Source organism: Phocoena phocoena, chromosome 8 (assembly GCF_963924675.1).
Source record: "Phocoena phocoena chromosome 8, mPhoPho1.1, whole genome shotgun sequence".
NCBI lineage: Eukaryota > Metazoa > Chordata > Mammalia > Artiodactyla > Phocoenidae > Phocoena > Phocoena phocoena.
In genome coordinates, this window is record NC_089226.1 from 96,606,089 (window position 1) to 96,750,267 (window position 144,179).

A 144,179-nucleotide genomic window follows, 5' to 3' on the forward strand; every position below is an offset into this window, starting at 1 on the left:
AAAAACGCTTAGGAGTGGTTTCAACATTACCGTATGTAAGCTAAACCTCAATTTTTAAAATATATAGAAAAATAGGAATGCATATATATGTATAATGTAAATATATAAATATATATGTAGGTATGTAGGAACTGGGCCACCCAGGCATTAAGCTGATTCATGGGAGTCGAGTCCTGGTCCTCAGTTCTCTGCCAGCCCTGCCTCCCCTGCTCTGCACCGGGCCGCTCCCTGTGATCTTCCCAGACTGTACATGTCCGCAGTCCAGACCCTGAATGGCCAGGCCCGAAGGAGAGCGAGGTGAGAGCCTGTGCTCCCTGTGTTCCTGCTCTTTGGCCCTCTGTCCTAGTGAGACCCAGGACTAATATTTACCTTTCATACTGCAAACTGGAAGTGTGGGGGGACTGGGCAGGGGTAGTGTGGGACCAGCATCCAGTCTAGGCCTGGCACAGGGCAGATAGGCAGTTGGAGAGGGAGGGCCCTGCTGTGGAGACCAGGGATTTGAGCTGCCCCTGTTCCGGGCCAGGCCGCATCCTGGGAGACCTGGGAGAGAAAACAGACCAGAGGGCCTGGCTCCTCCTCCCAGGCAACCACCACACACAAACACAGCTCCCTGGCTCCCAGACGAGGAAGAGTGGAAATGGGACCCTCCATCAGTGGCTGAGAGGCTGGGGCAAATGTTGGCCGGCCCTGCCCCAGTATGTCCTGGGATAAGGTGGCCACACTCATCTGGCCACACCCTCACCTCCATTTTCTTATGTGCATGTGGTGATTACAGAAATCTCCCCACTGGTTTATATCCATATAGCTACTCATTATTAAGTTCTTACTATATATTCATAATCTTCTTTAGTCCTCACAACAGGAACTCTTCCCACTGTACAGATGAGGAAACAGACGCACAGAGATCAAAACAACCATCACCATGTGTTAGGATTGGAAGGAGCCTCAGGAAGATCTTGTGACCCCACTGGCCCACGTTTGCCTGTGTCTCTGAGAGGGAGGTGCTGGATGGTAGCTACACTGGTCTTTGCTCTGGGACTTCCTCCCAGACCACCGATCCCTGGTCCCAGGAGGACCTGTCCTCCCAGATGGCGGAGGTGGACTATCTATCCACCTGTCCCCACGGCCCTGACCTGCTGACCTCTGCTTCCTGGCTGATTTCTTCACGTTGGTTCAACATTAACCCAGAGGGGTCAGGACAAGCCCTCAGAGCCCTGGGAGCGGACACACTATGGCGCACGTCCGAGGCCTGTGGCTACCTGGTTGCCTGGCCCTGGCTGCCCTCTTTAGCCTTGTGCACAGCCAGCATGGTAAGGGGGCCCTGGAAGCCGGGACAGGCTGGCGGACTGGGATGCAGGCCTGTGGGCTGCGGTCCCCTGGCTCGACAGAGAGCACAGGGCCGGCCCCCAGGTGGCTCTCGGCTCACTGTGTCCAGCTTAGGGAAGGAGCCAGGTGCTCAGGGCTGGACAGACAGTGACTACTTCTCTCTTGCAATATGGGGGTTGGGCTGGGGGTGATCCATGAAAGGAGGGGGGCTAGTGGCTGCCGTTAGCAGCCTTTCAGGTCCTGCCACCATCCTAGACGCCCCCTTTCTGGAAGCCAGCAGGCAGGCCAGGCTTACTTCCTGCCCTAAGTGGCTGGTGGTGGCTAAGACAGCCTGGGCCCCTGAGGCCACTGTCCCACGCCCTTTCTCCTGCAGTGTTCCTGGCCCCTCAGCAAGCACTGTCGCTGCTCCAGCGGGTCCGACGCGCCAACAGCGGCTTCCTGGAGGAGTGGCGGGAGGGCAACCTGGAGCGAGAGTGTGTGGAGGAGCAGTGCAGCCGTGAGGAGGCCTTCGAGGCCCTGGAGTCTCCCAGTGCCACGGTGAGGCCCCAGGGAGGGAGGGCTGGGGGTCCCTCCAAGGGGGCCCTTAGTCCCTGCAGGGGCACCAAGGAGGGGAGCAGGGAGCATCCCAGCTCTTTGTTGATAACTTCATCTCTGGCCCCGTTTCCCTGGGCTGCCCTGATGAGTGGCTCAGCCTTTCTAGGAGGCCCCAGTGCCTGGGCTATGTCAAGGCCCCAGGGTACGGTGAGGCTCCAGGACGTTGGGGGGCAAGGGGGCCTCCTCAGTCTTTAGACATCTGTCTATGTTGGGATCTCTGGAGACCCTGGCCCTGGCCACATGGCCTCTCAACTTTAGCTTGGCTGCTACTTCTGTGCCACCCTTGGGAGGTGGGTCTCTGGTCAGGCCTGGGCCTAGGCCTCAGTGTTCCAGGAGCCTTTTGAAGCTTTCCCTTCCCTGGGGCTCTGCCTGGGCCCCTCTTCTCCAGTCTACCCCACCCCGGGGAATCCCTTTCAATCTTGTCTGGCCAGGGGCGGGGCGGGGGGTGGGCGGTGGGGAAGGCGGGGAGCTCCCCTCTCCTCAGATACTCTTCTCCTCCGCGGGCTTGGGCTTTTAGAAGCAAAAGTAGAAAACTCTGCCACAAACCTCCCCAGAGCGTGAACCAGGGTAAGGGAAAGGGGAAAGTATAAGGAGAAGACAGGAAGTTTACAAAAAGACAAAACAAAACAGGATCCTACCACAGCCTCACACTCAGCCTTGTTTTTCAGGATGTGTTCTGGGCCAAGTACACAGGTGAGCACTGGGAAGGGTTTGCTCCAGGAAGGGAGTCCTGGGGACCCAAGTTAGAGGGTGCCCCACTCCAGAGAATTTTCTGATCCATCCAATCCTTCATTCCTCCACCCACGCCTCTTTCCTTCCTTTCTTCCATATGTGTCCCTTTCTCTCCGTTTCTGAATGTCATCCCACCCTTCACTTGAACCTGTCCTATCCCTACCTCAATCTCAATGATGTTTCTGGGTCTTTTCCAGCTTGTGAGTCATTGAGGAAACATCGAGAAAAGCTCATTGAATGTCTGGAAGGTGAGGAACTGACATGAGGGTGTGGGGACAGGATAGGAGGGGACAGCCTGGGAAAAGATCAGAGTAGGGGTTGGGTAGGAGTTGTGGCCCAGGGGTGGTGGCCTCTAGCAGCTGACATTGCCTTTCTGGTCCTGCGGTCAAGGATGTGTCTGCACCTGGCTCTGTGCCTGGCAGTCAGTAAGATGATTAATATTGGAGGAACAAATGAATGCACGGGTAATGAAATAATGTTTAAGGCCTCATTCTCATCAGAGCCCCTGCCCATGCCAATCAGTCTTCCCCATGTCCCCAAGGCAGAGCTTCGATGATGTCACATTCTTTCTCCAAAACCTTGAGTGGCTCCGCATTGCCCCGAGAATAAAGCACAGGCTTCTTAGCCTAGTGAATTTTGCAGGTTCTGATCTTAACCTTCCCTTCAAGCCTTATCTACCATTGCACCAACCCTGAATCCAGCCCCCCAGCTTGTTGACAGCAAGCACTTCTCTCAACAGGGCAAGATGTTTCTAGATCCTGGCCCCTGCTTACATTATCATCTCCCCCTGGAGCAGCCGTCAGTGCCTACTGAAAACCCCCCTATCCTTCAAGAATTAGTTCAAATGCCACCACCTTGCTGAGCCTTCAAGGTGCATCCTCCCTCCTCCACGGCATTCTGAATACACCTTTAGTATGACAGTAGACCCCACAACACGGAACTCTTTAATCACGCTGGCTATGCTTTCATTTGTTAAGTAATTTATTCAGTAGACATTTCACTAAGCCCCTGCTGTGCGTCAAGCTCTATGGTTGAGTGCTGGGGATTTTAAGAGAATCAGGGAGCTCACAGTTTCATCAGAAAACAAAAATACAAAACATCAAAGTAATTGACGGAAAAGTTCTGTTCCAGGTGCCAAGAGAATTCCAGGAGAGGGAGCATTTCATTTGCTGGCAGAATCAAGGACTGCTCCCCAGAAGAAGTAGAGTTTTACTTGGATTTGTGGGATGCACTGATGAATAAATAGGAAAGCATGGCCAAGGCAAAGGAAAGAGCACGTGCAAAGGCCCTTAGGCACGAGGAGCTAAGATAACAGGACACCTAGACCAGGGCCAGATTCGGAGAACCTTGTTCACTTTTTCATTCTGCTGGCTATGAGGAGCCACTGAACATTAGCTCTATGAGGGCAGGAACCTACTTGGCTATGACTGTCTTATTCATTGCTGTGTCCTTAGTACCTGGCATACTGCCTGTCACATGGTTGTCACACAGTGGGCACTCAGTGAATATTTGGTGACTACGGTTAAATGTATTGTAGAGCTGCTGGGTACAGAGGAAGTGCTGAGTAAATGCAGGTTAAGGGTCACGGACCAGAGGTAGCTTGGAGGGGATGGACCGATAGAGCTCTACTAGGAGAGAAGCGGGGACAAATCCTCAGTGTAGGAGACCTGGGCTGGGGGTCTCTGCAGGTAACTGTGCCGAAGGTCTGGGTATGAACTACCGAGGGAACGTGAGCTTCACCCGGTCAGGCATCGAATGCCAGCTGTGGAGGAGTCGCTACCCACATAAGCCGGAGTGAGTGATGGGCAGGCCTGTCTGCCAGGGGTCTGAGAATAGGGGGTGAGGAGACACTGGGGGTGGGGGAGACGCCTCCTGCTGAGCAATTTTCTGTTCCAGAATCAACTCTACCACCCACCCTGGAGCTGACCTGCAGGAGAATTTTTGCCGCAATCCAGATGGCAGCATCACTGGGCCCTGGTGCTACACGACGCTCCCCACTGTGCAGAGGGAGGAGTGCAGCCTCCCTGTCTGCGGTGAGCTGGGGGAGGTCAGGTGGGCGTGGCCAAGGCCACGGGTCTGCATGGGCCTGGCAGCACAGGATGGGAATCAAGATCCTGGCTCCCTTTGAGCTGGTGTTAGTTACTGACGACCTATTTGAGCTTGTTGGTGAGTGAAGTCAGGAGACCAGAGAGAGTTAGCTTCCAGCCTCCTCCCCTCCCTCCACAGCCTTTGCTTCCTTATGATCCAGGATGTGGCCCATTCTAAATATGCTTTACTTCCTGCTTGAGGCATTCTTCCCCCTTCCTAACCATTTCAGTCCATGTACCCTTTGCCGAGCATCACAGAGCAAGCCTCGTACAGTCCAGCCCTGCATGATTCTGTCATCATTATTTCCCATGATGTGTCAGCTAGCTATAGCCATAATAATGCTGCAAACCCCACAAAGTCACAAACAGCCACAAAAGCTGGGGGGCATACACCGATAAGCATTTCTTTCTTTATTTTTTTGACGTGGACCATTTTTAAAGTCTTTATTGAATTTGTTACAGTATTGCTTCTGTTTTGGTTTTTTGGCTGCGAGGCACGTGGGATCTTAGCTCCCCGACCAGGGATTGAACCCACACCCCCTGTATTGGAAGGGGAGATCTTAACCACTGGACCTCCGGGGAAGTCCCGCATTTATTTCTTATGTGTCTGAGGTTCAGCTGGGGTGGCTCTGCTGATCTCATCTGCACTCGCTCACGCGTCGGTAGGGTCCAGGTGTAGGCTGGGCTCGGCTGGTGGCCCTATGTCAAACAATGGGTCCAGCTGAGCTTGGCTCCTTGTGTGGGTGGGTCCATGTCTGCTCCGTGTGTACTCATTGTGGGGGGAGGCTGAAAGGCAGCAGCTTCTTCCATGGGGGCGGCAGAAATACCAAGCAGTGAGCAGACACATATCTTTAAGCCTAGGCTCAGAACTGGCAGAGTCAGCTCTGCCCACATGCCATTGGCCAAAGCAAGTCCCATGATCAAGGCCAAGGTCAAGAGGTGGACCTTTACACCTTTGCTTGTAAAATAACAGGGCAGAGGATGTGGATCCAGGTGGATCCAGGTAGGAGTAAAGAATTAGTGCCAGTAACTCAATCTACCAAACATGGGTTGCTCTTCTTTGTCCTTCATGCATCACTGTAGGACCCAATGAGGGATGCTGGGGCCAGTCTTACAGCGAGTTGCCAATCATAGTAACAAAAACAGCTACAGTTTACCAAGCCCCCATCCCTGAACACCTATGATAAATATGTTGCAGGCATGCTGAAACTGACCTACTGCCTGTGTAGACATCCTCAGTGGATCCCAGCTATCTTTCCTACTGTGCCCTTGTGAAAGCACAGAATCCTTAAACTCCAGGCAGTCACTACCAATAGATTACAGATAGCGCAGGAGATGAAACCTGGTTCCTATCTCTGGCTTATGCACCAGACACTTATGCCATATATTTTGTTTAAATCTCTCAATAACCCTGCAAAAACGCATTAGTATTCCCTTTCACAGGCAAGCAGACTGTGGCTCAGAGAGGATAAGTGACTTGAGGTCTATAGGATAAAGGCCGAAAGGCAGGGATTCACATCCCGTCTGGCTCCACGTGTGGTCCCACCCACTCTGCGCCTCTGTTTCCTCACCCACCAGGCCAGGAGCGAGTCACTGTGGAGCCGACCTCAAACTCCAGAGACTTCGCAGTGAATCTGTCACCTCAATCAGAAATGTGCATCCCTGATCGCGGCCAGCAGTACCAGGGGCACCTGGCGGTGACCATACATGGGTCTCCCTGCCTTGCCTGGGCCAGCGAGCGGGCCAAGGCCCTGAGCAAGGAACAGGACTTCAGCCCGGCTGTCCCACTGGTGGAGAACTTCTGCCGCAACCCAGACGGGGATGAGGAGGGCGCGTGGTGCTACGTGGCCGGGGAGCCTGGCGACTTTGAGTACTGCGACCTGGACTATTGCGGTGAGAGGGCAGGGCAGGGGACATGAGACAGAGGACACAGCCTGGAGGGAACAACAAGAACAGTGCCTCCCCGATCTAAGGCTTTACCACCTGATATAAGGCTTACCACTCACCAGTGAGTGCATTCATGACACCTGACGTTAACCAGGTGGGCGTAATACTAGCTCCACCTTACAGCTGAGGAAACTGAGGCCCACGAGGTTTGGTTTCCTAGTAACGCAGGTGCGCTTGCGCTCTTAATCTCTACACCAGGCGACCTCCGCGGCTGCCTGGGGGCTTGGGGAGGTCAGAGGGTGGGTGAGGAATGGCCTGGCGCAGCCTTAGCTGGTGTCTGGGTCCCTGCAGAGGAGCCGGTGGATGAGGAGGTGGGATATGGGCTGGGCGAGGAACTGGATGCGGCCATAGAGGGACGCACCGCTGCGGACAAATTTCAGCCCTTCTTCAACGAGAGGACCTTCGGCGCCGGGGAGGCAGGTCAGGCGGCGGCCGGAGGGGCGCGGGGCCACGGCATGGGGGCGGGGGCGGGTGTTGCAGCGCTCGGCCCCTCACGGTCCCGCTGGCTCGGCAGACTGTGGCCTGCGGCCTCTGTTCGAGAATAAGTTGGTGCAGGACAAAACGGAACAGGAGCTGTTCGATTCCTACATCGAGGGGCGCATCGTGGAGGGCCGGGATGCGGAGATTGGCCTGGCGCCCTGGTGCGTGCTCCCTGCCCCCACCGACCCCTTGCGCGCCTGCATCCCGCGCCCTGGGAGACTCCTCCGCCCTCACAGGTCTAGGCTCCACAGACAACCTAGCCCAGCACCAACATCTCATCGAACCCTCACAGCCACCTTTTGAGATTGGGTTTACTATTTCTCCAAAGCAGATGGTGAAGCTGTGGGTTGGAGCGCTTAAGTGACTCGCCTAAATGGTGCTGCTGGTGAATGGGTTACAGAGCAGGACTAGATTCCTGTTCTTCTGACCCCAGGGCTGTGCTAAGCTGTGCCAACTCTGGCCTGGAAGAAGCTTGATGAGGGGAGGGGGTGTGCAAAAAGCAGGTGGCAGCCCCGCGGTGTCACATATATGCCCTGGTCCCCAAGGACGGGAAGGTCAAGCTGGGGTCCGGGCCCAGTAGGGAGCTCTGTCCAGTTAGTTCTTAAACCTGGGACTTGGCGCTTGTAGGGCTGGTGGAGGGGCAGCCCTCCCACCTCCTAATGCTTCCCACTTCTTCTCCCAGGCAGGTGATGCTTTTCCGGAAGAGCCCCCAGGAGCTGCTGTGCGGGGCCAGCCTCATCAGTGACCGCTGGATCCTCACCGCTGCCCACTGTCTTCTGTACCCGCCTTGGGACAAGAACTTCACTGAGAATGACCTTCTGGTGCGCATTGGCAAGCACTCCCGCACCAGGTACAGAAGTGGGGGCCCATGCGTGTCTGGCAGGGGTCCGTGTCCTCCCGAGTGACTGTGAGGGGCTCTGGTGACTCTGGGCCACGAGGGATATGTCTGTACATCTTCCACAGTAGAAAACCCTGTAGGCTCTGCTGTAAAGTCTATATGGCCACGTCCTGACTGAAACTTGGACCTGGGGATAGAGAAACTAAGCCTTTGCAGAGAGCAGAATCCTGGCCTGCCCTTAGCACCCTTCCAGGCACCAGGACATAGCCCAGGTGTGACCTCTGAGTAGAGGCTGTTTGGATCAGGGCCTACAGGCTGCGTCCCTCCCCCTACCTGCCTGGGCTGTTTGATCCCAAAGCTCTGGGCAACTTCAGGCCAGGAAGAAGCTGCCAGGACAGGAGCCGGCCCTCTCCTCCTCACTGGTGGCCTGTTGGTTACGCTGACTCCCAGACCCTGAGGGCAGGCAGTTTTCTTCCTCGGGGAACCAGCTGCCCCTCATTGGGTGGCCTACAGCTTCTCCTTTTCTCTGCTGGGGTCTGCACAGCTATGAGCGAAAGATTGAAAAGATCTCCATGCTGGAAAAGATCCACATCCACCCCAGGTACAACTGGAGGGAGAACCTGGACCGGGACATCGCCTTGCTGAAGCTCAAGAAGCCCATCAGCTTCACCGAATACATCCACCCCGTGTGCCTGCCCGACAAGGAGACAGCAACCAAGTGGGGTGGCCAGAAGGGCAGCCGGGGGGTGGCCGGGGGGGAGCCGAGGGGGTTGGCCAGGGGGCTGGTAGCTGAGGGCCTGGGCTGGGTTCTGGTCCTGACTCTGACAGCCTGTTGCCTCGCCGAAGTTCCTTCCCGTTTCCGGGCCTCAGTGTCTTCCTGCACAGGTGTTTTAGATTCAGGTCTCTAAGGGATGGTGTTGGGGCCAGGAGGTTTCTAGACTGGTCTGTTCTCACTCAGTCCTTCTCCTTTCCCCAAAGGTTGCTCCGGGCTGGATACAAAGGGCGAGTGACGGGCTGGGGCAACCTGAGGGAGACGTGGACAGCCAATATTGCTGAGGTGCAGCCCAGCGTGCTGCAGGTGGTGAACCTGCCCATCGTGGGGCAGCTGGTCTGCAAGGCCTCCACCCGGATCCGCATCACCGACAACATGTTCTGTGCTGGTAAAGTCCCCTGGGCCTGGCTGGGCAGGCGGGAACAGCAGGGCCTTGGGTTGGGAGGACTGAGACACGTGAGTAGCACAGGCCTGGGTTCAAGTCCTGGCTCTATTCTATTAGGCTGTGTGAGGGTTGAGCAAGATAGTGTATTTAAGGCGTTAGGCGTGGTGCTAGTCACTGGTCAAGTTGTCAGTATATGTGAGCCAGACACCAACCAGAGGCCACGGGTGGAGGAAAAGCCATTCATTCATTCAGTCGTTCAGCAAATATTTACTGAGTGCTTACTGTGGTGCAGGCAGTATTCCAGGGTGTCCGAAAAGGACCCTAACAGATAGGGTCTCCTGTGTCTTCAGAGAGCTTCCTTCCTAGAAGGAGAGTGTGTCAGTAAGCAGATCTAGAATAGCAATCCTGATAGAAGAAAAATTAAGCTGAGTAAGGGAATGAGAGGTGGGGATGGGACGATTGAGACAGAGTGGTTGGAGGAGGCCTCTCTGAGAAGTGATGTTTAAGCAGAGACTAGAAGACATGAAAGAGTGAGCCAGTCTAGAGGAAGTGCACTCCAGACTTGTGGAGACAGCAGGTACAAAGGCCCTGAGGTGGGAGCATGCTTGGCGTGTCTTAGGAGCAGCAGGGAGGCCTGTGTGGCTGGAGGGCAGTAAACACAGGAAGGGCAGCATTGGAAGAGGGGAGAGAGGTGGGCAGTCAGGGGATGGGTGCTTCCTTCAGGGCCTTGAAGGACTTTGGCTTTATTGAGATAGGACATTATTGGAGACTTTGGGGCAGGTGAGTAAACGATCTAACTTAATTTTTAAATTTTTAAAAATTAAAAAAATTTTAGGTGATTTCAGACTCACAGGAAAGTTGCAAAAATAATACAAAGAATTCCTTTATACTGTCATCCAGATTCTGCCACCTCCTTTGTGAGTGTGTGTGTTCTGTGTGTGTGTATTTATACACACACATATACACATTATTTGAGACTAAATTGTACATGTTACCTTTTTTACCCGTACACTTAAGTATTTCCAAAAAAACAGGGTTGTTCTCTGCCATAACCACAGTACATTTATTAAATCAAGAAATTAATAATGAAAAAAGAAATTAATAATGATATAATACCTTTGTCTAATTTTTAGACTTCATTTAAATGTTTTCCAGTTGTCCTACTTACTGATGTCTTTTTTAGCAAAAGAAAAACAAAAACGTTTTTCCCATCCAGGATCCGGTCCAGGATCACACATTGTACTCAGTTGTCAGTCTTTGTCTTTCACGATTTAGACATATTTGACATGTATAGGCCAGTTATTCTGTAGATCGGCCTCAGTTTGGCTTTCTCTAAGGTTTCCTAATGATCAGATTCAAGCTAAGTGATGTTGTGTCCTTTTCAGGCATATGACGTCTCTGTCCCGTAACTGGTGAGATTAACTCTGACCTCTTGGTTAAGGTGGTGTCTGCATCTGCCATGTTTCTCACTGTAAAGTTCTGTTTTCCTTTTAAAGACTAACATCCTGTGGGGAGAAAGTTGAATACTGTCTGTCCTGTTTCTCATCAAATTGTTCTCCTGACTCTGGTAGCTGCCAAATGGTGATCTTTTAATTCTGTCATTCCTTCTACATTTATTAGTGATCATCTTATTGTAAGGAAGAATTTTCTTTCACTCTGTCACTGTGGACTCATGGGTCCTTTCTTTATGCCCAAATTATCCCAGGTTTGGCCAGTGGGAGTAAAAAAAAAAAACAAACAACCTGGCTTCTGTGACTTTTGGAGATGTCCTGTCAATCTCTGAGTACTTTCAAGATGTTCTAGGTTCATCCTACTTGCCTTCTAGTGGAGAATGGTATTTAGAAACCAAGATCTGGGTGCCAGTTGTGCACATTATTACTGGGGTGTCATTGCTCCTAGGCCCTCTTAGCAGACAGAATTAGAACATACATGTATTATGCACATGCCTAAATCTATATCTATGTTCTTTCTATCTGTTTATCTATCTAAAACCATGAGATGACACTGAAACCTCCCATTGCAATGCAATGGGATTTTTTAAAACATATTTATTGGAGTATAATTGCTTTACAATGGTGTGTTAGTTTCTGCTTTATAACAAAGTGAATCAGCTATACGTATACATATATCCCCATATCTCCTCCCTCTTGCGTCTCCCTCCCACCCTCCCTATCCCACCCCTCTAGGTGGTCACAAAGCACTGAGCTGATCTCCCTGTGCTATGTGGCTGCTTCCCACTAGCTATCTATTTTGGTAGTGTATATAAGTCCATGCCACTCTCTCACTTCGTCCCAGCTTACCCTTCCCCCTCCCCACATCCTCAAGTCCATTCTCTACATCTGTGTCATTATTCCTGTCCTGCCTCTAGGTTCTTCATAACCATTTTTTTCCCCTTTAGATTCCATATATATGTGTTAGCATACGGTATTTGTTTTTCTCTTTCTGACTTACTTCACTCTGTATGACAGACTCTAGGTCCATCCACCTCACTACAAATAACTCAATTTCATTTCTTTTTAAGGCTGAGTAATATTCCATTGTATATATATGTGCCACATCTTCTTTATCCATTCATCTGTCGATGGACACTTAGGTTGCTTCCATGTCCTGGCTGTTGTAAATAGAGCTGCAATGAACATTGTGGTACATGACTCTTTTTTTTTTTTTTTGCGGTATGCGGGCCTCTCACTGTTGTGACCTCTCCCGTTGCAGAGCGCAGGCTCCGGATGCGCAGGCTCAGTGGCCATGGCTCACAGGCCCAGCCGCTCCGTGGCATGTGGGATCTTCCCGGACCAGGGCACGAACCTGTGTCCCCAGCATCAGCAGGCGGACTCTCAACCACTGCGCCACCAGGGAAGCCCCCCATGACTCTTTTTGAATTATGGTTTTCATATGCCCAGTACTGGTATCGCTGGGTCATATGGTAGTCCTATTTTTAGTTTTCTAAGGAACTTCCATACTGTTCTCCACAGTGGCTGTACCAATTTACATTCCCACCAACAGTGCAAGAGTGTTCCCTTTTCTCCACACCCTCTCCAGCATTTATCGTTTGTAGATTTTTTGATGGTGGCCATTCTGACTGGTGTGAGATGATACCTCATTGTATTTTTGCTTTGCATTTCCCTAATGATTAGTGATGTTGAGCATTCTTTCACGTGTTTGTCGGCCATCTGTATATCTTCTTTGGAGAAATGTCTATTTAGGTCTTCTGCCCATTTTTGGATGGGGTTGTTTGTTATTTTGATATCGAGCTGCATGAGCTGCTTGTAAATTTTGGAGATTGGTCCTTTGTCAGTTGCTTCGTTTGCAAATATTTTCTCCCATTCTGAGTGCTGTCTTTTCGTCTTGTTTATGGTTTCCTTTGCTCTGCAAAAGCTTTTCAGTTTCATTAGGTCCCATTTGTTTATTTTTGTTTTTATTTCCATTTCTCTGGGAGGTGGATCAAAAAGGATCTTGCTGTGATTTATGTCATAGAGTGTTCTGCCTATGTCTTCCTCTAAGAGTTTGAGAGTGTCTGGCCTTACATTTAGGTCTTTAATCAATTTTGAGTTTATTTTTGTGTATGGTGTTAGGGAGTGTTCTAATTTCATTCTTTTACATGTAGCTGTCCAGTTTTCCCAGCACCACTTACTGAAGAGGCTGTCTTTTCTCCACTGTATATTCTTTCCTCCTTTATCAAAGATAAGGCGACCATATGTGTGTGGGTTTATCTCTGGGCTTTCTATCCTGTTCCATTGATCTATATTTCTGTTTTTGTGCCAGTATCATACTGTCTTTTTAAAAATTTAATTAATTAATTAATTTTTGGCTGTGTTGGGTCTTCGTTTCTGTGTGAGGGCTTTCTCTAGTTGCGGCGAGTGGGGGCCACTCTTCATCGTGGTGCGCGGGCCTCTCACTGTCGCGGCCTTCTGTTGTTGCAGAGCACAGGCTCCAGACACGCAGGCTTAGTAGCTGTAGCGCACGGGCTTAGTTGCTCTGCGGCATGTGGGATCCTCCCAGACCAGGACTTGAACCCGTGTCCCCTGTATTGACAGGCAGATTCTCAACCACTGCGCCACCAGGGAAGCCCCATACTGTCTTGATTACTGTTGCTTTGTCTGAAGTCAAGGAGCCTGATTCCTCCAGCTCCGTTTTTCTTTCTCAAGATTGCTTTGGCTATTCGGGGTCTTTTGTGTTTCCATATCAATTGTGAAATTTTTTGTTCTAGTTCTGTGAAAAATGCCATTGGTAGTTTGATAGGGATTGCATTGAATCTGTAGATTGCTTTGGGTAGTATAGTCATTTTCACAATGTTGATTCTTCTAATCCAAGAACATGGTATATCTCTCCATCTGTTTGTATCATCTTTTATTTCTTTCATCTGTGCCTTACAGTTTTCTGCATACAGGTCTTTTGTCTCCTTAGGTAGGTTTATTCCTAGGTATTTTATTCTTTTTGTTGCAGTGGTAAATGGGAGTGTTTCCTTAATTTCTCTTTCAGATTTTTCATCATTAGTGTATAGGAATGCAAGAGATTTCTGTGCATTAATTTTGTATCCTACTACTTTACCATATTCACTGATTAGCTCTAGTAGTTTTCTGGTAGAGTCTTTAGGAGTCTCTATGTATAGTATCATGTATCATGTCATCTGCAAACAGTGACAGCTTTACTTCTTCTTTTCCAATTTGGATTCCTTTTATTTCTTTTTCTTCTCTGATTGCTATAGCTAAAACTTCCAAAACTATGTTGAATAATAGTGGTGAGAGTGGGCAACCTTGTCTTGTTCCTGATCTTAGTGGAAATGGTTTCAGTTGTTCACCATTGAGAGTGATGTTGGCTGTGGGTTTGTCATATACGGCCTTTATTATGTTGAGGTAAGCTCCCTCTATGCCTACTTTCTGGAAGGTTTTTATCATAAATGGGTGTTGAATTTTGTCAAAAGCTTTTCCTGCATCTATTGAGATTATCATATGGTTTTTATCCTTCAGTTTGTTAATATGTTGTATCACATTGATTGATTTGCATATATTGAAGAATCCTTGCATTCCTGGAATAAACCCCACTTGATCATGGTGTATGATCCTTTTAATGTGCTGTTAGATTCTGTTTGCTAGTATTTTGTTGAGGATTTTTGCATGTATGTTTATCAGTGATAATGGCTTGTAGTTTTCTTTCTTTGTGACATCTTTGGCTGGTTTTGGTATCAGGGTGATGGTGGCCTCGTAGAATGAGTTGGGGAGTGTTCCTCCCTCTTGCAATGCAATATGATTAATTTTAGCTTCTCCCTTTCCACATTTGTTACAGTCTCTGTTGATAATGAGAAATCTGACTCCTATTATCTGTAATGTATTTACTTATTTGGTTAATACAAGAATACACAGTTTGAGAATCACTCATCCATGACTGTGGAAAATAATTCTACAAGCTAGAGTTTAGCATTTCTTCATGGTTGTTTCTGTTTTTAGCCTGAAGATATATATATATATATATATATATATATATATATATATATATATATATATATATATATATATATATAGTTACAGTACTGTGTCTAAAAGTAACTTGGGTAATTATTATCCCCTTCCCTATGTTATTTATTTAAAATACAGTTAGGCTCATTTGTTTCATGATTGTATTCAATTTTGGGTCCTCCTTCCCATCTTTGTTGTCTTTACTTGTTTATTTTTGGACTATTACCTTGTTTTATTATGCTTTGCTTTATTTATTTACATATTTTTTATTTTATTTAAATATAGTTGATTTACAATATTATATTAGTTTCAGGTGTACAACATAGTGATTTAATGTTTTTATAGATTATACTCCATTTAAAGTTATTACAAAATAATGGCTGTATTTCCTGTTCAATATATCCTTGTGACTTATTTATTTTATACATAGTAGTTTGTATCTCTTAATCCCCTTGCCCCTCCCCGCTTCCCTTTCCCCACTGGTAACTCCTAGTTTGTTCTATCTGTGAGTCTGTTTCTGTTTTGCTATATTTATTCATTTGTTTTATTTTTTAGATTCCACATATAAGTGATAACACAGTATTTGTTTTTCTCAGTCTGACTTATTTCACTAAGCATAGTACCCTCTAGGTCCATCCATGTTGTTGCAAATGGCAGAATTTCATTCTTTTTTATGGCTGAGTAATATTTATTTTATATATATATATACCACATCTTTTATCCATTCATCTGTTGATAGACACTTAGGTTTGTGCTTTGCGTTATTGCCCTTCCCAGATATTGTTTCTTTTACAAATTGAAGGTTTGTGGTAATCCAGCATCAAGGAATTCTATCAGCGCCATTTTTCCAATAGCATTTGCTCACTTCATATGTCACATTTTAGTAATTCTTACAATGTGTCAAATTTTTGCATTATTATTATGTTTGTTATGGTGAACTGTGATCAGTGATCTTTGATGTTACTATTGTAATTGTTTTGGGGCATCATGAACTGTGCCAAGACAGCAAACTGTGTGTTCTGACTGCTCCACCAACCAGCCATTCCCCCATCTCTCTCTTTCCTGAGGCCTCCCTATTCCCTGAGATACAACAATATTGAAATTAGGCCAATCAATAACCTTACAATGGCCTCTAAGTGTTCAAGTGAAAGGAAGAGTTGCATTCTCTCATTTTAAATAAAAAGCTAGAAGTGATTAATCTTAGTGAGGAAGGCATGTCTAAAGCCAAGACAGGCCAAAAGCTAGGCCTCTTGTGTCAAACCGTTAGCCACTCTGTAAGTGCAAAGGAAAAGTTCTTGAAGGAAATTTTTGTTTTTAATTTTTCTTCATTAGAGAGTTTAATTTATTTTAAAAAAATTTTTTAAATTGGGCTTCCCTGGTGGTGCAGTGGTTGAGAGTCCGCCTGCCAATGCAGGGGATGCAGGTTCGTGCCCCGGTCCAGGAAGGTCCCACATGCCGCGGAGCGGCTGGGCCCGTGAGCCATGGCTGCTGAGCCTGCGCTTCCGGAGCCTGTGCTCCGCAACGGGAGAGGCCACAACAGTGAGAGGCCCATGTACCGCAAAAAACAAAAACAAACAAATTAATTAATTAATTAAAAAGTGCTATTCTAGTGAATACATAAATAAGAAAGCAAAACAGCCTTATTGCTGATATGAAGAAAGTTTTAGTGGTCTGGTTAGAAGATCAAATCAGCCATAACATTCCCTTAAGCCAGAACTTTGAAGCTAGCAGAGATTGATTCATGAGGTTTAGGGAAAGAAGCTGTCTTCATAATATAAAACTACAAGGTAAAGCAGCAAGTTATCCAGAAGATTTAGCTAAGATAACTCATGAAGATGACTCTACTAAACAACTGATTTTCAGTGTAGCCAAACAGCCTTACATTGGAAGGAGATACCATCTAGGGCTTTCATAGTTGGAGAGGAGAAGTCACTGCCTGGCTTCAAAGCTTTAGAGGACAGACTGGCTCTTTTGTTAGGGGCTGAAACAGCTGGCGACTTAAAAGTTGAAGCCAGTGTTCATTTACCGTTCTGAAAATCCTAGGGCCCTTAAGAATTATGCTAACTCTACTCTCCCTGTGCTCTCTAAATGGAACAACAAAACCTGATGACAGCACATCTGTTTACAACATAGATTACTGAATATTTTAAGCCCACTGTTGAGACCTACTGCTCAGAAAAAAAAGATTCCTTTCGAAATATTCCTTCTCATTGACAATGCACCTGGTTACCCAAGAGCTGTGATGAAGGCATATCACAAGATTAACGTTGTTTTCATGCCTGCAAACACAACATCCATTCTGCAGCCCATGGATTAAGGAGTAATTTTTTCTTTCAAGTCTTATTATCTTAATGAATACATTTCATAAGGCTAAAGCTGCCATAGATAGTGATTCCCCTGATGGATCTGGGCAAAGGAAATTGAAAACCTTCTGAAAAGGATTCACCATTCTAGATGCCATTAAGAACATTTGTGATTTCAATGGAACAGGATAGAAAGCCCAGAGATAAACCCACGCACCTATGGTCAAGTAATCTATGACAAAGGAGGCAAGGATATACAATGGAGAAAAGACAGCCTCTTCAATAAGTGATGCTGGGAAAACTGGACAGCTACATGTAAAAGAATGAAATTAGAACACTCCCTAACACTGTACACAAAAATCAACTCAAAATGGATTAGAGACCTAAATGTAAGACCAGACACTATAAAACTCTTAGAGGAAAACATAGGAAGAACACTCTTTGACATAAATCACAGCAAGATCTTTTTTGATCCACCTCCTAGAGTAATGGAAATAAAAACAAAAATAAACAAATGGGACCTAATGAAACTTCAAAGCTTTTGCAAAGCAAAGGAAACTACATTCAAGATGAAAAGACAACCCTCAGAATGGGAGAAAATATTTGCAAACAAATCAACAGACAAAGGATTAATCTCCAAAATATATAAACAGCTCATGCAGCTCAAATTTAAAAAAGCAAACAACCCAATCCAAAAAATGGGCAGAAGACCTAAATAGACATTTCTCCAAAGAAGACATAGAGATGGCCAAGAAGCACATGAAAAGCTGCTCAGCATCACTAATTATTAGAGAAATAATCAAAACTACAATGAGGTATCACCTCACACCGGTTAGAATGGGCATCGTCAGAAAATCTACAAACAACAACTGCTGGAGAGGGTGTGGAGAAAAGGGAACCCTCTTGCACTGTTGGTGGGAATGTAAATTGATACAGCCACTATGGAGAACAGCGTAGAGTGGAGGTTCCTTAAAAAACTAAAAATAGAATTACCATATGACCCAGCAATCCCATTACTGGGCATATACCCAGAGAAAACCATAATTCAAAAAGACACATGCACCCCAATGTTCATTGCAGCACTGTTTACAGTAGCCAGGTCATGGAAGCAACCTAAATGCCCATCGACAGACAAATGGATAAAGAAGATGTGGTACATATAGACAATGGAATATTACTCAGCCATAAAAAGAAACGAAATTGGGTCCTTTGTAGAGCCATGGATGAATCTAGAGACTGTCATACAGAGTGAAGTAAGTCAGAAAGAGCAAAACAAATATCGTATATTAACGCATATATGTGGAACCTAGAAAAATGGTACAGATGAACCAGTTTGCAGGGCACAAATAGACACACAGATGTGGGGAACAAATGTATGGATACCAAGAGGGGAAATTGGCCGTGGTGGTGGTGGTGGTTGTGTGATGAATTGGGAGATTGGGATTGACGTATATACACTAATATGTATAAAATAGATAATAAGAACCTGTTGTATCAAAAAATAAAATATTAAAAAAAAAACATTTGTGATTTCATGGAAAGAGGTCACAATACCAACATGAACAGGAGTTTAGAAGAAGTTGTTCCAACCCTCATGGATGACTTTGAGGGGTTCAAGACATCAGTGGAGGAAATAACTGCAGATGTGGCGAAAATAGCAAGAGAACTAGAATTAGAAGTGGAGCCTGAAGATGTGACTGAATTGCTGCCATCTTACGATAAAACTTTAATGGTTGAGGAGAAAGTGGTTTCTTGAGATGGACTCTACTGCTGGTAAAAATGCTGTGAAGACTGTTGAAATGACAACAAGGGATTTGGAACATTACATAAACTTAGTTGATAAAGCAGTGGTAGGGTTTGAGAGGATTGACTCCTAGTTTGAAGGAAGTTCTGTGGGTAAAAAGCTATCAAATAGCACTGCATGCTTCAGAGAAGTTGTTCTTGAAAGGAAGAGTCCATCAGTGGGGCAAACTTCATTGTTGTCTTATTTTAAGACATCGCCATGGCCACCCCACCTTCAGCACCACCACCCTGTTCAGTCAGCAGCCATCCACGTGGAGGCAAGACCCTCCACCAGCAAAAAGATTACAATTTGCTGGAGGTTCAAATGATGGTCAGCAGTTTTTAGCAACAAAATATTTTTTTTATTAAGGTGTAGTTGATGTACAATAAGTTTTAGGTATACAACATAATGATTCACAGTTTTAGAGGTTATATTCCATTTATAGTTATAAAATATTGACTATATTCCCTGTTTGTACAGTATATCCTTGTAGATTATTTATTTTATACGTAGTAGTTTGTATGCAACAAAATATTTTTATTTTATTTTATTTTTGCGGTACGCGGGCCTCTCATTGTTGTGGCCTCTCCCGTTGTGGAGCACAGGCTCTGGACGTGCAGGCTCAGCAGCCATGGCTCACGGGCCCAGCCACTCCATGGCATGTGGGATCTTCCCAGACCGGGGCACGAACCCGTGTCCCCTGCATTGGCAGGCAGACTCTCAACCACTGCGCCACCAGGGAAGCCCAACAAAATATTTTTAAATTCAAGTATGTGTATATATATTTTTTATTCATTTATTTAGTTATTTTGGGCTGCATTGGGTCTTCGTTGTTTCACTCAGGCTTTCTCTAGTTGTGGTGAGCGGGGGCTACTCTTGGTTGTGGTGTGTGGGCTTCTCATTGCAGTGGCTTCTCTTGTTGTAGAGCATGGGCTCTAGGCGCACAGGCTTCAGTAGCTGTGGCTCGCGGGCTCTAGAGTGCAGGCTCAGTAGTTGTGGCGCACGGGCTTAGTTGCTCCGCAGCATGTGGGATCTTCCCGGACCAGGGATCGAACCCATGGCCCTTGCATTGGCAGGCAGATTCTTAACCACTGCACCACCAGGGAAGTCCTGTATATATTTTTTGACATAATGCTATTGCACTCTTAATAGACTATAGTATACTGTAGACATAATGTTTATATGCACCAAGAAACCAAAAAATTCATATGACTTGCTTTATTGTGGTGGTCTATAACTGAACCCACAGTATCTCCAAGGTGTGCCTGTATTAACATGGTCCAAAAATCAGATTCTTTATACAGGTACACTCAGAGAATGATATTCCCCTTTTCCTCCTGTCCTGTTCCCACCTCCTTCCTTTCCACCGCATTTCCATCCAGGCCCTGCAGTTAACCAATCTCAGTAGTTTGAGGTTTATTCTTCTTCTGTTTCTTTTTGCACAAATGAGCAGACACATTTATATTTTCTTATTTTTCCCTTTTCACAGAGTAGCACAGTATAGATATTCTTTTGTACTTTGCTTTTTTCACCTAATGTATCCTGGAAATTCATTCCATTTTAGTTATAGAGCTTTTCCTTATTAAAAAAATTTATATTTTTATATGTCTGTGAGTCTGTTTCTGTTTTGTAAATAAGTTCATTTATATCATTTCTTAAGATTCCACGTGTAAGTGATATCATATGATGTTTGTCTTTGTCTGATTTACTTCATTTAGTATGATAAACTCTAGGTCCATCCATGTTGCTACAAATGGCATTATTTCATTCTTTTTTGTGGCTGAGTAATATTCCATTGTGTGTGTGTGTGTGTGTGTGTGTGTGTGTGTGTGTATACATATATATATACACACACACACGCACATCTTATATCATCTTTATCCATTCATAGAAAACAAACTTACCACACAAACTTCCTAGTGGTTACCAAAGGGGAAAGGAGAGGAGAGGGATAAATTAGGAATTTGGGATTAGCATATACAAACAACTATATATAAAATAGATAAATAACAAGGTCCTACTGTATAACACAGGGAACTATATTCAATATCTTGTTATAAACTATAATGGAAAAGAATATGAAAAAAATATATGTATAACTGAATCACTGCTGTACACCAGAAACTAACACAGCATTGTAAATCAACTATATTTCAATAAAAAAGAAAATTTTATAGTCACATTAGGAGGATGTATGATAGTGTCTTCAACCATTTCCTGTGTATGGGTATTTAGATTTCCAATATTTTGTAATTGAACATCTTTTTATATCCTTACTGACGATTTTTATTTCTTTTTTTGTGAATTGTCTGTTCATGTTTTTACGGTCCATTTTTTTGTCCCTCTCCCATCATTTTTTTTTTTTTTTTTCTTTTTTGCGATACGCGGGCCTCTCACTGTTGTGGCCTCTCCCGTTGCGGAGCACAGGCTCCGGACGTGCAGGCCCTGTGGCCATGGCTCACGGGCCCAGCCGCTCCGCGGCACGTGGGATCTTCCCGGACTGGGGCACGAACCCGTGTCCCCTGCATCGGCAGGCGGACTCTCAACCACTGCACCACCAGGGAAGCCCCATTTTTTAAAAAAAATTAATTAATTAATTAATTTGTTTGTTTTTGGCTGCGTTGGGTCTCCGTTGCTGCGCGCGGGCTTTCCCTAGTTGTGGCGAGTGGGGGCTACTCTTCATTGAAGTGCACAGGCTTCTCACTGTGGTGGCTTCTCTTGTTATGAAGCACGGGCTCTGGGCACGTGGGGCTCAGTACTTGTGGCTTATGGGCTCTAGAGTGCAGGCTCAGTAGTTGTGGCACACGGGCTTAGCTGCTCCATGGCATGTGGGATCTTCCCAGACCAGGGATCAAACCATGTCCCCTGCATTGGCAGGCAGATTCTTAACCACTGTGCCACCAGGGAAGTCCCTCCTATCATTTTTAAAGAGTTCTTCATATGTTAGTGATATTAGGCCTCTATTTGTGATATACTTTGCAAATATTTTCTTCCAGTTTCTTTTTCTTTATCCTTTATTATGTTTTGGCCATCCAATTAAATTTTTTTATGTAGTCAAATTTATTAATATTTCATTTTAGTGCACCTGGATTTTGCGTCAGAGTTAAAAGAACCTTCCTTATACCCAGGTCATAGAGAAATTCACTCATAGTTTCTTCTAGTACTTGGTTTCATTTTCCTACACTCAGATCTCAGAGTCATTTGGAGTTTATTCTTGCATACAATGTAAGGTATGGATTTAATTTATCTTTTTCTAAATGGCTAATAAGCTGTCTCTGTACCATTTATTTAAAACTCTGTCTTTGGGGACTTCCCTGGTGGTGCAGTGGTTAAGAATCCACCTGCCAATGCAGGGGACACGGGTTCCAGCCCTGGTCTGGGAAGATCCCACATGCCGCAGAGCAACTAAGCCCGTGCGCCACAACTACTGAGCCTGTGCTCTAGAGCCCGCGAGCCACAACTACTGAGCCCGCAAGCCACAGCTGCTGAAGCCTGTGCGCCAAGAGCCCATGCTCGCAACAAGAGGAGCCACCGCAATGAGAAGCCTGCACACTGCAACAAAGAGTAACCCCCGCTTGCCGCAACTAGAGAAAGCCCACACGCAGCAGCGAAGACCCAATGCAGCCAAAAATAAATAAATTAAAAAAAATACTAAAGAAAAAAAATCTGTCTTTGCCCCAGTAATTTGAGATGTCGCCTTTATCACATACTAGGTTTCTGTGTGTGCCTAAGTCTGTTTCTGGACATTCTGTTTGGTTCTTCTGGTCTGTTGTCTGTTCTGTTAAAATGTTGTCTTGTTTTCATTATAGAGGCTTTAGAGTATGTTTTAATATCTGGTAGAGCTTATCTTCTCCTGTAGTTTTTCTTTTCCAGTGTTTTCCTGGCAACTCTTGCATGTTTGTTTTTCCACATGAATTTTAGTATCAACTTATCTGGCTCTATAAAAAACTTGGTATTTTTATTGGGATTACATTAAAGTTATAAAATAAATTAGGGAGAACTGACTTCTTTTTGATGTTGAGCCATTCTATCCAAGGACAAGAAATGTCTTTCAATTTGTTCAAGTCTATATTGTATCTTGTGCTACAGTGTCTTCTCATGTTTTTTTTTCCTCCTTGGCACCTTATTTTATATATTTGTGTTTTCTTCCTTATTTTTCTTGAGTAAATTAGCTAGTGATTGGAAACAAAATACCTAAGAATTTGACTTATTAATTAGGCTTATTATTTTTCTATTTTGTACCTCATTAATTTCTGCTTTGATCTTAATTTTTTTCCCTTATACTTCCTTTTGGTTCACTTTGCTGTTCTTTTTCTAAAAGCTTTTTGAGCTGCCAATTTGGTTAATTTATTTTTTATTTTATTTTTAAAAGTATTTATTTGGTTGTGTGGGGTCTTAGTTGCGGCTCGCCGGCTCCTTAGTTGTGACACACTGTCTCCTTAGTTGTGGCATGTGAAGTCTTAGTTGTGGCATGCATGTGGGATCTAGTTCCCTGCCTAGGGATGGAACCCAGGCCCCTGGCATTGGGAGCTCGGAGTCTTATCTGCTGCACCACCAGGGAAGTCCCTGGTTAATTTATCTTTGATCTTCAGTTTTTACCGAGTAGGGCTATGAATGGAAAACACCATTCATGGAAAACACTGTTTGTTTGAATTATTGAATTATGTTTGAATTATTTTTTTTTAGAAACTCTCTAATTTCAGTGTGTATTCCCCTTTCACTCAAGAGTTAATAGGTGGTTTTAAAATTTCCAGATGGGAGGGCCCTTTAGCATTTTGATTTTCAGTTTTGCTGCATTATAATCCAGGAATACAGTTTGTAATATTTCTACTTTATGGAACTGATTTTTCTGAGAACCGTTTGATCAGTTTCTGTGAATGTACATGTGTGCTTGAGGTGTGTAGATGTGTTCTCCTTTATCCACGTGTAAAGTTCAATATATATATATATATATATATATATATGTCCATAAATGTACCTTATCAGTTATTTAGGTCATTTATATCCTTGTTTATTTTCAGTTCACTTGATATGTCTTGTACTGAGTTTGGTGTGTTGAATTCTATTAATGTATTTCTGTCTATCTCCTTGCATCATTTATAATCTTTTACTTTATAAAGGCAGTTGCTGTGTTATTTGATGCAGATATTTATAACTGTTAATTATTCATTGTGAACTGTGGCTTTTAGCAGTAAAAGTGTCCTTCTTTACTTTCAACTTGAGCTTCACTATCCCTGCTCTCTTTGTTTCCATTCTCCTGTTATACTTTTGTCCATCCCTTTAACTTTAGCCTCTATGAATCACTTTGTTTTGTCTCATATATAGCATCGTTGAGTCTTGCTTTGTGAGTCAAATTAAAAATCATTTTGTTTTTTAAAAAGTGAGTTAAGCCCATTCATATTTATTGATATGATTAATAGAATTAGTATCTCATATGATTTTGTTATTTTTATGTATATTATGTTTCATTTACTGTGTTTTTTCCCTGTGTGATCTTTTCTTTACTTTTCAAATAATTTCATATATTTAGAAGGTTTGCATTTTTGTTCTACTCATTATCTTTGGTCTTACACCTTTTTGAAATGCCCTTAGTTTCTTATATTCTTTTAATTGTTACAATCAGTGAGTTTACTTTCCTCTTTCTCTTCTCCTCTCATACTTTTAGTTGTATTATTTCTACTTGTCAGACAGTTAATAAGTCCTTTTGCCGAAGCATTCATCTCCTGGTTGGATGAAGCTTGTCCACTAGTCGATTTTTCAAGAAGGGTTATGGGCATAGAACTTCCTGAGTTTCTGTGTGTTTATAACTGGTTTTCTGTAGCCTTGACACCTGAAGCTCAGCATGATTGAATATAAAATCCATGGTTCACATTTTCCTTCCTTGAATTTTTTGAAAATATAGCTTTATCATTGCTTGCTTTGTATGTTATTTTTGAAATCTGATGCCGGTGTAATTGTTTTGCTCTTATAAGGGAGTTGAGTTGTTTTGCTTCCAAGCGTTGAAGGTTTTTTCTTCATCTTTGAAGTCTCAGTTTTTTTAGGACACGTCTCAGAGTTCAGTATTTCAGATCAGCTTTGCCAGGTTCCCAGTGGATCCTTTCAATATGCACATCCAATCTTTTTGTTTTTTAAAAAGTGAGTTAAGCCCATTCATATTTATTGATATGATTAATAGAATTAGTATCTCATATGATTTTGTTATTTTTATGTATATTATGTTTCATTTACTGTGATTCATCCAATCTTTTATTTCTGTGAAGTTTTCTTGGACTATATTATACATATTAACTCTGTTCCATTGCTTTCTTTTTCTTATTGAGGGACTCATTTCTTTAGTGTGAGTTCCATTTCGACCACTTTCTGCTTTTAATTACTTCCCATTGTTCTGTCCATTTATTATTTTTATTTTTGGCTGCATCAGGTCTTAGTTGCAGCACACAGGATCTTCGTTGTGGTACGTGGGCTCTCTAGTTGAGGCACGCGGGCTCAGTAGTTGTGGCGTGCGGGCTTCGTTGCTCCACAGCATGTGGGATCTTAGTTCCCTGACCAGGGATCAAACCTGCATTTGATCCCTGGTCAGGGATCATTGCAGGAAGGATTCTTTACCACTGGACCACCAGGGAAGTCCCTGTCCATTTTTTTTTTTTTTTTAACATCTTTATTGGGGTATAATTGCTTTACAATGGTGTGTTAGTTTCTGCTTTATAACAAAGTGAATCAGCCATATATATACATATGTTCCCATATGTCATCCTTCTTGCGTCTCCCTCTCTCCAACTCTCCCTATCCCACCCCTGTCCATTTATTTTTAATTTTTGATTTAAAAATTTTTTTGGATTTATTTTATTTTTGGCTGGGTTGGGTCTTTGTTGCTGCGCGCGGGCTTTCTCTAGTTGCGGCAAGCGGGGGCTACTCTTCATGGGCGGTGTGCAGGCTTCTCATTGCAGTGGCCTCTCCCATTGCGGAGCACGGGCTCTAGGCAGGTAGGCCTCAGCAGCTGTGGCTCGCGGGCTCTAGACACAGGTTCAACAGTTGTGGTGCACAGGCTTAGTTGTTCCACGTCATGTGGGATCTTCCCAGACCAGGGCTCGAACCCGTGTCCCCTGCATTAGCAGGCAGATTCTTAACCACTGTGACACCAGGGAAGTCCCTAATTTTTAAATTTCTGATTCATTCTTTTTCACATACCAAAAATTTGCTTGAGGATATTTAATTCAGTTAGTTTTCTTGTTTCATGGTTGTGTTTGGGAAAGAAGCTTTGTTAGCTGAGGTATTTTGGTTCTTATTGTTTTCCTATAGTATCTTGGTATAGATGTACTTACTTTTCGTCTATTCATTTTGTAGATTTGGGGTTATTTACAAGATTCCTAATTGATTGAATCCACTTCTTTGATCTGGTGGATATTTTCCCCTCCTCATCTCCACACAAGTTTTTTGTTTTTTTTTTGAGATGTGGAACCAGGTCTTATTAGGACCACACAAGTTTTGATATTCGACGTACAGTTAGATAAAGTGGTTTGAAGTTTGGGTGTTCTCTGTATTCGAGTTATGTTGAAGGTGTGGCTTTTGTGCAGCTTTGTTGTTCTTCATGTTGTTTGTGGAGGATATGTGGAGATATTTGGATAAAGGTAACTGCCCTAATTCTCATTTTTCTCTCACCTGTCAGTTTAAGGTGTTTTTTTTTTTAAGTCATTCTGCTTATTGGGTGGAGAATGGATTGTAGGCAGCAAAAGTAGAACTAGGGAGACTAGTGGTTCAGGGGAGAGGTGTATGCGATGGGACCAGGTGTAGAAGTGGTGAGGGGTGGTTGGATTGGGGATGTACGTTGAAGATTGAGCTGGCAAGGTTTGCCTAAGAATTGGATGTGTGGGGTGAGGAATTGAGCAGAGTCAAGGATGCCTAGAAGGAGTCAGTGGACACTCAGCAGCAGTATCTCTTGAAGGGGAGAGTGGCTGGAGTGTGAGCTATACCCCTCCCTGAGTACTGCTTTTCTCTCTCAAGGTTACAAGCCCGGTGAAGGGAAACGAGGGGATGCTTGTGAAGGCGACAGTGGGGGACCGTTTGTCATGAAGGTAAGCTGAGTTTCCAGAAGGCCAGGAGCTGGCGGGTAGATCCTTCTGGGGTGGATGAGGAGGGACCCAAGTTTTCAGAAACAATTGCTTGACAGGGTAATACTGACACTACCTTGGACTTGACTCTATTGGAAATTCCATGTTTCTTCCTCAGAGCCCCTTTAACAACCGCTGGTATCAAATGGGCATCGTCTCATGGGGTGAAGGCTGTGACAGGGATGGAAAATATGGCTTCTACACACATGTGTTCCGCCTGAAGAAGTGGATACAGAAGGTCACTGAACGGTTTGGAAGTTAGGGGGCCACCCACATTCTACACTGCTCACTGCAAAATCACAGAAGCCAATCCAGTGAAAGAATTATTTTTGTGGCTTGTTCCTAAAACTATATTTCTCAATAAAAGTGACCCTATCAATGAGCCTCAGTGCTCACAGTGCTGTTCATGGGTAGCTCAGGAAGAGCCAATCCTACTACTGGACAAGCAGGACTTAAAGAATCCACCACCCCTAGAACAGGGTCCAGTGAGAGGGGAGATGGCAGCCTGAATTTATGAGCATTTAAAATGTTCCAGACTTGGGGCTTTAATAGATTATTTCATTTAATCCTCACAAAAGGTAGTAAACTGAGACTTGGAGAAGTTCCTTGTCCAAGGTCACATGGCTAAGAAGGGTCAAAGTCTGACTTGAAATATAGGAGAAACTGAAGCCTGTGCTTTTAGCCACTTTAGGCTGTGAAAAGCTGTTCTGGGACCAGAGAAGAGGCTGGAGGAGGGTAGGCTAGTGAGGTGGGGAGTAGTTACATCTTTCTTATGTTATTAAAATATCAGGGCTTCCCTGGTGGCGCAGTGGTTGAGAGTCCGCCTGCCGATGCAGGGGACACAGGTTCCTGCCCCGGTGCGGGAAGATCCCACATGCCGCGGAGCAGCTGGGCCCGTGAGCCATGGCCGCTGAGCCTGCGCTTCCAGAGCCTGTGCTCCGCAACGGGAGAGGCCACAACAGTGAGAGACCCGTGTACCGCAAAAAAAAAAAAAAAAAAAAAAAATCAGATCTGTGCCGCCCAAAGGCTCAGTATTTTAAGTGTCTTCACTCGCAAGGGTTGTGGGATAGCAGTTCTGAGTAGGGGCCCTAGCACCAGACTGCCTGGGTTCATATTCTGGCTCCAGCCTTAAAAGGGATAATCACGGGAACTCCCTGGTGGTCCAGTGGTTAGGACTCCGTACTTCTAATGCCAGGGCCCAGGTTCCATCCCTCATCAGGGAACTAGGATTCCACAAGCCACGCAGCATGACCAAAAGAAGGGGGGGATAACCATGGTTATGTCACTTGACCTCCCTGAGCCTCAGTTCCCTTACGTGTAAGATGTATACAATGACATTACTTACCTAATAAGGTTTTGAGGATTAAATAAGGTCATTTGCATGTGTACTTAGCAAAATGCCTGGTACCTGGTCAGCTCTCTGTTAAGTCGCGGCTGCTTTTATTCTCACTACTGCCTGGCGTGGTGAAGTTCCTCTGCCACTTCCCACTTCCCTCTCTGGTCTCTGAAATAGCATAGTGTTGGAGTTGCTGCTTCCTGGAGTTTCTACTCTCACAGCAGTTATCAGAATTGAGTAATTTGTTTTTCTGAGAAATGGGAACAAGAAAATGTAGAAGTGGATTCTTACAGGGTTTGGGCAAAATCTTAGGAGTCACAGAACTTTCAAGATGCCTTTTCACAGCACATTCTTCAGGGTTACTGATGGCAGAGGTTACTGTCTGGGATGGAGCACGGCTCTGACACATCGTTGCCCTTCCACGTAGCTCCAGAGTTACTGGCTGACATTGGTGTATTGCTCTTCCTGTTGGGTGCATTTATGACTCGGGGAAGCAGGCACTACAGCCTACGATAATGTGTGACAGCGAGTTGCCACTGGTGTGAGGTGCTGATCACTTGGTGACCGTCTGGAGGGCTGTTGAGAAGTCTCACCCCTGGGCTTGGAGGGGGTGGAGCACGGGTGCCTTGTGGTCACCTTCTCGGCCTAGGATCTAAGATCTTTAGATATCATGGCTTAAAGCAGGAAGGGACTTAAGGTAGGTAACCTTCACCCCCCTTCCCTCCCCTTTTTTTCCATTCCCATTTTTTAGTACATCAGGGAAGAGAAAATTAGGACTGAGTTCCTTGTCCTCATTCTTCGGTTCTAGTTGACCAGAAACCAGGGTAAAACTGGGAACTCAGTGAGCTTGCAGGATCTTGACAGCCCTGAGCTTTAACCAGAGCAGGGGGAAGGGATTAAAAGTTAGTTGTAATACCCCAAAATCTGGTTTTTAAACAAGGGCGCACATTCTCACAAGACTGCTGGACTTTGGTTTTTCAAATTAGCTGTGCTAATTCCAGACCCAAGCACAGCCATTCTTTCTAAATGTGTTCCTTCTCTACAGCAACGAACTCCTCTGTGTTCCCTTCGGTGGAGGCCTACTTCCTGTGTGCATTAAAAGGGAGAGAGGCAGGTTTAATTTCTTATCTCAGGCAGCACAGGAGCCATCTCAAAATTATAACTAGAATCAATACAGGACTAATTTTTCATCAACCTTTCATTTCTAACACCAGTTCAGTAAAAAGAAGTGGTGTAGAAAAGTTCCTTTGGACAATGTTTTCTGACTGTGGAAGGAGGTCTTGTGGAATGTTATTGCAGATGTGAATCCTGTTTATTTCTAGTCTTTACTGAGTGTGAAGGAACTGTTAGTCTAGATTCAGAGACTCTGCTAACCAGGCAGGAAGCCCCTATGCTCTCTGTACTCCTTTAGTCAGACGACCCCAAATCTAGTTGTGGTGTGACAGCCACTGTAGCCCAGCTAATCCCTGGGCACAATGTCAATATGTACTTGGGCAGTAAAAGTAGTAGGAGCCTAAGAGCTCCTTGGAACCATGGTGATTGATGATGGGATGGAAGTCGTGACCAAAATCTCAAAACAGGGAAGAATGAGATTTCTCTGCTCCCCTAGGAGTTGCATGCAGAAAGCAGGAGAGGTGAGTGCCTCTTATTCCAAAGGAGTGAAAGGACCAAGTCTGTGAGCCAAGAAAAGGTAGCGCTCCTTAAGCAGCAATTATGAACCTTTCTCTAACTGGCTGAATACCCAGCTGGTCCCAAGAACAGGTGATGGAGAGCTGCCCAACACTCCCAGATACGGAGCATCTTGGGACACAGTTATAGTTAATGCAAACTTTATTTATAAAAGACTCTTAAATTAGTTGTATCATGCCATGCATTCATATAGAATACAGTGACCCTTCAGGGCTACAAGGAGAAGAGCTCACAAACTCAAAGGAAAACTAGTAAAGCGTTTCTAATAGTTAAAAGCTAGGAAAGATTAGGACAATTTTACAAATGAGCAATTAAAAATAAAAGAAAAAGGATATGGAAACTAGTCTGAGCTGAGAGAAGGGCAGCTGTTTACAGGTCTGTACACTAAACTAAGACACAGACAGTCTTCTAGAGAGGCAGGATGCTGGCGGAGAGAAGCGGAGGATGTGCAAAGACTTGTGCCACAACGACTCCTCCCCCAGGTCCACGGTATGATACATACAACCAGTTTGTGTACACTAGGCCTGCCAAGGCCACTTTAACTATGAGGACTCCTAGTTTAGTAAACTAAAGCTGCAGGGTGCCAGGGGAGTGGGGCGGCTTCATTTGCGACTGCTCTTTATTCTCTCCAGTCTTTTTTTCAAGTCATCAATGTTAGCTGTGGAGGAGGAGGATGTAGTCATGGTTCCTGAAGAGTGAGTCTGGTTGGAATCCAGCTCTGAATGCTGGTGCTGCTCCCGTGACTCCCGGAGCTGCGAGAGTTTGCTGTGCAGCATGTCTGTGGAAGAGGCAACAGTAGGAACTGCTGGTTTGGAAAGCAAAGAGGTCAACGGAGGTCGGTCATCTTGCTGTTGAGAGAAGAAGAAACATTGTCCAATCAGGTCAGGATGTGGCTCTGGAGCAACATACACTGAGGCTGGGAACGCTGCTCCTCTGGCCAGCCTGTCCCCGACCTGTTGGTCATCGCCCTCCCTGCCCCACACAGAAGGAGAGGAGCAGTACCTTTGTATTGTCCAGACCACATCGCTGTCGCAGGATTTTTAGCCTTTCCAGGTAGACAGATGGTCCCACCTCTTCTCCATTTGTGTTACCTATGGAGGACACTGTGCTTGTGGGAGTGGGCACACATGTGACTTCCATCTGGGGGGAGATGCCTAAGTAGGAAATATAGAAGGAATATTCAGATATACACACCCCCACCCCGACTGCCCTCGTTAACCTCCCACCAAAGGGAACAATTTGGCCCTTGAATATCACCACTGTACTTGAAGACTAAAAAAATCCACAAGAATCTACCTGGAGTTCGTGATAAAGGGTGCTCTTAAATATACAAGATACGCTTAATGAGAACTTCCAGAACTGATAGAGAAGGGCACTGAATGTTAAGTTGGACCATCCGTCTACATCCTGAGTTATGCAGGGGTTGTATTCTTATAATCCCACGGCTGACCTGGGCAATCCAAAGAGCCTAAGCTACTCCTGAGTATATGGTAAGTGCCCAAGTGAAGAACCTAAGAACTTTATTTTATTTTACTTTTTTTTGAAGAATTATTGCTATTTCATCTTTATTTTTTTGGGCTGTGTTGGGTTTTCGTTGCTGCGCGCGGGCTTTCTCTAGTTATGGCGAGCGGGGGCTGCTCTTTGTTGCAGTGCCCGTGCTTCTCATTGCAGTGGCTTCTCTTGTTGCAGAGCACAGGCTCTAGGCATGCAGGCTTCAGTAGTTGCAGCATGCGGGCTCAGTAGCTGCGGTGCACAGGATTCAGTAGTTGTGGCTCGCGGGCTGTAGAGCACAGGCTCAGTAGTTGTGGCACATGGGCTTAGTTGTTCCGCGGCATGTGGGATCTTCCCAGACCAGGGCTCGAACCCGTGCCCCCTGCGCTGGCAGGCGGATTCTGAACCACTGTGCCACCAGGGAAGTCCCCCTAAGGACTTTAAATGTTTGCAAGAATTAGACTAGGTTTGGACCAGGTGATACACAGGGCAAAGCTCTTATTCAAACTGGGGAGGACAGCAAGGAGCTCAAGGCTACTGTCTGTTCATAAGGAGGAGGGGTAAACTGTGGTGTCCAACAAAGGAGGGGTAGGAACTGGAGCATCCAAGATCAATATTCTGGCAGCAGAGGGGAAACCAAAACCAAACCAAACCAAACCGAACCAAAATCCATCACAGTTCTAAATTTCTGAGAGGGAACAGTCACAAAATGCAGGCATTTAAAATATCCAGTTTGATATCAATGAAAAGGCATTATATTAGTCAAAAGATAAAGTACTGGGAAGAAGAACGGTAAACTGAAAAGTAAAAGAGGTTACTCTAGGGAAAAAGGAATCTTTTAATGTAGAGATGAGAACACTCTGAGAGGGTGAAAAATGAAGACTAATGCAAAAGGCAGCAATAAGAGAAGACTGAACACTTTAAGGCATTCAGTTACCAGTGGGGTTACACGCTTGTGTTGCAAATGTTGAACATCACAAGAAAGGACTCTGGAAATGAGAAACAGGCTCTACCCTGATCAGCTCAACAATGGGATGTCCATATGTGGCTACTGGACACTGCTCGCTGTGCTTCAAGAAAGAGACTCCAAAAAAAAAAAAAAGACTCCAGGTCTCGGAGAGGGGTAATTTAAGGTGTTGAAAACAACAACTATTGGAAAAACAAACAAACAACAAAGGGACTTCCCTGGTGGTCCAGTGGCTAAGACTCCACGCTCCAAATGCAGGGGGCCTGGGTTTGATCCCTGGTCAGGGAACTAGATCCCACATGCATGCCGAAACTAAAGATCTCACATGCTGCAACGAAGATCCTGCACATGGCATCGAAGATCCTGCGTGCCGCAATTAAGACCCGGCACAGCCAAATAAATAAATAAATAAATGTTAGAAAAATATTAAAAAACAAAGAAAAAACAAGAACAACAAAAAGAAACAATGTAAGAGAATACAATTGACCCTGCAGCTTAGAAAGACACATGGTGAGAGAGAACATGACTGGAATCTGAAAACCACAAAGGAACAGTTTCACAGGCAAACAAATTTTAGAATGTAAGAGTAGGTGAGCTTCACCAAACTCAGAAAGAACTAAATGCAGGACCAATGTGAGGGCTGTCCTCTGCATGATGAGGGAACTTCAGCAGTTGGGCCTTTTTTTTGGTTTAAGGCTCTTGACAGCTATTTTTTATAACTGGTACCTCCTAGATCTTCCTTTTGCCCCTAGGCCCTTGGGCAGTAACTCTCCAGTATAGGCGTTTTCACTGGGGGGACAGTAATAGTTCAGCTTAACATTAGGATAAGCATTCACTCATATATTAAACAAAATACCTACTGAATGCCCACCACGTGCCAGGCAACAAAACGGACAAAAATCTTTACCCTTGTGGATTGACTGACTGATTTGCCACACAGCTTGTAGGATCTTAGTTCCCCAACCAGAGATTGAACCCAGGCCCTCAGCAGTGAGAGCACAGAGTCCTAACCACTGGACCGCCATGGAATTCCCACCCTTGTGGATTTTTAATTCTAGCAGAGACGGACATCACACAATTAATCTACTAAACATTATGTTACATGGTGTGTTAGAGGAGGTTATGTACTATGGGGGGTGAGGGGTAGGTTGCAAATTTTAAATGAAGCCTCACTTCATTGAAAAGGAAGGCAGTGACAAAGATGTGGAGGAAACAAAGACTGTCCTGGAGAACAGCAGTCTACACACAAGAAACGCCAGTGCAAAGGCCCTAAGAAGGTGTACGCCTGGTGCGTTCCAGGAACAGCAAGGGGGCTGGTGAGGCTGAAGTGGAACAGAAGTCAGAGAGAGGAGGAGAGAGGCAGTTCTAGAGGTATCAGGGGACCACATCATGTCAGACCTCACAGGCCTTTCTTGTAAGGCTTTTTGCTCCGCTGAGTGAAAGGGAGAGCCTTTGGAAATGTTTGAGGCACGCTGTTTCGATGCTACATGTGGAAGTGACTACAGGGAGGCGAGAGTGGCAGTGGGGAGACGGTGCAGGAGAGCGCTGCAATCCACGTAAGAGAAGATGCTGTTCAGACCAGGGCAGTGGCAGTGAAGGAGATGAGAGGTGTGGGTGGATTCTGTGTGTTTTGTAAGTAAAGCCAAAAGAATTTCCTGATAGAGGAAAAGAGAATACTCAAAAGTTGGGGGTCTGAGCAAACTAGAAGGACAAAGTTGCCATCCAGTGAGATGGAGGAGAATGCAAATGGAGCAGGTTTTGGGGGGTTATCAGGAGCTCCGTCTTTGACACACTGAGTTTATGATGTCTACTATACCAGAAACCCAGCGAGGTGTCATGCACGATCTATCAGCAGAGATCAGGAAGGAGGTCTGAGCTGGACATCGGACAAAATTGGGCTTTGCTGGCATAGAAATGGTATTTAAAGTGATGAGAGTAGATGGATTAGTTAAGGGGATGAGAGTAAGAAAGAAGAGATAATCATGGACGGAATCCAGGGGGACGTCAACATTAAGAGTTCAGGGAGAGGAAGAATCTATCAGAGAGGCCAAGGGGGAATAGCAGCTAGGAAGGAGGAAAGCAAGAGAGCACAGAGGACTGGGAGCCCAGGGGAGGAACTGTTTGACGCGTAGAGAACATTGCCATTGCCAGACACTGACGATGGGTCGAGGCAAGTGACTGAGAGTTGACTAATCTCTGCATCACTGGTGACCACTAAGTACTGAGGTGCACGGACATAAATGTAAACCCATCAAAAACCTCCAGGGGCTGATGCTAGGAGCTATTTTGAGCTTATTCCTGGAGCTACCAGAGGAAACCATACCTGTTGAAATGGGAATACGGCCTTTGCCCTCCCTCTCCATCTCAATCACCCGAAGGCCTCTCTCAACATAGCTCTGAAAGAACTGTGAGGAATTTTTCAGAAATGGTTCAATGTCAGCATCTGAGTATTTCTTCTTATATTCATACAACTCTGCTAGGCCCTGGTTAACAAGGAAAAGGAAGAGGTGGGGATGGCTGTTAGTGACTCTTTTCCATAAAGCAGATCCCTTTCCCTCTCAACCCTTTCCCTCTCACCTCTTTAGTGTTCTCTTTAGAGCCAATCTTCTTAAAAATCTCAGCTAAGAAATCATTCACTTTGGCCTTTGATGATTTTTCATCCTAAAGACACAAGAAGGAATGATTGGTTAGACCTGAGTTATTAATTAGGAACCAGTGGTTGGATAAAAACTGAAAATATCTCAAAATCCAGACCTTCCAGGTATGTTCCTACAAATAACAGAAGCACCAGTGCTGCAGGGGCTGCAGCAGAAACATTAACAATCTCAGGTTTTCAATTAAACTTGATAAGGAAAGTCCCTGCTAATTAGAGCTCAGAGTGGATTTATCTAGGGACCAGTACCTTAGACACAGACACAGAAACCTTTCTTAGGAACAAAAAGCCCAAGCTTATAGTTTATATTTGAAAACGTCAAGGTGATTGGACCAATCCCTGAGCCTTCATCTTAGGCCCTGAGAAAGAAAGGCTCCGGTGGCTTATCCCTTTGACAAGATCACATTCCTCAGTCTTTCAAGACAGGACACTCACGATTCGAGATGCTCCCTTTTCTGTTTCCTTATCAGACTTGCTCCCGGTCTGGTCCATACTGTGCTTCATCATCCGGCAGAGGTGGGCCTCCAACTCTGACTCATTCTTGTTGTCAATCATCGTTAGGTGGTCTAGGATCTGAGGAAGAAACGTGCACATTCAGTGGCAGCGATGCCGTATCTGTGACGTTCTCTCAAGTTTCCTTGGGAATGGTTGCTGTTCTCACTCACCTTGGGCCCTTTTAATTTGCATAAAGTGTGCAGCAGCGTTTTTAAGGTCCTTATGGGAAATTCACTTTTGCATTGCTTTAGTTTCTCTTTGGGGAAGACCTTCATGAAAATGTGTATATCCAGAAGAATTCTGTCCAGATTAATGCTGTTGATGGTATCAGGCAGTAGTCGAACCATTCTCCAGAGACACTATTTTAAAAAGTTAGAAGGAGTCACTGAAGAATGAGGATAATCTCTGTCACCATTCATTTCCCCTAAGCTCTGGGATCACTTCTAAAAGATGGTCAGGGATATGAATGTGGCACCTCATCTTTCAAGTTCAGCTGCTAAACACGAACCGTTTTATATACTTCAACCATGTCACTGGCTAACGTGTGACAAGCCATCTACCTGACCATCTCCATTCCTCCTTCCCACTCCCTAGAGATGGGGCCCTAAACGATGAGAAAATGTGGAAATTCTGTCTTGGGTTTGTTTGGTACCTGAGAGTAGAGTAGTTCATATTACCTAATCAAATCTAACCCAAGGAGACAAAATACTTTACACTATTACAGTATAATAACTATTATAATGTTACAGATATGTTCACTTGCAGTCTTCCAAAAATAGACCAAAATATTATAAATCTATACATATCTTTTCCCCCAAAAGAAATGAAATTTGTCTCATCAAACTTCTTGCCTTTTGATTCTAGGAGAACTGGTGAGATATTTACAAAATAGCTCTTCCTTTTCACTGTTTGAGGCCAGGAATTTTTTAGGCCTGAGCTAGGGGTATAAATTGGAGGAAGGGAAAAATGGAGAGCAAATATATTTTATAGGTGTGCCTTGACTGATTTGAGTTAGTTCCAACTCCTCTTTCCCCACACTTTGAAAGAAAGAGATCAAATTATTTCAACTTCACCTTCATAACAAGCTCTGAGAATTTGGGAGAACTGGCTGTTGCTAGCAGGCTGTCTTGGAGCAAAACAAGTAGGGCGCTAGAAAACAAACCCAACAACAGCATTAATAAGTTTCAAACCTGCTTTCCAATTAAAATCAGTAATTGAAAGCCAAGTGTAAATTACAATAGCCAGATCATGGAAGCAACCTAAATGCCCATCGACAGACAAATGGATAAAGAAGATGTGGTACATATATACAATGGAATATCACTCAGCCATTAAAAAGGAACGAAATTGGGTCATTTGTAAGAGACGTGGATGGACCCAGAGACTGTCATACAGAGTGAAGTAAGTCAGAAAGAGAAAAACAATTATCGTATATTAACACATATATGTGCAATCTAGAAAAATGGTACAGATGAACTGGTTTGCAGGGCAGAAATTGAGACACAGATGTAGAGAACAAACATAAGGACACCAAGGGGGGAAAGTGGTCGGAGGGTGGTGGTGGTGGTATGAATTGGGAGATTGGGATTGACATATATACACTAATATGTATAAAACAGATAACTAGTAAGAACTTGCTGTATAAAAAATAAAAAAAAGAAAAAAAAGAAAGCCACATGTAAGAATTCTTTATCTATCTGAGAAATTGAGAGCTCATGGATCAGGAATTGTCTTTGATTACTTGACAGTCATTAAGAAAATAAACATCATTTAAGCTTTGTAAGTTACCACTTGGTAAATGGTAAAGCTTGTCACTATTTTTCATTGTCACTGGTAGCTAAGAAAGAAAGAAATGTACATGAAATGTACACAGAAGAGAAGGTAACTGACAAGCTCCACAGTCCTACTCTAGAATACTCATAATACTGGCTGGTTTACTGAGTTCTTAACTAGCTTTAACTGCTGTCTCAGATAGGAATACCTTCTCTTGAGGAAGAGAAGAGTAATAAATCAACTTATCAGGCAAACCTAAGCTTACAACTGATCTAAGTGCCTCCTGGTTTCTATGGGTAGACAAAAGAGAGGGTGTTCCAGGCTCTAATGCTCAGAGTACAGATATACCTCAGGATGTTGGTCTGGTCTGACTTCTCCAGAACTTTCACCACCAAGAGGTTCACAGAGCGGATCACCTGTTGCCCTTCCTCCAGATCTTCAATTCGAGAATCCAGCATTAAGGTGATGAGGCCATGCATCAGGTCTTTCAGAACTCCAGTGGAGGCCTCTCGGGCGAGGCTTTCTATCTGAAACAGCTATCCAATCATAATTGTGTTAGAGAGGCATGAAGCTCAATATACAGATCAAGGAAGATAAACATGGGTGGCATATTCTAATAAATAATTGTATTGTATTTATAAAAATTCAGAGTATTAGGAAAAAATAAAAATCACTACACTCTCCCAAACCGCCAAGAATAGCCAAAATTAATTGGTGTGCTTCCTTCCTGTTATCAAAGTATTTTTAATGTGAGCAGTCATGTGTGAAAAGCCAGCTAAGGCCCAACCATGACTGATGAAGAAACTGGCAGAATTTCAGGTAGTCTGTAAGTATCCTAACAATAAGGTAAGCTGGAGTGTTGCCCAACATCCAGTGGAAGTAGCCAATGGCTTACATGTAAAATTCCACACATGACACGTTTCACTGGAACATCTGAACCAACTCAGGCCTGAGAACCTGGGTGGGATGAGAGACTGAAGGGAAGCTCATGATCTGCGGAGGTGTCCTTACCGAAATCATGTTGCCGATGATACAGCTATACAACTTGATGATTTCATCCTTCTCCAGTTTCTCATCTGCCATGTGTGTGTTGTAGATGAGTCTCAGCTGCATGAACGTGGCTATCAGAAACTGATCAATATGGCCAGACATAGCTTCTGCTTTGTCTTCCTGTCTCAGGACCTCATCGATCTGATAACGAAAATCCAAGATGTATTTTCCAAGCTTCATACTTCTAAGTAGCAGGAATACACTGTAAGTCTCTGTAATATTTATTAGCAAAGCACTTCTAGCGCTTTTTTTAGCTTGAAAAAACCCAGTCACCTTACATATAAATAACTAGTCCTTAGGGACTCAATCATTCAACAAGTATTTACAGAGCAAGACTATTAGGTGAATTAACTGCAGCTCCTATTCTAAGAGGCTCACCATCTAGTTTAAGGAATAATAATCCTTATGTTTAAATGCTAATTTATTAAAGAGAGTGTTTTTATAGCCGTTATCTCATTTGATCATTCCAACAGCTCTAAGAGGTAGACAGGGCTGAGAGTAAGATCTTCATTTACCATATGAGAAAAGTGAGGCTCAGTAAGATCAGGCTACTTAGTTCAAACTCAAAACTCAGGTTTCCCACAACCGGATCCAGGTTCTTTTTGGTTCAGTAGACTGGTTGTCACTAATGGTAAAATGTTACTATGGGAAAAACACGTATTTCCTATTCACTACAGTAAAAAGATCTTTATTTTTATGATTACATAAATTACACCCTGAGACAATCGTGCCCTTTCATGCAGGGCTGCTATACTGCACAACTCCAGGGGTCACCATTTATACAGACTGCAATGTGAATAGTGCCCTCTGGTGTTGAGGAAGCCAGTGGTCCTACTTTCATTTCTTTATGCATGTATACCCATAAGCACATACAATTTTATATAACTGGAACTGTTTAACAATTCTGTTTCAACATGGGCAAAATAAAAAATATATCTATTTTTGGAGGGGGGGCTTACTCTTTTTCCAAGGTAATTAACATCAACAACCTGATATATATTCTTTCATGTTCACAGAATCATTTATAACCACACATGCACACATAGATAGGGTCAAGGTTTAGGGCACTGTTTATTCCATAAGAATATTTATAGTACATACACTTCTCTGCATCTAGCCTTCCTAACAGAAAATTATGTAAATCTCTAAAGTCAACAGAGACGGTTCTATTTTTAAAGGCTGCGTAATAGTCCACATGTGCACATACCAGAACTTAATCATTCCCTGACTGTTTCAACATGTTTCCAGTTTGGATATTTTGTCCACTATAAATAATGTTACAACAAACATCTTTGTATATATATATCCCAAGGTACTTGTGTTTTAATTTCTAAAAAAAAAAGTGTGCCAATGGGACTCACCATGGGTCCAGTGGTTAAGACTCCACGCTCCCAATGCAGGGGGTCAGGGTTTGGCCCCTGGTCAGGGAACTAGATTCCCACATGCAGCAACTAAAAGAGCCCGCATGCTGCAACTAAAGATCCCATGAGCTGCAACAAAGATTCTGCACACGGCAACAAAGATCCCTGCGTGCTGCTAAGACCTGGCACCGTCAAATTAAAAAAAAAAAATGCACCAAGAGTTTAACTTTTTAGGCTGAAGGATGAAACATTTTAAATTACTGTATAATAGATATTACTATATTGCTTTCTTTAAAAAGGCACTAACATGTAATTCACATTTCTATGTTTAATGTATGAGAGTACTGTTTTTTCAGCGTCTCTATCAGCTGTATGTTTTACCACTCATTTTACTTTCTGTCACTCTGATGGTTTAAAAGTGATTATCTTGGGAATTCCCTGGTGGTCCAGTGGTTAAGACTCCATGCTCCCAATGCAGGGGGTGAGGGTTTGACCCCTGTTTGGGGAACTAAGATCCTGCATGCTGCACAGTGCAGCCAAAAAAATAATAATAAACAAACAAAGTAAGTGATCATCTATTGTTACTTTAATTTGCGTTTCTGTGGCCAGGGAGGTGCTGAACATCTTTTCATGTGTTTACTGGCCAGCTGGATATCTTCTGTGATTTGCCTATTCATATCCTTGAGTTAGTTTTTTTTTCTATTAGGTTCTCTTTTTCTCAAGAGTTAATAAGAGTTCTGTTTACTGTTGCTATTAATCCTTTATCAGTCATATGCAAATATATTCCACAATATAACACTCATTTATTGACAGTATACCGTAAATTTCTCCAGATTAAAATCTTAAAATGATCAAATTTGTCTTTTCTTTTTAGGTTCTGGGTTTCCTTCCCTTTTTTTTTTTTTTTTGCGGTACACGGGTCTCTCACTGTTGTGGCCTCTCCCGTTGCGGAGCACAGGCTCTGGACGCGCACGCTCAGCGGCCATGGCTCACGGGCCCAGCCACTCCGCAGCATGTGGGATCTTCCCGGACCGGGGCACAAACCCATGTCCCCTGCATCGGCAGGCGGACTCTCAACCACTGCACCACCAGGGAAGCCCCCTTCCTTATTTTTTAATGCTCTCCCCAAATTCCTTGGTTATTTCAAAAAATTTGGGAGGGGGATCAGTTGTTTCAAGTTTCTACAGGGTTACATGTGTGTTATCTTATCTAAAAAAAAAAAACTCTCTTCCACATCTATGGTTGGTTCCTTCTTCATCCCTGACACTTACATTTTTGCTCTCTAATCAGGCTAGAATTTTAATTTTTTTAAACAAGAACCTGCTTTTAGATTTATTATCTTTAAAATCTATTTCATGAATTTTAGCTTTATTATTACCTACTCTCAAATTTCTTTTATTTTTTACTTTTTGAATTTCTAAGTATAAGTTCCTTTATCCCTTCTTGAATAATAAATGCATTTCATGCAATGTATTTTTCTGAGTTCAGGAGCTTCAGAGTATAGTTGTAGAGTGAAATGCTTTCCTTCACTGCTAAGAGTTTTTTTTTTTTTTTTGATGAAAGAGTTAGGAGGGTGTTTCATACTTTCCAAGTAGCCAATATTTTTGTGATATTAATATCATTTACTAAAAATTTTGTTGGGTTATCAGCAAAGAATTTGGTCAGTATATCTTTTACTTTTTGCATTTGTTAACAGATTTTTAATGACTCCTCTGCTCTAAGTTTCCTTTAGATGTGAGTCTATTTCTGGGCTCTTTGTTCCATCCCAATGGTCTGTCTGCTTTTCCCTGGGCCAGTACTACACTTAATTAATTACAGTGGCTCTATAATCACTGTTGATACCCAGTGATGTAAATTCTCTCCACTGAGTTTTTATTTTAAAAAATTGTCTTAAAATAAAACTGTCTTTGCTATTCTGAGGCCCTTTGATTTCCCATATAAATTTTAGAATCAGCTTCTCAACTGCAGAAAAAAAACTTAAGATTTTGATTGGAATGGCATTGAATTTACAGATATTATTTGAGGAGAAGCTGGCATTTTTATAATCCTCAATCTTGAGAACACAGTATATTTCTATTTATTTGGAAACACAACAAAATAATGTCATTCAACAAAACTTAAAAACTTTCTCTGTCAAGGTCTTACATATTATACACTGCTTGATCACTCCTAGGTACTTTAATTTTTTGTTGCTCAGGGTTTTATTTTTTTTACTATGGTAAAATATATATAACTAAAATTTACCATTTTAACCACTTTTAAGTATACAATCCAATGACATTAAGTATATTCACAATGTTGTATAACCATCATCCCTATTTCCAGAACTTTGTCATTATCCCAAACAGAATCTGTACCCATTAAATAATAACTCTCTATCAACCCTTCTGCCCTTGGCAAACTCTATTCTAGTTTCTGTATTTGACTATTCTAGGTACCTCAAATAAGTGGAATCATATAATGTTTGTCCCTTTGTGCCTGATTAATTTTATTTAGCATAATGCTTTCAAGGTTCATCCATGTTGTAGCATGTGTCAGAATTTCATTCTTCTTTATGACTGAATAATATTCCATTGTGTATATATATGTATATATAAATATATATACACATCACATTTTGTTTATCTGTTCATATGTTGATGGACATTTGGATTGTTTCCACCTTTTGGCTATTGTGAATAATGCTGCTGTGAACACTGGTGCACAAGTATTTGCTTAAATCCCTGCTTTCTAGGAGGGGATCTGGGGACCTTATTGTAATTCTATGTTTAACTTTTTGAGAAACCGCTAAACTATTTTCCACAATGGTTATACTACTTTATGTTCCCACTGGCAATACACACAGATTACAGTTTCTCCACATCCTGGCAAACACTTGCTATTTCCCATTAAAAAAAAAAAAAAAATCCTAATGGGTGTGAAGTGGTATCTCATTGTGGTTTTGATCTATATTTCCCTAATGACTAATGATGGTGAGCATCTTTTTACTTGCTTATTGGATATTTGTGTATCTTCTTTAGAGAAATGTCTATTCATGTCCTTTGTCAATTTCTGAACCGGGTTTTGTTTTTTTGTCATTGAGTTATAGGAGTTCTTATATATTCTGGATATTAATCCTTTATCAGATATATGATTGGCAAATATTTTCTCTCATTCTATAGGTTGCCTTTTCATTCTTGTGATAGTGTCCTTTGATGCATCCAATGTTTTAACTGTGATGAAATTCAATTTAATTATTTTTTCTTTAGTTGCCTGGTGTCAAATCCAAGAAATCACTGCCAAAATCACTATATGAAGGTCTTCCCCTATGTCTTCGTCTAAGAGTTTTATAGTTTTAGCTCTTATATTTATGTCTTTGATCCATTTTGAGTTAATTTTTGCATATGGTATAAAAGTCCATCTTCGGGCTTCCCTGGTGGCGCAGTGGTTGAGAATCTGCCTGCCGATGCAGGGGACATGGGTTCGTGCCCCGGTCCAGGAAGATCCCACATGCCGCAGAGTGGCTGGGCCCGTGAGCCATGGCTGCTGAGCGTGCACATCCAGAGCCTGTGCTCCGCAACGGGAAAGGCCACAGCAGTGAGAGGCCCGCGTATCGCAAAAAAAAAAAAAAAGAGTCCATCTTCATTCTTTTGCATGTGGATAAACATTTTTCCCACCATCATTTGTTTAAAAGACGGTCCTTTGCGCACTGAATGATCTTGTTACTCTTGTCATTCAGGTCACTAATTCCGTTTCTGTAGTGATCATTATCTCATCTCCTTCAGTCCATCTACTCAATTTTTTAAAACTCTAAAATCATATTTTTTTTGCTTGGAAGAATCCTTCTGCACCCCATGCCCTTCCCCATTGTGGTCATCTTGTCTCCGTTAGCAATTTCATTTTGCCAGGACATTGCTGTTCTGGTTATTTTGTTTTATTCTTCTTCCCAGTTACTGGGTGCCTTAAGGCATGTTATTACTCTTTACATATTCAAGATTCAGTCTTGGGTCTACCTTTTGGAAACCCTCAACAATGGCAATAAATGGGAGATAGAGCATTTCTGCCCTTGTAGGTTTGTGGTATACCAACTGGCAAGCTGTCAGTCGTTTGGCAAAGTACCAAGAGCAGGCATTTCTGCTGTTTGGCCTCTAAAGGTACAAAAGTCAGAGACTTGCCAGCCTCAGAGAGTGAATTCAGCCCTTTTGTTCAGCTCCCTGTAGTTCCTTAGGGGCAAGGGAGAACACCAGGTACTCCTATTAACACTCACATAAGCCACCACTGCCCTTCCTTTAGGGCAACTACCGATCTCCACAGATGAAGAGAGATCTCTCTCCAGGATTTCTGGTGTTTTGATCCTCTTCTCTGGGCTCTGCACTATTGAACCTCAGGTTTTCCTTAGGCCCATATGGGAAAAAGTCTTGTACTTGTACCAGACAGAGCTTGAGATTTGCTTAGACACTTCAGATACTTCCCACCAGACCCGCCAGCTCCTCTGCTCAGAAAAGGCAAATGGGTTTGGATTGAAGTTGACAGAGAAAGGCAACAGGGATGCATGCATTCAAGTTGCTGTTTTCCAGACTCCCCGCCATTTGTTTTCTTCCAACAGCAAAAGTGTTAGCAGGAGACTATTTGTCAAGCAACGTCAAAAACCTTGTGCTGGGATTCCGGTTCTGCCCTTCTGCTCAGACCTAACATAGCAAAGACGTATCTCTTGATTTCCAATCTCTCAAGCCTGCTCTTCCTCCATCCTTTCCCATCTCCGTACACAGCACCACCATCCACACAGTTGCTCAAGCCAAAGAGCAAGGAGTTACTATTGATTCCTCTCCTCCCTTACATTTCATATCCAATCTATCACCAAGTCCTGTGGACTCTACCTTTGAAAGATACCCTGAAACCATTCACTTTTCTTCCTCTCCACAATGATCGTCCTAGTGCACATATCTTTCATATGAATTTTGACCACAGTTTCCTAACAGTCTAACAGGCCTCCCGGAATCCACTCTTGCCCTGCCTATAATCTGGTCTCTAATGGAGTGGCCAGAAGTGACTTTTTCCCCAATTAAAATAAGTTCAAACATTACAGAAACGTTGGAAGTATAGTAAAAGAACTTCTTAAAATCCTGAATCATTTGCAAGTTGTCAGTTTGATGCTCCATGACCCTCTTGATACTTCAGCATGTATTTCTTTTTTTAAATATTTATTCATTTATTTATTTTGGCTGCGCCGGGTCTTAGTTGCGTCACGCAGGATCTTTAGTTGCAGCATATGCACTTCTTAGTTGCGGCACGCGGGCTTCTTAGTTGCAGCATGCGAACTTAGCTGTGGCATGCATGCAGGATCTAGTTCCCAGATCAGGTATCGAATCTGGGCCCCCTGCATTGGGAGTGTGGAGTCTTACCCGCTAGACCACCAGGGAAGTCCCATCATATATTTCTTCTTAACAAGACATGCTCTTTCATAATCATGATATAAAGATCAAAGTCAGGAATACTGATGTTACTACCACCTAATCCTCAGGCTCTATCCCATTTTCTCCAGTTGCCCCAATTAAGTTCTTTTTTTTTTTTTTTTCCCAATTAAGTTCTTTATAGTGAAAAGGCCCGTCTAGAATCATGCACTCTAGACCAGGTTCCCTCATTCTTTCCTTGACTTTCTTCACCTTAAGATTCTGAAAATGTCCCTCAATTTGCACTTGTCTGATGTTTTCTCATGAATAGATGACATCAGGAATCTCAGCGAAGTAATGCAGAATTCCCACTGGATCCTATCAGGTGGTACATGATTTCATTTTGTCATATGATTGATGATGTTTACTTCGATCACTCAAGGTGGTTATCTGCTAGGCTTCTCTACTGTCAAATTATTCTTGATATTTTGTATTTTGGGGGTACTTTTAAAATATTAGTCCTTTGTATTTTGTGGAGAGGTACTATGAAACTAAATATTCCATTTCTCTTCAAATTTTTAATTAGCTTATATGTGCATGGACTTGTGGTTTCCTATTTTATTAAATTCAATAAATTTACAAATTGTATTGTTTATGGGGTTATAACTCATTACTATTATTATTTATCTTGATGTTCAAACTGTGCTCTCTTCCAACAGGGAGTCTGTTCTAGTTGGCCTGTGTGTCCTTCTGACATGTCCCTACAATTCTCTGAGCCTATCCTTGCTGTCTAGCACAACAAGATACTCCAGAATCATTCAGTACTTTCCCTGATTCAGCTCTGGAATCTGCCATTTCTTAAGGAGCTGTTATTCCTTTTAGAGGAAAGTGGTATTTAGGAGACAAGATCTGGGGGTGCTCATTGCTGCTGGGGTGTTGCTGTTCTCAGGTCCTCTCAGTGAAAAGAGCTAGGGAATATATGCATATCATCTGTAACATACATTTATATACCGCATATATACATACGCACATACATTTACATTGATATTTATTTCTACATCTGTGTATTGAAAACCATGAGTTCATACTGACACATCTAATTCCGGTTCATCACCAGAGTTTCTATTTTCTTGTCCTTCCATATTTGTATCACCCTTCTCTGACAGTAAGAAACTTGGCTCCCATTTTCCTTATTATATTTATTTATTTGACCAATCCCTTTGTTTGTAACCAATCTCCCACCTCTGCCACCAGCTGTTCTCCAGGCCCACATCTTCTGCTTTGGCTCTGACTCCCTATTCTGAGCCAGCCGCATGCCTCCCTGCTCCCCTCCAACACACATGGATGTCCTCCTCATGCCACACTGGCTCCCCCCATGGACATCTTCCTCTTTCTGCTTTGGCTCTGATTCCCGGCTGTGTGTCACCCCTCCTGAATGACAGCCTCCTCACAATGTTTGGGCTTGAAGACCCTAACATTGGGCCACTGCCCTAACATTGGGCCACTGTGGCTCTCTTCTCCCACCCCCTTGCTACAAGGTAGGTGCCTACCTTGTTTTACCCTCCTCCTGGCTTTATGACTAGACTGTTAGGGAAGGGAAGCAGAGGAAGAAGAGAAAGGTTTTTTAAAAACATGTAGCTTCTTTTTCCTCAAAATTCTCTAATGGCTTCCCATCACACTTAAAATCTAAAACCTCCCTCAGTGCTTTTAAAACGCCACATGATCTGGTCTCTATCCACCTCTCAAATCTCATGTACCATTCTCTCTCTTCACCACTACGTTCCAGGCATATGGGCCTGTACTGTTTCCTGGACCACACCAAGGTCATTCCTACCCTAGAGTTTTTGTACTAGCTGACCTCTGCTTGAACCCCGACCACCAATCTAAGTAACTAGTACTTAGTTCTCTCTCCCCCATCACCCCATTTGAGTTATATTTACACAGCAGTTACTGATATTTTATTTGTTTGTCTCTGCCCACCAAAATCTAAGAAAGTTCCATGAGAGCTGGTTCCTACCAACTGCTGTTTTTCAGCCTCTGGTGAAAGAATGCAACTGTAAAAAGCAAGGCTCTATCACAGCTCTATCCTGTGAGGCAAGTGATGCCTGGCAGTGGTCCCTGTGCACTTTTTTCATCAGGGAGGTACTGAACACTGCCTGCCTCCCTTAATACTGTAACCAGTGTGCAACCATCACTATTACAGCCTCTATAGCCACCAGTGGAATGACTGTCATGAGTAATACCCCCATTACCTGTGTCAGAGCTTGGATGCTTGTGTTGATGTCACCACTGGCTACTTGGGAGATAATGAAATTGATTGTGGATGCTGTATTACTGTGCATATCATCAAAGTGTGGAGAAACAGCCCGGATCCTAGAGAGTGGAGCAAAGGAAAAGATTCAATCTTTATTATAAGGTATCCCAATGAGTTGGAATTATGCAATTCCCCACTAGATCCAGGTTTTAGTAGAGAACTGCTATTAGTCAGAGAGTAATCTGTTCTAAAAAGTTCTAACTGCACGGAGAGCTCTTTTCAACATATACACTCTGATGATCATGAACTGCTCATACTTAAATGAAATGGGTTAACTTACTTGGGTTCAGGAATAAGGACTGGTTCAAAAATGTCATCCAGTTTGTGCTGAACAAGTTCTGGCATTTCACATCGGACTGTACCATTGTCATTCTCAATCTCATCTAGATCCAGCTGGAATTCTCGGCGAACCATCTGGGCTGCCTCAGGATGCCCACTCATGCTTCGGGCTTGGCTAAGGGAAGCAAAAGGAGGCTCCTGAACTAAAAGAGACTTTTTAACCAAAGGGCAAGAGTAGCACTGCCAGCTGCCCCAAAGCTGCAAGACAGATGTTCAACTTCTGGTTTCAGCCCCCCTGAATGATTTAAGTCCTTGAGTCTAAGCAAGTGCCTTCAATGGGCAACAACACTGGTTCATGAATATCCTAAGAGAGAAGATTGACTTGTACTTACAGTACTGCCAAGTTGTAAGTATGCTCTCTAGTTCACTAAAGCCAACAAACCTTGTACGCTATTCCAGTTGGGGCAGTAAATAATAAAGAATATTTATATTGACTCAAAGCTCACTACTTCTGGGCAAAAATTTAAGAAATATCTAGACTGCCTGGCTCTTTTCTACCAATTTAACCAGTGTTTACATTTTTCTAATTATAAGCATCATCCCATGCAGTGTTCAGTAAATTTTATACTTGAGGGACAGTCAATCACCTCTTTTTAGGAATATTCACTCTCAGGTCAGGCCAGCATTACATCCAAGCAATAGATATTCACAGTCTCCAAATTCAAATTGGTTAAAATTATACTCATGATATGATCCAAAATAGAGCTATCTTGCTTAGAAGGCAGTTTTTTGAGTCCCTAAGCCCATTCTGGGTTGCATGCACTTTACTCAGCCTTATCTGATGAATAGGAACCTGTGCACAACCAAACATAACACAAGGAAGAAGGTGAGCCCATATTTTAGCCACATGACATTGAGTTGACACTTCTGCTAGCCAGTGGACTTTCAGGGAAGGCTTGATTCATGGGATACTTGGACACCCTCTACCTGGTTATAAAGTCTACACCAATAGCCCTCCAGAGGGGATGAATCCAAGTCAGAAGTTAGAAAGATATAAGAGCCCTGCTAATGAGAAATTAGCAGGCAGTACTTACATCCTATAAGTGCGATACATAATTCTGTCCACGGAAAAGCAGTGAAAGAAGGCACAAGACTATTTAGAAGTGGTTTTTAGACAAAGACAATGAAGACTGAAGGATTTAACATTTGGTTACAAGACATTTACCCAGACACTGTGTCATGCATGATAATGGCTACAAGAACTCAAGATTATGTTACAGGATAAGCTCTAAGCACACAAGGCAAAGTCCACAGAGATGCTCTAAGACAACTATCTCCATCCACATACTTGAGTCTGGAGGACATGTCCTCAGCTGGTCCCTTGCGTAGCATGTTGGTATTGGAGCTTGCGCTCTGTGTGCGCTGAGGTCTCTCTTCCACCTGTTTTACTGGTGCAGCAGAAGGCCTCTTTGCTGACCGCTTAATCCTCTCCTCAAGCATGCTCATATCCTTTTCAGAAAGCTGTCAAAAGAGACCGAATTTAATTTATTAGCACACCCCTCTACTAGAATATGAAGAGAATTAAAAACCTAAATGGGAGACCCAAGAATTAATATCCATTTTCATGTCGAAGCAAACAGAACCTCGTATGTTAGGGTAAGTTTCCTTTCAAAGCACTACATCATTTTAAAATCAACTACTGCTAAAACCTGACTTGCTATATAAGAGAACATATGAAAGAAGGAAAGGACAGAAAAGGAAAGGCTATGAACTACAAATAAAAAGGTCAAGAATTAAATGAAGCTTCCTCATTTTTTGGTATTACCACTAACTAGCTGTGTGACTATGGGCAAGAAGCTTCACTTTTGGTCATCTGTAAAATTCCCATCTGCTTTATTTCCTTCACTGGCCTTGTAGTGAGGATTTAATAAGATTAATACAAGTACAAATATATAAGCACAGGGTAAATACACGTGCTACTAAGAGGTAACTGGAGTGAAGAACAGGTCCAGCCACAGTAGTGACTGGCTCAGAGGAAGTAAGGAGTCAAAAGCAGAACCTTCTGTGCTTGGAGAGTCTGGCTCATAGCTGCAGCTCAAGACCCTTTTGATCTGACAGGTACCAGAATCCACATTATATACAAGTGAGTACTTGTTCACTAGAAAATAAATGCACTAAAAATTACTGAGGAGATTGCCAGGCAGAATTTAAATCCCAGACTAGCTCAGATTTCTTGATTCAAAAATAGTTTTCATTCTAAAGCAAATTGTTATGAGGAGAATGCTCAGAAAAGAAAATCTAATTTCCAGTAAAACACAGCCTGAATGTCCTGCAGTAATCAGAGACACCCTCAAAGGTTTATATGGATTCTAGGACATATCGATAGGCTGAGTTTTAACAAAAAGTGGTAAAAACTTAAGAGTTGAGATGGCATGAAACTTGACACCTAAGTGATCCTGCAATTCACAACATGCTGAAAATGTTCAGAGAAAAGTCACTCACAGTTCCAATCAGTTTGAACACCTGATCCCCATGTACATTGTACACTGTAACGATGGTGTTGAGGGCAGCATTGCGCACAGCGTTGTCGCGGTCTCCTATGTGAATCGCTATCTCCTTTAAGGCTTTTCCTGGGGTTGGTTGGCAAACATTCATGCCATAGGACTCGACCAGACACCCTAGTTCTTCTAGGCACTCTGGGGAGAGAAAGGCTAGATTAAGGAGACTCAACAGAGATTTGGCATAGAGACCTATCGTTACTAGATACATTTTCCCTGGCATACATGAAGGTCTAAAATCTTATTCTGGCTCTGCCTTGAATTCTTCCTTATTTACTGCCTTCTATAAAATACACAATGAAACAGTGGTGTTATAGCAAGGGCTCCTAGAAGAAAGAGATGCCTGTGAGTCAGATGGCCCCTGTGCACTTGATTTTGTCACCAGGGTGGTGCTGAGCGGTGCCTGTATCACCTGATACTGTGGCTCCACCAGTGTGCAACTCATCACTCTCACAGTCCAAATCAGAAGGTTAGAATCAAGAAATTTCCTGGTTCATCTATAAATTATTTCTTTTAGAGGTCACTGTTGCAGACATAGGGCTCTATTTAAATTGTTGCTTTACCTGCTCTCTGCTTAGAGTTTTTGGATTTGGTTCCTTCCATGATGAAGGGGAACATCTTGCTGGCTGGGTAGACAAGGCACATCCGGTTCAGGATGGCACGGACATCTTTACGAATGACATCCTTTGGTTCTCCGACCTAGTCAACAAGGAAAATAATGATTAAGTGATTCATTCTCTAAGTAGCAAAGGTACCCCCTTGTGTGTCACTACATCTTGAAAGAATAAAATGAGCAGTGGAAGGTATCATCATCATACAATAAATGAAGAGGGGAGAGGGAATAAAAGTACAGGAACTGAAGTAGCTGGGAACTTGAGTAATCTTCCAAAGTGAGAACAACACATTACCTTGAGGATGAGATAGGGGATGAAGGAAGATGCTTCATTCTCAGTAAGATGATACTCCTCCTCACTCAGCAGGGTGAAGAGCAATTTTAAATATTCTAGGGCTTTCATTAGGACGCTTGTATTGGTGTCAAAAAACCGCAGGGTAAGCCACTTTAAGATAAGATCCAGGCAACCAATGACACCCTCTTTTTCACTCTCCAAGTGCTTGAAACAAAACAATACAAAACCCTCACAAATTAGACTATAAAAATTTAAGTTCTATTAGGCAAGTAACTCTCAAATTTTACTGCAGTGCAAAAAGAAAATGATAGATTTTTAAGCCTCCATTTAAGACCCCAAATTATAGACATATAGTCATTTATTCTATCAGATAATAAGAAAGCTCTAAAAACAGAGAACATGGTGTATTCCAGTTCCTTCTCAATTCATGCAAACTTCTGATGATTTCACAGGGCTCAGTATTTTCATGCCTGAGATTCATGCATATTTATTTTGTTGCAAACTTACATCAACCATGACAGCAAGGGCTTTGTTGTGATGCTGAAAGTCTGAGTGAAACATCTCATCTTGTAACCATTTAGCCACACAGCTAGACATCTGAGTTTTTAGTTGCTCAATGTATTCATCCCGCGGAGTAGTAAAATTCCACTTCAGCACCTGAAAAAAAAACAGTGAAAAGGAGCTGTAAGGTGTTCAACTGAAATGTGGTAGAGAACTCTATTTAAAGCAGCTGCAGGAATCAGTTTAATAGGATATTTTTAAATTCACCAAGATTAATGTATAATTAAGTATGAATGCAAAATGTACTCTCAATCTGTCTGTCATACTTCTGGAAGCTTAACTCTGAAAATCTTCTAGGAATAGAATTTTCAGCAATTCTTACTAGAAAAATCAATGATCTATTATTGTATAACATGGCGGATACTGTTGGTACAATTTTAATAAAGGGCAAATTTGAAATATCTATCAAAATTTTAAATGTACATATTATTCTAGGAGTTTAATATAAATATACTTACATATGTGCACAAAACCTATATTCAAAGATGCCTATGGCAGTATAGTTTATAAGAGTGAAAGATTAGAAGTAACCTAAATGTTCAACATAGTGGGTTGAGGATATAGAAAGGTACATACATATGATGCATCAATAAACAGAATGAATGCATACATGCGTTGCAGATATGGAATGATCTTTAAGATATATATTTCAAATACTATTAAAAGAAAAATGTAAGATTCAGAACAAAGAGTATGGCATGTTCCCATCTGTGTAAAACGAGGGCCATATATTTATATATATATGATTGTATAGGTATGGAATATTATTATTTCTGGAGTAATACACAAAATAACTGGTCATAACATCCTCCCTGTGTAGGGAGACTGCAGTGGGAGACATGCTTTTCATACTTTCTGTACTTTTTTGGTATTGTTTGAATTTTTAAAAATTCTAATGTATATATTTTGAAAAGTTTTAACTGATTAATAAAACCAAAACAACATCAAAAGCGAAATGATCAAACTAGCCATATATAGTTACAGCCACTATGGAGAATAGTATGGAGGTTCCTTAAAAAACTACACATAGATCTACCATACGACCCAGCAATCCCACTACTGGGCATATACCCTGAGAAAACCATAATTCAAAAAGAGTCATGTACCAAAATGTTCATTGCAGCTCTATTTACAATAGCCAGGACATGGAAGCAACCTAAGTGTCCATCGACAGATGAATGGATAAAGAAGATGTGGCACATATATACAATGGAATATGGATAAAGAAGATGTGGCACATATATACAATGGAATATTACTCAGCTGTAAAAAGAAATGAAATTGAGTTATTTGTAGTGAGGGGGATGGACCTAGAGTCTGTCATACAGAGTGAAGTAAGTCAGAAAGAGAAAAACAAATACCATATGTTAACACATATATATGGAATCTAAGAAAAAAAAAAAAAAGGTCATGAAGTACCTAGGGGTAAGATGGGAATAAAGACACAGACCTACTAGAGCATGGATTTAAGGATATGGGGAGGGGGAAGGGTAAGCTGTGACAAAGTGAGAGAGTGGCATTGACATATATACACTACCAAACGTAAAACAGATAGCTAGTGGGAAGCAGCTGCATAGCACAGGGAGATCAGCTAGGTGGTTTGTGACCACCTAGAGGGGTGGGATAGGGAGGGTGGGAGGGAGGGAGATGCAAGAGGGAAGAGATATGGGAACATATGTATAACTGATTCACTTTGTTATAAAGCAGAAACTAACACACCACTGTAAAGAAATTATACTCCAATAAAGATGTTAAAAAAGAAAAAAAAGCGAAATGATCAAGCTAGCCATATATAGTTACCAAATCTATCTTTTAAGGCCAGGTACAAGAAAGAATAAAGGAGTAGTATATTACATATGTGTAGTTGATAAAAAGAAAATCAATGACTACTTTCCAGTCTTTGATTCTAAAAACAAACAAAAAAAACCCCCCAAAATAGTCTTACAGAAACAAGATATAATTTATAAGCAAAAGATTCAGTTAATTATTAGATATTTCACAATGATATGAATTTCAGACAGAAAAATTATTCTTGATTACAAAACAAAACTAAAACAAACAAGCAAAAAACTCCTGAAGATTCTTATTTCTTCCTTACCTTTAATCCTTTCTCATCTTTCATTCTTTGCTCCTTTCCATTTGGAACAACAATAAAAATAGGACCAGATTTGTCTTCATCTTCCTTTAAGCTGGTTTTGCTTGGCACTTTCTTTCCTTGTGCAGTCTACAACCAAGGTACAGGGAATACTGATTAGCTTAGACTACTCCTTCTTGGGAATTCGCTGTTACTGCCCAGCAAACGGGCACTATATAAACCAGAGACACCTTTCTATATCATATTCCAAATGAAACAAACAAATGAACCATAGAATCTTGCATTTGATATATTTATGTACAGGTTTTCTAAAAATGTTTCTAATAGCACTCTTAAGTAACTGTTGGTTAGTCCTTGGGCTGGCATGTGATGTGGTTGGAAAAGCTGCTATTATATATCATTGGTCTGGGTTACAGGCTATTTTTGTTTCTTGGATAGTTCTTTTAAAATAATTATTGATATAACTGACATATAATGGATAGTTCTTTTCTTCCTTGGAATCTTCAACACTGTTTATAGCTTTCCATATTAATGACATTTTGAATGGTATGCACACATTTCACATAACTTGAGAAAACTTTTCTGTTTCTCTGTATATAAATGTATCTCTATAACATTACTGTAACTGGAGACCCTTTGAACCTGTTTCTAGAGAGAAATTTCCTAGAAACATTTTAAATACTTAAGTTACTAAAGTGGCTTTTAGGGACTTCCCTGGTGGTCCAGTGGTTAAGAATCCATCTTGCAATGCAGGGGACACCGGTTCAATCCCTGGTCAGAGAACTCATATCCCACATGCTACAGGGCAACTAAGCCCGCGTGCCACAACTACAGAGCCCACGTGCTCTGGAGCCCGCGCACCCCAACTGGAGAGAAGCCCGCATGCTGCAACGAAAGATCCTGCGTGCCTCAACTAAGACCTGATGCAGCCAATAAATAAATAGATAGATTTTTTTTTAAGTGGCTTTTAAAAAGAATCCAAGATTTAGAACCTTTGTATCAGATGGAAAGAAATTGTGAACACATGGTATATATATTTAAGGTAAAATTTGAATTTAATTACTGGAATTATTATTATTATATTATAAATATAGCAAAAGTCTGCTATTTTTAGTAGGCCAACATTTCTTTCTAGTTCAAACACTTAAGTCATTCAGTCAAAACAAATGTGAGATCATTTATGTGAAACTGCTTCGTAAACTGCAAAAGACTGAAAAGAAAGTTGCATTAAGAACAGAGTCAAAAATACTTCAAAGCACTTGTGATCAAAATACTGAAATAAGCGCTTGTTAAATTTGGGAGGAGGAGAGGGAGAAGGACAGGAAAAGAACAGCTTCACTGGATAGTTCAGAAGATAATTACTCATTTAAATTAACTCACTGAGTTGAAGGACCCAAGCATAGGGAGGGAAAATGAGTAACTAATATTTAGAAGAATGGCCACAGAGTGGCCCTTCTATAATGTGGATGTAATAATTAATGTACTGAATAATAAAACATTTCCTACTCTGCATACTTTCATCAGTGACATGCAGTTAATGAAATAGTTTTCTCCATTTATATTTACTATTAGATTTACTACTGATTGCACAGTTTTGCAATTTTCCTTTTGTAAGTATTAAACAGTCAATTCTTTGAATACAGTGACAAGCTCTGAATCTTGATATAGAAACTGATGACACTTTGCTATGATTCAAAAAATTAGGGCTTCCCTGGTGGCGCAGTGGTTGAGAGTCCGCCTGCCGATGCAGGGGACACAGGTTCGTGCCCCGGTCTGGGAAGATCCCACATGCCGTGGAGCGGCTGGGCCCGTGAGCCATGGCCGCTGAGCCTGCGCGTCCGGAGCCTGTGCTCCACAACGGGAGAGGCCACAGCAGTGAGAGGCCCGCGTACCGCAAAAAAAAAAAAAAAAATTAAATGAAAACACACCCAGGGGATATTTAAGGTTGAGCATTTGAACACATTTCTTTAAATTGTCCAACTGTGCATGGATGCTAAAAGGACTGGTGATGCATCAAATCCCATTGGTGTGGGGACAGAAGATATTTCCTTTTAGTCTAATCAGAACACCTAATATAATGACTTCCTGCCAAATGTAAAGGAAGTTGCCTACTACTGAAAATCTCCCTCAAAGTCCTGGATGACAGAAACCCTGGCAGTAGCTCTTGAGAATAGGAGTCTTTGTTTTGAGGTAACATTAAAAGTGAGACACAGAAACTTGTATAAATAAATACTTTATAATTAGATAATATCAAGAGTAGTAATAATCTTTCATATGTAATATAATCTTTGCTAAAAGAATGACTTAGTGTATAAAACACTTAAAAGCAATTCTACATCTAAGTTGCAGAATTAACATACCTTTGCTTTAGAGGAAACTCCTAGAGCTTTGGCCTTTTTTGGATCAAGCTTGGGTTCTACAGTGCCAGAAACAGAATCTTCAACAGGTGCTTTGAGAAAAAAAAAACATGTACTGTAAACATAAACTCTAACTAATATCACTATATTCTGGGCAGGTTAAATATATAATGATGGTGAGAAAGCCAGTAGTTTTAAATACATCTATTAAAAAAATTATTTTTATTTTATTTTTTTGAAAAGTTTTTTTTAAACAAATGTATCCATTGTTAAAGCACTTTCAGTTAGATTTTTTTCCTAATCTTTTTTCTCCCTGATTTCCTCATGAAATTAATTCAGAAAATCTACATCTCCTTTATCAACATTTAAACTGCAGTTTAAAACCATTTTCTAAATAGCAGTTAAAAAACCTTTATGTTAGACTGATACTTCCTTAAGGGAAGAGTCTATCACCTTTGATACTATAGTAAACTATATATACCATATAGCAAGATCCCAATAAATGTTATAACTGAATATATACTTTGATACCAACAATTTAACACATGTAAAATTTCTCACTTTATAGCAACAATAATTTCTACTCCACTAAACAGAATATTATTATTTTGTTTAAGCAGTAAGTCTAGAAGAGCAGCAGTTACAGATCAGTGCTCTATTTGTACATTTTGGAATTTTAACATTAGGATGAAGAAATCAAGAAATTTCCCTTGAAGAAGTTTAGTAAATATTAGAATGGATCAGCAAACAGCCAAGTGTAGTGGAAGGGGAACTCATTTATGAATGAGTTAAGCAGAGGTCTCTGCTGGTTCAGCCACTGGCTGACTGTTCGGCCTTGTGCAAGTCACTTAACCTTTGGTGTCCCTTACCTGTTAATAAAGAGGGTTAAGCTAGATGGTCCCAATTCTCCTTCTAACTGTAATATCCAATAGCAGAAAATAGTTGTGGAAACCTTAAAAGTAAGATTGAGCACTTGCTTTCTGGAGTATTTCATTGTGATACTCCAAAACTCCTTTTTGGAGTTGGAAATCAAATTATTCATCCTTAAACCCTCAGCACAGTTCCTGGCATAAAACCAGGTAACTTGACAAATGTTTATGAAAGGAGGGTAAGGAGATGGAGGGAGGATTTGGGATCTAAGCCATGAGGAAATGTGATTAAAAAATGAAGGTTTCTATTTCTTTAAGAGTTCCCTTGACTATTTCCTTCCCCTTTAACCCTCTCAAAATAAGAGTTACCTGAGGCAGGCTGGAATTTGGCTGGAGCTGATCCTCCCACGGATTTGGAAGTTGCTTTAGCAGGTGCAGCGGGCTTCGCTGGCATGTTAGCTTTGGCTTTCTCTAACATGGCCAACACCTGATCTTTAGAAGTTGGCTAGGGAGACAATATAACAGAGGTGAGAGGCCACATAAACGATATACTCATTCTATGCTTACTAACAGACCTGCTGTCAAATCCTTGAGCTCCTAGTTTTGAAATACCAATGAAGTAAGGGAGGCAGCACATAGTGCAAGAGAAGTAACACATTATGAAGTCACAGTAAATTAGCTGCCATTCTAGAAGGTCACAATTTTCATCCCTGCAAAGACAGCAGATTCTTTAGAAGTTCTACACTACTAAACATTTTATTTCTGCTCTCACTGGGATTTCAAGTTGAAACTCATAGGAGGTTAATATGATCTTTTGCCTATATAAATTCATGTTCAATATTTTTCTAAATAGCTTTTAACAGCAGCAACAAGTAGTAGTACTTTTAGTTTCCCAGTAGCCTTGGCCATTTTCTCATATCCTAAATGCATCATGAAGAATGGCAAGGCATCTTGGGCCTTCTTTCGCACATCTCCGTTGCGATCCTCTAGGCAGGAATAGAGGTGGGGAACACAAAGGATAAGGTCTGTGGGGGTGGAACGGAGAGTCGGTAGTTTCTCAGCCAGCCAGCCCAGAAGCTGCCAAAAGAAATAAAGACCAGTTACACACTGCACATAGAAAACTGTCATTATTTATGATCTTCAGCTTAATGATTTTATCAGTACCAAACACTGAATTAGTTCTCACACTACAACTTTCCAGTGTGAAATCAGTCATTTCCATTGTCCAATGAAATGATAAACATGCAATGAAGATAATCAGCTAAGATAAGGACACAGTTTTTTGGACCACGTTTGAGCATTAAGTTATAAAGCTTTAATAGTTCTTAATGCATCTTAAACTTTCACTTCTTTTTTAATTCTAAGAACTATTCAGCTAGAGAAGATGCAAAATATTTATTTGATTAGAAGATGACAAGTTCTACCAGGACTTCTGCTTTCTGCCTTACATAGACAGTTTTTCTCTGTATCTCTAAAATATTCGTTTTATTTTTTGTTTTGTTTGTTTTTCAGCCATGCCGTGTGGCTTGTGGGATCTTAGTTCCCTGACCAGGGATCAAACTGCAGCCATGGTAGTGAAAGCAGAGTCCTAACGACTGGATGCCAGGGAAATCTGTATTTATTTTTAAAATTAATTTTTTAAACTAAATTTATTTATTCATTTTTGGCTGTGTTGGGTCTTCATTTACTACGCATGGGCTTTCTCTAGTTGTGGTGAGCAGGGGCTACTCTTCGTTGTGGTGCGCTGACTTCTCATTGCAGTGGTTTCTCTTGTTGCGGAGCACAGGCTCTAGGCGCATGGGCTTCAGTAGTTGTGGCGTGTGGGTTTCAGTAGTTGTGGCTCGCAGGCTTTAGGAGCATGGGCTTCAGTAGTCGTGGCATGCAGGCTTCAGTAGTTGTGGCTCATGGGTTCTAGAGCGCAGGCTCAGTAGTTGTGGCACGCGGGCTTAGTTGCTCTGCAGCATGCGGGATCTTCCCGGGCCAGGGCTCAAACCCGTGTCTCCTGCATTGGCAGGTGGATTCTTAACCACTGCACCACGAGGGAAGCCCTGCATTTATTTTTTAGTTGAGATATTTATTGAGATGATTATATATTCACATGCAGTTATAAGAAATGATACAGAGAGATCCCAGGCACTCTACTCCGTTTCCTCCAACAGTAGCACTTTATGAAACTATACTATAGTATAAACAACCAGGATATGGACATTGATACAATCCACTGATCATACTCAGATTGCCCCAGTCTGATTCTGTCTCATTTGTGTGTCTATATTGCTTTCTCTACAATTTTTTCATGTGTTAGTGTATTCCCGCAGTCAAGATTTTGAACAGCTCCATCCCAAGGATCCCATGTGTTGCCTCTTTTATAACCACATTCACATCCCTCCTCCTACTCCCTAATCCCTGGTAACCACTAATCTGTTTATCCATTTCTAAAATATGAGATTTCAAACTCATATAAATAGAATAATATAGTATGTAACTGTTTGGAATTGGAACTGTCAGCACAATTCCTCTGCGATTTATCTAACTTGTTGCACGTATCAATAATTTGTTTCTTTTATTGCTAAATAGTATTACACATATGGATATACAATAGTTTAAGCATTCACCTGTTGAAAGAAATCTGGGCTGTTTCCAGATTTTGGCTATTATGAATCAGCTGCTATGAATATTTGTATATAGGCTTTTGTGTAAACATAAATTTTAATTTTTCTGGAATAAATGCCCAAGACTTGCTGGGTCATATAGTAACTACACGTATAGTCTCGTAAGAAACTGCCCAACTGTTTTCTGGAGTGGCTATACCATTTTACATTCCCACCAGGAGAGTGTTCAAGTTTTTCCACATTCTTGCCAGAATTTGGTGTTATCACAATTTTTTATTTTAGTAATTCTGATAGTTGTCTGTGATATCTCATTGCAGTTTTAATTTGCATTTCCTTGAAGGCCAATAATGTTGAACACCTTTCATGGGCTTATTTTCCATCTGTATATCCTCTTCAGTGAAATGTCTGTTCATGTCTTTTGCCTATTTTTTAATTAGATTTTTAACTGTTGAGTTTTGAGAGTTCTTTATATATATATATATATATATATATATATATATATATATATATATGTTCTCGATGATAGTCCGTTATCAGACACAGAGGTTGCAAATATTTTCTCCCACTCCAGCCTGTCTTTTCATCTTCTTCACATGGTCTTTTGCAGAGTAAGAGTTCTTTATTTTGATGAGGTCCAATTTATCAAATTTTTCTTTGATGAATTGTGGTTTTGGTGTCTAGTCTATGAATTCTTTGCCTGAAGAATTTCTATATCCTGAAGGTTTTCTCCTATGTTATCTTTAAAAGTTCTATAGTTTTATGTTCTACATTTAAGCCCATAATCCATTTTGAGTTAATTCTGGCGTAAGATGTGAGGTTTAGGTAAGGTTTATTTTTTTTGTCTCTGGATGTCAACTGCTCCAGCATCATCTGGTGAAAAGGCCACACTTTCTCCACTGAATTACTTTGGAAACACCGTCGAAAATTAGTTGCTCATATTTGTGTGGGTCTATTTCTGGGTTTCCTCTTCAGCTCCACCTATCTGTGTCTATCCTCTTCCTCCTACCCCTTGCTATCACAGTGTCTTTTTTTTTTTTTTTTGCCACACAGCTTGCCTGGGGAGATCTTAGTTCCCCAACCAGGGATTGAACCTGAGCCCTTGGCAGTGAAAGCATGGAGTCCTAAACACTGGACCGCCAGGGAATTCCCCACAGTGTCTTGATTATGTTAGCAATTTAATTTAGTAAGCCCTAATATATGGTAGAGAGGTTCTTTCCATTTTTTTCCCTTTGTCAAGATTGTTTTAGCTAGAATATAAATTTTAAAATAACCTTGACTTTGTCTATAAAAAAAACTTTCTTGAATTTTGATAAGAATTACATTAAATGCATACATCAATTATGTATACATTAAATGCACAGAACTGACATTTCTAATTTCTACTATGTTAAATCTTCCAATCCACAAACATGGCATGTCTCTACATCTATTTGGGTCTTCCTTGAATGCTTCATCAGCATTTTTGTAATTTTCAGTAGACATATTTTGTATTTGTTTTGTTAAGTGTATAGCTAAGGATTTCATTTTCTTTGGAGTGACTGTAAACTGTACTGTGTTTGTAACTTCGGTTTCCATATGTTCAATGTATTATAAAGAAATGTGATTGACTTTTGTCAAATGTGATTGTGTTTATTTTGTATCCTGCAATCTTACTGAACTCATTTATTAGTTCTAGGAGTTTACTTGTAGATTTCCTGGAATTTTCTTTGTAAACAGTCATGTTATCTGCAATTATGGATAGTTTTATTTATTCTTTTTCCAACTGTATGCCTTTCATTTCTTTTTCTTGCCTTATTGCAGTGACTAGAACTTCCAGTTCTATGCAGAGTAACAGTAGTGAAAGTGGACATTCTTGCTTTGTTCCTGATCTTAGGGGGAAAGCATTCAGTCTTTAACCACTAAGAATATTGTCATTTACAGAGGTTTTTTGCAGATGCTTTTTTATTTAACTTGAGTAATTCTCTTCTATTACTAACTTACTGACAGCTTTTATCATGAATAGATGTTGGATTTTCTCAAATCCTTTTTTTTGGTCAACTGATAGGATTATATGACTTTTCTTTAGCCTGTTGGTATGATGGGTGACATTGATAGACTTTTGAATGTTAAACTATTTTTATGTCATGATTAAAACCTCTTACTTTACCATTTAAGAGCTCAAGCAAAGAGAAAAATTCACAAAAAGGCTAGTCCTTTAAAAAGTTTTATTGTTAAAAAAGCACATGAAAGGAAAAAAGAAAAGGAAGCACATGAATAAAAAAGCTCCAGGAATTTGGTTTCATATTATTAGCGATTTTATAATGGAACTCATTCTATCCATTCATGTATATTTATTAGGTAGGTCCAAGCCTCTATGAAGGTAAAAGACATGAGTAAAGCAAATCATATTTGTGGTACTAACCTCTTGCCTCAAGAAAGGATTTTCCTTTTTGAGCTCTTCAGAAAGATCTTCCCCCTCCAGCCATTCCTTCATGCCAGTCTGTTCTGCCCAAGCATTCACTGTTGCTAGGGCCGCAGCTCGAACATTGTTCTGAATGGAAGACAGAATCAGTAAAGGTAACACTGCTATGGTTTGGAGGTAGGGAGTGAAAAGCCTGTTACTTTATGAACACGAACAATGGAGGTTTCTCTAAAGTCCACATGAACATACTTGGAACATACTTCATCTTCTTTGAAACAGAATGTAGATCCATGTTGTACTAAAACTCCAAAGTAAATTAGAAACATAAAACTCCAAATTGTAAAGATCCTATACTCAGTTAATTAGGGAAAACAGTGACCTGGGCATAAAATATCATGTTAGGGGAACAAACTCTTAGGTTTTGTTTCCTGAACTTCTGGGGACTCTTATGTCCCTGGTTATCTGCTAAAGAATGTAATTCTACCTGTTAGAGAATTCTTAGTAGTTAGACTGAAATTAACAATTTGATTGAACATTTCTGTTTTTATATTAATTTGCATTCATAGAATGAGAATGACTTACTGACGTGAAAAATATTAAAATAGCTCAATTCCTCAAATTAAATGAATTACACAAAAATAAAGAGACATTCGAATATTCAATTAAGGATAAACATAAGAGCTTGCAACTTTCAATGTGACAAATTCCAGGACTGTGAAACTGCAAATATCTTACTGAAGTACCAGAAGATCCTACTCTAGTAGTTGAGGGAACAGGTAGAAAATAAAATACATGATCCAAAATTTATATGTTTATTCACTCTTTATACCAACACCTTAAACAATGATATCATAATCATAATAGCAACCATTTTTTGAGTACATACTGCATGAGACAGGTGCAGGTACTTTATGTACAGTTGCTTATTTAATTCTGTAAGAATTAAATTTCATAGATAAAAAACTGAAACTCAAAGAAGATAAACAACTTATCTGAGGGTCACAAAGCTAGTAAGTGAGATATCTGATCACCTTAATAATGCCTGGGAGGTAAAAATTTTTACTATTTTCCTCCTAATATTCTCTCCTCTAACAAAGTTTATAAACTGTTTACATGCACTCTTACATGTAAGAAAAGGATTGGGGCTTCCCTGGAGGCGCAGTAGTTAAGAATCTGCCTGCCAATGCAAGGGACACGGGTTCGAGCCCTGGCCCAGGAAGATCCCACATGCCGCGGAGCAACTACGCCCGTGCGCCACAACTACTGAGCCTGCAAGCCACAATTACTGAGCCCACGCACCACAACTACTGAAGCCCATGCACCCAGAGCCTGTGCTCTGCAACAAGAAGCCACTGCAATGAGAAGCCCGTGCACCATGATGAAGAGTAGCCCCTGCTCGCCACAACTAGAGAAAGCCTGTGCACAGCAACAACGACCCAACACAGCCAAAACTAAAAACAAATAAATAAATAAATTAAAAAAAATAAAAATAAAAGGATTATTCTTAGCCCAGTCATGTGGCTGGCCTATTCCAGAACAGAGCTGTGGTAAAAAGAGTCAGGTTTACCTTGCTGTCTCCAAGCACTGTGATGATAGAGATGCCTAAGTTCTTCACATGTTGCTTGATGTTTGGGCCCATGGCTACTGCCAACTGCTGGAGGATATTCAAAGTCTGCTGCACCTGGGTGGGAAAAGCCAACACCTTATGTTCAAACCATTGCAAGGTGTGCTCAAAGTTTTGCAAGTTTGCTGCTATACAGTCAATGCAGTAGGAAGTTTCTGGCCTACTTTAAAAAAATCAGCTCATTATGATACTAATCAGCTTATGAATAATTTTTGGGTGATGGTGTCTCATTTTATCATCAGTTCATAAAATTGGAGTATTAGAATTTTAGACTAGAGATTACAATGCTTTATATTTTAAAGTAAGGTAAAGCCTAGTTTAAGAAAAATCTCACATAAAAATCCAAATTTAAAAATTAGAAATTAACTTGTTTATGGGTATTACAAGCAGTTTTATACAAAAATACTTAATATCAGAGCCCTGTAAACAGCAAGTCTGAGATTCATGAAAATTTGATTAATAAACTTGTCATCTACCAACATATCCTGAGGCACACTTAAGAAATTAAAGGAAGCTATTTCTAGTTCAAAACAATAGAGTGACTAACTCCTTTTTGTTTTTGCTGGTGAAGGTTACTGAAAAGGATCACCTTGCAGGGGCAGAGAGGGGAGAGAAAAAAACAGGCATATATTCTACGTACCAAGATTTTATTTGAATCGTTGAGTCGACCCTTCAAGGCAGTTGGAAGTTCACCTATGTTTGGCTGGATAAATTTTGCTTCATTTATAATACCTGCCACTTCATCTAGGCCTTCTTTCCTGATCTTCCAATTCTTGTCACCAATCTTAGACACCAACTCTGAAGTGATTTTATCACTGAAAAAAAAAGAATCCTTAATTCCAGATGCCTAAAAGAACAATGATGTCACAGAAGTACCTTGACTGAGAAACAGAAGACACCATTAAGAACTAAGTATAATACATCAAATAAATCATTAGCAACAAACCTGATTTCTGTCCTTGGCAAAAGATCCACAACATCATTGCCCCCATCATCTGGTTCGTCTCCATCTTCTCCTTCATCTGTACCACTTGTACTGTGTTTGGAAATCCCTCTGGTTGGAGCAGGTGGGTTCTGTCCCTGCATCTACACACAAATAAGTCAGTGAGGCTAATGAACTTGATGAAGAATACGAGAGCAAACTGGTTAGAGAATGGTACCTGTGTCAAACTTTCATATTCCTTCATAATACTTAATATTCACACAGCACATATTTTAATTCCTACTTAGATTCCAATTTTGAGACTATGTGACAAAAGATATCTTTATACAACCTATTAGAATATGACTTCTCAATCATAAAGCTGTCATTTGACTTGTATGCCCAAGACAATACACAGCAAGTCTGCCAAAACTTAGCAATTTCAATTAGAAAGTTTATTCAAGGAAGGTCAAGTTTCTTTTTACTTAAAAGAAAAAATTTAATGTTATAGTTAGTGTACTTTTGGAATAGGTAATACATTCAAAATGTTTAATATTCCAAAGCTACAAAGGGGAAAATGTCCCATCCTATACTATAGCTACCTAGTTCTCTTCTTCACAAAGTCATCTATTTCTTATGAATTCTTCCCAGGGATACCTTATACATATAAAAGCAAATACATACATATTCTTCATTCCAAAGGGTTAAAAGTTTAAACTTAACTAATATAAGCATTCTCAAGTCAACTATGGATTGTATCATTTGTGGAATCTTTACCTTCTCAAATTCTGCATCTATCTGGGATAGGAGGGCAGGCTTCTCATCCTCAAAGAACATTCGCAAAGAGGGACCAACGTACAGATACATCACGCCAAGCAAGGTGATGGCAGAAGTCCTCACAGCCTGGCAGAACAAAAATAACTTTTCAGATCAGAACAGAACCATAAAGATGGCTGTACTTACTACTCTTCCTATACATGCTGGTATGTACTCACTGGGTTTGTTGCAGCAAGAGCTGTCTTCACATTGCTAATGAAAGCTTTCACGTTCAATCTAGAAGAAATGATACTTAGAATGAAAAACAGGTGAAACCTCAAAATACTCAATGGAGTTTTATAAAGCCAGACTCTAGAACCAGCTTCCTTTAGATATGACTTGAGTTTCACCTATTCTCTTTCTACACTCATTTAAAGTAAGCTTTAAATACTATCTATATGCATTAGATCAATCCAGTGTTGATCTCTTTCCTGAACTCCAGATTCATATATCTGACTGCCTTTGTGACATTTCCATTTCTATGTCTAATAGATATCCTACATCTGTCAAAACCAAACTCCTGATTGTCCACAGCCCGCCCCCAAACCTGTTCTTCCCATAGTCTTCCCTATCTCAGTAAACAGCCACTTCATTCTCCAGTTGCTCAGGTCATCCCTGACTCCTCAGAGTCACCCTTGACTCCTCTTCTCTCTTAAGTTCAATATCCTGCTTAGTTCTACCTTCAAAATATATTCTGAGTCATAATACTTCCAAGCCATATAATTTCTTGACAGGATTATTTCAGTAGCCTTCTAATTAGTCTCCCTGCTTCTGCCCTTGATCTTCACTATCTGTTCTGACTGAATAATCCTCGTATTATTCTGCTCAAAACTATCTAATGGTTTCCAATTTATTCAAAACTTTCAGGCCCTACACAACCTGGGCCCCGTTCTTTCTTCAATCTTTATCTCCTACCACTCCCTACTCCCTCACTCTTCTACTCCAACTGCATTCTGAAGAACAATTACTCCTTGCTATTTTAAAATATATCACGTGTGCTCCTGCCACAGGGCTTTTGCACTTGCTGTTCCCTTCGTCTAGAATGTTTTTCTCCCAGGACTTCCCTAACCACTTCCTGACGCAGTGGTTAAGAACCTGCCTGCCAGTGCAAGGGACAAAGGTTCAAGCCCTGGTCCAGGAAGATCCCACATGCCGCGGAGCAACTAAGCCTGTGCGCCACAACTACTGAGCCTGAGCTCTAGAGCCCGCGAGCCACAACTACTGAGCCTGCGTGCCACAACTACTGAAGTCCACGCGCCTAGAGCCCGTGCTCCGCAACAAGAGAAGCCACTGCAACGAGAGGCCCGCGCACCGCAACGAAGAGTAGCCCCTGCTCACCGCAACTAGAGAAAGCCTGCGCACAGCAACGAAGACCCAATACAGCCAAAAATAAATAAATAAAATAACTTTATGAAAAAAAAAAAATCTTGGCTTTGCCACTTTCTAACTGTGACTTGGGCAGATCACTTAAGCTTTCTGTGCCCTAGTTTCCTCATCTATAAAAGGAGAGAACAATACCTCACATGGTTTTTAATGATGATTAAATCAAATGAGTTATTATTTAGAAAGTGCCAGGCATAAAGTAAGTCTATAAAATTTTGTTAAATAAAATACAATAGTTCCCCCTTATCTGGGAGGGATACTTTCCAAGACCCCCCAGTGGATTCCTGAAACCTTGGATAGTACTACATATACTATTTTTTTCCTATACCTATGGAACTATGATAAAGTTTAATTTATAAATTAGACACAGTAAGAGATTAGTAATAATAACTAATAACAGAATAGAACAATTATAACAATATTCTGTAATAAAAGTTATGTGAGTGTGCTCTTTCTCCTTAATCAATTTTTTCAACTCTACCAGAAATGCAGAGGCTGCTTCACTGGCAAACGCAGCCTCTCCTGTAATTTTTACATTTTTCAGTCCCAACCTGTTTCTGAATCTGTGTAGCCATCCTTACTTGCAGCAAATGGCTTGGTGTCACTTGTTTCAGGGGAATCCCTTACTGAAATCTTCATAGGCTGCACGCTTTTGGGTGGAACACATTGCCATCAGTCATGTTTTCTTTCCGTTTATGTCTTCCACCCAAAAATTCAATGCCTTTTCCATCTTAACTAAGCACTTACAATGTTTGCAGTTTGAGGTGCAACAGTGAAACTCACGAATTTCTTTTTCCTTCACAATTTATGGATAGAAGATTCTTACTGTAGATCTTAGCAACCTCAGCATGCCAGTTTTTTCTTTCCTTACTGAGTTGAGAACTTTCACTTTTTCGCTTAAAGGAAGCACTTTACAACTTATTTTTAGCATATCCAAATTGCCAGCATCTCTACTCTTGCACTTTGGGGTAATTTTTTTTTTTTTTACGACTTTTTTGATGTGGACCATTTTTAAAGTCTTTATTTAATTTCTTACAATATTGCTTCTGTTTTATGTTTTGGTTTTTTGGCTGCGAGGCATGTGGGATCTTAGCTCCCTGACCCAGGGATCGAACCCACTCCCCCTGCATTGGAAGGCAAAGTCCCAACCACTGGACAGCCAGGGAAGTCCCATGGGGCCATTATTAAGTAAAATAAGGGTTACTTGAACAGCAGCACTGCAATACCACAAGGATCAATCTGTAACTGAGACAGCTACTAAGTGACTGATGGGTGGGATACATTGGACAAAGGAATGATTCATATCCCGGGCAGGACAGAGTGAGATCTCATCCTGCTACTCAGAACGGCCCACAGTTTTAAACTTATAAATTGTTTATTTCTGAAATTTTCCATTTAATATTTTTTGACTGCAGTTGACTGTGGGTAACTGAAACTGTGGAAGGTGAAACCACAGATAAGCGGGGGACTACTGTGAACAAATGTGATCAATAGACAAATAACTTTGGGAAAGAGTGGGTTAAACAAGTGTCTCAACTGCAGGCCTTCTGAGAGCCTTTAATTTTCCAACGTGCACTATAGATCTCTAAACAAGTGTGATTTTATATAGTATTTTCCAAATGTATTTGACTAGAAATCCTTGGAACTGGCTTTTCTGTGGGACAGTTACAAATACTTGAGGAAAAATAACTTAGAGAACTCTAAGTATTAGTGGATATCAAAATGCAGGAGCACAAGCCAATATAGGCTTTTCAGGAACAAAGGTAGTCTTGTTTAATATAAATTATAGACAATCCAGCTCTGGCTTCTCAGAAATAAGCAGCAATAGCTACAACAAATATAATCACCAGTTAGAGACTGGCAAAACATGCACTTGATTTCTTTCTGACTTACCCAGAAAAACCAAATTCTTTTATTGCATTTGATAGCCAATTCAGAGTTTCTGACTGATTCTTGGGATTCTTCTGTAAGAAAGCCATTGACATAACCTGGAGTGGAAAAACAAACATACAAAAAACCAAAACAGATCTGTGTTTTCTCTCATATTTCTCACAGAAATATAACTTGACATTAAGGCAGTAGTAGATTAAGCGTGGTTTTCCTGATGCTAACACAACTGCAAGAATGCCTTAGGAATGAAATATTTAATTTACACAAGAAAATGAGGTAAGTGACAGAAGTATTAAAAGCATTCTCACAGTATTGTACATCAACTAATACTTCAATAAAAAAAATTTTTTTTAAAGGCAATCTGGACTGTTTATAACTTTTCATTAGTGGTCACTCTGGATGATAATGTCTTAAGAGAAAATTACTTTCATTCTTAATAGAATATTCTTGACTAAGACAATTTTAATTATCAGGCAACAGTGCAAAAATTACTAAAGGTAAAGGTAAAACAGTATCAAAAAAGATTTTACTTGAGAAGAAAAGAACTAAAGTTTAACTAATAACTTTAAATTAAAATTTGGGAAAAAACTGGGAAAACTTGAGGAAAGAGAGCTCTGTGTCACTAACCTGTTCAGCTGTCCATGGCAACATACAAGCTTCTGCTATTGCTGTCATAGCTTCTTTTGCATTGTTCCCACATTTCACATCTCCAATCTTGTCTACAAGGCCATCTAAGACAATCTGAGCTGAAGTTTTGGAAAAATTTCCCTTCTGGGCAATCAAAGCAACTATGTGAAGCTTCATTTGCATCACCTGAACAAGGATAAGTATCAGAAAGTTATGAGTAAGCCAAAGACATTTTTTTTCGCAGGGGTGGGGCGTGCCACACGGCTTCTGGGATCTTACTTCCCTGACCAGAGATTGAACCAGGCCCTCGGCAGTGAAAGTGCCAAGTCCTAACCACTGGACCGCCAGGGAATTGCCCAAAGACATTTATTTATTTACTTATTTTTATAGCAGCCTGAAGATGTAACAGCTGAGAACATGACCAAACTAAAATCAAACTTTAAACCAAGAAACAAAATAATTTTTATCCTTTAATTGTTATCAATTAATGTAGCTGACAGCTAAGACAGAAAAAAAACCAGTGTTTTAAAATATTAACAAGCAATGTTACCACATGAAGTTTATGAATTGAAAAATATAATTTCTATATTCTCCTTCTCCTATGGTTATCTGCATATAGTACTGAGCATACATCCTGAAATACATAATAAAATGACCATACTAATTCAGAGTTCCTACTAGAGTTGCCCACAAAAAAAATTACAACCCTCGTGTACACACACACACACACACACACACACACACACACACCAGAACTTGAGAGATTTAAAGAATTTGTAGATTTTTAAGTGGAAGAATGGAAGGAACTGTGAAAAACAATTTAAAGATATTAATGTGGTGATGGCAGATGTCTGGGACTTCAGACACTTTTGACCAAAAATATTTCCCTTTGTCCTGTTTGAATATTTAAATAACAAGTGTTGGAAAGGAAGTAGAGAAACCGGAACTCTCCTGCACTGCTAGTGCAAAGATAAAATGGTACAGCCACTTTAGAAAACAGTTTGTCAGTTTCTCAAAAAGTTAAACACAGAGTCACCATAAGACCCAGCAATTCTACTTCTAGGTATATACATGTGTTCACACAAAAGTTTGTACATGAAAGTCCATAGTAGCATTATTCACAATAGCCCCAAAGCAGAAACAATGCAAATGCCCATCAACTTATGAATGGGAAGGGACTTCCCTGGTGGTCCAGTGGTTAAGACTCCGTGCTTCCAATGAAGGGGTCGCGGGATCCCTGGTTGGAGAACTAAGATTCCATATGCTGCGTGACACAGCCAAAGAAAAAACAAAGAACTTATGAATGGGTAAATAAAATGTTGTATATCCATACGATGGAATACTGTTTAGCAATAAAAGACTGTAGGGCTTCCCTGGTGGCGCAGTCCACCTGCTTATGCAGGGGACGTGGGTTCGTGCCCCAGTCCGGGAGGATCCCACATGCCACGGAGCGGCTGGGCCCGTGGGCCATGGCCGCTGAGCCTGCATGTCCGGAGACTGTGCTCTGCAGTGTAAGAGGCCATGGCCGTGAGAGGCCCGTGTACCGCAAAAAAAAAAAAACTGTAGAGTTGATATACGCTACAGTATGGATGAACCTTGAAAACATTATGCTAAGTAAAAGCCAGACACAAAAGGCCACATCATTCTATTTACATGAAATGTCCAGGAGAAGTGATCCATAGAGAGAGAAAGTAGATTAATTGTTGCCAGGGACTGGGGGTGGGGACTTGGGGAGGAATAGAGAGTGACTACTGATGGGTATGGGGCTTCTTTTTGGGGTGATGAAAATACTCTAAAATTAAATAGTGGTAGGGGTTGCTAATTATGTGTATAGACTAAAAACAGCTGCACTGTACCGTTTAAAACAATTTTATACCTCAGGAAAGCTGTTATAAAGGAAAAAAAGATATAAAATTATCTCTTGTTATGGATCTAATACAAAGAAGGGTATTAGCTCAAATCAGGTGTGCTTCTTTCACCTATCTGAGAAGCTACGTAAGGGGAGTTTTAAAAGTGGTGGTGTGAGGGGAAGAAGGCAGTATCAGAACCTTCTGGCACGGGAAACCTTTGTGGAGCTGGATGGTTTGGATGAGGTTATAACGCGGTGCTAAGGGAACAGTGAGCAAGGAAGCTAAGGTCCTAAACAGAGAATAAGAGGTGGCAAAACAGAAGTAAAGAAGAGACTAGCAGGAAGCCAAAAATAAACCTGATACATTTCAAACTTTTGTTTCCCATCAGCTCTATGTATGTCTAGAGGAGGAGAAGAAAACACTTTTCTCATTTTCCTTCATGTATTACTTTCCTATACCTCCCTTTACACCTACTTTTTAACTAAGTAACGGTACTGCTCAATTTCATCTCTATTATCAGTTAATGAGTTAAACCGATTATGTGGTAAGTTCTTATTGGCAATTTAAAGACTACATTTATTTTTTATGCAAAGAAATAAGAAAGCTATCTCATTGTTCATCCCTCCCTATATTCGAGGGCTTCCAGGTCTAAATAATGAGAAAAATGCATACATATGAATTAACAAACAATAAGTATTTGTATATATATAAACTCCTAAATGCACAAAGTTAGAGTTATGTGTTTAATCAAAATGCACACATTCCATTGTTCATTTAAAATTACATGACACATTGGCTGAGTGATTTTAAAAAAAAGAGCAAGCTAAAAATTACCAAACTATACCTCTCTAATACACCATAGGATGATGTAATGAAAATTACTTCAATAAAAGACATTAAATCTCTAATTTAAATATACCTGAAAATTAGTTTCTTTCCATCCAGGTTTCTTGGCCAGCATCCTCACTAATGCCTGGCATGGCATTTCAGTTCGGTCCATTAGTTCAACAGCCTTGAAGTAAAACAAGATAGTAGGAGAGTTAAGGGATTAATGATTAGTTCCAAGGGAACAGTATATACTAAATCAATTACGTGTTTACCTTTGAAGGAGTGAGGGGAACAGAAATGAGGAGGGTCACAGAGAGAGCTTGTTTACTTTCTGTTATAATACTTCGTTTCTTAAGTTGGATGTTTGGTACATGGTTGTTATAGTGATGCCACTGAAACTCTTTTTTTCACATTTCAGGAATTCATAAATAATTTGCCCCAAAGAAAGTAACAGTAACAGTTTTAATTTGCCCAGTGTATGGCTGAAATTGCTTATACATATTTTGACTTATTTGATTTTCCTAAAAACATAGCAAAGTAGAGTAGGTTAGAAGCATTTAAGTACAGGTTTCAAAGAAGCACACATCAGGGCTAAGCTTGAGTGGCGGATGCAGGACTGGAAGCCAGGATTCCTGGCTCAAGTCGCAGCATTCTTGCAGTTTCTCTGCACCCCTCCTCATTAGAATCAAAGAGTGTGTGCCAAAATAAACCACCAAGCTCCTGTCCAAGCTTTTTTTTTAAAGAAGCTTCTCATACCAAGTGATAATGTCTATTCTTCTGAGAATCATGACAACAAAGAGGGAAACATAAAATGGATGAGGGGTGGTTTACGTGAGGAGACCTGTTTGCCTAGTAAGTTTAATACCATAATATTAAAATTCAGGGACTTCCCTGGTGGCACAGTGGTTAAGAGTCTGCCTGCCAATGCAGGGGACATGGGTTCAATCCCTGGTCTGGGAAGATCCCTGGTCTGCCACGGAACAACTAAGCCCGTGCGTCCCAACTACTGATGCCTGCGCGCCCTAGAGCCCACATGCCACAACTACTAAAGCCTGCACACTCCAGGGCCTGCATGCTGCAGCTACTGAACCCACGTGCTTCAACTACTGAAGCCCGTGTGCCTAGAGCCCATGCTCTGCAACAAGAGAAGCCACTGCAATGAGAAGCCCGCGCACCTCAATGAAGAGTAGCCCCCGCTCACCACAACTAGAGAAAGCCTGAGCGCAGCAACAAAGACCCAACATAGCCAAAAAAAAAAAAAAAAAAAAAAAATTTAATTAAAAATAAAATAAAATTCATGTAAGCCTTATAATTCAGAATAAACCTAATTTTCTTGAGTATGCATCACTTAGGTTATGAGCTGATAGAAGCCACAGAAAGCAGATGTTGAAAGATAAATACTAAACAGCTAAAAAGCAAATAAAAACCCCACCTCATTTTTAGTTAACACCCTGTAGACATGTTCACTGGTTATAAAATACAGCAATTAGGACTAGTCCTTCATTTATCAATTCACCACTTCTGTATGATGTAATTTTCTTTCACATTCAACTCATCCCTGTGCACCCACCTTTTGGAACTCTTCCATACAGGCCAGCCTTTCCTTCCAGTTACTGCTGTCTAGAAGCTGTATACAGGTAGCAGGAAGGACAGCTGAAGCTTTTTCTTCACATACTTCTATCTGTAAGATACAAAACATTAACATTAATAATTGCTTAAGGGAACAGATGGCAAGAATGTAAGAATACCCCAGCCAGAACTACAAGAACACTCCCATACGTGTGTTTTAGTATCTGAGGATTCTATTATACTACTGTAAAGGGAAAGTTTGTCCAAGGCACAGTTTCAATAAACTAAAAAGACATCCATTAACTATACGTTACAGAACTCAGAAAAGAAAGAACCTGAACCTCCTCATAGGCAATGACTTTCTGTGGTTTTGAGTTTGAGGCATACTGTATAATACTGACCGAGAGCTCAGGCTCCACTATTTCTTTAGTCTCCAACCCTTTCTTGTTCTTGGTTCCAGTGCTCCCTGCGCCTCCTAGTGCAGCTGGTTTCCCCTTCTTCGGTGGCCCGCCAGGCTAAAAGCAAACAGAAAAATATTAAACCACTTAAGGATTTAGAATAGTGATTCTTAGACATTTTGGGGTTAGAGATTCCTCAAAATTTTGATTAAAATGAGGGATCACTCAACCAACAGCGACAACAAAAAGACCCATATTTTTTGTGCCCACAGAATTTAGCAATTTCAAGGGCAGACAGACCTCCTGAAGATCATTCATGGGGAATCTGTAGAAGCTGTGTATTAAGAACCTCTAGGGCTTCCCTGGTGGCGCAGTGGTTAAGAATCCGCCTGCCAATGCAGGGGACATGGGTTCGAGCCCTGGTCCGGGAAGATCCCACATGCCGCGGAACAACTAAGCCTGTGTATCACAACTACTGAAGCCCACATGCCTAGAGCCCATGCTCCACTACAAGAGAAACCACCGCAATGAGAAGCCCAAGCACCACAACGAAGACAACAGCAACTAGAGAAAAGTCCACGAGCAGCAACGAAGACCAAACACAGCCAAAAATAAATTAAAAAAAAAAAAGAACCTCTAATTCAAAATGAGCTAATGAGATAAATGAAATAAAAACGATGAACTCGATTTATGCTACATTTACAGATTAATTTGAGAATTAATGTTTGATGCCTTTAAATGCCTCTAGATCCTTCCTACACTAGTAAAGGGCAGTTTCTGAGTTATAACATTTACTCACTATTTAACCACAAAGTACTCACTATTTAACCACAAAGTTACTCCAAGTAACATGAGAATATGTTATTACTCACTGTAGAACTATCTAATCTGTGAAGGAAAAGAGGTGTTATGCCAATTTCAGTGAGTGTTCTAGTTATGTTGAAGATGGCCATCTCACTGAATATATTTTATTGTTTTATTAGTTTTCCAGTTGACTTGCTTGGGTTTTCCAAGAATATGATCATATAATCTATAAAAATGATATACTTAATCATATCAAAGTATCCATCCATTTCTATATGGTTAAGAATTTTTATCAAGAAGACATGCTGAAATTTATTATATTCCTTTTCAGTGTCTGAAATTGGACTTCTTTTGATCTATAAATTCAGTAATTTTTCTAATATCAAACTATCCTTGCAATCCTGGAATAAACTTCAGTTGCTCATACTTTCTATTGTACCCACTGGATTCTATCTGCTAATATTCTATTTAAATATCTTGATTTAAATTTATGTCACCCCCAGTTTTGAAAGGTCACAAGAAAATAGCCGTTTATCATAAGGTATACAGCGAAGGGCAGTAACATTAATATGGCAACACACATCACTGTCCACATCATTCCTTCTACCTATTTTGGATATTTGTTAAGCAATGCCCAAACCTAAAAAGAAAAGATAAAATGACAGAGGACCAATTTAGTCTTGAACATCCGGAGCTGTTCTGAAAGCACTGTTATCTTGAACATATTCTGAGCTTTTAAGGTGGGGTTAGCAAAGCTAAGATGCTGGTTTTTAATCCAATGGAAACCTCTAACACTTGCCAGTTCACATTAGCACTATGATTTTATTGGTTCATAATAACTACCCCATGAAGAGAGATTTAATTGTTTTCTCACTGTAAAAATAGAAAATTTTATACTCTTTGATTTACTAGAACACCTCTTCTGGATCCTTTCTTGTATATAATAGTACTCTGTTTTATTAATTGAGAGGCAACTCAATTAATAAATCTCCTACTTTTTTTTTAAAACATAGACATACATGTTTATTGGCTTAGTAGGTTTATTAGATGATACTGTCCTACTGATTTTTTCAAAAGAACAAAAGCAGGTTCTTCCCCACCCCACCCACAGCTTATTCTTGGGGGAAGGAAAAGAATCCTTATAAGAGAAAGCCAGCTAGCATAGAAAGGTTCAGCAAGATAAGAAAAGGTCTTAAGGTGCTGCGCCCAGGTCACTGTCCAGAGAGGCAGGAGCTGGTGAGAAAGGAGAAAATAGCTGCCAACTCCCTGTACTGGAGTACTGAAGAGACAGCATAACATGAAAGTACACAGACTCTGTAGCTAGATACCTGGGTTCAAATCCCAGTTCTGCAACTCTGGTCATTCAACAAATATATGCAGAGTTCCTGCTATATGCCAGAGCCTCTCCTATGCACAAGTGGTCAAGCAGTGACAAGATCTCTATCCTTTAAAGTTTACAATACAGTGTGGGGAGACAGAATAAACAAACAAGTGAATTGTAAGAGCATGTGCAGGACATGTAACTTTGCTGAGCCCTAGTTTCCTTTTCTGTTAAAACAGGGATCACAAAATGCTTATCTCAAGGATTGTTATGATGATTAAATAAGATTATGTAGGTAAAATGCTTCACAAAGTAAAGCTCACTAAATATCAGTTCTCTTCTCCTAACTCCAGGCTGGGGCTCAGGGTGGAAAAGAGAATCAAACTTCTTGCATTTTCAGCAGATAACTTCATGCTTAAGAGAATCCAGTCCAAGAAAAGTGTTCACTGTAAGAATGCCATATTTGCCCTTGGTCATTTCCCCCTCTTCTACACTAGAAAGTGAGACCCTGATGGAATGGAGACTCGGTGCTGCAACTGCAGAGCATTATTAGCAAAATGACCTTATGTTAAGTTAGAAAATGAACTTACGTTATTAATGTTATGTACCTTGCCATACTATTTCATTATTATTTTTAATAAATTTATTTTATTTTATTTATTTTTGGCTGCATTGGGTCTGTTGCTGCACGTGGGCTTTCTCTAGTTGCAGCAGGCAGGGGCTACTCTTTGCTGTGGTGTGCAGGCTTCTCTTGTTGCAGAGCACAGGCTCTAGGTGCGCAGGCTTCAGTAGTTGTGGCACGTGGGCTCAGTAGTTATGGCTCGCAGGCTCAGCAGTTGTAGCACACGGGCTTAGTTGCTCTGTGGCATGTGGGATCTTCCCAGACTAGGAATCGAACTCGTGTCCCCTGCATTGGCAGGTGGATTCTTAACCACTGCGCCACCAGGGAAGTCCCTATTTCATTATTTAATGATACTTTCTGATGCCTTAAAATGTACTCCTGTATCTTCATTACCATTTTTATCTCTATATAGGTTTCAAATAACCAAATGTACTATTGGAATATGCTGTCTTCATTAAAAGATGCTCTGCTGTATTTTGAATGTTGTAATGAGTTCATCTCTTAAATGAAATCATACTGAAGAACAACCCTGAACCTGAGATTCAGACCCTACCTTACTAAATTCTAATTTTTAAACCATATTTTCCAAGTCATCTATTAACCTTAGTAGCAGGTGCCTTTTTTAAGGGTCCTGGTTTGGGTGCTGAAATGTCCTTTGTGTCCTTATCTCCTGTAGCCCCCGAAGCAGCAGCTCTTCCCGGCACAGGCTTGAACTCCTTCTTGTCAGCTGCAAGTCCAGCTTTCTTACCATGTATGAGCTCTACTTTTTCTGAACATTCTTTGATCTGGAGAATGAAATTGAGATAGACGTCACTGAGCCTAACTTTGAAACACAATCATTACATTACTTAATAAGTCACTTCTGAACCACAACTACATGAGAATTCAGAGAGAAAAGTTTCCTTTTCAACAAAGATAAATTATCCATATTTTCTTGGCAGTAGATATACATTAATAACGTCTTATATTATATTTCTATGCAAATGAGAATTTACTAAACTTACAATAACCACATTTTTGTAGAAAATGAACTTACGTTTACCGGGGGGGAAGGGGGGAGGGATAGATAGGGAGATTAGGATTGACATATACACACTACTATATATAAAATAGATAACTAATAAGGACCTACTGTATAGCACAGGGAACTCTACTCAATAATCTGTAATGACCTATATGGAAAAAGAATCTAAAAAAGAATGGATATATGTATAACTGATTCACTTTGCTGTACAGCAGAAACTCACACAACACTGTAAATCAACTATACTCCAATGAAAATTAAAAATAAACAATAACCATATTTTTGATGGAAGACATTCATATTTAGAAAGGCAATTTTCCAGATATTAGAAATGAAATTAACTCAAAACATCATTTTTACCTCCTCTACAGATTGTTCACTCAATTTTATTTTATTTTTTATAATTTGAAAGATATTTCTACTAATCAAGAAATTCTGATCAAAAGGATACCAGTAAACAAACCCATATTGCACAGAGACAGGACCGCTATCCAATTTCATTACAACCCATTACTAACCTACCTTATCAAGCTTGAGTTTGTCGACATCAGCTAAGAATGGGTTTACTGCTTTCTCACCAACCACCTTCAAAGCAGTACCCAGTGCTTCAAATGCAGCATCTCTGACTTCAGGAGCAGAATCATTGATGTGCTGTAGTCCGGAAGTAAGCAAGATGATCTTGATACAAGGTTCTTTAGGTATTAGTGATTATTCAGACTGATGGTTGTTAGATAAAGAATTTGCTTTTTACAATTCACAGAATCTAAGCTTAGCTTTCTATTTGCCAATTAAGTTACCCTTCCTCTTACCCTCTATCTAAAATGCTTCATACTCAAATGATCTTTAAATACTCTAAACTGGATGCCTGTGCTTGACCAGATCCAGCTGAATATCAGTTTATGGGCCAAATGAGAAATAAAAGTTTTAGTAGTTAGTGAAATTATAAAGCTAATTTGTGCTTTTCTTCAAGAACAGGAACATAAATAATACAAGAATTTGGATTCAATTTTCAAAGCTACAGAGGGTCTCTCCTCAAAAGACAATAATCTACAGTCTTAAAGTCAAGTAGTCACTGTACACAATCAGTAGAAAAAACAAAATCTTGCCTAGGTATAAAATATTTCCTCAATTTCAAAGAGAGTCTATACCTTAAGTAGAGCAGCACAAAAGGGCTTTAGTAAGCTCTTTGGCAGGGTAGAAGCAGTGCAGTGGCGGAAGCTTCTTGCAATAAAAAGAGATGTCTGCTGCTTGATGGTTGGATTTTTATTATCCATTACTGCTAAAACATCCTCACTGATGTTCTGTAGTGTGGTCTTTAGAAAGAAAATGTGGTCAATAAACTTTTCTCAAATGTAAAGAACAATCAAAATATTACATTGACAAACTTTACTTTAGACAAAACCACAAACTCAACTTACAGTAAGAAAGATTGCATCAATTGCCTCCTGCAGGGCTTGTACCACTTGAGGCTTCTTCTCTTTGAATTTCTCCAAAATGGTTGGTACAACCTTTAAAAGTGAATAGTTGGAATGTATTCGGCAAAAAAAAAAAAAAAAAAGGAATGATGTACTGATATATGCTACAACATGGATGAACTTTGAAAACATTATGCTAAGTGAAAGATGCCAGTCACAAAGGACCACACGTGTATTATTCCATTTGTACAAAACTTCAAATCCACAGAAGCAGAAAAGTATATCAGTTGTTGCCAGGGTCTGGGGGAGGGGAGAATGGGGAGTGACTGCTAATGGATATAGGATTTCTTTTCGGGGTGGTGAAAATGTTCTGGAATTAGATAGTAGTGATGGTAACACACCCTTATGAATATACTAAAACCACTGAATTACATACTTTAAGACGGTGAATTTTATAGTATGTAAGTTATATCTCAATAAAACTTATTAAAACAATGTTTGACTCTACCAAAATAAACAAAAAAAGTAAACATCTAAGTTGGATTAAGAAGTCATTTCCTTTCTTGAAGGGCATAAGAATCTTATGCTGGAACAATCTTATGCCTATACCACCACAGCAATGTTTCTCAACTTTTTTTTTGCATCTGTACCTTATATGCAACCTTACAATCATTTTTATCAGTAACAACTCTTAGTGGACAAAATGATTCTCAACTAGGTGGATTTAGGGTAGGGGAACAGGTATAGTATACAATTCTTCCTCCCCACCCAAGATTCTGATAGCCCTCACTTGGACTGAGATGTCTTCTGCCTCTTCACTACACTAAAGAAAAAAGAAACAGTACCAGAAGTTATAGTTGTTTTTTTTTTTTGCAGTACACGGGCCTCTCACTGTTGGGGCCTCTCCCGTTGTGGAGCACAGGCTCCGGACGCACAGGCTCAGTGCCCATGGCTCACGGGCCCAGCCGCTCCACGGCATGTGGGATCTTCCCGGACTGGGGCATGTACCCGTGTCCCCTGCATCGGCAGGTGGACTCTCAACCACTGTGCCACCAGGAAAGCCCAGCAATTTCGATCAGAACTGTGTCTTCTTACTCAAGTACTAAGTTTAGATCAGTAAAGTTAGAATTTTTATAATGTTTATTTTATCTTATAAACTATCACTAATTCATTAAATATTTATTGAATATCAAGTATATGTATTGAGTATATGTAGCCAGGCACTGTGCTGGCAGGCAAATTAAAGTTGCTTTTTAAGGCCTAAAATATCTAGCAAAGCTCAATGGCACCTCCCCCAACCCAATTTTTAAAAAAAATTTCATAGAAGTGATACAGATCAGAAGGAATACAGTTTCCATGGAGAAATATAAAAGACTTTTTAATACTAAGAGTTAGTAATAAACCTGAAAATCAATATACTTTTAAAAACTGTTTGTTTTTATTGATGTAACACTGGTTCATAACATTATCTAAGATTCATGTGTACCACATTATAATTCGATTTCTGTATACACTATAGCGTGCTCACCACCAAAAGTCTAGTTTTCATCCGTCACCATACAATTGACTCCCTTTACCCATTTTGCCCCCTGCCAATCAAAAATCAAGATATTTTAATAGCTATAAAGCTAAAGTTCACTTTTATATATATTGCCAAAAAGACAGTTTATAAGTAGCTAAGGAAAATAAAGCTGAACCACACTAACATACTTGATATCAAACACTGTATATGATGTAATCTTAAGGGGAGACAAATATCCCAAACTATAAAGCACTAGAGACATTCTTTAAGCTGCACACCAAAATGTCACAAAGCCAGAATCAGAATTCAAACTAAATGGTCAGGTAATCATCTAACTATAAATTTAGTAAATTAAAATGTACTTTAAAGATTGTTTTCTAGCTTGAAAAATTATAATACAGAAGTATAAAATATTCTAAGTAACACAAAACTGACCAAAAGCTAATCAATACACTTGATACCATACACACACAGAGATATTATATAATAAGTAATGATTACTATAAAAATAATGATTATAATTTTACTCCAATTTGTGATTTACACGTTTAAGGGTTTTAAAGACCCTTATTTTTATTTCCCTGGTAACAAGCTAGTCATGATTTATTTTTATTTGGTAGTGTCTTATTTTTTTCAGTTGAGTTCTCTGAAATTATTTTTAATGCTATGAGTAAGCAAGCTCCAAATACCATAACTAAGTGAGGTTTGACGTTTGCTTCAATATAAAACTGACACATGACTACAGACTATTAGGAGACTCTCAAAGTCAATCCAGGGAATCAAATGATCAGTGGCTAGCAAGTTAAACCCTAAAGTTCACTACGGTCAATATTCAGGATGCTGAGCCATTTTAAGTAATACAGATGAGATCTAGAGGCCAACTGACAGATGCCAGAATTAAAGAAAACATCGCAATTTGTTAAAACTGTTAGCAAACTTGATTGCTTCCAAATTTATGTTCAATGAATGTCTCTAGACAGAGTTTCTTATAATAAACTGATATATCACCAACAGTGTAACCTATATAAAATGTCTCAAGTATACAAGTAAACTACTTTTTTAAATAGAAAAACACCATAAAATACATTTTATATATTAAACTCACTTCCGGTTTTATATTGCCTTTCCTGCTCTCATTTTTACTCTGTTCTGGTTATCACAAGTTATACTTCATACTGTTTTACTGTATATATTTTAAGAGCAAAGCAAGATATAAGTAAATAGGTAATAGGCAAATCAATTGAACTAAGTACTTTAGGTCAAGTGCCTGATTTTCTACATAAAGCTAGTGAATTTAGTTACAACTGACATTTTTATTGATATGTTGTAAGGAGTTATGCTCAGTATTAACAAAACTTAGTGAGAAATTTACTTTCCCCATATATATAAAGATCTGTGCCAAAAAGCTGTTTTAAAGCATAAAGCAAACTAGCCTGCCATTCTTGATAACATTGTTGATTTGTATCAAAAAAAGGAGTGTTACTTACGTGTCCTGCATATTGTCCGAATTTCTTCCTTAGCCCAACAGCCAGGCCAGTAAGACATTTTGCTGCCAGAGCCACCAACATGACATTGGTGTCCTTTCCAACAACCTACAAAGGGTGGAAAGAAAGGAAAACAAAAGAGTCACAGCCCCATAGAAGGGAACTGAAAATTTATTCTTAAAAGAACTGTGAAAGCTATTATGTAATGAATAGCCAACTTTGTTTCCTACAAAAGAGGAAAGATTCTTCCTTGACAATATCAAATTTGGGAGCTTCCCTTCATTATGTTTAGTCTCCTATCTTAAAGTTCTACCGGTAAAATATACATAAAACTAGGTCAAATCGCTAACTCTCCATTTCTGGTAGTATGGGCTGTCAGCATTGCACAACTGTACAGGAGGTGACTCTGATAATGGCAGAGAAGCTGGAGGCCTGCTGACTTTGCTTTGGGGCAGGGAAAGCCAAAAGACGGTGTATCTCCAAAAGACACCACAGAGTAGCAGCTCTAAAATTTATATCCAAGAAACACCAGTAGAAACTGTTGTAGGTACCTTCAAGAAGCTGATGGGATGTAAACTATTATATATAGGATGGATAAATAACAAGGTCCTACTGTATAGCACAGGGAACTATACTATATTCAATATCCTGTGATAAACCATAATGGAAAAGAATATTAAAAAAAAGAATGTCTATATGTGTATAACTGAGTCACTTTGCTGTACAGCAGAGATTGGCACAGCACTGTAAATCAACTATACTTCAATAAAAATATTAAATAAAAAAAAAAAGAAGCTGATGTGGACTCTAAATTGCAAATGCCATTGCAACCATTCCTCTGAGGGAGCTTCTGGCCTTGCAGCTGCCATTTTAGTTATGTAGTGATCATCAGACTTGTATTCAGAGTCTCTCAGCAGAGTCTCCTCCAGCAATGTTTATACTACCACCCTCCGATAGCATACCCTACAAGGCCAAGAACTTATCAAAAGTCATAGGTAGTAGCTGCATTTGTGTCAATCTAGCAAGACAGTGACTATGCCTCAGTTCCTTCCTAATAAGATTTTACTTTGGTATACTGCTCAAGTTAGCTGGTGTTAAAAAGCTGCTTTACTTTTAAGCGCTCCCAAACCCTTGTTTTTTCACTCTTTTCCCAGGTAGAAGTAATGCTTCCATTCTATTTTGGACTTTATCCCTAAGATCTGGTATTTCATAAGCAGAACAATTCATTCCAGATTCCCTGAATTAAAGAACCCCTAATGCATAGCATTCAACGAAGTTCTATTTGGCACCTACATATATTCCCTAAGTGCTGAGGAGTAAGGGTTAAAAGACTAACATTTATTAAAAACAACTTAAAAAACTAAGAACAGAACTACCATATGACCCAGCAATCCCATTACTGGGTATATACCCAAAGAAAACCATAATTCAAAAAGACACATGCACCCCAATGTTCACAGCAGCACTAATTACAATAGCCAGGACATGGAAGCAACCTAAATGTCCATCAGCAGAGGAATGGATAAAGAAAATGTGGTGTATATATATATATATATATATACACACACATACATACATACATACACACACACACACACACACACACACACACACACACACACAATGGAATATTACTCAGCCATAAAAAGGAACAAAATTGAATCATTTGTTGAGACATGGATGGACACAGAGAGAGTCATACAGAGTAAAGTAAGCCAGAAAGAGAAAAACAAATATTGTATATTAACGCATACATGTGGAATCTAGAAAAATGGTACAGATGATCTTATCTGCAAAGCAGAAATAGGGACACAGATGTAGAAAACAAATGTATGGATACCAAGGGGGAAGGTGGGGTGGGGTGGGAGGAACTGGGAGATTGGGATTGACACATATACACTATTGATACTATGTATAAAATAGATAACTAATGAGAATATACTGTATAGCACAGGAAACTCTACTTAATGCACTGCAGTGAACTAAATGGGAAAGAAATCCAAAAAAGAGGGGATATATGTATATGTATAGCTGATTCATTTTGCTGTACAGTAGAAACTAACACAACATTGTAAGGCAACTATACCCCAATAAAAATTTTAAAACATTAGATGCCATAATTTTATAGGTGCTTTATAATCCTTATTTTAATTTTCACTCAAACCCTATAAAGCAGGTACTATTACTATCTCAATTTTGTGGATTTCAAAAATTAAATAGAGGACTTCCCTGGTGACGCAGTGGTTAAGAATCCGCCTGCCAATGCAGGGGACACGAGTTTAAGCCCTGGTCCAGGAAGATCCCACATGCCGCGGAGCAACTAAGCCCGTGGGCCACACCTACTGAGCCTGTGCGCCACAACTACTGAAACCTACGTGCCTAAAGCCTGTGCTCCATAACAAGAGAAGCCACCGCACTGAGAAGGCTGCACTGCAACGAACAGTAGCCCCACCTCGCTGCGACTAGAGAAAGCCTGCGTGCAGCAACGAAGACCCAACAAAGGCAAAAATAAATAAATTTATTTAAAAAAAATAAATAGAGATTAACATGCTCAAGGTCACAGAGCTAGCAAATGGCAGTGCTGTGATTCAAACCTAGGTCTGCTTTGACTCCAAAGCTTTTGCTCTCTTTACTAAAGCATATTCTCCCTGTAAACTCATGGCAAATTCATTTTCCTTATGAGAAAATGAGATCAGGGTCCTAATAAACATTTTGTTAAATCTGTAATTACTATAAATCTATGGAGTAAAAATTCTATTCAGTTTTGTATTGAACACATTATTGGTATTTGTAAACTTCTGGATTATTTTTCCTTACCAAAGCATCTCAGGTATTATTTACATGCTAGACTTTATATTTAACGTCTAAATGTATATTCTAGGAATGGTCATCAAAAACATGCCAGGCCCCATTCCAAGAGGTGCTAGTTCAATGAATTTGTGACGGGATTTGGATATCAGTATTTTAATATAGCTCAAAAGGTGATTTTGTTATACTTCCCCAGTTAAAGGCCATCATTCAATCCCATCCTTGAGAGACTACCTCTAGGGCTTCCCTGGTGGTGCAGTGGTTGAGAGTCCGCCTGCTGATGCAGGGGACACGGGTTTGTACCCCGGTCTGGGAAGATCCCACATGCTGCGGAGCGGCTGGGCCCGTGAGCCATGGCTGCTGAGCCTGCGCGTCCGGAGCCTGTGCTCCGCAACGGGAGAGGCCACAACAGTGAGAGGCCCGCGTACCGCAAAAAAAAAAAAAGAGACTACCTCTAGAGACTTCCCTGGTGGCGCAGTGGTTAAGAATCTGCCTGCCAATATAGGGGACATGGGTTTGAGCCCTGGTCTGGGAAGATCCCACATGCCGTGGAGCAACTATGCCTGTGCACCGCAACTACTGAGCTCGTGCTCTAGAGCCCGAGAGCCACAACTACTGAGCCTGCGTGCTGCAACTACTGAAGCCCGCTAGAGCCTGTGCTCTGCGACAAGAGAAGCTACCGCAATGACAAGCCCGCGCACCGCAAGGAAGAGTAGCCCGACTACCACAACTAGAGAAAGGCTGTGCACAGCAACGATGGCCCAACGCAGCCAAAAATAAATTTAAAAATTTTTTTAAAAGAAGACGTTCTTAATTTAAAAAAAAAAGAGAGAGAGACTACCTCTAAAGTTACCATTAGCTCAATAACCAGTGGAAGGTGAATCTCAGACACTGATGATCCTAATGTAAAGTTTTGAAGAGGATCCTGTGAACCTATTATAGTTCAGGATATAATAGAAGATTGAATGAATTTATTGGTGAGCGATGAACCAGGCATCTATTACAATATCTGCATATTAACACTCACTGTCACACATCTCAGTTTGATTAAACAAGTTGTTCTTAACTGGGAAATGGGAGTGGTGGGGGGACTTCCCTGGTGGTCCAATGGTTAAGACTCCGCACTCTCAATGCAGGGGGCACGGGTTCCTAAGATCCCGCATGCCATGCCGTGTGGCCAAAACAAGCAAGCAAACAAACAAAAAACAAAACGGGAGTGGGGAATATGGAAAAGTGTTTATTTTAAGAAAAACAGTGTATGTGGGAGGACTCTATTCCAGCATTGAGGAAAAACTCAGCAACTCTGTTCTAGAGCTGGGAATGAAAGCTTTAGCTCACAATGTTAACTTAACCTAAATAATGGGAAATATTCTATAATTAAAAGTGCTGTCACTTCTCCTATAAATCTAGGCCTACAATGTGATTTTAAGTAATAATTAGTATTTAACTTTAACTAGTAGTGTAAGCCACTAAACAGTAATCAAAACAAAAACACTGTTGACCAAACAAACAAACCAAAAACCCATCATGATTGTGTTTAGAAAACTATAATGAATACAAGAAAAAGAAAGACCAAGAAAGACCAAGTGAAAAAGTGTTAATAACACAGAGAAAGTCAATGGAGATTATATAATAAAACACCTTGAAAACCCACATCTTAAAGATGAAAAAATATATATATATATATACCAACCAATATCCATAGGTAATTGACAAAGTCAAAGAAGCTATCTGAGGGGTGGGAGGGAGGGAGAAAAGGAATCTTATAAAGAACTATAACCCGTGAGAACAAGAAAGCCATCAAAATAAGCTAGGTCAGGTGACAACTTAGAAGAAGACAGTTTATGAAATAACTTCAGGAATATCATAAGGAATTTCAAAATGAATAGTTTTTTACTATTTGCATTAAAGGGTAAAATTGGGAAATTACTAAGATTACTTCATAAAGACACTAGAGAGAAGAAACTATTTACAGAAGGAAGAGGGATGGGTCTACAAAGACCAACACAGGTGAATATAATATGAATATGGTGTGGAGTTTGGGATTAGTAGATACAAATTAGTATATATAGGATGGATAAACAACAAGGTCCTACTGTATAGCACGGGAAACTATATTCCATTTCCTGGGATAAACCATAATGGAAAAGAATATGAAAAAGAATATACATAGGGCTTCCCTGGTGGCACAGTGGTTAAGAACCCACCTGACAATGCAGGGGACACAAGTTCGAAACCTGGTCTGGGAAGATCCCACATGCCTTGGAGCAAATAAGCCCGTGCGCCACAACTACTGAGCCCTCATGCTACAACTACTGAAGCCTGAGTGCCTAGAGCCCGTGCTCCACAACAAGAGAAGCCATCGCAATGAGAAGCACATGCATCGCAACGAAGAGTAGCCTCCGCTCACCACAACTAGAGAAAGCCCACGCACAGCAACGAAGACTCAACACAGCCAATAAATAAATAAATAAAAATTAAAAAAACAGGGCTTCCCTGGTAGCGCAGTGGTTGAGAGTCCGCCTGCCGATGCAGGGGACACAGGTTCGTGCCCCGGTCCGGGAAGATCCCACATGCCGTGGAGCAGCTGGGCCCGTGAGCCATGGCCGCTGAGCCTGCGCATCCGGAGCCTGTGCTCCACAACGGGAGAGGCCACAACAGTGAGAGGCCCGTGTACCGCAATAGATAAATAAATAAATAAATAATTAAAAAACATAAAAACAGTAAACTGATTTAAAAAACCAAAACAAAATGTTGGACTTCCCTGGAGGCACAGTGGTTAAGAATCCGCCTGCCAATGCAGGGGACACGGCTTCAATCCCTGGTCCTGGAAGCTCCCACATGCCGCAGAACAACTAAGCCCATGCACCATAACAACTGAGCCTGCGCTTTAGAGCCCACGAGCCACAACTACTGAAGCCCGTGTGCCACAACTACTGAAGCCCATGCTCCTAGAGCTCATGCTCTGCAACAAGAGAAGCCACCTCCATGGGAAGCACATGCACCACAACGAAGAGTAGCCCCTACTCGTTGCAACTAGAGAAAGCCAGCACGCAGCAATGAAGACCCAACACAGCCAAAAATAAAAAAACAAACAAAAAACCAAAAAAACCCCACAAAATGTCATGTTAATTTACATTGACATTAACTTTTCATTGTTTTAAATATTTTAGCCACAAAATTAAGTTTCTTTTTACTTGTTTGTTGCCTTTGATTGGTTGCCCCCACTCTACCATGTAAAGAGGGAAAGTGCCTCCTGCTACCCTAAGATCTCACAGAAATCCACTGTCTATGTCTACCCAAATATAAAGACCCATAATCTTCTCTGTATAGAATACAGACAGAGCTTATATTCATAGTCACAATGCCAGTGGAAATCACAGAACAGTCTTCATTTGAAAATATAATATCCTAAGAAAATGCATGTACAGAACATCAACCATTAACATTCCTGATTCCAATTAACATTCCTGATCATTACATAGGGAAAAATAAAAGCTTTTATTTGAGCCATTGAGAATTCAGTGCAATATATGTCTCCATAAGATTCCTGATAAAAATTATATGCTAGAACTTACAGAAAATCTGAAGCTCTCTTCAAGGCCACTAGAATCTCATTTCCCTTACCACCTTCTACCCTTCCTTTTTCCTCCCAGGCTCCAGGTTGGCAAAATGTTTTCTCTAGGGCAATTCCCTTTTAATTACAGTCAGTCCTCCATAACTGCAGATATGGAGGGCCAACAGTATTCATTGTACTATGCCTTTTTATACAAGGAACTTGAAGAGATTTAGTATAGGTGGGAGCACCTGGAACACCCCCCCTCCTCCCACCGGGGATACCAAGAGACGAATGTAGTCTTGCCTGGGTCTTTGGCTCTTCAAGATGGAAGACTGATGAACAACGATTTTGACAAATAATATATCCCTGTCTCCAAATCCTACTTAGAGGAAAGCAAAGGAAGGCTGACTGTGAGAAGATATGGTCCATCCTCATTATTTATGGATTTCATATTTGTGAATTCATCCACACATTAAAATTAACTTATAAGCCCCAAATCAATAATTGAGGCACTTTCCTAGTCACTCACAGACAAACACAGAGCTAGGAAAAATCTATGTTGCCTGATGTGCACATTCCTAGCTGAGGTGAACAATGCAATACTCTGCCTTCTTCTTTCAGCTCTCATACTGTACTCAAGTATCTTTTTCGTAGTCTATTTACTGCCTTGGTTTTTTGCATTTTTGTGCTTTTGATTGGGGCTTTCACTGTTTAAAATGGCCCCCAAGTGTACTGCTGAAGTGTTGTCTGGTGTTCCTATGTGCAAAAGTGCTGTGATGTCCCTTTCGGAGAAAATAAATGTGTTAGGTAGGCTTTGTTCAGGCATGAGTTATATTTCTGTTGGCTGTGAGTTCAATGTTAATGGATCAATAATACATACTGAATAAGATGTCTTCAAACAGAATAAAACAAGGTTATGCATTGATCGGTTGATGAAAATGTGACCAGAGGGTTGCAGGACCTTAACGCTGTATCTTCCCTTGGAGCAATGGTTCAGCATTTGCTAATTCAGTGTCTGTGGTGACTTTACAGAACATAAGTACTATGAATAATGAGAATTACTCTTATATACACATATAATTAAAGAGTAACCTCCTCCCCCCACCATGCTAATCCTCTGCAATTTCAGGCCGAAGAAGCAAACAAAACATTTTCATCCTTGCTATATTCAAGAAGATGTCTTCAGGGACTTCCCTGGTGGTGCAGCGGTTAAGAATCTGCCTGCCAAGGCAGGGGACATGGGTTCGAGCCCTGTTCTGGGAAGATCCCACATGCTGCGGCAACTAAGCCTGTGTGCCACAACTACTGAGCCTGCACTCTAAAGCCCATGAGCCACAACTACTGAGCCTGTGTGCCACAACTACTGAAGCCCGTGTGCCTAGAGCCTGCGCTCTATACAACAAGAGAAGCCACTGCAATGAGAATCCTGTGCACTGCAACGAAGAGTAGCCCCCGCTGGCCACAAACTAGAGAAAGCCCACACGCAGCAATGAAGACTCAACGCAGCCACAAATAAATTAATTAAATGAGTAAATTAAAAAAAAAAAAGTTTGTTATTAAGCTCTATAACTACATCCACAATTGTCTGACCTATACTTTCAGACTTTATGAAAAGCCAGTACATACAAAAATATACACCCCAGCATTCAACTTGTTTGGACCTAAGCAATAACAAAGGAGTATTTCCTAAAATATTTCTTTCTTATTTAGTACTTACCTGCTTTATAATTGACCACATATCCCCAGATCCTGCACTTTACATGCTGATATAATACAAGGTGGTATCCCTTGCTATCTAATGAAAAACACTCTTCATATTTAATATTTGTCCCATTAAATAGAGCCAATTTAAAAAGCTCATTCTGTAGAATTATAAAACTAGAATATCTGGTTCTAGATCAGCAAGATTCTCTATTTCTTGACATTTGTACAAGCTACAAAACAGCATATTTAAAGTCAAAGTGATAATAAACAAAGATTGAAAACCAATCCCTCTAAACTAGCCTAGGACAGTCATTTTAAATAACCCTTAAAAAAATGTATGCCTATAATTCAAAAACCATCAATAGTGTTCCCTAAATGGCAATGCAACTGTGGTAAAAAGAGATTGACTGATGAAGAAAAACTCAATGGCCTGGTCTGCTGTTGGGATACCAATGCTGAAACTCCTCACATTTACCTTCTTCAAAGCTTTTACTAAATCTGCATAATCGCCTGCTTCCAGTTTGGGGTTTTTCACTAGTACTTCTACAGCTTCCAGGGCTTCTTTTCTTTCTTGCCATTTTTTTGCCTCCTACAAGACACAATATGAGTCACTTGTAGAACAGAAAATAAGAGCGCAAAATACAAGTCTATTTCTTGCATGCTACTAATTCAAAGATATATATTTTTTGTTTTCAGAAACTTTCTAAAGATAGTCAGAAATCAAAATTACAAAACTGTGTAGCCAATCAGAATGTTTTGCTCATATACACAAAATTTTGTTTATATATTAAAAGTATTTTTGTAACATTTCATAACCCTAATGTTCTACAATAAGTAAACAGAATGAAATGCCATAGACTTTTCCTTCTCATTTTCTGGGTAAACTTTAAGCAAGTGTTAAACAGAAAACATTAATAGAAAGTATTTCTAGCATATCTCACAGCGGCACATCTACAGGAGAGAGGAATTTCCATATTGATAACATTAGAAAGACCAGAAAAGAACAAACATATAACCAACAACCAATACTGTTCTAATCCTGGATATTAGTTTTCCAGATTGTAGGTATAATGCTAATTTTTTGTTTTGTGGCCATAAAGTACAATATGCTTCACTAGAATTAGAATACTCACTATTGGAGAGAACTGGGGATAAAAACAAGATGACAAACCCATCACCCTGAAGGAATTACAATTCAATTCAATTTATCAAATATTTATTTGTTAATCAGAAGATAACAGGATACTCAAGGAGCTGATAGCAGAGGTAGGATGATCTTCAATAAATAACTATCAGGTCATGACGACTGTGACAGGAGAAGTACAAGCTGCTTTGGTAATACAACAAGAGGACTTAGCCCAGTTTAGGCTTTCAGGTACAATCTCCCCCAAGAAGTGATGCTTAAGGTGGGATCTAGACGATGAAGAGTTATTATGAGGTAAATGGGGGGAGAAGAATGTTATAGGCAGAAAGAACAGCATATTAAGGCCTAGAGTTTAGGGGGGAAAAAAAGTTTGGCACATTTGATGCCAGGAGAAATTCAGTATGACTGGAGCATGGAGAGTGAGAGGAATTAGAGATGTGGCTGGAAGGTAAGTGGGGACCTCAAAGGTACCATAAATCACACCTCAATGGCTACAGTATGATTTCAGACATCATCTTAAAACCCATGGAAGCCACTGAAGGATTTTAATGAGGCAATACTATGGGAAGATTTCCATTTTCAAAAATGACACCTCTAATTATATTGTGAAATATGATGGGAAGGAGGCAAGAGCAGACAGGGTATCTTGTAAGAAGATTATAGCAGCATACAAGGCAAGAGCTGATGGTAGTGGCTGGGATAAAACTTTCTCAATTGGGGATAATTTTGTCTCTTGGGGTACATTTGGCAAAGTCTGGAGACATTTTTGACTGTCATGACTTGGAGGAATGGTATTACTAATATCTGATTGGTAAAGGCCAGTGATGCTGCTAAACATACAACAACGCCCATGCAATTCCCCAAGCAAAGAAATATCTGGCAAAAAAATGCCAACAGTGCCAAGGTCAAGAAAGCCTGGGGTAGGGGGAAAAAAAAAAAAAAAGAAGTAACCCCGGGGTAGAGAAAGAAATCCTGGGGATGGAGAAAGGGGGATGAATTTGAGAGATATTTAAAGGTAAAAACCAGACAGACAATAAGGAAAAGATATAAGTCAAGAATAATATTCAGGTTTCTGGCAAGAAGTAAAAAGAAGGACTAAAGTAGGTACATATACAAAGTAGTATGGGAACAAAGAAGAAACTACTGACTCACTTTATTAGGGAAGATATGGGGTGGAAGAGGGTGCACCAGAAAAAGGGCTCAGAAAAGCACTCTAATTATATTCAAGTAATTATTTAAAATGAAAGAAGTCTACCATTACTTACAATTTTGTCATAGAAGTCTTTGGGAAGTTTGGAAAGAATTTCTACTGCTTCCAAAAGCTCATAAGCATCTATCTGTGGTACCTCATCACCATCGTCACCACCTTCCAGGAGGAAAACAAAACAAAACAACCCTTAAAAATGGATGAAATGGGGACTTCCCTGGAAGTCCAGTGGTTAAGACTCGGCCTTCCAATGCAGGGGGTGGGCATGGGTTCAATCCCTGGTTGGGGAGCTAATATCCTGCATGCCATGCAGTGTAGCCAAAAAAAAAGAAAAGAAATAGTTTTACTTATTAAACAGTTATCAGCTGTCCTTTCACACCCCTGATGAAATCTTGATACAGGAGGGATCAGAATTATTAATCCTACAAACCATAGGATTGTATGTATTTTATTAAACAGCAATCCTACAAAATGCACCTCGTGAACACAGGTTACTGTGACAGGGCCAGTTCTTGCTAATTTGTATAGAAACCAGCATTGAAAAGTGGCTTACCTCCCTCAGCATCTCCACCAGCAGACTGCTGCTGTTCCAATTTAGCTTCTAGTTCTTGCTGGGAACGCAAAAACCTACTTGGTTTAGGAGCACCTGTTGGCAGTTTGACCCATTCTTCTTCTAGTTCTTTCAACTGCAAATATCATAAAATATTTTAAAAACATATCTATATCTCTGCCATTAGAGAATATATTTATATTTACTAATAGATCAGAATCCAATTTCTTATTTATGTGGCTCTAATAAGGCAAACAAGAAAAGATAAATTTAAATTGTGCACATTTTGTAGTATGAGTCAAATTGATGTATATCTACTATACTGAAGATATATGACTAAGCACTTAGAAGAATAAAATCCACTTTTTAAGACACTCATTATTTCATGAATTCACATATATTTGCAACAAATAATGTCTCTAAAACCAACTGAAATATAAAAAATAGAATGCATTTTGTCTAAACAGATATTAAGTCCTGCCACCCAAAAGTATTATAAAAGGATCTTATAGGACTTCCCTGGTGGCATAGTGGTTAAGAATCTGCCTGCCAACGCAGGTGACACAGGTTCCAGCCCGGGTCTGGAAAGATCCCACACGCCGTGGAGCCACAACTACTGAGCCTGCACTCTACAGCCTGTGAGCCACAACTAATGAGCCTGCACTCTAGAGCCCGTGAGCCACAACTACTGAGCCTGCGTGCCACAACTACTGAAGCCCGTGTGCCTAGAGCCTGTGCTCTGTAATAAGAGAAACCACCGCAAAAAGAAGCCTGTGCACCGCAACAAAGACCCAACACAGCCAAAGATAAATAAATAAAGTAATTAATAATAATAAAAAAAAGGATCTTATAAACTGCTATAGATTCAACACTAACCTACTGGCATCGGTGAATGCATAGTATTTAATTTGAGAGGACATAGTAACAGTAGAAACAGGTATGCTCAGAAAAAAATGATTTCAAAATTAAGAATGAAAAATAATTATTTGTAAGGACAGAATATCAACAACAATGACAGGAAGGAAATATCTTCATGTTAGCCTTATACAAAGACAACCAAAAAACTTTGTGCCTCACCTGGACAGAGTTTATACTTTGTAATGGGGGTCTCAGAGCATCTCGAATCCATCTATAAATCTCCACAGCAATTAGTTTGGCTTCATCTCGAACAGCCTTCTCTCGAGACTCAAAGAGTTTTGGCAACACTTTGATAATTGGCTTCAGTAAGATGATTTTGGAACCAAATTCACTAGAAGTAAAAATTGGAAAAAAAACTGTCACCATGCAATATGCTTTGGTAAAGTGTTAGCCTGAATTCACTCAAACATAGTTCTATATCTATATATAATAGGGACATATAGGTTGAGTTTTTTTAGGGAAGAAGAAAAAAGAAACTTATAACAACATCTGTATTTAGATGCCATTCTTCCAAGAATATTATTTAATGTCCAGAGCCCAAAATAATATTACCATTTAAAAACTTTCTAGGTAACCAGTCTAGGAATTACTCAAATCTAAAATGGATCAACACTTGTGTAACATCTTAAATACATATGTATGTACATTAAGTTTAAAATAGAAACAAATCAATTTATAAATATTTAGATGACTGAAATCGACTTTTAATAAGCTTGCTTATTTATTTATTTATTTAGCCTGCGCTGGGTCTTAGTTGCAGCACATGGGATCTTCGGTGCCACATGTGGGATCTTTAGTTGCAGCATGTGGACTTCATAGTTGCGATATGCGGACTCAGTTGTGGCATGCATGCGGGATCTAGTTCCCCAACCAGAGTTCGAACCTAGGCTCCCTGCATTGGAAGCATGGAGTCTTACCCATTGGATCACCAGGGAAGTCCCTTAATAAGCTTTTATTAGCTCTTCTATGTAATTACGGGGATTCACTCCACTTGATAGATCACCAATCCTCGCAGTGTGTCTTTCATTCCTAATTCGAAGCTATCACACTATAACTTCAGGCAACTTAAATCTCTCTTTGCTTCAGTTTTCTATGGGGAAAACAGTTGCATTCTGACTTCTTAAAAAGGCAGTATAGGGCTTCCCTGGTGGCACAGTGGTTGAGAGTCCACCTGCCGATGCAGGGGACGCGGGTTTGTGCCCCGATCCGGGAAGATCCCACATGCCGCGGAGCGGCTGGGCCCGTGAGCCATGGCCACTGAGCCTGCGCTCCGCAACAGGAGAGGCCACAACAGTGAAAGGCCCCTGTACCGCAAAAAAAAAAAAAAAAAAAAAAAAAAAAGGCAGTATAGGGACTTCCCTGGTGGCACAATGGTTAAGAATCTGCTTGCCAATGCAGGGGACGCAGGTCTGAGTCCTGGTCCAGGAAGATCCCACATGCCGCAGAGCAACTAAGCCCGTGCACCACAACTACTGAGCCCGCATGCCACAACTACTGAAGCCCGCGAGCCTAGAGCCCGTGCTCCGCAACAAGAGAAGCCACCAAAATGAGAAGCCCTCGCACCAACGAAGAGTAGCCCCTGTTTACTGCAACTAAAGCCCGTACGCAGCAACAAAGACCCAACACAGCCAAAAATAAAATAAAAATAAATACATTTATAAAAAACTAAAATGGCAGCATATTTAACATTATATATCTGTCACATATCATATTTTTAAGTTCCCAACTTAAAAATATAGCTTTCTGATTCACTGCTAACATTTCTGAATAACAAATTCTAGAGCAAGAGAGATTCAGTTATGAAAGAAGATTGACATTCTGTACTAGGATCCATATATACTATTTATCTATTATCTAATGTACACAAATGCAACAAAATGTTTCAGTAATAGCTACTGACACACTCTAACAGGTTAAAGAAGGAGACTGATAATACTTTCCCTAGAAAGTGATATTTAACAAGACACCAGTTTGTGTAAATGGTTCAAATATAGCCATCATAGCATGAAAATAAACCAGATGATCTTCAATATTTCCTTTAAAATCTTCTATTTTAATAGAAAAAAAACATTCTAACTTGGTTCAGCAGACCTTTAAGACTAAAGGAAAAATAAGAACTTAGAGCGACGATAAACCATTCTGTTTAGGAATACTCATCACAGTGTCTGAAGAACCTAACATTTAGGATCTCTTAAACTTCCTTTACATTACTACTGTTTCATCTCATTTTTGTTTATTTGTTTCACTATCCTGGCCTAGTTCTGAAAGATATTTAAAAAAAAAACAGATGGAGCAGGTCCAAATGGAAAATAGATACCTTAACAATACAAAACCTAATCTTGATATTACACATATTACTATAGGGGGGAAAAAGTTCTAAAAGCTTGTTTTAGGGGCCACAGATCATTTTTGGTCTCCTGAAGCTACCACTAACATAGACAGCTTGAGGAAGCTCTGGAACCAAGGACTGAACAGTTCCTGAAGGTCCCAGAGAGCTATCTAGTAGTTCTACTATAGATTCTGAGATGCCTTAGGACAAATAAAGAACCATACAAGGATGGGACTAAACAACAACATCTATAAGGAAGACATAAAAGACAATATACCTAACTTGTCCTTTTTCTACCCTTATTCTCCCAGTCAGCTTAAAAATGAAATAGCCAGAGTTTACAGAACTCCAGATTAGAAACTTCTAATTTTAAGGTAGAATATAGTATAATATATATTTTTATTAAGAAACTCATTACTAAGGACAGAACAGATCTATTAAGACAAGCACCAATTTGACAATGCAGTCAATTCACTAAATTTCTAAGACAACAGAATGAACACACTATTTATTACTCATAAAAATACATGCCTACTATACTAGAATAGGCTAGGGATGAGGAAAATTTTATCACAAAAGAATCTAAGTGAAAGTCAAATTTTATATAAGAACATTATGAACCAAGCGAAAGCAAAGTTTACTGACATAAATTGAAGACAGTTTAACAAAATTTAAGAATTTTGATACTTTCATGTAAGATAAACACCAAAGGAAGCATATTCTCCAAGAAGTAGGTCATATACAAAATCACAAGAGAGGTGAGTTGGGATGATCTTCACACCCACAGGTCACACATTCAGGATTTCACTAGAGCTGCTTTCTAAAGTATCTCATGTGGAAGTATTGGGGACAGGATATCAGATTAGAAGGACTGCCAAATCAGAACAAACCAGTGTTTTGTCTAATTCAGATTTCCATAGAAAATTACAGCCACTTGTTCCTGAAACAGATCCCATTCATGAAAAACTTCACTGCCAAACAACACTTAATTCTAGGGTTGAAAATAACTTATTACATAAGAGTAAAAGTTATTTTCTATTTCTGTTGCTATGCTTCTATTTAAAGGCATATAGCATTTGCTTCTATTTTATTTTAAAAAGCACCTAAACAAAGGTTTACTTCAGCCAGCGTTTCAAGGTACATAAATTTATGCCTGAGGATAACAAGAGAAACGGAGCTCCTTACCCTGAGGAGTGCTTTTCCATGAAAAAGTTAATTCATAATCTGAGAAAACGTCAGAAATATCCCCCGTTCATCTTCATCAGAAAGAGATTTAGGGACTTCCCTGGTAGCACAGTGGTTAAGAATTCACCTGCCAGTGCAGGGGACATGGGTTCGATCCCTGGTCCGGGAAGATCCCACGTGCCGCGGAGCAACTAAGCTCGTGCACCACAACTACCGAGCCTGTGCTCTAGAGCCCATGAGCCACAACTACTGAGTCTATGTGCCACAACTACTGAAGCCCACGCACCTAGAGCCCGTGCTCCACAGCAAGAGAAGCCACCAAAATGAGAAGCCCACACACCACAATGAAGAGTAGCCCCCACTTGCCGCAACTAGAGAAAGCCCGCACGTAGCAACAAAGACCCAACACAGCCAAAAATAAATAAATAAATAAATTTTTAAAAGAAAAAAAAAGAAAGAGATTTAGATAAAATAACTATGCAACACACTTAAAGGCTAAAATTACTGAATACAAAGTGTCACACTTGAGGAATGGCTTTAGCTTTTCCAGGTCACTTTTCTGGTTGGTATGGTCTGCCAAGTCAAGCCCAACAGCTTTCATTTCTGTTTAAACCAGGAACCCAAACTCAATTGAGATATTCTAGTTAACAGAACTAAAGCAAAAAGAAAAGGTTTTACCTTAAGGCTTTCCTCAGTGTCTCTATACAGGCCACTATGATCTTGGGGTTCTTATTGTCCAGGCCTTTCAGGAGCTCTTCTTGCACAGCCTCTCCTTTCTCAATCTCTATGTACATTAGACAAATCTCAATGCCTAGCTCCTTGGCTTTGGCCTTGGGTTGGTTGAACACTTTACTCACAACACCTGATACAACTTCCCCTGTGGTTCTGTAATATAGATTATAAACAACAACAACCATACACATAAAAACACACTTTAGTAGAAAGAGCTGGAAAAGGTCATGGAAAGTGGGGGAAACAAATACTTTTTAAAAAATGCTGAGAAATAAAGTAAATGAGATTCTAAAAACTTTATGTTCAAGTAAAACAGAAACAAACTCACACACTTAGAGAATGAACTTAGGGTTACTGCGGGGAAGGGATAGCCAGGGAGGTTGGGTCGACATGTACACACTGCTGCATTTAAATAACCAACAAGGACCTACTGTATAGCACAGGGAACTCTGCCCAATGTTATATGGCAGCCTGGATGGGAGGTGAGTTTGGGGGAGAATGGATATATGTATATCAATGGCTGAGTCCCTCTGCTGTTCACCTGAAACTACCACAACATTGTTAATCGGCTATACTCCAGTATAAAATAAAAAGTTAAAAAAAATTATGTTCAAGAACATGAAAAAAAACTTATGCAAACCATAAGAGGTTAAGACATGTCACAACAGACAATGACACAGAACCATAGTTTCTATTTACACATATAGGAAATTTAAACAAGAAAGCAAAAATCCCTTGAAATCTCACTACCCAGAGAAAACTACTTTCAACTTTATGGTATCCATCCTTCTAGACTTTTCTATATGCAGAGGTAGATAGACAGATACAGATACATTTTGTAAAAATAAGATTACAGAGTTCTTACTTTTTTGGAAAATTTTTGAAAGTCATTTTAAACACTTTTTAGGACAAGAGAATTTCTTCACAGAGGGAATGGATATGTACCTTTAATAACAAAAGGCTGTTCCTGACTCCTTGGCAAGACTTTACAGTAGCTTTATTGCTTTGAGTTTCTTCTAAATTAAATAAAACCTGTACTACTGGAAAGGAGAAAACTGAGTGGGTTGGAATTACATGCAGCATTTGTCAAAAAAGTTTCTAGTATCAGAAGAAAAATGAAATTAAAAAAGCAATGGTCTCACTGACGGCAAGGGGAACTCATTGATGCTGGTTAACAAAACTGTCAAATTAATGACTGTCTTTCTTGGTATAATTTTTGAGGTGAGTCAAGTACAGTCTGCCCTCCATATTGGTGGGTTCCTTATCCATGGGTTCCTCATCTGCAGATTCAACCAAACTTGTATCAAAAATATTTGGGAAGGGCTTCCCTGGTGGCGCAGTGGTTGAGAGTCCGCCTGCCGATGCAGGGGACACGGGTTCATGACCCAGTCCGGGAAGATCCCACATGCCGCGGAGCGGCTGGGCCCGTGAGCCATGGCCGCTAAGCCTGCGTATCTGGAGCCTGTGCTCTGCAATGGGAGAGGCCACAACAGTGAGAAGTCCGTATAACGCAAAAAATATATATATATATTTGGGAAAAAAAATTCCAGAAAGTTCCAAAAAGCAAAACTTGGATTTGCCATGCAGCCAACAACTATTTACACATTATTTATATTGTAGTTACAATTATTTACACAGCATTTACATTGTGTTAGGTATTGAGAGTACCCTAGAAATGAGTTACAGTATACAGGAGAGTGTATGTAGGTTATATGCAAATACTAGGCCATTTTCCGTGAGGGACTTGAGCTTCTGTAGATTTTGCTATCCTAGGGCGTAGGGGTGGGGACATTTGTCCTGGAATCAATTCCCATGCAGATACCTAGGGATGTGTATATATATTTCTTGTGCAATTAGGTCAAGGGTCCCCATTGTTTTTTTGTTTTTTTGTATGGAGGGCTCCTTTCAATGACATAAAGACTAGTATTAGAAAAGTCAGGTTTATCAGGTATGGGAGACTGGGGTGACTGGAAACCTCTATCATCCAATAAGCTGGGAGTTACAGAGGTTATTTAGTTCGCATTATCTCTCCTAAGAGATAAAAATGCCTAATGACCATAGGGAGAAAGATGTGATTCTAAGATCACCTAGCCTGGAACCACTGTAGAAAAAGATTTAAGTAATGCCCAAATGTTTTCAGTGAAATTTTGACGTCTTTGCTAACCACCTCAGTTTCTTCTAAAAGTTACAAAAGATTTTCCCCCTTGGAGTAATTCTCATACAAAAGTCTCAAAAGGAAAAGCACTTGCTCATCAAAGCTTAAGGTAAAAACTCAAGATCTGATTTCTAATTTGCTCCTCTCTAAAGATCTCTTGTACCATTTAGACTTCTGAGAGCAGATAAAGACTGAAATGAAAAACAAGTGTCAAGGAGCTATGAAAGTTAAGAAATGAATATCCTCTAAAAGTGCTAATAACTAAGCACAGTGATCCATAAATATACATAAATTAATCCATGTAGCACGAGACAGGGGTTTTTACCAGAATAGTTGGAAAGAAACTACTTACTTTCCTGCTACATGGGCATTTTCAACATAAACAAGTGCAGCTTCTAATCCTTTCAACTGAACCACTGCATTGGAATCAGTCACAAATTTTTTGATCAATCCTAAAAATTTGGACCATTCTGGGCTCTTTTCATCCTTTATTTTCTGGAAGATCTTCAGGGCCTCTTCATACCCACTTAACCTTGCTTTCCACAGCTAAAAGAAAAGTATTTTGAAACAAAACAAAATTTAATGACATTATTATCTACCATTGGGGTTGGGGGGTGGAATGACTACCTTATACTACCTAATTTGAACAAAGGACCCCAGACTAGAAACAAAAACGGAGTTTAAGAAATCCAGATAGCTTTTTTTTTTAAAGATTAGCTAATAAACTTTTTCTTATAAGTGTTTAATATTTATGACATTCTGTCAAGGCCTTCTAGAATTCATAAACAGGCCACTATAAACGTATCCCACTTTGTATCCAAGTATTAGTCATTACTTCTTTGTAACATGACATTAAAGATGTAACAATTCAAACATGAGAAATTTTCCTGCTTAAACTGCCCAATCTCCAAAGTAGGCTGTTTCTCCAGTTGTATTGTGTAATCATCAGGCAGCTTTCTACTACACTATACAGTATAACTGCTGACAAAACAAGCCAATGACACTGAAATTTGAGTTCCAGAAAAGTCTTACCTTGTGTTCACATTTCTGATCAACTGGCAGTTTCACCCACTCACTGTCATCTCCCATTGTGCTTCCAGTTTCTTCTTAGAATTAAGAGTAATTCCTGGTCAGACAAAAATCGGTATCTATTAACTCTAGCAACCAAGCTGTCTCTTAAGACAAAAAGATTTTTCTAAGACTATTATTTTAGCATGTGTAAACCAACAAAAGTAAAAAATCTCATTCTTTGGTCAAATGCCCATTTAATTCCATTAATAGAACATTTAAAAAGTAAACGAAAAAAGTTAATAAAAATTCTAAATGATGGATTCCCTGGTGGCGCAGTGGTTAAGAATCCGCCTGCCAATGCAGGGGACACAGGTTCAAGCCCTGGTCCGGGAAGATCCCACATGCTGCGGAGCAACTAAGCCCGTGCTCCACAACTACTGAGCCTGCGCTCTAGAGCCCATGAGCCACAAATACTGAAGCCCGTGTGCCTAGAGCCTGTGCTCTGCAACAAGAGAAGCCACCGCAATGAGAAGCCCACACACCGCAACAAAGAGTAGGCCCCGCTCTCTGCAACTAGAGAAAGCCCGCGCACAGCAACAAAGACCCAACGTAGCCAAAAATAAATAAATTAATTTTTTAAAAAAATGTAATCTATGTTAGCTGTAGAAAATCTGGAAAGTATAGAAAATATATAAGAAAGGAAAGCATTAAAATACAATTTCACTATCAATTAGTAACCAATATGAACACTGCAATGTATCCACTTGAACCCTTCCAGATTTTTTTCAATGCACATGCAGTGTATAAATTATATGAAAAAGGGCTAATCCTCTTGTAATTTTTTTCTTACATCGTCACAAACATTTCCTCATATTTGAGAACATGATGTTTAAAGGCTGCACTACACTCCATTTTATGAATGTACCATAATTACCAAGCCTAACACCGGACATTTAAATTGTTTCAAGTTTTCCAATATTATAAATAACATAAAAGGGATCTTGCTTAATCTTTCCATCCCCAGTCCTGGTGTGACATAAAATACGTCTTCAATAAATATTTGTCTAATGAATATATGCCTTGATAGTATCCGCTATGAGTCAGGCACTGTGCAAACTACTTTTTAAACATACTGATTCATTATACTAACAACTACACGAAAGAAAGACATTCTCCCCACTTTACACACTAGGCTCACAAAGATTCAGTAACTTGCCAAAAACAACAAAGCTAACAGGCCGTGAGATCACACTAAGATTCCAAGTCTATGCCTCTTCTTTACAACTTGTTGCCTCCCATTAAAATGCAGGAAATATCCCAGGGAAAGTTACTAGAGACCGAATTGTAAAAGTTTATTAGAGTAAAAGGAACTTTCATTAAGACTTCTCTTCAAAATCCCCAAGAGTCTGTGAAACAACAGCAGTGTGTTTTAGAGCAGGAGTCAAACCTTAATAGCAAATCTACAGGAACTCTAATACAGCAATAGTGATAGATAAAATAGTACAACAGTTTGGAAAACAGTATGGCATTATTTAAATTGAAAATGCACATACTCCACTATGCAGCAACTCCATTCCTAGGTATATACCCTAGAAATTGATGCCAACTGCACCAGAAGACCTGTATGAGAGTATTCATAGCAATGTTCTTCATAGAAAAGTCAAAAGTTGGAAACACTTTTTACAAGTTCATCAAAAAGAGAATGAAAAAATAGTGGTATATTCACTGAATGTAATATTATACAGCAACTTAAAGAACTGAAAGCATTGAAAGCAAGTACTCCAACAAGTTCATGTACATGCATATTGATAGCAGCACTATTCACAATGGCCAAAAATCAGCCCAAATGTCTATCCATGGATGAATAAACAAACTGTGAAACATACATACAATGGACTATTACTCAGCTATAAATGGGAATGAAGTACTTACTGATACATGCTAGAGCATGGATGAATTTCACAAACATGATGCTAAGTGAAGGAAGCCAAACACAAAAGGTTCTATATTATATGATTCCATTCATAGGAAATATCCAGAATAGATTAATCCATAGAGACAGATGGAGACTGGTGGTTGCCAGGGGTTGAGGAGAGAGGGGGAGAGAGTGGGAGTGGGGAGAAATTGCTTAATGGGGAAGGAGTCTTACTGTGATGTGATGGAAATGTTACTGTTTTGGAACTAGACAGAGATGGTGGTTGCACAACATTGTGAATGTACAAAATGCCATTGAATTGTTCACTTTAAAATGGTTAATTTTACGTTATATGAATTTCACCTCAATAAAAAAATATATTTTTTTTCAGTTCCTAGGTGACTGTAATATGCAACCTGGGTTAAAAACCTCTAATGTTACTTTCTTGGCACAAGTTTGAGCTGCAAAAGCAATCTTTCCTATCTGTGTTTCAAAGAGAAACAGTCAATGTAAGTTTTAAAAACATTTTCCAGCCAAGAGAATGTGAACAATAATATTCGATTTTTGGTATTCTGTGAATTCTCTGCAATACTTTCTTTTTTTCTTCTTGGTTGTTTTTCGAAACATGAAGAAAAAGGTTACCTAACCTAAACTGCCTCATATAAAATATTGATGTCAGCCTTTCTCAACTTCTGAGGTGGCCCACACTCTGTCTGTGGCATGTGTTTCTCCCAAGGCCACTCTCGCCTTCTGAGATGGCCCACATTCTGTCTGTGGAGTGTGTTTATCTCTAAATAAATCCACTTCTAACCTATCATTTTGTCTCTCACTGAATTCTTTCTGTGATGGGACATCAAGAACCTGAGCTTCATTAAGTCCTGAAACCAGGTATACAGCAAAGTGAGAGACTGGTTCAAGATGGTGGAGTAGAAGGACGTGCTCTCACTCCCTCTTGCGAGAGCACCTGCATCACAACTAACTGCTGAACAATCATCAACAGGAAGACACTGGAACTCACCAAAAAAGATACCCCACATCCAAAGACAAAGGAGACGCCGCAATGAGATGGTAGGAGGGGCGCAATCACAGTAAAATCAAATCCCATAACTGCTGGGTGGGTGACTCACAAACTGGAGAACACTTATACCACAGAAGTCTACCCACTGGAGTGAAGGTTCTGAGCTCCACGTCAGGCTTCCCAACCTGGGGGTCTGGCAACGGCAGGGGGAATTCCCAGAGAATCAGACTTGGAAGGGTAGCGGGATTTGATTGCAGGACTTCTACAAGACTGGGGGAAATAGAGACTCCACTCTTGGAGGGCACACACAAAGGAGTGTGCGCATCAGGACCCAGGGGAAGGAGCAGTGATGCCACGGGAGACTGAACCAGATCTACCTGCTAGTGTTGGAGGGTCTCCTGCAGAGGCTGGGGGTGGCTGTGGCTCACCGTGGGGACAAGGACACTGGCAGCAGAAGTTCTGGGAGGTACTCTTTGGCGTGAGCCCTCCCAGAGTCTGCCATTAGCCCCACCAAAGAGCTGGGTCACCTCAGTCCAAACAACCAACAGGGAGCGAACGCAGCCCCATGCATCAGCAGACGAGCAGATTAAAGTTTTATTGAGCTCTGCCCACCAGAGCAACACCCAGCTCAATCCACCACCAGTCTGTCCCATCAGGAAGCTTGCACAAGCCGCTTAGATAGCCTCATCCACCAGAAGGCAGACAGCAGAAGCAAGAACAACTACACTTCTGCAGCCTGTGGAAGGAAAATCACATTCACAGAAAGACAGACAAAATAAAAAGAGAACTTTGTACCAGATGAAGGAACAAGATAAAACCCCAGAAAAACAACTAAATGAAGTGGAGATAAGCAACCTTCCAGAAAAAGAATTCAGAATAATGATAGTAAAGATGATCCAGGACCTCAGAAAAAGAATGGAGGCAAAGATCGAGAAGATGCAAGAAATGTTTAACAAAGACCTAATTAAAGAACAAACAAACAGAGATGAACAATACAACAACTGAAATGAAAACTACACTAGAAGGAATCAATAGCAGAATAACTGAGGCAGAAGAACGGATAAGTGACCTGGAAGACAGAATGGTGGAATTCACTGCCGTGGAAGAGAATAAAGAAAAAAGAATGAAAAGAAATGAAGACAGCCTAGGAGACCTCTGTGACAACATTAAACGCAACAACATTTGCATTATAGGGGTTCCAAAAGGAGAAGAGAGAGAGAAAGGACCAGAGAAAATATTTGAAGAGATTATAGTCGAAAACTTCCCTAACATGGGAAAGGAAATAGCCACCCAAGTCCAGGAAGCACAGAGAGTCCCAGGCAGGATAAACCCAAGGAGAAACAAGCCAAGACCCACAGTAATCAAATTGACAAAAATTAAAGACAAAGAAAAATTATTGAAAGCAACAAGGGAAAAACGACAAATAACATACAAGGGAGTTCCCATAAGGTTAACAGCTGATTTCTCAGTAGAAACTCTACAAGCCAGAAGGCAGTGGCATGATATATTTTAAATGATGAAAGGGAAGAACCTACAACCAACATTACTCTAACTGGCCAGGATCTCATTCAGATTCGATGGAGAAATCAAAAGCTTTACAGACAAGCAAAAGCTAAGAGAATTCAGTATCACCAAACCAGCCCTACAACAAATGCTAAAGGAACTTCTCTACATGGGAAACACAAGAGAAGAAAAGGATCTACAAAACCAAACCCATAACATTTAAGAAAATGGTAACAGGAACATACATATCAATAATTACCTTAATCGTGAATGGATTAAATGCTCCAACCAAAAGACACAGGCTTGCTGAATAGATACAAAAACACGACCCATATATATGCTGTCTACAAGAGACTCACTTCAGACCTAGGGACACAAACAGACTGAAAGTGAGGGGATGGAAAAAGATATTCCAGGCAAACGGAAATCAAAAGAAAGCTGGAGTAGCAATACTCATGTAAGATAAAAGACTTTAAAATAAAGAATGTCACAAGAGACAAGGAAGGACACTACATAATGATCAAGGGATCAATCCAAGAAGAAGATATAACAATTATAAATATATATGCACCCAACATAGGAGCACCTCAATACATAAGGCAACTGCTAACAGCTCTAAAAGAGGAAATCGACAGTAACAATCATAGTGGGGGACTTAAACTCCTCACTTACACCAGTGGACAGATCATCCAGACAGAATATTAATAAGGAAACACAAGCTTTAAATGACACAATAGACCAGATAGATTTAATTGGTATTTATATGACATTCCATCCAAAAACAGCAGATTACACTTTCTTCTCAAGTGCACACAGAACATGCTCCACGATAGATCACATCTTGGGTCACAAATCAAGCCTCAGTAAATTTAAGAAAACTGAAATCATATCAAGCATCTTTTCTGACCACAACGCTATGAGATTAGAAATCAATTACAGGGAAAAAAATGTAAAAAACCTAAACACATGGAAGCTAAACAATACGTTACTAAATAACGAAGAGATCACTGAAGAAATCAAAGAGGAAATCAAAAAATACCTAGAGACAAATGACAATGAAAACACGAGATCCAAAACCTATGGGATGCAGCAACAGCAGTTCTAAGAGGGAAGTTTATAGCAATACAAGCCTACCTCAAGAAACAAGAAAAAATCTCAAATAAACAATCTAAGCTTACACCTAAATGAACTAGAGAAAGAACAACAAACAAAACCCAAAGTTAGTAGAAGGAAGGAAATCATAAAGAGCAGAAATTAATGAAATAAAACAAAGAAAATAGCAAAGATCAATAAAATTAAAAGCTGGTTCTTTGAAAAGATAAAATTGATAAACCTTTAGCCAGGCTCATCAAGAAAAAGAGGGAGAGGACTCAAATCAATAAAATTAGAAATGAAAAAGAAGTTACAACAGACACCACAGAAATACAAAGCATCCTAAGAGACTACTACAAGCAACTCTATGCCAATAAAATGGACAACCTGGAAGAAATGGACAAATTCTTTTCTTTTTTTTTCTGATGTGTATTTTTTTTTTTACATCTTTATTGGAGTATAACTGCTTTACAATGGTGTGTTAATTTCTGCTTCATAACAAAGTGAATCAGTTATACATATACATATGTTCCCGTATCTCTTCCCTCTTGTGTCTCCCTCCCTCCCACCCTCCCTATCCCACCCCTCCAGGTGGTCACAAAGCACAGAGCTGATCTCCCTGTGCTATGCGGCTGCTTCCCACTAGCTATCTACCTTACGTTTGGCAGTGTATATATGTCCACGCCTCTCTCTCGCTTTGTCACAGCTTACCCTTCCTGCTCCCCATATCCTCAAGTCCATTCTCTAGTAGGTCTGTGTCTTTATTCCTGTCTTACCCCTAGGTTCTTCATGACATTTTTTTCCCTTCAATTCCATACATATGTGTTAGCATACGCTATTTGTCTTTCTCTTTCTGACTTACTTCACTCTGTATGACAGACTCTAGGTCTATCCACCTCATTACAAATAGCTCAATTTTGTTTCTTTTTATGGCTGAGTAATATTCCATTGTATATATGTGCCACATCTTCTTTATCCATTCATTCGATGATGGACACTTAGGTTGTTTCTATCTCCGGGCTATTGTAAATAGAGCTGCAATGAACATTTTGGTACATGACTCTTTTTGTGGACAAATTCTTAGAAAGGTATAACCTTCCTGAACCAGGAAGAAATAGAAAATATGAACAGACCAATCACAAGTAACAAAATTGAAACTGTGATTAAAAAATCTTCAAAAAAATTAAAATATTGATGTCACTGTGCTATATTTTCTGAAATGGCTTCTACTACTTCATAGCTTCAGTTTTTTAAAAAAAATTAGTGTTTATGATTTTGCTGCTTTCCATTCAAAGGAAAGGCTTGCTTCATACCAAAACTTTCCCAGGGCTTCCCTGGTGGCGCAGTGGTTAAGAATCTGCCTGTCAATGCAAGGAACATGGGTTCGAGCCCTGGCCTGGGAAGATCTCACATGTTGCAGAGCAACTAAGCCCACGCGCCACCACTACTGAGCCTAAGCTCTAGAGCCAGCAAGCCACAACTATTGAAGCCTGCGCGACTACAGCCTGTGCTCCGCAACAAGAGAAGCCACAACAATGAGAAGCCTGTGCACTGCAACGAAGAGTAGCCCCTGCTCACTGCAACTAGAGAAAGCCTGCGTACAGCAACAAAGACCCAACACAGCCAAAAATTTAAAAATAAATAAATAAATTTATTTAAAAAAAGCAAAACTTTCCCAGCCACTGAAATAATGGATAGTGTTTTGTGTATACGTGTGACACTGAGGACTACTGCTCTGTCTTTATCTTTTTCCAGGATCAATATACTAAGAAAAAAAGCACTTCACTAATTTTTCCCCATAATTATTTTAATTTTAAAATTAATTTTACAATTTAATTTTTTACATATATAAGAAAATATATACAATATATGTGTTAGGAAGCATTACAATAAACTTGATATATTGACCTACCACCCAAACTGAAAATTAGGACACTACTAATATTATTACTGCACCTGTGCATTTCTTTCCTACCCCATCCTTCTTACCACAGAAGCACCTTCCTAAAGTTCACCTGGTTCTATGCTGTAGTCAGTCACATATTCCTAAACAAAATTAACTGTGCTTGTTTGTGAGCCTTAGAAAAATGTTGTAGTCTTCCATAAGTTGCTTTTTTCATTCAATGTTTCAATTGTAAAATTCATCCATGTGGTATACTGTAGTTTAAATCTACTAAAAGTGTGGTCCAAAGACTTGTGCTGTTTCACAAACTTATCATTCAGAGATAAGTACAGAAATAGAGGTAAGTGTTTAGAAACTGCCATAACATCTATTCTAACTTCTTTCATTATAGTGGTTTGAGGAACTGAAAAAAGTTCAGCAAGGCTAAAGTATAAAATGCAACAAGAAAAGTGAAAGGGTATAAAGAGTAAGGCTAGAAAGTAGTCCAAATCAGACCCTGGAAGGTCTTGTAAGCAATATTAAGGAATTTAGACTTTATCCCAAAGGTAGAAGGAGACTTTGAAGGACTGTAGACAGGAAAATTTCATATGCTACCAAACTTGCATTTTTCAAAGACTATATAATGTAAATATAAAAGCAATGTAAAGAATGTCTTGGAAGGCAGTTAACAATGGAGGGAAATCAGTTAGAAGGCTGTAATCTAAATGAAGGATGATGATGGCCTGGAACTTAGAGTAGTAGCAATGCAGGTGGAGAAAACGGGATGGATTTTAGAGCTACAAGGAATGTCAAGGACTGTCTTTATTGAGTGACTGTAGAAGGAGTGTAAGACACGGATGAAAATGAAGTTTTGGGCAAGCTGAGTTTGACATGTACACTAGACAAGGGTAGATGCGGGAAGCAGCTGGAGATTCAAGCCCGGTATTCACGAGAGAGATAAAAATTTAGGAGTTAACAGTAGATAAATGTAATTAAAACCAAGGGGATGGATGATAGTACTGAGGGAGAGTACATAGTGAGAAGAGCCCCAGGTTAGAGTTTAGATGAAACCAGCATCTACAGGACAGGTAGATGAGCCCCTTAGACCACCATGTACAGTGTCTGACACACATAAAATGATCAATTAATGTATGCTGGGGAAAGAAAAAAACCCACAATAACTCAAAATGCAGTAACAGTCTTATCAAATTTGAGTTTTTGCTACTTGAGGGAAACTTTATTACTTTCTATGTCTGGCTGCAAATCTACACTTTAAAAAAATTAAAAGAATTCTGTATCTTCAAAACCACCACTAACTTGAGGTTGAGGCCTTGGGTAAGTTACTTAGCCAAATATATATTGCCTCAGCATGCTTGTGTGTAAAGTGGGAATAATAATACATACCTCAGAGAATTGTTGTGTGGATTAAATGAGTCAGTACATGTAAAGCTCTTAGACTAGGTACTTGGCATCTAGCAAGGGCTCAAAAAATGTTAGCAATTTACTATCATTATTTGGCATCCCAAATTTGAATTTATTTCATTTCTAAATTACAGTTGACTTTACTTTGGAATTTTATAGGATTAAAAGAGCAAGTCTATAGGCACCTCAGAATATTGTTTAATGCATAAAATATATGATCATATTAAATCAGTTATGTTGAAATAGTTATATATGTTGAATATAATATAGTTATGTTGAAATATAGTTATCAAAATATTTTGAAATGTGAATATATGGGCTTCTTCATTAATATATTAAATAAAATCTAGCAGCAGATTTAATAACTACTGTAACTCTTGTTATGAATAAAAAAAAAATATATATATATATATATATATATATATTTTTTTTTTTTTTTTACCGTACGCGGGCCTCTCACTGTTGTGGCCTTTCCTGTTGCGGACCACAGGCTCCGGACGCGCAGGCTCAGCGGCCATGGCTCACGGGCCCAGCCGCTCCACGGCATGTGGGATCTTCCCGGACGGGGGCACGAACCCGTGTCCCCTGCATCGGCAGGTGGACTCTCAACCACTGCGCCACCAGGGAAGCCCTAAAAATATTTTTATATACTACATAACATGATTATGAAAATGATTTCTATTGGTGACAAAGGCATAGGTTCTTATAATATTATTGTAGTTTATTGCCTACATTATTAACTGAAGAAAATGTCAAAATTTCAGTTAGGACTTCCCTGGTGGCACAGTGGTTAAGAATCCACCTGCCAATGCAGGGGACACGGGGTTCGATCCCTGGTCCGGGAAGATCCCACATGCCGTGGAGCAAATAAGCCCGTGCGCCACAATTACTGAGCCCAGGTGCCACGACTACTGAAGCTCGCACACCTAGAGCCCATGCTCCACAACAAGCAAGCCACTGCAATGAGAAGCCCGCATGCTGCGATGAAGAGTAGCCCCCGCTCTCTGCAACCAGAAAGCCCGCACGCAGCAACAAAGACCCAACGCAGACCAAAAGAAAGAAAAAGAAATTTCAGTTATAAGATTAGTGCAAATACAGATGTAATTATTTTTCCATACAAATTTACAGAGTCCCTGAATTCTAACCCAGCTTTAAACCTCTTGATCTACAACCTTTCAAATTCTATGATCAAAAACTTTAGGGCATTCCCTGAGGACATGTAACTTTGCCATCAGTTTTGATGTGGAAACACTATGATATATAAATGTTGTTGGACAATAGTAGTTTTAAGAGTAAAATATGAAAGTTTTAAAAAAGCTAGCTCTGTCCTTTATTTATTGAGACTTTATTTTCTCCATTGTATTTCCATTGTATTAGATAAATAAATGTGAATGTAGAATTGTAAAAAAAAAAAAAAAAAAAAGACTTTAGGGCACTGCTTACAATCATCTCAAAGTCCCTAGTTAAAATAACAGTTAACACCCATCCTGTATTTCAGTAGCACTTCATATTTTACATGTATTTTTACAATCATTCATTTTCTATGTATTTCATAATGTAAATGCAAGCACACTGTTATATTATCTCATTCAGGTTTAGTTTCTTTCTTTTTCATATTATTCTTAGTTATGTGACTCTTACTAAACTATAAGATTCTCTTGAGCAAAAGCCTTTTGTCTTATTAATCTCTATCTTCAAAAGGGTCAAATAAATAAATAAAGTATCATTATCCTCTTTTTACATATGGGGAAAAAGAGGCTCAGCGTCCTGCCCAATGTCACTTAAGTAGGGGACAATGGTCTAAAAGAGATTTCTTTTTTTTAAATTTATTTTTGGCTGCATTGGGTCTTCATTGCTGCACACGGGTTTTCTCTACTTGCGGTGAGCGGGGGCTACTCTATGCTGTGGTTCATTGCGGTGGCTTCTCTTGTTGCAGAGCACAGGCTCTAGGCATGTGGGCTTCAGTAGTTGTGGCACACACGCTCAGTATTTGTGGCTCGTGGGTTCTAGAGCACAGGCTCAGTAGTTGTGGTGCACAGGCTTAGTTGCTCCGCAGCATGTGGGATCTTCCTGGACCAGGGATCGAACCCGTGGCCCCTGAATGGGTAGACGGATTCTTAACCACTGTGCCACCAGGGAAACCCCTGAAAGAGATTTCTTGATACCTAGTTTGGTGAAATTCCTACAACTGACCTACATATGGTTTCTACATTATCTATAGTGAAATCTATTCACACTCTACAGTATAAACAGTAAGAATTATTTTGGTGATTACTTAACTCAATAAAAATATAAAGGGCAAATGAGAGTATATGTGAAAGACAAGTTTATTTGCCTCCAAAGGACTTAGGTAATTTAGGGAAATTTAAAATACAGTTAGTTGGTAAGGGGGAATCATCCCTAATCAGCAGCTGCCGAATAATCAAGCCTAACTACCCAGTTGGGCCTCAGAACACTGTTAACCTGTCTTTGCGTAAGGAAGAAATGACTACAGTTTTAATTATAATTTGGGGTTATCCATGTAGTCTGACCCTTCTCCCTCACAACCCTTATTCCATTGAATACTGACTCTACCAGTTGAAAAGGAAAATATTTCATTGAGATTAATTAAAAAACTAAAGGGTGGTAGACTATAATTTCTATAGCTCATACTAGTTTTAAATTTATAACTATAATTCTAGAATATTTGCAGGGGGGACAGTAGGGGAAAGTCATTAAAGTGGCTACCTGTTTGTAAGTTAAACTTTGCCTCTATATGCAAATTTTAACTAGCCATTATCACAAAGGAAAGTAAAGGCCTTAGGAACATTTAGAACATATTCAGGAAGTAATGAAGAGGACCCTCAGAGTTCATAAAACAGAATACATGTAGAATAAACCAACAATTTCATGAAAAGTCACACCAGTTAAAGGCCTGAGTGATCTCTTTAGAGAAATGTAGTGCTGTTTTCAATATACACAGCAAATTAAAACCAAACTAACATTCATAATAGCCAAAGAGTGGAACCAACCCAAACCTCTATCCACTGATAAATAGATAAAACGTGGTAAATCCACAGAATGGAGTATGATTCAGTAATAAAAATTAAGTACTATAAAGAATTCCTAAAACTCAACAACAAAAAAAGCAAACAACTTGATTAAAAAATGGGCAAAGAACTTGATTAGACATTCATCCAAAGACAGACAAATGGCCAATAAGCACATGAAAAGATGCTCAAGATTACAAACATTAGGGAAATGCAAATCAAAACCACAAGTATTACCTCACACCTATTAGGATGGCTACTATCAAAAACCCAGGAAACAACAAATGTTGGCAAGGATATGGAGAAACTGGAACCCTTGTACACTGTTGGTGACAATGTAAAATGGTACAGCTACTGTGGAAAACAGTATGGCCGTTCCTCAAAAAATTAAAACAGAATGACAATATGATCCAGAAATTCCACTTCTGGGTATATGCCCAAAATAATTGAAAGCAGGATCTTGAAGAGATATCTGTACACCCATGTTCATAGCAGCGTTACTCACAACAGCTAAAATATGGAAGCAACCCAAGTGACCGCTGATGGATGAATGGATAAGCAAAATGTGGTATACACATACAAAAGAATATCATTCAGCTTAAAAAGGACAGAAATTCGGACATGCTATAACCTGAGTGAACCTTGAAGACATTATGTTAAGTGAAATTAAGCCAGCCACAAAGAGACAAATAGTGTATGATTCCACTTATATCAAGTACTTAGAGTAGTCAAAATCATAGAGATAGAAGGTAGAATGATTGTTGCCAGCAGATGGATGGAGAATGGTAATGACGGGTTACTGTTTAATGGGTGTAAAATTTCAGTTCTACAAGATGAAAAGAATTATGGAGATGGATGGTGGTAGCTACACAACATTACAAATGCATTTAATGCCACTGAGTTGTATATTTAAAAATGCTTAAGATGGTGAATTTTACGTTATGTGTACACACACAAAAGAAGTGAAGTACTGATACATGCTTCAACATGGATGAACCTTGAAAACATTATATTAAGTGAAAGAAGTCAGTTGCAAAGGACCACTTATTATATAATTCCATTTATATAAAATGTCCAGAATAGGCAAATCTATAGAGACAGAAAGTAGATGAGAGGTTGCCTATGACTGGGGTGTTTGGGGATATTAGAAGGGTGTTAAGGAGTGCGGGGTTTCTTTTTGGGGTAATGAAAGTGTTCTAAAATTGACTGTTGGTGATGGCTGCACAAATCTATGAATATACTGAAAGTCAGTGAATTGTACACTTTAAATGGGTGAATGGTACGTAAATTATATATCTCATTAAAACTGTTAAAAAAACAAACTAACAAAGTTTACTAACAGAAGTCCTTAGGAGATAAGAGTGATTTGTTAAAGTTGCTGATCATTTTACATGTGAATGGGCTGGGTGTAAAATAATAGGATCTAACACTAAGGAGTTACTCCATTCCAATTTTACCTAAAGCATTCATTTGATGAATTTCCCTATGGGTAAACCATGATGACTCAAGGAGTTCACAGGAGTAAAAGTAGATGTCTAAACAAATAACCATAATACAAAATGTATTATATGTGGAAAGTGCCCTAAGCAAGAGACAAATAAGGGTTAAGGGAGTTCAAAGACAGGATCAACCGCCAGTGAGCAAGGGATGGTCAGTGAAAAATCTCATAGAAAGGATGACATCTGAGCTCAGTGATAAATGATAGGTAGATTTAAAAAAATAAAAACAAAAACAAAACCAGGAGTGGAGAAGAGATATTTTAGGCTGAGAAAACAAGAAAGGCAAAGTCTTGGAAGTAGAAAAGTACTAAGCATGTTTAGGGAACACTAAATGGCTCCATTTATTAAATATAAGACCAGAAAGACAGACTAGGGTCAAATCATGTATAATCTTGAATATTAAGCTAAACAGCAGAGGATGCTGATGACCTGAAGCAGGGCAATGACATGATCCTAATTACTTTAGAAAGATAAATCTATGCAGAATGAATTGGAAGGGAGAGAAAGTAGAGTCCTGATAGGAAATTACTGCAGTACTGGAGGGCAAAGATAAATAGAAGCCAGACTCCTAGGAATGGAAAGGATGAGCAGAGGAGACTGAAGGGAATTACATTAAAGAAGCAGAATCAATAAGCCTTAGCAAGTAAGGATGTAGCAGACCTAGTAGGAGGCTCCAGTCTACATGACTTGGAGAACAGTGGTGCTAATGACAGAAAAATCTCAGAAGAAAGTTCTGAGTTGTTTGTTTTGGGGGAGTGGAGGAGAGGTTAAGAATATGATGAGTTTGGTTTTAGACTTGAGAAATATGATCTTCAAGTGGCTGGAAATGTGGGACCAGGAATGAACAGAGGGTTCTGGATTTTATAAACATATAAACATTCTATAAACATAGATGTATGAAACCAAGTCTTCATTACATAGCAAGTTTTGATGCTTTAAGAGTAAATAAAATTGCCAACAAAGAGAAGCATTAATAAAATTAATTTGACCTATATATGATGCTTGCTATGGTTCAGTCTAGTCAATACTACAAATACTCAGAAATTTCAAATTATTCGGCACTCTCAGGAGGTTTTACCCTAGCCTAAAACAGAGGAAAAGGCAAGGGAGTCAGCTAAAATAAATCTGTTCCACGGAAATATTATCATTTTATACCACGGCTGTTATCTAAAATGTCTTCCAAAGAGCTCAAGTACCATAAAGTCCACACTACTGCTGAAGAAGGTTTAGATGTAATTATTTATTTTTAGACCAGAGGTTAAGAAATGTTTCCAAAGACATACATAAAGACACAACTTGGAATAAACTCTGAACTTAGAATAAATTTCAGTTTAGTGTTCAATATTTAAGTGTGCATAATGTACTATCATTAACATATGATATCTATGCATTTTCTCATTCATCAACCAGCTAAAAGTAAGGCACAGGGAGATTAAGTCATCAGTAATGTTAGAGTTGGGCTAGAACCTTTGTCTCCTATCTCTCAGTCCACCCACCACTCTTCCCCATCACTCAAGGGTCCATGTGTAGTGTCCTTTTACTTTAAATTCCTGTACCACGACATCTTATAAAAATAGTTATACAGCTACTAAACATACTGTTTTAGCTTTCTAAAGCTAAAAGAAGAAGAAGCTATGACAGTAAAACTATTTTATGGCTAATTCTCAAGCTCTTGACCTTCAAAAGCTCTTCACTATCACAACACAAGAGATCGAGATCTGATTACCATTCCTGGACTCTCACTTCTGGCTAAGGAAATGTTACTGCAGAAGCACAGAATGAGTCTGAGGGAAGTTTGAGGAAAAATTCTGCCCACTCAAAAAGCAAACCCTGGGCTTCCCTGGTGGCGCAGTGGTTTAGAGTCCGCCTGCCGATGCAGGGGACACGGGTTCGTGCTCCGGTCCGGGAGGATCCCACATGCCGCGGAGCGGCTGGGCCCGTGAGCCATGGCCGCTGGGCCTGTGCGTCCAGAGCCTGTGCTCCGCGGCGGGAGAGGCCACAGCAGGGTGAGGCCCGCGTACCGCAAAAAAAAAAAAAAGCAAACCATTTGAACGACCAATAAAGAATGATGTAAATTTGCTCAAAAAAGGAAATAATTAGAAAACAAGGATAAGACAAAATACACATACATGCCCAGAAATCTTTACTCAATCTATGTCTAAGAAGGCCAACTGGATTAAAGAAGCATAGCAATTATGTAACTGTCACAGAAAACTTTAAATTTTATTACTTGGCTAAGCGAGACAAAATCTCATCACTTAAGTAGCCAGTAACAAAAATGACAAGCCTTTCCCTCTAATTTAAAAAAAACTCACTACCTCCAGGTAATTCTCATTAACAACGACAAGTGTTATCCTCTTGTAGTATTCTGCATTATCAGGGGGCCAGAAATGCGAACTGCTCCTCTAGTAGGTTATCTCAACAAACTTGGGTGGGCTTGCTGTAGTAGTCCTGGGATGGTGGCCTCCCACCAGTTCCTTCAGAGAGGGGTAAAGAGCTGACTCTTTCACATGGTGCTATTCGTATCTGTGGGAAAGAGGGTTAACTGACTCTCCCTAATAGATTATCACCATCAGTGTCTTCAAAAGGGGGACTCTAGCAACACAGGCCTCTGGGGAGACACAGAGCTAAACCCGGCTGTGAATTAGGTCAACTTTGAGAGTTACTGCTCAATTGTACCAAGGTAGCTAAAAATCTAATGCTTACTCATCCCAAAGCTACCAAGGTCTCCAAATGCCAGGCTAAGGACCCAAGGCCCAGGGCACTAGATCCAGCTCCACCCATCTAGCTTAGTGGGATTATACAGGGTAAAAGCAACCCTCGCCTCACTCCAAGTAGGAACCAGGCTGGGGCAAAGCTAGGTTCTGGGCACCGCTCAACCACTGCATATCCAGACCAGCACCCTAGGGCCGCTGTCACCACCCAGAAGTAGAGCAGATGCCCCAGGCTTTAGCTCACTGCAGCCGGCATTGTTTACGCTCTTTCGCCGCCTTAGCCTCTGACAGGCCAGGAAAGTCCCCTGTACAGTCCACCAGGACTTCCGGCATGGGCACGGGATGCTTGACCCTCGCCCGCAGTTTGACACTTACGCTCCCCAGGCAGGGAGAGGTCGGGGCCCTACGGTCCGAGGCAGAATCTGCAGGAATACCGGACGGGCGGGGGCGGTGGTGGCATTGGTGCCGAGGCCGCTGAGAAACGCCTCCTCGGGGGCGGGGCCCAGAGCTCACAGTCAGAGTGCCCGCCCCACCTCGCCCCCGCCCCGGCACACACTGACGGCTTAAAGGGGCCGCAGCGTGCCTTTGCTCAGAGGTCTGCAGGACCCAGGGCGCTCCTTCCAGCCCAGAGGGCTTCCAAGGCAAGAGGTGAATGGAGGCCCAGCTAGGGAAACCACCGCAGCTGGGTGGGGACCTCTTTTTTTGTGGCAACACAGATAATGTTCCAGAAACAAAGGAGGTGACCTGTTCTTACTATCACAATCCTAATTCCTCCTCCAGGGGCGAAAAAAGTTGCTGCAGGAAACAGTCAAAGCATCAGGGTAAACATATAGCCCCCATTATGTAAGTGGCTTCTTCCATTAACTTGAGCAGTTAGTGTTTTTCAAATGGCAACTCAAAGGCACAGAAAAGAATTCTGACAGCCTGCACTGCTTCACCTCACCCTCTCAGTGACTTCTTTCTCTTCTGTACAACATGAGGAATCCTAGACAACGATAGAAGACGGAAGTAGGGGGCAAAATAGAAAAATAACATTCTCCTTCTTGTGAGTAAAAGGTGATCTTTGAAATATTGGCCAAGAATTCACTACAAGTCTATGTAGATAAAGAAATCTTGCGTGCAAATACAATTGTGATGTGCAGTCATCTAATGTAATATGAAGAGTTTTTGTGAAAAATTGTAGGAGAAACTGGATTAATATCTCAGGGAGTTAAGTAATGGTCTCTGAGCTCTCCACAGGTCATTAATGAATTTTAAATTTCTTTTCATAGGAGGAATTTTTCCTCAATCTCAGATTATAAGGTTTGTATGCATTTTGTGTCTCCTTTATAACTGTCAGGAAAGAAATTTATGTGGTTATTAAGCTGGTGTTACCTTCACCTAATCTTGATGAATAAACATACCTTATTAAAACCGTAAGCCACCACCAAACCTCTATGGGAATCAATTTAGTAAAGCTAAAGACCATTTACAAGTGCCCTAACATCTTCCATCCCAAAAAGGGGTTCAAGAGGAAATTTAGATTCCAAAGAACAGGCCCAAAGACTGCTCTAATATGGAGCAGACCCAGGTTACCCTTATTCTGAAGGTCTTAGAAAATTCTAGGCTAAGGTTATCATGAAGAGAAACTGATTCAGATTAGAATAGTCTGATTTTGAACTGCCAAAAAAAATCTCATTTTCAAGTGCATTTAACTGTGAATGATACTTTTGAATTAAGTAATTAAGACCTTCTTTCATTCAGTCTGTATCAAGCTTATCACACTGTTCTGAGAGTAACGGTTTGTAGAGCAGCCTTCCCATTAGATTGTGAGCACCTCAAGGGCAAGGGTTAGAATGTAGCTCACTCATATTTTTTCCGTGTGATACCAAATGAATACTCAATAAATAATTAACACAAAAGGTATGACCAACACTTATTTTGACACAGGAGTCCAGATAACTTCAATAAGCATACTGCAGTGAGTATATGTGCGCATGCACACACACAAATGGATAATACCCAGTGCTGTGTTTATTAGTGAATTAAGAATTTAGAGAGAAAAAAATCCATTTACTGTACAGCTCAGTACAATCAGATTTATATCTTTTGCCCCAAAGCAAAGACATTTTATATAAAAATTCCTAAATAATACTTAGATATCTTACCAAATATCACAGCCCAAACACAGCCCATCTTATTTTGGTTACTGTATCCTTTTCTTTACTATACCATGAAAAGACTCAACTGGACATGTAAAACCTTCATAATTCAACAAATTACCAGATAGAAGTATTCTCCTTAACAGGGCAAAGTTGAAACTGTTTAGGAAATGATTTAGCAAATATTATATATGGAAGAAAACATGGGAAAATGACAAGTCATATATTAGAAAGGTGGCATTTCTTGTGCTTTTAAAAAATCCTTCTTCATTGTAATGTTTTTCCTGCAACAAATCAAGCAGAGATAAGAAAAATATTTATTGTACACATAGCCAGAGCAAGGGGGAAAGAAGTTTTAAGCATTAACTGGAATTCCTTATTAGATCATATTCAGTGAAGGAAAGAGGCCAAGTTAGAGATTAAGAGCATGGACTCTGGGGCCAGAATGCTTAGTTCAAATCCTGGTTGTGCCGTTTATTAGCTGTGTGGTTTTAGACAACTCCTACCTCTCTGTGCTTCTGTTTTCTATTTGTAAAGTGAGGAATTTTTTCACCTTATTGGGTTATTAGGAGAATTAAATGAGTTAAGTTTATTATATTTGTAAAGTGCCTAGAATTAATTGCTATACATAAGTATTTGGTAAATAAAATGCATAACGCTCAACAAATACTGTCTGTCTTTTCTGTTACATTCCTTTTAAAACTAAAACGCAAACATATAGCAGCGTCCCCCCCCTCCCCCGACTGCTCCTAGTTACCTGTGTTCTCAGCTGTCAGAAGCAGTGTTAACTGAGGATCAGAGGGAGAAGAAGTTCCCCAATCTAAGAACTTTTAAGTCAGGTTTACTGAGGTATAACTTACATATACTAAAATAAACTTAAAAAATTTTTTTATTGGAGTATATAGTTCATTTACAAAGTTGTGTTAATTTAAACAACTCCACTTACAATAGCATTGAAAAGAACAAAATATTTGGGAATAAACCTAACCAAGGAGATGAAAGATTTGTACACTGAAAACTACAGAACAATGCTGAAAGAAATTAAAGAAGACACAAATAAATGAAAAGACATCCCATACCCATGGATTGGAAGACTTAGTATTATTAAGATTCCATATATCAGAAAATAATCTATAGATTCAACACAATCTCTCTCAAAATCCCAACAGCATTTTTTTTGTAGAAATAGAAAAATTAATCCTAAAATTCATACGGAATCTCAAAGGACCCTGAATAGTCAAAACACTTTTGAAAAAAAAATGTTGCAGGGCTCTCTTCTTGATTCCAAAACACATTAAAAAGCCACAATGATCAAAACAGTGTGGTAGTGGCATAAAGACAAACAGACCAATGGAACAGAATAGAGAACCCAAAAATAATCCTTTGCGTTTAGGGTAAAATGATCTATGACAAGGGTGCCAAGACCATTCAAAGGTGAAAGGATGGTCTCTTCAACAAATGGTGACTGGAAAGACTGGATAGCAACATGCAAAAGAATGAAGTTGGACGTTTACCTTACACCATACATAAAAATTAATAGGACAATGGGGACTATATCAAACTTAAAAACTTTTGTGTATCAAAGGACACAATAAACAGAGTAAAAAGATAACCTACAGAAGGGAAGAAAATATTTATAAATCATTTATCTGATAAGGGCTTAATATCCAGAGAATATCAAGAACTCCCACAACAGAACCCTCCCGCACTGTTGGTGGGAATGTAAATTGATACAGCCACTACAGAGAACAGTATGGAGGTTCCTTAAAAAACTAAAAATAGAACTACCATATGACCCAGCAAACCCACTACTGGGCAAATACCCTGAGAAAACCATAATTCAAAAAGAGTCATGTACCACAATGTTCACTGCAGCATTATTTACAATAGCCAGAACATGGAAGCAACTTAAGTGTCCACCGACAGATGAATGGATAAAGAAGATGTGGCGGGGCTTCCCTGGTGGCGCAGTGGTTAAGAATCTGCCTGCCAATGCAGGGGACACGGGTTCGAGCCCTGGTCTGGGAAGATCCCACGTGCCGTGGAGCAACTAAGCCCGTGAGCCACAACTACTGAGCCTCCGCGTCTGGAGCCTGTGCTCCACAATGGGAGAGGCTGACAGTGAGAGGCCCGTGCACCGCGATGAAGATTGGCCCGCGCACTGCAATAAGAGTGGCCCCCGCTCACCGCAACTGGAGAAAGCCCGCACACAGAAACGAAGACCCAACACAGCCAAAAATAAATAAATAAATTGGGGGGGGGAAGATGTGGCACATATATACAATGGAATATTACTCAGCCATAAAAAGAAACGAAATTGTTATTTGTAGTGAGGTGGATGGACCTAGAGTCTGTCATACAGAGTTAAGTGAAGTCAGAAAGAGAAAAACAAATACCGTATGCTAACACATATATATAGAATCTTAAAAGAAAATGGTCTGATGAACCTAGGGGCAGGACAGGAATAAAGACACAAACGTAGAGAACGGACTTGAGGACATGGGGAGGGGGAAGGGTAAGCTGGGACAAAGTGAGAGCGTAGCACTGACATATACACACTACCAAATGTAAAATAGATAGCTAGTGGGAAGCAGCTGAATGGCACAGGGAAATCAGCTCGGTGCTTTGCGACCACCTAGAGGGGTGGGATAAGGAGGGTGGGAGGGAGACACAAGAGGGAGGGGATATGGGGATATACGTATGCATATAGTTGATTCACTTTGTTATACAGCAGAAACTAACACAACATGTAAAACAATTATACTCCAATAAAGATGTTAAAAAAAAGAACTCCCCAAACAACAAAACTCCAAATAACCCAATTAAAAATGGGCAAAAGACTTGAATAGACATTTCTACAAAGATGAAATACAAATGGCCAACAATCATAGGAAAAGATGCTCAACATCACTAATCATCAGAGCAACGCAAGTCAAAACCACAATGAGATATCCCTCACACCCATTAGAATGGTTACTATCAAATAAACAAACCAATTAAAAAAAAAAAACAGAAAATAACAAACGTTGGCAAGAATGTAGAGAAATTGCAACACTTGTACACTGTTGGTGGGATTGTAAAATGGTGCAACTGCTATGGAAAACAGTATGGAGTAACCTCAAAAAAAGTAAAAATGGAATACCATATTACCATATGATCCAGCAATTCCACTTCTAAGTGTATGTATGAGTGTGTGTATATATATATCCAAAAGAGTTGAAAGCTGGGGCTCAGATTTGTACATCCATGTTCAAAGCAGCAGAAGCAACCCAAATGTCCACAGAAGAATGAATGAATAGATAAGCAAAATGTGGTAAATACATACAATGGAATAGTAGTCTTAAAAAGGAAGGAAATCCGGTTACATGCTACAATATGGATAAACTTTGAGGATATCATGCTAAGTGAAATAAGCAAGTCACAAAAAGACAAATATTATATGATTCCACTTACATGAGGTATCTAAACTATTAAATTAGCAACAGAAAGTAGAATGGTGGTTATTAGGGGCTGGGGGAAGGAGGAAAAGGAAAGTTGTTTAATGGGTACAGTGTATCAGATTTGCAAGATGAAAAAGTTTTTGAGATGTGTTTCACCACAATGTGAATGTAGTTAATTTAAAATGATTACGATGGTAATTATTTTGTTACATGCTTTTTTTTTTTAAGCTGCAATTTAAAAAAAAGTGAGGGCTTCCCTGGTGGCGCAGTGGTTGAGAGTCTGCCTGCCGATGCAGGGGACACGGGTTCGTGCCCCGGTCTGGGAAGATCCCACATGCTGCGGAGCGGCTGGGCCCGTGAGCCATGGCCGCTGAGCCTGTGCGTCCGGAACCTGTGCTCCGCAACGGGAGAGGCCACAACAGTGAGAGGCCCGTGTATCACAAAAAAAAAAAAAAGGTGAGATACTTGTCTATTCAATAAAATGCTCTATAGGTATTTAAAGAAAAAAAAGACGAAGACTAAAGAAGATATTTAAATACTGATGCGGAAGAAATCTATTATTAAGTTTTAAAAAGAAATTTGGAGATAGCCTATGAAGTCTAATTCCTTTTTTTGTGTTTAGTAAAAATAAAAAAGAGGGTCATACACACTGGTGGTAGGCTGATAATGACCCCCAAAGATATTGGGCTGTAATCCCTGAAAACTTTAAATGTTTTATGTGGAAAAAGGGTCTTTGCAGATGTGATTAAATTAAGGATATTGAGATGGGGAGATCATCCTGGATTATCTGGGTGAGCCCTGAATGCAATCACATGTATCCTTATAAGAGGGTAACAGAGGGAAATTTGACACACACAGACGAGAAGGTGATGTGAAGATGGAGAAGAGCAAGATCAGAAGAGGCTGGAGTGATGCAACACAAGCCAAGGGATACCAAGAGACGCCAGAAGCTGAAGAGACAAGGAAGCAGTGCTTCCCCAGGGCCTCTGGAGAAGCATGGCTTTGCCTCAATATTAGCCTCCAGTAAGACTCACCCTAAATTAAAAAAAAAATTCTTATTGAAATATTGTTGATTTACAATGTTGTGGTAGTTTCAGGCGTGCAGCAAAGTGATTCAGATACACACACAAACACACACACACACACACACACACACACACACACACACACACACATATATGTGTGTATTTTAAGATTCTTTTCCATTATAGGTTATTACAAGATACTGAGTGTAGTTCCCTGTGCAGTAGGTCCTTGTTGGTTATCTCTTTTATATATACAGTAGTGTGTATATTTTAATCCTAAACTCCTACTCACCCTAAATTTTGGGCTCTGGACTCCAAAAATGTGAGAGAAAAAATTACTGTTGTTTTAAGCCACCAAATTTGTGGTCATTTGTTTCAGCAGTCATAGAAAACTAATACAACATTGTACATGTTTGAAAGCACATAAAACTTTTCTGGATGGATCCATAGAAAACTTAACTATGACCACTTTAAACGAGTAGCTAAAGGGACTAGCTAGAGAATTTTTACTTCTCACTTTAATACCTAGCCATGTCTTTTTTCTTTTTTTTTTTTTTTGCAGTACGCGGGCCTCTCACTGCTGTGGCCTCTCTCATTGCGGAGCACAGGCTCCGGACGCGCAGGCTCAGGGGCCATGGCTCACGGGCCCAGCCGCTCCGCGGCATGTGGGATCTCCCCGGACCGGGGCACGAACCCATGTCCCCTGCATCAGCAGGCGGACTCTCAACCACTGCGCCACCAGGGAAGCCCTCTTTTTTCTTTTTTAAACAACAAGTTTCAATATTTTCTATCATAATGTTTTTAAAAGCTCTAAAACTTTATAATTCCAGCCTGGCACCTTGAGGATGGATCTGTCTATACTCATCCCATAAGCCTCAATTCTTCCCCTTAACATTTTTTGGACACCATACCTCCTTTGAAAGAAAGATCTGAATCTTTTTTTTTTTAATAAATTTATTTTTTTATTTTTGGCTGCATTTTGTCTTCGTCACTACACACGGACTTTCCCTAGTTGTGGCGAGCAGGGGCCTACTCTTCATTGTGGAGCATGGGCTCTAGGCACACGGGCTTCAGTAGTTGTGGCAGCAGCTGTGGCTCATGGGCTCTAGAGCACAAGCTCAGTAGTTGTGGCGCATGGGCTTAGTTGCTCCATGGCATGTGAGATCTTCCCAGACCAGGGCTCGAACCCGTGTCCCCTGCAATGGCAGGAGGCTTCTTCACCACTGAACCACCAGGGAAGCCCCCTGAATCTTATTTATTACCCCAGCATCCAGCAGGGTGCTTCGTCCTCTAACACATAATTCCTAAAATAGCACAATTTCATCAAATCATAGAAGTCTTAAATATACAATAAGTGTGTTCTTTGAGTTTATAAAATATTGTATGTTGAATGCGTATTTCAAATGTGAAAGGGAAACATGATATATTTAATGGAATTCTAAAGTAAATCCACTTTCAAAGTGAAAAATTATTAATAGATCTCAAAAAATTTATGATTTTTGTCACTTTTTTTAGTACCTATTTTTTGATTATAAAATCCATTAAAAGAGGGAAATTTTAATTTTAGAATCATTTGGTAAAGTCATGGCAGAACAGTTGCTTGTAATAAATCTTATTACAGAGCACTCCAGTCAAAATTAAATTCAATCTAAATTGTCGTGTTGGGCGCTGGAGTTAGATCTGAGTTCTAAAGCTTGCTTTGTCACACACTAGCTGAGCCTCAGTTTCATCATCCGTCGTAACAGTACCATCTTCATGTGGTTCCTTATTTAATACACACTTCTGGAGCATTCATTATGTGCCAGGCACTATTCTAAGCACTTCACATATACTAACTCATTTAATTCTCATAACTCTGAGATTGATATTAGCCCCATTTTACAGACAAGAAAACTGAGGCATAGAGGTTAACTAACTTGCCTAAGGTGATTCAACTAACTGTAATGGTGAACTGTTGAAGTGAAAATGAGATTTCTGCTTTATACCTGTTAAGAATCCCCGCAAATACCCATATTATCCCCCTGTCCCACAGGTACACTTAGTATGTAGCTAAGTACCTAATACAGAGTAGCATCTCATGATCTGACACTATTCTGTATTAGGCACTTATCTACTTACTGAGTATGGGAAGTGAAATACAGTAGCCCAGGGGCAATACTATGAGGGTGTAACAGAGGCACTTAATCTGGACTGGAGGGTCAGGGAAGGTCTCCTTGAGAAAGTGATATTTAGGCTGAGAACTAAAGGAAATTAATACGGATTAGCCAGGCATAGGCATAATGACTAGATTTAATAAGAGAATGTTTCAGGCATGTGTGTGAAAAGCCTGAAAGAGCTAGGCAAGATAAAGAACAGAACTGCAACTCATGTGGCCAAAACAGGAGTTGAGAGAAAGGGCAGACTGAAAAGGGCCAGATCATACAAAGCCAGTGACTTTATGCAAGGAAGTAGTACTAACAGATGGCACAGAAACATCAAGCACTCAAGAAACAGTGGCTATCCTTGTGTTATTATTATAAGCATCATCCCAGAGTTATCTAGAGATTTTAGAAAGACTTCAGACTTAACCAAACCCACATTTCAGTCCTCTGGTTCAAGAAAGGCCTAAGTTAGCTTAGAGCTCTTGGGACCAAGTAAGGCCAGTCTTCTCGGATCTAAAACAAACCATTTCATTGGGTGTATAAGCAATCTATTCCTTTTTATCCTATAGAAAGCAAATTTACTACTAGTTAAACAAGTAAATGTCATTTTATAATACTCAAGGGGACTGTCCATATTTTGTTTGGAGGAATCCCCCATATTAAACATAGCTCAAAATAAGTGGGCAGTCCTCTAAAGCATAAAAAAACTGTTTTCCCTTACTGCCCAGAGATTTCTGATATGGGATCTGGTCTTTACTCCCAAATGAAGAACTCATGCTAGTTCTAGACTAGGGGTTTTTCATGAGACTTTCTTTTTTAAAAGGAATGTTATCACATAAGAAAAAGGACCAGAAGAAAAGTGTGTAATTAGAGTACTGAAAAAAATTCCTAAAATCTAAAAATGAGAGACTTCATATTTTAAGTGAATAAGGACATGAAATGATTTTAAAAAAACACTGCAAATAAATACATAAAAGAAGTAAAACAGCAAAACAAATTAGAGAAAGAGATGTTCTAGACAGCCAAGTTTGCCAAGTATCAGAGGTTTACCCCTGAAACACCAATTATTATTATTATTTTTTTTTGCGATATGCAGGCCTCTCACTGTTGTGGCCTCTCCCGTTGCGGAGCACAGGCTCCGGACGCGCAGGCTCAGTGGCCATGGCTCACGGGCCCAGCCGCTCCACGCCATATGGGATCTTCCCGGACCGGGGCACGAAACCGCGTTCCCTGCATCGACAGGCGGGCTCTAAACCACTGCGCCACCAGGGAAGTCCCAACATCAATTATTTTATGTAACTTTTTTCCATGTAAAATAAATCTAAGAAAATACATAAGCCTCCCAGTCTTCTTAAACAAAGTAGACTGATAATTATTTAAACTTTTCAGGATAATCCATTTGAGCAATCAATGTAGCAAAACCCTCAAGATGTACTGCCAAAGAGGTATGAGGGACTCTTGCATCAAAACCAAATGGTTCCAATATGGCTTTTTTGAATTTTAATGTTTTACGTTTTGTAGCTTTCCTTCCTCAAACTTTGTGATCAAACTAACACTTTAGCTTAGAGCAGTGCTGCCTAATTTTAGCTCTTGATTTAAAGACCCAAGCAGGGGGACTTCCCTGGTTGCACAGTGGTTAAGAATCCGCCTGCCAATGCAGGGGACATGGGTTCGAGCCCTGGTCTGGGAAGATCCCATGTGCTGCGGAGCAACTAAGCCCGTGCGCCACAACTAATGAGCCTGCATGCTGCAACTACTGAAGCCCGCGAGCCTAGAGCCTGTGCTCCGCAACAAGAGAAGCCACCACAATGAGAATTCCACATGCCGCAACCAGAGAAAGCCTGCACACAGTAACGAAGACCCAATGCAGCCAAAAATGAAAGGAAGGAAGGAAGGAAGGAAGGAAAGAAGGAAGGAATGAAAGAGAAAGAAAGAGAGAAAGAGACAGAGAGAGAGAGGGAAAGAAAGAAAGAAAGAAAGAAAGAGAAAAAGAAAGAAAGAAAGAAAGAACCAAGCAGAGTGAAACTGTGCATAAAGAGGGAGTAGGATCTACTTGAAGGAAGTCAATAAAATTTAGACTGCAGAAAATACTTTTTTGGTTTATTTCCTGGTATTTAACTTGCAGATAAATAAAACACTACTTTTAAGTCTTATGCTTGAAAAATGAAAAAAGACAACTGCGTTAAATGAATGAAATACTTGAGACTACTCAACTTTTTTCTCATCTTTATAGAAAGAATTTAAGTTGCTTTAATTAATAACCTCTAAGGGACTTCCCTGGTAGCACAGTGGTTAAGAATTGCCTGCCAGGGGCTTCCCTGGTGGCGCAGTGGTTGAGAGTCCGCCTGCTGATGCAGGGGAGGCGGGTTTGTGCCCGGTCTGGGAAGATCCCACATGCCGCGGAGCGGCTGCGCCCGTGAGCCATGGCCGCTGAGCCTGCGCGTCCGGAGTCTGGGAGGCCACAACAGTGAGAGACACGCGTACAGCAAAAAAAAAAAAAAAAAAAAAAAAAAAGAATTGCCTGCCAATGCAGGGGACACGGGTTCAATCCCTGGTCCGGGAAGACCCCACATGCCACAGAGCAATTAAGGCTGTGCGCCACAACTATTGAACCTGAGCTCTAGAGCCTGCGAGGCACAACTACTGAGCCCGTGTGCCACAACTACTGAAGCCCATGCACCTAGAGCCCGTGCTCTGCAACAAGAGAAGCCATCGCAATGAGAAGCCCGCGCACCGCAAGGAGGAGCCCTCGCTTGCCGCAACTAGAGAAAGCCTGCGTGCAGCAACGAAGACCCAGTGCAGCCAAAAATAAATAAATAAATAAATTTATTTTTAAAAAATTTAAAAGTAACCTCTAAGAAATATAATCAAGATATCAAAGAATTAGGTTTCTAATCTCTTCATAAAATAATAAAAATTATGTCTGAAGAGACAGGAGGTCACCAAGGCATATTGACATCGTATTTATGCCAAAAATGTCTGGCCATTCCAACTGAGTCAGAATTTACTTTGAATGCATCTCTGAACAAAGATCATATTCTAGGAATAAACAATTGCTGTTACCAAGTAAGGGAAAACAATGTTTTCTATGGTACTTAAAAAGAGTTATGGGGGACTTCACTGGTGGCGCAGTGGTTAAGAATCCGCCTGCCAGTGAAGGGGACAGGGGTTCAAGCCCTGGTCCAGGAAGACCCCACGTGCTGCGGAGCAACTGAGCCCGTGTGCCACAACTACTGAGCCTGCACTCTAGAGCCCGTGAGCCACAACTACTGAAGCCCGTATGCCTAGAGCCCGTGCTCCACAACAAGAGAAGCCACCGCAGTGAGAAGCCCGCACACCGCAACGAAAAGTAGCCCCTGCTTGCCACAACTAGAGAAAGCCCACATGCAGCAATAAAGATCCAACGCAGCCAAAAATAAATAAATGAATAAATTTATTAAAAATTAAACAAAAAGAGTTATTGGGAGAGAAGTTAGACCTCAGTAAAAAGCATACCACAAAGAGGACATGTGTTTGGGACATAAGTTTCCTCTGAAAGTTGGTGAGACCTGTATGAATTCATGTTTAGCTTAATGTAAATACAGATGGAAATATATAAAACAACTGTATATATATGCACATAAATGACTTAGTATACATACATACCTACCTCTGTTTCCTGAGAGGGCCTACGAACAATGACACCCTAGCAATAAGCACACCTACTATCCAGATCTCGGCTTCTAAATACCACTGTCCCATAAAAGGAACCACAGCTGATTCTAGGGCTGGGACAGGGAAAATATAAGATGGGTCTGGAGCATCTTGTTGTACAGAAAGGAAATGCTCAAAAAGAAAAAAAGAATAGGAGCATGTCAAAGGAACACAGGAGGAGCCAACCTGAAAGCTGCAACAATTTGAGCAAAAATAAATAACAAATAATCAGTTTTTAAAACAGATATTCATACTGATATAAATGGTTAAACAGAAAAATAAATGGGGGAGAACAGACAAATCTTCATTACAAATTTCCAAATAATCTATATAGATACTCCTCCTTTCAAGAAGTAGAATTTAAGCCCCCCACCCACTTTGAGGATGGGCTAGACTCAGTCACTCACCTCCAAATAGGCATAGGGACTTCCCTGGTGGTCCAGCGGTTAAGACTCTGTGCTTCCACTGAAGGGGGCACAGGTTTGATTCCTGGTTGGGGAACTAAGATCCTGCATGCTGCATGGTGTGACCAAAAATAAATAAGTAAACAACAACAACAAAACTTAAAAAAAAAAAAAGAATAAGTATAGAAAGGGAAAAATACTACTACTTAACCTGGCAAACACTACCATAACCAAGTGTTCACGGTTAACATCATCAGTGATGTCATGTGGATAGCGCATATTTCCTGATAGGAAATGATAGTATTCTGTAACATTCTTTCCAAAAACACATAACCCTTGTCTAATAATGAAAAAAAATCAGACACACCCTAAGGAAGAACATTCCAGAAAATAACTGACTAGTACTCAAAATTGTCAAGACCATGAAGACAAGGAAAGACTGAGAAACTGTCAAAGACCAGAGGAGACTCAGAGGGATGACAAGAAAAGGCAACAGATTACCCTGGATTGGATCCTGAAACAGAAAGGTGATATAAATAGAAAACTACAGCTATCCCAACAAAATCTGGAGTTCAGTTAAAACTAATGCATCAATGTTGGTTTCTTCATTTTGACAAATGTATCATGTAAGATGTTAACAACAGAGGACACTGGGTGAGAGGTATACAGAATTCTATATCTTTGCAACTTTTCTGTAAATTGAAAATTATTACAAAATAAAAAGGTTATTTTTTAAGTTTCCTCTAAAAAAAAAACAAAACCCTATTATTTATCTTCAAAAAAGTCATGTCTTGAAAAACAAAATTTAAAAAAAGTGGGAGGGCTTCCCTGGTGGCACAGTGGTTAAGAATCCGCCTGCCAATGCAGGGGACACGGGTTCGAGCCCTGGTCTGGGAAGATCTCACATGCCACAGGGCAACTAAGCCCGTGCACCACAACTACTGAGCCAGCACTCTAGAGCCCACGAGCCACAACTACTGAGCCCGCATGCCACAACTACTAAAGCCCGCATGCCTAGAGCCTGTGCTACGTGACAAGAGAATCCACGGCGATGAGAAGCCTGCGCACTGCAACAAAGAGGAGCCCCCGCTTGCCGCCACTAGAGAAAGCCCGTGTGTAGCAATGAAGACCTAACACAGCCAAAAATAAATAATAAATAAATAAATAAATTCTTTAAAAAAAAAAAAAACCCTAAGTCTCAGAAGCTTTCTAAATAACCTAGCTGAAAAAAAGATTTCTGAAAAAGATTCAGGAAATCTCTCTTAAAAAAAACGAAAAAAAGTGGGATACCTCACACCTACTAGAATGGCTAAAATCCCAAAACACTGATGAAACTAAATGCTGACAAGATGTGAAGCAAAAAGAACCCTCATTCACTGCTGGTGGGAATACAAAATGGTACAGCCACTTTTGAAGAGAGTATGGCAGTTTCTTACAAAGCTGAACATTGTCTCACCATATGATCCAGCAATCACACTTGTAGGTATTTACCCAGTGGAACTAAAAAAATTTATGTCCACACACACAAAAATGTTTATAGCAGCTTTGTTCATAATTGTCAAAAACTAGAAATGACCTACATATCCTTCAATTAGGTGAATGGATAAGCAAACTGTGGTACATCCATACAATGAAATCTTATTCAGCAATAAAAAAGAAATGAGCTATCAAGCCAAGAAAAGACATGGAAGAACCTTACATAGATACTCCTAAGTGAAAGAAGCCAGTCTGAAAAGGGCACATAGTGTATGATCCAATTATATTACATTCTGGAAGAGGAAAAAACTATGGAGACAGTAAAAAGATTAGTGGTTGCAAGGGGGTGGGCAAGGGAGAAAAGAATGAATAGGTGAATTACAGGAGATTTTTAGGGCAGTGAAACTATTCTTTACGATACTGTAATGGTGGATAAATAACATTATGAATGTCAAAACCTACAGAAGTTTACAACATAAAGAGTAAACTTTAATGCATGCTAATTTAAAAAAGTCATTTAGGAGATTGGGGATCCCATAAAAGAATGCAGACTTGTGACAAGAGAATCTAACTATCTTACAAATGTGTGAAACCACCTCACTGAAGTGGGTGGGGAAAAAGAACTGACCTAGGTAACTTCAGAAATGAATGGAGTCTGAAAACTAAAGGCAAAAGGAACTGTGTAAAAGCACTGTACTTCTAGTTAATAAAGTTTCCTATGGGAGTGTGAATTAACGATTCAGATATCGCTATACATGCATACTGGAACTGAACAATTAAGTAAATGGATGATGGAAGCCAAGTTTCTCACTGTTGAAGTGGAAATTCAGATCAACAAGGGGGAGGAGGCTAGAATGATCTGTAGGGTAATGAATTAGACTTGGAGATATCAGTAAGAACTCATATTTAACTTAACATAGATACAGATGGTGACATATAGAAATATCTATAGATATGTCTATATACACCAGTTAGCATATACATCTATATTTCTTTGTTCTGTTAGCTGAGAGGGCCCAAAAAAAATGACACCCCAGTAGCAATGAGAACACTTACTGCCCAGATCTTGGTTTTTATTACCATTCTCCAGTAAAAGGTGCCAGGGCTTCTTGGAGAAATGGCTAATTCTAGAACTGTGACACGAAATATACAAGATGAGCCTAGAGCACCTTATAGTGCCAGAAAGTAGGGAAGTGCTCAAATATAATTAAATAAAAACAGCACGCACACACACACACACAAACACACGCACACAGATGTGGGAATGTTAAAGGGGCACAGGAGTCAACAGAAAGAACTCTCAATGGATAAAGCTGGAACAATTTCAGCAACAAAATAAAGTAGTATTGGACTATAACTCAAAGTATAAAATATCCTTCAGTTCATACTGATATAAATGTTTGACTAATTAAATTAATAAATGGGGAGAGAGAGAGACAAATGTCCCATGCAGAAGAAATTCAAATAAATTATGTAGATATTCCACCCCAAGTACAGGGAGCACAACTCCTCTCTCCGTAAGTGAGCTGTACATAATTACGTCCTTCCAAAGAGCACGGTATGAAAAGAGTAAAGAAACCTGACAAACACTACTTCAGCCATAAGATCAAATCAATATCAACAGTCACAAATCATGTTAATGTGATGAATATGGCATTCTCTCTGTGATCTTCCACCCGAAAACTCATAACCCCAGTCTAATCATGAGAAAAACATCAGATAAATTCCAATACAGGAACATTCCACTATACCTGACCAGTACCCCTAAAAACTTCTACAGATTTGAAAGTTTTTAAAAATAGGGGGGAAAAAAAGTGGGAGGGGAAGCCAGATCTGCCTTCTCTGCCAGTCAACACAAACAAAAAGCTATCATTTTTCCATGATTCTTAGTTGAAGACTTTCCAAATTAATCTGCTAAGATATTGCTCACATCCAAAGACACTGTAACACAGCCAACTGGTTAGTTATATATTGTCTTTATCACTTCATTACATGGAGAAAACTATGCCAGTTTTGGCCAACTTTGTTCAGCAAATATTTTCTGACCACCTTATTTGACCCAAGCACTGCTTGAGTCATTGAGGTAACCTCACAGATGAAAAAAAAAAAACCCAAAAACCTATGCTCCCGTGCTCTGCTTTCATTTCTGTGAGGAAATCAGACAATATACAAGGAAACAATAAATGGCCTATCATATAGCAATAAACGCTTTGAAGTTTAAAAAAAAAAAAAAAAAAGAATGTGAGGTAAACATGACCAAGAGGGCTACTCTAATTGGAGCTTAGAAAACGCCTCTTTAAGGAGATGACCTTTGAGTTGCAAACTGAGTGAAGCCTATATACAAAGACAGGCTTGAGGTAGGGGTAGAGCAGGTGGGAAGTCCCAGGCAGAGAGAACAAACACAAAGGCCAAAAAGAAATTAAGTTTAGGACTTCCCTGGTGGCGCAGTGGTTGGGAGTCCGCCTGCCAATGCACGGTACACAGCTTCGAGCCCTACTGCAGGAAGATCCCACATGCTACGGAGCAACTAAGCCTGTGCACCACAACTACTGAGCCTGCAAGCCACAACTACTGAGCCCATGTGCCACAACTACTGAAGCCTGCGCGCCTAGAGCCGGTACTCCACAATGAGAGAAGCCACCGCCATGAGAAGCCCGCACACCGCAACGAAGAGTAGCCCCCCGTTCACCACAAATAGAGAAAGCCCACACGCAGCAACGAAGACCTAACACAGCCAAAAATAAATAAAATTAATTAATTAAAAAAAAGAATAAGTTTAATGTGTTTGAGATAAACAAGTAGTCAAGGCAACTGCCCTGACAGAAAAAAGCTAACTAACATATTCTGAACTCTACAGGTAATATGCATTTAAAATTAATTCAAAATTTTAAAAAAATCTCAAACCTCTTCAACATTGATCACCAGGAATCCATCAATCATAATGAGATCCAGATCTCAATTTTATGCCCCCACTTAGTCCCCCTCCCACTGTCACAGCTGTCCATCTCCCATATGGTAAATACTGTATTTTGAACTGCTCCACCTTCCCTCTAAAACCCACCATGCCTATGGTTCATATTTCATTATGTCTGTGACAGAAGTTTAAAAAAGGAGGGGGTGAGGGGAGATTCTACCCAGAAAATGATCCTGAATTCTCCCTAACAGATCTCATTACTTCACATAGAACAACCAGAGGTTACGAGCAAAGGCCCTGAAGACACACTAACTTGGGTTCAAACTGAGGTTCTATCAGTTGTATGATTTTGAGCAAGCTGCGTAACCTAAGACTCAGTTTCCTCATCTGTAAAAAGTTGTGAGAATAAAAAAAGATAAAACGTGGCACCTAGTGAATATTCAATAAATGTTAACTAATGCTGGTAAAAGTATTTGAGCATTTATTTTGTTCAAGGACTAGAGCTAGCCAGAGGGATTATATAGAAACTACAATTTGCTACAGCAAATTGTTTGAGAGATAAAACTGTCAAACTCCCTTAGCTCAGGGGCTTTGTCTTTTTCTGGTTCACTAGTGTATTCCCAGAATCTAGAACAATGTTTAACACACGGTAGGCATCAATCTCAATATTTGTTGAATGAATGAATGAGACTCCATTAAGTCAAAGGAGCATAAAAGAGTATGGCTTTGCTCCAATATGAAGAAAAGTTTTCGTTCCTCATCAAGATTTTTAACAATAACCTAAGACACTGTTAAATGTTTATTATTTTTACTTGCCTCCCCAAAACCTAGGACAGTGTTCAAAATACTAAGGTACTCAAATTTATTGCAGTTAAAACTCTGCTGCTAAAATTAAGCTGTCTGTTAAAAATTTTTAAGTAATACATTATATAGTATATTGTTAAGGAGTATCTTTGCTTGCCATTGCCTGAGTGAACAAACTTTAAAAACTTGTGTAAAATTTTTTTCTCATGAGTTTACCAACTAGGTTTAATTTATGCTGGCAAAATATATTGATTTCACCTTTCTCTATATCATTTTATAAAAACAACATTACACTTTATCCACTCACTTAAGTGCAAATCTTTTATTATTTCTTAAAAGTTTCAAAAGATTGTTAGCTTAATTTATCAGCTCTTTAGGTCAAAGAAGGACTTTTCAGGGTGATAAAAATGGAGATAGGAGGAGTTCACCTCTCTCAAAATGAGTTTTCAATTACTATAATTATGCATAAAATAAGACAGGGAGCATTTCTGGGCCACGATTTGAAGCCTTGATTCCCCTAAGAATTAAATTGGAGCCATGCATAAATTTGGGGCAAGTTCTGCAAAAACCTCTTCATCCTCTATTGATGCTGAATGAAAAACTCATTGTTAAGATTCATCAACACGAATATATTTTCTAACACACAGCAGCCACTCTGGCAACACGACTTTCACCGTTTTCTCTCCCAGAAACAAAACGCATGCATTTAAATCCAGCCCGACAATTACCACCATTGCAGGGTAGCTATCTCAACAGCCGGAGTGGTAAAAGCTAAAAAGCAAGAATCTAGTTTACCAAGCCCTCACCCTAAAGTAGCAAGGCCTGCTTCACCTACACTGCTGGCTATTGTATTGGTCCCCCAAATCTTCAGAGCTGGAAAGATACCTTAACTCTACTGACACCTTCTGAGAGAGAAAGCCAGGCGGAAGGGCGGAGCGGTATGATCCGAATCGTTTAAATCGCAGCAAGCCGGTGGGGAGCCAGGTGCGCGGGCAGGGACCCAGGTGCGCGGACAGGCCCCGGTACCACTGTCCTTGTCACGCTCTGAGGCGACCAGGCCCTTCACGACCACCACAACCCTCGGACGCTCTTACTCAATTCATTCATTTGACAATTACGCGAGGGGCGCCGTAGCCGGGCCGGCTCGCAGGCCCCCGCCCCAGTACCCAAACACCCTGAGCCACCAGGCACGGCCCTGCGCCGCACGCGTCCCCAGGACTCTACCGCCCGAACCCCGTCGCGGCACGCTCTGGTCACCCAGATCCCAGCCCCGGCCTCCGCCTCACACAAGCGCCCACGCCCCTCGCCCTCCCAGCCGCGAGTCCAACGGCCTCCGCCCCGCTTCGCCGCCTCAGACCCGCCGGGTTCGTGGGGCGAGGGAGGCGCGCGTCCACGGAGGCTCCCCGCCCGGGGTTCAGGGCCGCTACGCGCGTGCGACTCGTGAACTCAAGGGCCTAGGCGGGTGGGCCAGGCCCACAGTCCACTCACCTCCGCTGGGTCAGAACCGAGGGTCTGCTCTAAGCCGTTTGAAACCGCTTGGGCCGCCGCACACCCCGCAGTGTCCTCGTTGTTTATTGGCCCTCGGCGGACCGCCCATCGCCCTTCTTATTGGTCCATTTGAAAGAACTATGGGCACGCGCCGCCCTCAGCCTTAAAGGGGCCACGCGCAGCCGTGTTTCCCTTGGAACCCGGCGCTGCTTGGTCCGGTGGGGAGAGGGGTCGCCGGAGAGAAAGATGCAGAAAACCCCGAAAAGAAGCGCGAAAGGTCTGTGGAGAGTTGTGCATCTCCGGCTGTCAGCAGGTTTGCTTTATTTAATTACAGATATTTAAACTACTGTCAACACTTGGCAATTTTTTATGAGTCATTTCATTCACCAAATATTGATTGCGCAGCTAAGGGCGTGAGGAAAACCAGAGAGGCTGCTGGATTTAGTGGAAGGAGGGTGGATGGAGCCGGGACGCTGGATTCTGGTCTTAGACCTGCTCTGAGTAAAGCACTCTTCTTAGTAAATAATCTGGAGCTTAGTTTCCTCATCTGTAAGACGGGATAATGATGTTTCCCTTTTAAACTTAGTGTGAGGATTTAATATAACTAATTGAATTTCTAGAAATGGGCTTTGAACAGTAATGCATTCTTCAAAGGCTTGATAAATCTTGTTGTTTATAAAAATGAGGGGCTTGGTTAATTTGGTCCGAAAATTCTTGTTTAGCTCTACATCCAATGTTTCTATGAAACATTGGTCCTAATTTCCAAGGAATCTGCAAACTACAGTGGTCAGAAGAATAAAACATATAGACTAGTCACTAAAATTCAAAGAAATATGAGAACAATATAAAAGAAAAGCTGTAGATGTTTAACCGAAGGGAGAAATTAGATGGGGGAGGATCTGGGAAGGGGATTTTTTTTTTTTTTTAGGGGGATGGATTTTTAATCTGGGATTTAAAGCATATGTAGCCAAGAGACTAAGAAATGGAGAGGGGATGGGTGAAAGTAATAAAACAATTTTTTTTTAATCCATCAAACTGGCAAAGATGAAACAGTTTAACAACTTTTGGTTAGCCAAGAGTTAGAGAAATACACACTCAAACTCACTTCTTGGTAAAAGTATAATTGATACAAACTTTTAGGAGGCCAATTTAGCAGTTATTAAAATATAAAATGTACATAATCTCTGGCCAAGTAATGCTACTGATGGGAATTTGTCATACAGACCTATGCATGTATGGAAAGAAAAATGTACAAAGACATTCACTGCAGCACTGATTTAGAAAACAAACAAACAACAACAAACCCTGAAATTTATATGTTCATCTATAGGGAACTTATTATATAAATTATGGTATAATCCATTCAATAGAACATGGAGTGACATGCTGGTTAGAGCATGGGAGTGACATGCTGGTTAGAAAAATGCACCAACTTTCACTGAAAAGAAGGCAAATTGCAGAAAAGCATACATATATGGAATGACTTTATTATATATGGTTATAAATGTATGTATATTTGTGTGCATGCCTGAAAATGGTTAGAACATTACTGGAATTTCAAAAAACTTAATAGGGATGGGACTTGCCAGGGAGGGAAATGAATTTTTTACCACTGACATGTTAAAACAAATTTTTTTTAATAGAAGGAGCAGGGAGAATGTCTAGTATTTGGAAAAGTACAGGCAAAGGCACAGAGACAAGAAAGTACATAGTATGTTGGGAGTTGAACATGTGGGTTGATTTTAGAACAGGGTTCATGTTAGGAAGTAGTGGGACACAGATTAACAGATAAAGTTAGGAACAGTTTTTGGAGGGTCTTGAATACTAGGGTAAGGAATTTGTACTTTATTAAAGTAGGCAGTGGGGAGCTATTGAAGGTTTCTGAGCAAGGGAGTGACAAAATCAGGATTGCACTTTAGGAAAACTAATTAGCTTGATTGTCTAATTCTAAAATGGGTTAGAGTTGAGAGCCCAGTTAGGAGTCTGATATGAGCGGTGGAAATGATGAGAACAGATTCAAGAAAGAGGGAAGGATTTGGCAACAGACTAGCTTAGTTATAAAGGTGAGGGTGGGGCCCATTTAGGGAGATGAGTCAGAGTGTGCCAGGATTTGAGCCTAGGGACTGGGAGGCATTGATTGACCAAATGGAAGTAGAAAGTCAGGAGAAGCCAGTCTCAAAGGGAAGACAAGGAAAAAAAAAAAAAAAAAGGGAAGACAAGGTATTTGGTTTCAGACCTGTTTACTTTTACATACCAATGAGACATGCAAATGGAATCATGTAAGTAGGCCCAGGAAATACAGAGTGAGAGCTGTGAAAAGAGGTTAGGACTCAAGTGATATAAATTTGGGAATCACCTTCATAAAGTGAAAAGTTGAAATTGTGGATGAGACCACAGAGTGGAGAGAGTGAAAAGATAAGAGATGAGGACAGATCCAAGGTGGAGGTAGGAGAGAGGAGCCAATTGAAGCAAAAAGCTCACGATAACCTTTTTCTAAAATTAATTAATTAGTTTATTTATTTTTGGCTGTGTTGGGTCTTCGTTGCTGCGCGTGGGCTTTCTTTAGTTGTGGTGAGTGGGGGCTACTCTTCGTTGCAGTGCACGGGCTTCTCATTGCGGTAGCTTCTCTTGTTGCAGAGCACGGGCTCCAGGCATGCGGGCTTCAGTATCTGAGGCACGCGGGCTCGGTAGTTGTGGCTCGCAGGCTCTAGAGCGCAGGCTCAGTAGTCGTGGTGCACAGGCTTAGTTGCTCCGCAGCATGTGGGATCTTCCCAGACCAGGGCTTGAACCTGTGTTCCCTGTATTGGCAGATGGATTCTTAACTACTGCACCACCAGGGAAGTCCACAATAACTTTTGAGAAACAGGCTAGAAATATATAGAAATAGTCTTCTTCAGTCATTGATCATTGGCATGTTTACTTTATTTAAATATTACCAGAGGGCTTCCCTGGTGGCGCAGTGGTTGGGAGTCCGCCTGCCGATGCGGGGGACACGGGTTCGTGCCCCGGTCAGGGAGGGTACCACGTGCCGTGGGGTGGCTGGGCCCGTGGGCCATGGCTGCTGGGCCTGCGCGTCCGGAGCCTGTGCTCGGCGGCGGGAGGGGCCGTGGCGGTGAGAGGCCCGTGTACCGCAAAAAAAAAATAAAAATAAAAAAATAAATATTACCAGAAATAAACTGAAGATTACATTTAAGTAGAGAGTGATGGTAACCTGGAATCTGATCATTAAGTAACGTGCAGAGTCTAGACCCTGGAGAGTTTTAGAACAAGATGGCAAAATCCCTTTTTGTCTTATATGGTTTAAGTGCAGCCCCACTAGAAGGTGGGCATTAGACGTCTGATTCCATTAATGTATTCATTCATTCAACAAATATTTATTGAGCATCTAGTATGTGCAGGGACTGTTCTAGGCATTTGGGATTATCAGTGAACAAAATAGAGCCCCTCCTCTCAAAAAATCCTTCTTCTCATAGTGCTCACATTATAGTGAGGAAACAAACAAAAAATCATATGGTATATTATTAGACAATATGTGCAATGGGAAAATAGAAAAGAATAAAACAAGGTAAAAGGGATTGGGAAGTCGAGTTGGAAGGACTGTAATTTTATAAAGGGTGGTCAGAGTTTCACTGAGATCACATTTGAGCAAAAACTTGAGTAAGGCAAAGCAGTTCACCATGAGTATATCTAGAGGAAGAAAGTGCCAGCCATAGGGAACAGCTATGCGAAGACCCTAAGTTGGGAGCATATCTGGCAGGTTTGAGAAACAGGGTGGCCAGTATAGCTGGAGCAGAATAGTTGGCAGCAGGAAGGTAGTAGGAGCTGAGGTCTGATAATGGAGAGAAGGGAATGGCAGATTCTGTAGAGCCTTGTAGAAACCTAATACAGTACCTTGCCCATAGTAGATGCTCAATAAATGTTTGGCTAGTCTAGGATTATCATCAAATGGCATTTATCTATGTATTTATTAGAGTTATGTGTACCTACTTTATTCCTGGGGTCTCTCAATAGTTCCACATATGGAGGTTAATAATAGGACAGTGAAACCCTTGTGGGCATTAGAGATCTAAGTGAACACTATATTATTGCAACTGCAAGTAGGAAACAAATGCCAAACGTTGTGGCTGCTGAGTAACTGTGCTGAGCCTTTCTGAGAAGTCTACTAGTGTTGGGACAGTGCTCATTCCATCATAATCACAAGCTACATTTTGGTGGAAACATCCCTAGCATGGGACATGGATCCATACTTCCAGCCTAAAAGGAGCAGCTTCAATGATTAACTTCAACTTTCAGTCCAGGTACCCCCTGCATTATTCCCTGGAGACAGCAGTGGTGACATTAACACAGACCTCAAGTGTCTATGGGTTCAGTGCCTTGACTGGCCTCCAAGACTGCAAAGCCTGTCCCATCTTGCAGTTGGCTGCATTTAAAGGTGCCGGTTGATTGAAGGAATGGACAGCTTTTTTTCCTCTTTTCTCATAGCCCATTTTTCCCATAGGCCCCAAAATGTAGGCTGCCCAAGAACTTCGACCACAGAAGGATCAGCTCCACCAAAAAGGAAGTAGGCAGGAGGGAAAGATAGGAACCTCCTTAGCAAGCTGTCAACAGGCTTTTAGGGGCTGGAGGAAAAACCACTGAGAAGGGCAGGTTAAGTGAGAGTTCTTGGCTCTTTGTGTCTTGTAAAATGAAATAAGCAGATTGTATAGCCTGGGGCTAACCTCAGCCTTGGATTTAAACTCAGACCCTTAATTAGGCTGTCTGGATCTCTTTTAAAGGCACGTGAAGGAATCCAAAGTTGTGAGGTGGAGCCTTGACTGGAAATAAAACTCTGTTCCCTGTGCTGAGCTCTGCTTAGCCTCTGTCAGCTGGTTAATGGAAGAATGATCTGGAGAGAAAATGATGGGCAAGTGAGGGAATGTTTCAAAACAAAGGCTGCCTGAAACATTCCCCAAACACACATCCTATTAACTGGATCAGTTGAGTCATCTTCAAATATGAAGAAAAGACATAGACTGTTTCTTAGCCACAAAAAAGGCTCAACCACATTTCTTTCATCATGTCCATTAGTAGAAATGACTAAAGATGCCCTTGAGTGTCAGTGCATTACACTTAGAACATCATGCACCCTCAGCTCTTGTAGATGCTTTTTCCAGCTTCCTATGCAGCACTGACTTTGTTTTCTTCAGGCCTAGGTTTGGTGAAAGCTTCAGTTCATGCCATGGAGACCTCTTTACAGGCTACAGAGATCTTTTCACTTTAGGTTGCACAGTTCAAATAATATAGAAAGAAAGGCAGTGACTATATTTTGAACATAATTAGTTTGCAAAAATATGTCCCGTTTGTTAGAATTTGACTCAAAATCTCCCTACTTATCATTTTTAGGTTTTATATCCAGAAAACCAGACAGGGAATTCTCAACTCTTGTTTCAGCCCCAAGGTTTCCTGGAAGGAACATAAATAGAAGTCTCAGGCCAGAAATGACCTTAGCAATCATCTGGTTCAGCCTTTCCATTTTACTGATTAGGAAACTAAGAGCCAGCATAACCTGAAAACAGGGTGCTAGTCCTTGATGCTGTTACAAAATTCTCATTTGCCAGTGGTCAAATTCTCGTCAAGACCTGGGCCATCAGGTCCTCTCCCATCCCCTTCTGAAGTAGCAGGACGGTCACAGTTTAGCAAAACGCACTCAACAAATTTTGTTCCTCCAGAAACACTTGCAGTTTTGCAAGCAAATGGTGTGTGTTCAATGCATTCAATTTTTCTTCCCATTTGAAAAGTTCTTCCTGAGTTCCCAGCTCTAGTGGTCACTGTTCATAGCTTGAGGCTATGGAAAAGGGCACTTATTCTGAGGCTCTGGAAAGGGGTACTTCCTACAGGTATACAGGCTTGTGCATTAGGCTAGATTTCATTGCTTCAAATGTCCTCTTTTTCTCTCTGTTGTGTTTTTTGGGGGGGTTTCTTTCCAAAAAAAGAATGGTGGATGGTTGTCCTTGAGCTATTCCACTTATTTTTGTTGTAGCACACCTATCCCTCACCAAAGTTGGAAGAATTATACACTGCAGTTTATACTCAGATCTCTTGTCACTTACATTCAAAAGGATTCGGTCCTTCTTGCTTTCTTTTTCTTTTTGGGGGGGGGTGGGGTTGTTGGTAGACTCTAAGCTCTGTGATACTCTTTCTTGGTCATGCTTGGGTAGTGTCCAGCCCCTAGCAGATGAATGAATGAATGAATAAATGGGAGCAATGTTCTATAAATGGTTTATGGCTTAGAAAATCAACTATTGACCCTTGACATCAAATTCTATAACTGGCATTAAGACTTGCATGATTCCCAATCTTCACTGAGAGGTATTATTTGTCCAGATACCTGAAAAGAGATTCCCCAATGCCTTGTTCTAGGCTTGAGATGTAATGGATGAGCTATGAGTAGACAGCTTTTTAAAAATAAAAGGAATCTTAGTGTTGATTGACCCATTCTCAGAGTAACTGTGAAACATGACTAAGATCAAACAGAGCTAGAGGCAGATCTAGGACTGGAATTAGCCCTTCTTGTCCCCATCCCAGTACTTTTATTTCAAGACATCAGACAGTCTTGCCAGTGACCATCACTGAAAGGCAAAGTCAAGTTCTGTGACACTGAAGTCCTCGTAGACCTAGAAGAGAAATAGAAGATACATGGTATACATGCCATGACACTTCCTTTTGCTGCCCAAAGGAGACGCCACTAACCATCATGACACTTTTCCCATTGGGTCTGAACAGAACCTCAGGCAGCCATGACCAACCAGAGTTGGCACTCAAGATGAAACCTATCATCCACCCTCCTCTAGAGGAAATAAGGATTTCAGAAGCCAATGAACTCTGGTCTTAACCTGTCTTTTCAGGATGAGCTGAACCTCCAGCCAGGAACCTCCCACCCTTTATTGCTCTTCAGTGTCCTCACATCCCCAAGGGACTTAGAGGTGATGTTTGCAAGCAGGTCTTCCACAGCATGTTTCTGCCAGACAGAGCAGGTGCAGTTATTAGTCATGACTCCAAGCCAGGCAAGGTGATTAAGAAAAGCTAAATTTATATTAAATTATCATAAAGTCCTAAAATACTGAACATAGTGGTTAAATAACTCCAGAAAGTCCAATCTCTCCAGTGAGTAACGTTAAAACCATTACACATGAGCGTGGGAGAGTCACTTCCATTAGTTTAGGACAGAGAGATTTTGCTTTTTACATAGTAAA

The 144,179-nt window shown here is 40.4% G+C and overlaps 2 protein-coding genes and 2 non-coding genes across 6 annotated transcripts; 1 reads left to right on the top strand and 3 right to left on the bottom strand.

The window, feature by feature from the left end:
• The first annotated feature begins 1,201 nt into the window (after positions 1-1,201).
• On the top strand, positions 1,202-27,192 carry F2 (coagulation factor II, thrombin). Of its 2 annotated transcripts, none has more exons than XM_065882955.1 (14): positions 1,202-1,310; positions 1,700-1,863; positions 2,589-2,613; positions 2,850-2,900; positions 4,341-4,446; positions 4,549-4,685; positions 6,318-6,632; positions 6,978-7,106; positions 7,201-7,327; positions 7,849-8,016; positions 8,549-8,722; positions 8,983-9,164; positions 26,702-26,772; positions 26,927-27,192. In XM_065882955.1, the coding sequence occupies exons 1-14, from the start codon at positions 1,232-1,234 to the stop codon at positions 27,068-27,070; spliced, it is 1,872 nt and encodes a 623-aa protein (XP_065739027.1). In that variant the 5' UTR covers positions 1,202-1,231; the 3' UTR covers positions 27,071-27,192. The 2 variants fall into 2 exon arrangements, with proteins under 2 accessions (XP_065739027.1, XP_065739028.1); XM_065882956.1 differs by having other exon boundaries at positions 1,232-1,310; positions 8,549-8,605.
• Positions 27,193-29,956: 2,764 nt separating this feature from the next.
• Positions 29,957-101,464, bottom strand: CKAP5 (cytoskeleton associated protein 5). Of its 2 annotated transcripts, XM_065883173.1 has the most exons (43): positions 101,369-101,464; positions 100,689-100,882; positions 98,128-98,334; positions 94,095-94,266; positions 93,021-93,153; positions 92,526-92,626; positions 90,592-90,705; positions 82,049-82,153; positions 79,043-79,132; positions 78,773-78,937; positions 78,147-78,275; positions 77,203-77,385; positions 73,857-73,970; positions 73,457-73,567; positions 71,978-72,070; positions 69,209-69,394; positions 68,585-68,679; positions 65,488-65,545; positions 65,270-65,395; positions 64,517-64,656; positions 64,211-64,385; positions 63,514-63,627; positions 61,947-62,075; positions 57,816-58,010; positions 57,303-57,438; positions 56,068-56,156; positions 53,711-53,836; positions 51,559-51,708; positions 51,052-51,255; positions 50,707-50,842; positions 50,088-50,281; positions 48,934-49,106; positions 47,587-47,760; positions 47,245-47,365; positions 38,224-38,403; positions 37,561-37,748; positions 36,513-36,588; positions 35,610-35,798; positions 35,380-35,517; positions 34,869-34,952; positions 34,615-34,774; positions 30,836-30,987; positions 29,957-30,681 (listed from the first exon to the last, which is right to left on the bottom strand). In XM_065883173.1, the coding sequence occupies exons 1-43, from the start codon at positions 101,423-101,425 to the stop codon at positions 30,436-30,438; spliced, it is 6,102 nt and encodes a 2,033-aa protein (XP_065739245.1). In that variant the 5' UTR covers positions 101,426-101,464; the 3' UTR covers positions 29,957-30,435. The 2 variants fall into 2 exon arrangements, with proteins under 2 accessions (XP_065739245.1, XP_065739246.1); XM_065883174.1 differs by lacking the exon at positions 38,224-38,403 and having other exon boundaries at positions 30,436-30,681; positions 101,369-101,425.
• On the bottom strand, positions 47,099-47,194 carry LOC136127693 (small nucleolar RNA SNORD67). The gene has a single exon (XR_010656151.1). It is a non-coding gene; the product is annotated as a small nucleolar RNA SNORD67 (small nucleolar RNA).
• Positions 50,488-50,598, bottom strand: LOC136127692 (small nucleolar RNA SNORD67). The gene has a single exon (XR_010656150.1). It is a non-coding gene; the product is annotated as a small nucleolar RNA SNORD67 (small nucleolar RNA).
• Positions 101,465-144,179: the final 42,715 nt, after the last annotated feature.

What these genes read in the sequence shown, in the direction of transcription:
- CKAP5 (XM_065883173.1), bottom strand. Translation starts at nt 101,425, where the DNA reads ATGGGAGATGACAGTGAGTGGGTGAAACTGCCAGTTGATCAGAAATGT. An exon ending in TAGTAAAAGCTTTGAAGAAG is followed by an intron (nt 82,154 to 90,591) that starts GTAAATGTGAGG and finishes CACCCTTTGTAG; the next exon opens with GTTGTTGGAAAGGACACCAA. An exon ending in TCCCCTATCTCATCCTCAAG is followed by an intron (nt 50,843 to 51,051) that starts GTAATGTGTTGT and finishes CTTGTTGACTAG; the next exon opens with GTCGGAGAACCAAAGGATGT.
- F2 (XM_065882955.1), top strand. Translation starts at nt 1,232, where the DNA reads ATGGCGCACGTCCGAGGCCTGTGGCTACCTGGTTGCCTGGCCCTGGCT. An exon ending in GCTCATTGAATGTCTGGAAG is followed by an intron (nt 2,901 to 4,340) that starts GTGAGGAACTGA and finishes GGGTCTCTGCAG; the next exon opens with GTAACTGTGCCGAAGGTCTG. An exon ending in CTGCGACCTGGACTATTGCG is followed by an intron (nt 6,633 to 6,977) that starts GTGAGAGGGCAG and finishes GGGTCCCTGCAG; the next exon opens with AGGAGCCGGTGGATGAGGAG.